This window comes from Labeo rohita, chromosome 10 (genome assembly GCF_022985175.1).
Source record: "Labeo rohita strain BAU-BD-2019 chromosome 10, IGBB_LRoh.1.0, whole genome shotgun sequence".
Lineage (NCBI taxonomy): Eukaryota > Metazoa > Chordata > Actinopteri > Cypriniformes > Cyprinidae > Labeo > Labeo rohita.
Window position 1 is genome coordinate 11,093,636 of NC_066878.1, and position 144,179 is coordinate 11,237,814.

The window sequence follows — 144,179 nt, forward strand, 5'->3', positions numbered from 1 at the left end:
TCAGCAATAATAATAATAAAAAAAAAACATACATAAAGCACAAATGTTTATTTAAAGTAATTTTTACTTGTTTGTATGGTTGAATTAGATCATGGATGGTCAGCAACAAATACATTTGTTAATAAAACAGGATTAAATAAAGAATATGTGTGTTATTTAACATATATAATTCTGCATTTGCACTGTTTTTATTTTTTTTAACTTTACTACTTTTAACGCTACTTGTAAAGCTTTACCCCCAACACTACTTTTACTTAAACGTGGTTTTACTGCAGAAAGGTCATCACCAATTAACCATGGTTTTGCTATACTAAACATAACCATGGCATCTGAAGTAAAACTTTAAGTATACTAATATTAATAAATCAGGATATAAGGTGATAAGAATTAAAACTCAAACAATAAGGCACTCTTAAAAATAAAGGTGCTTTAAAAGGTTCTTCACCGCTAGAGCCATTTTTGGTTCCACAAAGAACTATTCAGTCAAACGTTCTTTAACCATCTCCTTCTTACCTTTTTATAATCTGAAGTGAAACAGAAAGGTTCTTCATGGAACCATTTAAACAAAAAAAGGTTTGTCTATTGCATCACAAAGCATCTTTATATTTAAGAGTTTCAACTTTACAATTATAATTGACCAGTTTTTTAATCTTATCTGGCAGAAATTGGCATCCAGATGCATGTGATTTACAATGAACCAGGAAATCAAAGGGAAAAAATGCTTCAGGACCACAGAGGGTGTCGCTAGCAGGTTTGAAATCAAGACCACACCACACTATACCAGACAAGACAAGTTTAGACTCTCACCTCTTAGTGTGCCAAATTGTTTTATAGGCTGCTACAGACTCCCAGCCAGAAACAATAAGAGCCTCCACATCTTCGGTGGCCCTAACACTCATGAAAAACCACTGGGGGAGAAGACAAATGCATGTAACAACAAACAGATACATGTTCATAAAAACCAAAAACTAACATCCTGCAGTGCTCTCTGGCTTGAGTTTAAACAAATACCTCTATAGAATCAGTATATACCACTTTCTACTTCAGGCTAAAGCACAGCCTGAAGAAACTGTTGACATAACTATGAAGTGTGTTAAATGCAAACTGTTAACTGCATGTAAAAACAGTGGTATCTTAAAATCTTTACATTCTTATGCACTGACTAGTGTAATTACAATGGAAGCCTGTTTCCGCTACAAGGGTAAAAACTTGTGAGATATTAATTAATAATTACAAGAAAGGAAATCAAACAGCAACTGAGATGAGTAAAATCACAACTACTCCTCACTTGTAACTCAGTTGTATATAAAGGAAGGAATTTATCCTGAATATCATTAACACTTTATTTATGCAAATAAAACATTTCAAGTTCCAGGAAAACAACAACAAAAAATAAGTACATTCGTTACTGTAGCACGTGGTTTTCTTTGCCAGCATGTCATGTTCATTTGATTAGGAAAGAGGTTGGCACATGAGCGAGTCAAACTTTGTTTTTAAGATGGGCACAGATGCTGTATCCTCCAACCCGTGGCTGTGCATAAATATTTTTTGAACGTTTACAATATGTAGTATGAAACCTGCTCAGGTTTGTGGAAGGGAAAGAGCACAGAACCCATATGTGAGTGTGAGTAAAGTGGACTTTTCTTGCAGGCAATGGACAGTTTAAAAGATTCATTAAGAGACTCCATCCATAAAAAAAAAAAAAAAAAAAAAAAAAAAAGAAGTAAAAAGAAGTGACCTCTCCTCAGGAAAGGGATTACAAAAGTCTTAACACAGCAGAGTGCACTTCAAACCCACTTCCACTGAATTTCAACTGGATTCCACCAATGTGTCCCCAATGGAAACCCTTTAGCCACACAAATAACTGTACAATATTCACAGTATTTACACGGGGTGTCGTCCAAAAACGGTCAGTGATGCAGGCGTCCCATTGCTTTGCCTTTCATTTGTTCTCAAGGAGAGTCTTTATATCTTTAATGCCGTGTTCTGACGCAACCGCGATCACGTGGTCTAAAGCGTTGAGCCGTCCCAGAAGCCTAACCACCTCCTTGATGTGATCCCTATGGAGAGAACCAGATTTCAAAGATACCTTAATTTGTGTTCCAAAGACGAACGAAGGTCTTACAGGTTTGGAACGACATGAGGATGAGTAGTTAATGACTAAGTTTTCATTTTTGGTTCAACTATCCCTTTAACTCAATGACTATTTTACCTCACGTTTCTCTTCTCCACGTCTGATCCAGCCACGCAGCTACGGTAAAGACTGCTGGCCAAGTGTTTTAAATATCTGCAGAAGTTCTCCAACTGAGGAAGAGTCTGCTGTCCTTTCAGACTGCTGAACCACTGCACAGGAAAACACTCCACCACCTGAGGGCAGCAGTGAGAGCAATCCAGTGACTGAGTTGAAGGACTTCATATGTAAATACAATATCAAACTACACAACTGATTTGTTTCACGAAAATGTTGAGGCAAGTCATACCCTGCGGGATTTTTCCACATGTTCCTCGGTAACGTCTGTGGTCTGCAGGGCTGAGAGGATGTAGCGGTTTAGTGTGCTGTCCACGGCGAGCTCCTTCAGCACTGACGGTGACAGGATCCCATCCCATAATAAGATATTTCCAAGCAACTGAAGACAAGAAAAAGATTCAGTTGATTCAATTTACAAATATAAAAGATTGAAATAAGATTAATGGATTCAAGTGACAACAGAAAGTCTTGAGAATATTTAAGCTTGAGTAGTCATACCTTCACGCAAGACCAAAACTGTCTCTGGGAAAAGAGGTAAGGACCAGAGTTCTTGTTCTCCATTACACTGTCAGGGGAAAAAACAAAAATTACACCTCACATACTGGTTTACAAAACATACAGTTGATGTCAAAGTCCCTTGTTTGTCATGAACAGTTAAACTGCCTGTGGTTCTTCAGAAAAATCCTTCAGGTCGCATAAATTCTGTTTTTTAGCTTTTTTGTGTATTTGAACCCAACAATGACTGTATGATTTTAAAATCCATCTTTTTATACTGAGGACAACTGATGGACTCATATGCAACTATTACAGAAGGTTCAAACGCTCACTGATACGTCAGAAGGAAAAGCGATGCATTAAGAGCCAGGGGTGTAAACTTTTGAACAGAATGAAGATGTGTACATTTTTCTTATTTTGCCTAAATATCATATTTTTTCCATTTAGTACTGCCCTTCCGAAGCTACATAAGATACATACGTTTCCCAGAATACAAAATAATTTAAATTTATCCTGATCTTCAAATTCAAAAAGTTTTCACCCCCCAGCTCTAAATCCATCATGTTTCCTTCTGAAGCATCAGTGAGCGTTTGAACCTTCTGTTATAGTTGCATATGAGTCCCTCAGTTGTCCTCAGTGTGAAAAAATGTCTCAAAATCATACAGTCATTATTGGAAAAGCGTTCAAATACACAAAAATACTGAAAAAACAAAAAATTTGTCGGACCGTTTACAGTTTACCTGTTCAGGACAAACAAATGACTCCTGAACAACTATCACTAAAACAAAAAACAGCTGTGGATCGTTCAAGTAACAACATAGTATTAAGAATCAAGTGTATGTAAACTTTTGAATGGGGTCATTTTTATAAATTCAACTATTATTTTCTCTCGTGGACTATAGGTAAACATCTTTTATGTGAAATATCTTATTCAGGTCAGTACTAAATAAAAAAATAACACGCATTTTGTATGATCCCTCTTATTTTAGTAAAATAACATTTTGCAGATTCTGCAGAAACTGGAGGATGTGTACAAAGAACAACATACATAAACAGAGACACAACAGGAGCGATTCAGCTTTTACACTTACTTTTTTGGAAACAGTGGCAGGAAAATGTCATCATCAAGAGTCCGTCGAATTCGCATGACTATGGTCCTCAGAAGCTCCTGAAAACATTTATTTGAGGTTTTAAACAGAATATTAAAAACTAAAATATGTAAAAATAATACATTTGTACACTTGTGGCTTTCATGTGTTCCAGTCTTATCTGTTCACTGACTTGTGTGTTGCGGTTGTCACCGTGCATCACAGTCGGATAGTCTTTAATCAGCCTTTGCATGAAAGTTACCAGTCTGGACGACTGATTGCTGGAGAGCGGATCCCACACCTGATCCGTCAGCACTGAAGGGGGTGACAAGAAGGGCAGAAACTTTGTTTTAAAGCTGCGATTTGGGTTTGAGGTGCTGTTCTGAGTTTAAAAGAAAGAACTGAGCCATAATGATGGGATAGACTAACCTGCTAGTTTAGGAAGCAGCACTCTTTCCACAATAGCAGGAAGCAAGCTGTTATCTATGTCTTCCTCTTTCTTTAGGGCGCTCTGCTCCCCACAGCCATAGAAGAGCAAAGACTCAAACCACAGCATGTACTCAAAGTTGGGACACTCCACCTACATGGCATAATTGTGATATTTTAAGACAAAAATGTTTAAGTGATGCAAAGCAGATCATAAAAATGTGGAAAAAACATGTTCTCTGTACCTCCAATGGAGACCATGAGATGAGCTGTAGTCGAATAAGGGGGTTGAAGAGTTTAGGCAGACACAGTCCAATGTAGGCGTCTCTATAGCATGTAAAATACAGCTTTCTCCAAGTCTCAAAATGAGACTTTATGTTGTCCAGCGAGTGGAAATCCTCCATCACGTCTTCAAAAACCTTCTTTGACTCTTTTAAAATGCGATCTGGAAATCAAAAATGAATTGTTAATTGAGGAAAGAGTGAAAAGTAATCAGTATAAAGTTGTTCTCATATTTAAGTTAAGTTGGTCACCTTTCTCAGAGTTGAAGCTGGTAATGTCAGTGGACGTCTCTTCATCATCACTGGACAGCCCCTCCTTATGCTCGGCTCTCTTGCCGTTCTGCTCTCGAGCTTGTCTGCGACGAGTTCTGTTAGGAAATGTCGAAAATGAATTAATTATAACTGAAATACATCACAGAAACACTGCCTAGAGTAGATCTGAATATTGATTCAATCTAATTTAGATTCACTAGCTATTTAACACACAAACAGAACAGTCATATGTCCCAAAGTGATAGTTGTTCATGAGTCCCTTGTTTGCCCTGAACTGTTAAATAGCTTGCTGTTCTTCAGAAAAATCCTTCAGGTCCCACAATTCTTTTGTTTTTCAGTATTTTTGTGTATATAAACCCTTTCCAATAATGACTCTATGATTTTGAGATCCATCTTTTCACACTGAGGAAAACTGAGGGACTCATATGTAACTACTACAGAAGTTTCAAACGCTTGATGCTTTGAAGATCAGGGTAAATTTAACTTATTTTGTCTGCTGGGAAACATGTAAGTATCTTCTGTAGCTTCTGAAGGGCAGTACTAAATGAAAAAAATTGATATTAAGGCAAAATAAGACAAGTGTACACATCTTCGTTCAAAAGTTTTCACCCCCAGCTCTAAATGCAATGTGTTTCCTTATGGAGCATGAGTGTTTGAACCTTCTGTAATAGTTGCATATGAGTCCCTCAGTTGTCCTCAGTGTGAAAAGATTGATCTCAAAATCATACAGTCATTGTTAGAAAGGGTTCAAATACACAAAAATGCTGAAAAACCAAACAATTTGTGGGACATTAAGGATTTTTCTGAAGAACAGCAGACAGTTTAACTGTTCGGGATAAACAAGGGACTCATGAACAACTATTACTAAACTAAACTAACTAGCTAGCTGTGGATCATTCAGGTAACACAGTATAAGAATCAAGTGTATGCAAACTTTTGAACAGGGTGGTTTTTATAATTTCAACTTATTTTCTCTTGTGGACTATATGGAAATATCTTTTGTGATAAATACCTTATTCAGGTCAGTACTAAATAACATGCATTTTGCATGATCTTTCTTACTCTGGTAAAATAATTAACATTTTTAAGATTCTGCAAGGTGTATGAAAACTTTTGACCTTAACTTTATATTATATATTCATATATATGCATGATTTAGATTATACATGTATATATGAAGAGTTCATCCATCTGACGTATTTCTGTAAAATGAGCATTTCTTTCTGGCTACTTTGTATAGGTTTCTATGTAAGTACTGGTACTTCTGATTGGGCTGAGGCTGGAATTTAGCGAGTTTGAAGTAAAAGTATTTGATGAATGTATACTATGTGTCAGGAGCATTCACTCAGTATCATTATCTTATTTTTGACCGAGATGGCTTTTAGCTGGTTTTGCATCTGAAGTCTTCATATATATATATATAAATATATATATAAATATATTTCTTAAATATATACATGCATGTGTATTTATATATGCATATAAATATAAACAGTACACACACATTGTTAACACAAACTTTTATACTGGTTGTGATTAACTGATTTGACAGGCCTAAAAAAAAAAACAAACAAACAAAAAAAACATAACATATATAAAAATGAATGTATACCGTCTAGCTTCTCTTTCAGCTATCCTCCTCTGCTTGGCCAGCTCCTGATAGGCTGTGCGATCTCTACCAAATGAGTCCAAGTTAGGGGCCATAACAGCCTTACCTGAAACAGAAAAAACTAATATTAACTCACAGTAAAGCTGAGTTCACCAGCTGTTACAGCCTATACTGACAGATCAGATAGTCACGAGTTATTACTCATTAATATATACAGATGTTCATGCATTAGTCCACAAATTTCTCTAAAAACGTAGTTAAAATTGTTAATTCCATGCACTGTGCTTAAAGGGATAGTTCACCCATTTCATAACCATTTACTCACGCTCAAGTTCCAAAAGTTTTTTTCTTCTGTTGAAAATGGAATGGGAAGAATGGAAAATGTACTATGGCTACAGTAAACTGTTTGTGTTCAACGGAAGAAAGTAAGTAATACAGGTTTGGAACGACATGAGGGTGAGTAAATAATGAAAAGGAAAAAAAAAAAAAGTTTGTGTGTAACAAACTATCCCTTTAGGTTTTTCCCTCTTCTGACATCATCAGGATTAATTTCCAACTGGAAGCTGATTTTGATCTACCCGTTCAATTTATTGGGGTGAGATGGAAACTCCCCTCCAAAACACTCACCTGCTCAGCATCTTAGCAATGTTTCAGTGTAAACACTGACCAATAAGAAGCCAGTGAGCTTTCACCATCCGAAAGCCACATACACTTTCACTTGCCTCAATCACACACACATACGTGCACCCACAGGACAGTCTCTTTGTGTACAATTCTGATGTGCAATTAATCATAACTGTATAACAAAAACGGGAAGGAAAATAAAGCAATGAGGCCATTCAAATAAAAAATAAAAACCTTCAAGATGGACTGACTTGAAAGGCTGGAAAACTCCGACGATTCATCTTTAATATCATCCTGTCTTCTCTGGACGAGACGGGACGCCCGCTGCCGAAGTAACTGGTGTATGGCGACCTCTAGCTCCAGAATAACAGGCACCTGAAAGATATGATGATTTTTGTGACAGCTGAACCAAAAACAAGTGGCCGGAGACCGAGACGAGGGGTTCAGTGTGTTCTGCTGTGGCATGGGAAAGAGAAAGCGGCAAAACCAGACCGAATTTAGCCATAATTAATGAGCTCTGGAATTAAAGCCCATTACAGCTGAATCAAAATCGGCTTCCCCCTGTGTTAAATCCTTCATGTTATTTACCTTATTATGAGCCAAAAAAATTGGAGCAGTTTGAAACTTCTGTGAAAGACTTCCAGTTAGCCACTGTTGTTTTTTTTGTTTTGTTTTTTTCTATTTAATGTAATATACAAATACAAAATAGTTTAAATCAACTCCCCTATGGAGAAAATGAATGGGATTTTTCATCCAAGATGTTAATGTCTTTCTTTCTTCAGTTGATAAGAAATTACGTTTCTTAAGGAAAACATTTCGGGAATTGTGGACTTCAATGGTGCCCTCAAGTTTGAACTTTCAAAATGCTTCAAATGTCTGTAAACCAGGGGTCACCAAACTTGTTCCTGAAGCGCAGGTGTCCTGCAGAGTTTACCTCCAACTTTCCTCAACACACCTGCCTGGAGGTTTCAAGTATACCTAGGAAGACCTTGATTAGCTGGTTCAGGTGTGTTTGATTAGTGCTGGAGCTAAACTCTGCAGGGACACCGGCCCTCCAGGACCGGGTCTGGTGACCCCTGCTCTAAACGATCCCAGCTAAGGAAGAAGGGTCTTATCTAGCAAAATGATTGGTCATTTTCAAAACAAACTGACAATTTATATACTTTTTAACCTCAAAAGTAAACTCGTTTTTCCCGATTCAAGACAGTTGGTATGTCGACGAAACTCCCATCTCGTTTTCTTCCCCAACTTTAAAAATCGTTCTACATTGCTGCAGAAGTACCAACCCAGTGTTTACAAAATGAACATGCAAAGATAATCAATTTGTTTTGAAAATGACCAATCATTTTGCTAGATAAGACCCTTCTTCCTCAGACGGGATTGTTTATAGACATTTTAAGATGCATTTAAACTGCATTTTGGAAGTTCAAACTTGGGGGCACCACTGAAGTCCACTATATGGAGAAAAATCCTGAAATGTTTTCCTCAAGAAACAATTTCTTTACGACTGAAGAAAGACAGACATGAACATCTTGGATGACAAAGGGGTGAGTAAATTATCTGTAAATGTTTGTTCTGGAAGTAAAGTATACTTTGGACAAGCTAACCTAACGCTAATGCTATTAAGCTAACTTCACGCATTCGAATAACAGCTTTTTTTTAAAAAATGCTGCGTTATTACCTTTAAAGTGTAGTATAGTCCTTTTTGATAAAGATTTACCTTTTTGACCATTTATTACTTTCAGTGTTTTTAAAAATGACGATCCAACAACATTGTAAACTAGCTAGTTAGCTAGCTACAAAGCAGCTAACAAATTGGAAGTCTTGCACAAAAAGGACATCTGACCTATGACTTTCTAAACAAAGTGACAAGATCTTAGATAAAATAAAGGATTTTTTTTTTCCCAACTAATAACAATTTTGGTGATCTGTTCTCCATGCCCCATCAAAGACACTATGATTTGTGTATATAGTGCCTTTTTATAGCTGAAAAAAAAAAATGAGGGAAACACAGAAAGGCCATCCCTTGATGCATCAGCTGTGGGAAAAAAGACTGAAGATTACACCATAATTCATGAGCTGATGAAAATATAACCTGGTGGACTGCTGAAAATGTTTTATAAATGTAATTTTAGTTTTAAAAATTCGTAAGTCTAACACAATGCTGACACAGGCAACATTTAATAAACTTCTAAAAATCAAAGAAATACAGCACCAACATCAGGGAAAAAAAAAAAAAACATACAAAAAAGGCAAGTCAGTGAAAAAAAAAAATAGCAGCAACATAAAAGCAAATGCATTCATTCTTACCTTTTCACTGAAACACTCAAGCAAGTCTCCAACATACCCTCGCATTTCTTGCAAGAATCTATATTTGTCTGCGGCCTCCTGTGAGGAGCCCTCCAGGAGCTGGATGGTCTTTTTGGAGGCCTCCAGCTCCTCCTGGATCTGCTCAAAGCGCCGGGCATTGGAATCGTGCCCATGACGCATGAAGCTGAGCCTGGCACACAGGGGAGTCAAAGAGAGATTTATTATTAGTAATGTATGGGGACGTCACTAGGGTTGCACATGTCCTGATGAAGACGGTTTTGTCTAAAAAATGCAAAACGGTTGCAGATTTAGTATCTGCAAATTACACCATCTGTAGGATGAGATATCACACTTCAGCTTAACCCTGAGCTGAAACATCACCCGCAAAAGCCAGAATTAACCAGGATCAACGTGTGAGGAGAATTCTGGAATTCCAAAGTGCAATACAAGAACTGTAAACATTTATGGGGCGTGCATCAAATTTATCAGTGAATTAAAAACTAGAAAGGTGTTGGTACATTTCCAAATGGGCAGATCTGAACTTGCAATTTGAGGGGTTACAATGGCCGCCAATGAGAAGGCAGTTCAGACCGTACCTGTCTTTGAGACGTTTCTTTACCAGATCTGTGGTTATAGGGGTCAGGTCACAAGAGGGAATGGGATAAGGAACTGAGGGCTCTGCTTTCAAAGGCTTGCTGTTGTCTGCTCCAACTGTGGCAGCGGCGTAGCTAAAGGGCATGGCGTAAGACGCTCCATACGGCTGTGCGTCATAACCGCCTTGGTAATACATGTTTGGGTCCTCTGATTGGGTGGTTTGGACCTAAAATATCAAAAAAACAGAATGTCAGCATTTTAAATATTGTGATTTTAAAGTGTGTGCGTGTATATTTATACAACAGTTCTTTCTTGTCCTCGAATCTGATTGAGAGGAGTACAATATTTTAGTGATATCGGAACTCCAACCGTTTCACCGTTTGTATCACACTGCTTGTAGTATTTCTCACAGTGAGCGTCATGGTCTATGGTCAATGGTCAAAATCCACTATAATTTTAGTAATAATAATGTCTCAGAATGTAGTTTTAAGAGTTTTTTTTTTTTACATGAGAACATCCTTGTTTGGACTCCAAATATGCGGTTTCTTAATAAAGATAACATCTATTTGAAGATTTGCCTTGATATATTTGGAGATGCGAGCTCCAGAGTGTCAGTGGCCGTTCAGCGCTCAACTAACCTGCCGAGAACAGCCTTACCCGGGCCAGATCTTCTGTAATTTGAGATATAATCTGTTTTGGGAAAATCTAACAGGCAGTCTCAATCTATTATTTGTTCCAGAGCAAACAGTTTTGGCTGCGAGCTAAATTTCATCATGTTATGTTTTACGCAAATTTAATGCTGTATATCAGAGCGCTGCCTTTGTGCTTTTACACTGAATTGTCTAACAACTTTTATGATGCCAAATAATAGTCAAATAATATTTTATATAAACAACATTAGTTTATTTTTAACATTATTTATTAATAATTGTATTCAGTATTGGGAAATGGTGTGTGTTTCTGATAGTGATTTTGGCTACATTATTCCACCATTAGATGGCAACAAGAGGCTGTTTTTATAAGCAAGTCAGCATTAAAGACTTTCATATTGAAAGAGACTAAAACAGGCCTGCAAAAGAGGAAGTTATTTTTACTTTCAACATTAAAGGATAATACGACAAAGATATTGCTTTCCTCAGAAGACAAACTAATGTTTTATTGTGAATATGAGATTGAGCTGTATCAGATGTCGGTAATCACACTTGCTCAGTCCATCTCTCTTTCATAATACTCTACATAATACAGTGCATGTACTATGTATAGCTCTAAAGTTACATTTTCAATTAAGTAACAGAGGCTTGGGCTTAGCTGTTAAACTGTCAACCTGAGATTTGAATCCATGGCGGAAGGAAGTAGTTTGCACAAAAGAGGGTTTTAAAAGACACTCCATTGTTGTTATGTATTTACACATTCGTACCATCGAACTGTTGTATAAATGCAATATCACACTCGCTGCCGTGCGATACTGTTGTATATCGACACACCGTTACTACCTACGGCCAAATCACAATGGTCACATAATCCTTCTAAAATCATTTTAATATTAATATAGTGCTCAAAAACATCCATATTCACTGATCTTAATTTCTTAACTTGAATGCTACATTCCATAGTTTCATGTTATAGTTTAATATTTACAGTAAGTATTAAAAGAGTAGTTCACTTCCAGAACAAAAATGTACAGATAATGTACCCACTTGTCATCTAAGATGTTCATGTCTTTCCTCAGTCGTAAAGAAATTATGTTTTTTAAGGAAAACATTTCCATATAATGGACTTCTAAGACAATTTATATACTTTTAAACCTCAAACGCTAGTCTTGTCTAGCTTTGCGTGAACTCTGTTTTTTCCGATTCAAGACAGTTAGGGTATGTCGAAAAATCTCATTTTTTCCTCCAACTTCAAAATCGTCCTAAGTCGCTACATAAGTACTGACCCAGTGATTACAAAGTGAACACGCAGAGAAGGTCAAACGCCCTTTAAATTGCATTTAAACTGCATTTTGGAAGTTCAAACTAAGAGGCACCATAGATATCCACTATATAAATCCTGAAATGTTTTCCTCAAAAAACAATTTCCTTACGACAGAATAAAGAAAGACATGAACATCTTAGATGACGGGGGGGGGTTGGTCACATTATCTGTAATTTTTTGTTCTGGAAGTGAACTACTCCTGTAACTTAAAAAAAAGGATTTGATAAGTCGAATTTAAGCTGTTGCATTGAAATAAGCATTGACAACAAATAAAAGTTCCAGAACTTTTTAAAGGGGGAAAATAACCCAAAACAAATATACATACACATACCAGTACTGGTATAACAACTAAAATGTTGTTATTGTGACAACTCTAGTACTCTGACTCACCTGTGGGATGCTAATGCCCTTCCTGATCTGCTCCTGCTCCCAGCGACTCACTTCCTCATCCTGCCCATCATCTAGAGCTTCATCGTCACTGCATTCAATACCTAAACCACAACACACACATTCAAAACAAACACTACGGTCAGATCTCGGTTCACTGCGCATCTTTTCCAGTATCTGATATCTCACAAAAGTCCTATTCACAGTAATCCAGTCTTTTTTTGTATGACTTATTAAACGTGACATTTATTACAAGGACAGTCTGTCTAGAGATCGGGTGAATGGGGATTCCTATAATTTTACATACATAGGAGCTTCAGATGACTAGCTCTGAGTTTTATACACTGACCGATTTCCTCCGCTATTTTCTGCCTCTGACTCTTCATCTTGACTCCACTGAAGACGATTCTCTTCTCGTCTTCGTCGTCACTGCCGCCGTTCTCATCTTCATGAGTGAGGCGCTTGTTTGTAACCTCATTCTCGACCAGCGGAGCTTCACCCCCAAGCTCTCGAGCCATCTGCCTACGTTTACGAGCAGCATGAATGAAGGCTGCGTCGGGGATCTCGCCTGTTGTTGGTGTAAACACAATGACTTATCACCTTCACAAGAATTAGTTTAAACAGAAAAAGCCTAAAGGCACTGAAAGCACTTGCTATATAAAAACATGGATTTGATCAAATGCAGTGTTTAACAACATTCAGTGTTTAACCTCAACACCCACATGTAGGTCCCAGCCCTTTATGGCTGCCTAAAAATAGCTTAATCATGCTGACGTGGGTCTTGTGACTTGCTCTACAGGTCTGGTCTAGATTGATGTGAGCTCTCACCTGGTCTGAGCGAACTGAGAGCAGACAGAGTTTGGCTAAACGCTCCACCCGCAGGCCTTTGCTCGCCATCCTCCTCCTGTTCCTCATTGCTGTCCACCTCCATTTCTTCTTCTCCCTGTTCACTGCTGGCTCTGCTGCCCTCTAAGGGCTCCTCTTTAATTGACAGATTCTGAACAGGTCCACCTGGAATGAACAAACTGGCGGTGAGCGATCATACAAACTTACTTTGTAATATTTAACTTGCTAGATAGTCTAACGATAAAGATTTCTGAGGGTTTGTAATACTATGTGGTCTAAACCACCACAGAAAAAGAAATAAACTTAGAACCACCGGGGTCATACACTGTAAAAGGTTGGTGTAGAAAAAAACATTTCAAAGAAACAGTAACATGTTAAATTAAATAAAAAAATATGAAGTAGAAAAACTGAAATAGCATTTTCTTGTAAAATGGACTCCAGTAATCTTTGGTTTATTTACAAGTTTGACAAAACCTAGGGCTGCACACTTAATCTAATTTCTAATCATTAATATAATTATGGATGCCACAATTACGTAATCATTCAAAACTTTTTTTTTAATTAAAGAAAAAAAAAACTATCCAATGTATAGTTGACATTTGAGTCTTAATACTATAAAAAAGCAATAGAAGTTTATTAGTTAGAGTGTTTTCTGCTTATTTTTGTTTTTGTACTTATAAAAAATAAAATATGGCATGCAGTTGCTTCAAGCATTCCTATACAGTTATTTCATTTAATAGTAATTAATAATCACAATTACATTTTAATGGGAATTATTGACAATTCTAATCTTTGTCATAATCATGCAGCCCTAACAAAAAAATTCTCTTAAAAAAAAAAAAAAAAAAAACATAATTATTATAATTATTAAAATAGAAGCTCACTTCTAGAACAACAATTTACAGATAATGTTCTCACCCCGTTGTCATCCCAGATGTTCATGTCTTTCTTTCTTCAGCCATAAAGAAATTGTTTTTTGAGGAAAACTCTGTGTATTCTGGCTGAAGACAGTTAGGGTATGTCGAACTCCAATTGTATTTTCTCCCTCAACTTCACAAATTATTTCAACATCATCCTACATCGCTGCAGAAGTACCAACCCAGTGTTTGCAAAGTGAACATGCAAAGATCATCAAACACCCTTAACTAAAAAGGTAAAACAGCGATACAGGGCGAATTTGAAGTTGAGGGAGAACATGAGATGGGAGTTTTTCGACATACCCTAACTGTCATGAACCGGAAAAAAAAAACAGTCCAGACAGAGTAAGACAAGATGAGCATTTGACATTAAAAAGTATAGAAATTTTATTATTTTTATGAAAATAACCAATCGTTTCACTAGATAAGACCCTTCTTCCTCGGCTGGGATCGTTAACAACCGCATTTGGGATTGTTTGAAGCCACATTTAAACTTTTGAAAGTTCAAACGCGGAGCACCATAGAAGTCCACTATATGGAGAAAAACGCTGAAATGTTTTCTTCAAAAAACAATTTCTTTACGACGGAAGAAAGAAAGACATGAACATCTTGGATGACAAGGGGGTGAGTACATTATATGTAAACCTCTGTTTTGGAAGTGGACTTCTCCTTTAATGCTTCTTTCTGATGAGGATGCACACATGCATTTTTTTAAAAATAAAAATGCATTTAATTTGATGTTTTCCTCAAGTTAAAAAGCAATCCGCTGACTCGAATCTATATGCATAATATCATGACACACACACACACAAAATAAAAACGTTTTGTACCAATGCGTGTGTTTTGATCCTGTATAACATTGCCAGTCTTTTCCAAATCCTCCTTGTATTCTTTCTTGAGCTGCTTGACAATCTTCTTGCTGTGGTTGGATTTCTTCACACGGAACACTTCAGCCTCATCTAATGGTGACAGATATATAGTGAAATTCATGAAAACATCTGTGCGATTCACTACAAGTTATCCACCTTATTCTTCAACGCGGAAGTAAGCCTTTGGGCGAGACTTCCAGTTCAACATGCAGTAAACAATAAAACTGTTTGCTCTACAAAACAGTGCGTTCATAATTAAGAATTCATATGACATTAAAATATTATGGTAAGACACACCAACTCGCAATATCAAGCAGAAAAACAAGCTGTTTTGTGGAGCTAAAAATGGACTCATAAAATTTACAAATGGCTACGCCCACTCTAAGGGAAAAATAAGTGGATAGAAAAAAGTGTTTTTCATGATTTTTATGATTACTGGATAAAGTTAAAGTAATTTGTGACCCTGGACCACAAAACCAGTCTTAAGTCGCTGGGGTTTATTTGTAGCAATAACCAAAAATACATTGTATGGGTCAAAATTATTGATTTTTTTTTTATGCCAAAAATCATTAGGAAATTAAGTAAAGATCATGTTCCATAAAGATATTTTGTAAAATTCCTACTGTAAATGTATGAAAACTTAATTTTTGATTAGTCATATACATTAAGAACATTACTTGAACTTTAAAGGTAATTTTCTCAATATTTTGATTTTTTTGCACCCTCAGATTCCTGATTTTTAAATAGTTGTATTTCGACCAAATATTGTCCTATCCTAACAAACCATACATCAACGGAAAGCTTATTTATTCAGCTTTCATATGATTTATAAATCTCAGTTTAGAAAAAAATGACCATTATGACTGGTTTTGTGATCCAGGGTCACATTTGTTTCAAAAGCAGTTTTAAAATTCTCCGATATTTTCATATTTGCCCATGACCGTTGAAATCCGATTCTCACGTATCGCTGTAATATTATCATATTGGTCTTTAGCCAATCATTGGGTATATTCAAATATGTGCAGAGTCCTAATTGGTCGGTATTACTAGCTAATATAATATGCTAAGTAGCTCGTGTTTTTCGGTTAGTGATCGTCACTTTAATGACACGAACAGTTACGCAATTTCAGTAGACCGCAATTAGATGGTTAACTACACTGCAGAACTCTACACGAATAATTTGTGAAACGTTACGTTTTCATACTAATATTCATTAGGTTACATGTGTCTTCCATGGCAGTTAATACTACGCACCTTCATCATCGTGGAAGCTCAGCAGACTCGCTTTCGGTTCCTCTCGGTTCTCCTTCTTTCTCTTCTTCTCTTTGTTGGACTTGATAGCAGCGGGCTGAAATCCGTTTCCGTGATTGTTTAGCATGTTTGCTGCAGGAGCGGGGCCGGTGATTGTGGACTCACTCGGGTTCGCCGAGTCTTCAGCCCCGGGCCCGCCGGACTGCTGGTCCTCCTCTTTCTCCTCATCTTCCGAGTCATTCCTCCGTCTGAAATTGCACCTCTTGGCTTTCTTAAACATGGTGGTGTAATGTGCAACGTCTCTAGGAGAGTATGTACAGACTGATTTTTACATTTATGCAAGGCGCCAATGATGATAACAAGTCCACCATTTTGCCTTTAGCGGAAACGCTTATGTACTAGTGATGGGTCGTTCTTGAACGATTCGTTCATTTTGAACGAATCTTTAATGTGACTCGGGACGAACGAGTCGCCTCGGGGAGTGATTCGTTCAGTCGCGCATGCGCAACATCCTATTAGGTTCTGTACTGGAATTAGTTCACCTGTTTTAGAGTCGTTCGTTCACCTTATGGGGCTGTCACGTGATGAACGAACGACTCAAACCCGAAGACTCAAAAGATGAACTAATCAATTCTCCTTCCGGCTCAGACTGCATAGGTTAACATTACGGGGATGTCACGTGATGAACGAACGACTCAAACCCGAAGACTCAAAAGATGAACTAATCAATTCTCTTTCCGGCTCAGGCTGCATAGGTTAACATTACAGGGCTGTCACGTGATGAACGAACGACTCAAACCCGAGGACTCGAGAGATGAACTAATCAATTCTGTTTCCGGCTCAGACTGCGTTGGTTAGCTAATTGGGCTGTCACGTGATGAACGAACAACTCAAACCCGAAAACTTGTCAGATAAGAGGTGAGGTGAGCGAATCATAGACTAAAGACCCAGGTAAACAATGAATGAATCTTTTCTGTTTCTTATAGCATTATAGTTTTGTTTTGTTTGTAGTGTGATCAACGTTTGTGTAAGCAGTAGATGTGTTAGGGAGGTAAAACGTAACATTTTAATTATATTTTGCTAAAATGAACGTAATGAACGAAATGACTCGAAAAAAGATTCGTTCATTTTGCTGAACGAGACTCAAAGGACCGAGTCGGTAAAATGATCCGAACTTCCCATCACTATTATGTACCTCTGTGGATGTTTAGATTTACTGAGAGGCAAGGGGAACTCGCTGTTGCCATCAAGAGGAGAGGCGCTGAACAGCGTACTTGTGTTTTTTACAACGTGAGAAGGGTATTCCTGCGCAACCGGAGGCTGCAGTTTCAGGACCGCATTCCTAGGACCGCATTTTTTTGTATTATTTTATTTATTTATTGTATTTATGTATGTATTAGCTTCTTATACTATTTAATAGCGCTTGCTATTCAGTTCTGTATGTTATTATATTTTAAAGAAATATGTAGTTGGTCAACCCTCTATGGTACGGTGTTGCCTCCAGGCAACACAGCCTATTTTTGTTTTTTTAAATAAAATGAGCCACCCATTTAATGAATCAATGCTATCTTAGTAAAGAAGAAGTAAAATACTAACAAATGAAATTGCAGAAAAGTGGTCACATGACCCATAGGGGTCTATTTTGCTTCCTCTTTGAGGACATGTGCACATGTCACATGACTCCATATTTTGTCCAGAGAAAGGTGCAGTTTTCATCAATTTTCATTCATATAATTGCCAACAAAAAATCTGAATCACCTTCACTGATTAGTAAAGAAGTATTTTCAAAAACTTTTCAGAATATATCATCAAATATATCATCAAACTGCATGTTGCCTCAAGGCAACATTGTACCGTAATGGAATCACATATGGCCATACCAGGCATATAGCATAGCATACGTGTATATGATATTTGTAAGAAAAAAGTTAGAATAATCTAAATGTATTTGCATTTTTGCATGATAATGTAATGCATTTATAAGAATTGTAATTCATATACAATATCTGCACATATTCTGTTGAGAGGAAGTGCTTCCTCAGATTTCACAAGCAGTGAGGAGTCATTAGTGAGGAAGGAGATTTTACATGCATGTGCTTGTGTGTGTATGTGCATGCTTGTAAGGAAAAGTTATATATTAGCATAAGGTTATGATCATTTTATTTATTTTTTTACTTTGAAACAACACTAATTATAATATTTTGGTATGATAACAGATATGATAGTTTGGTTATACTTGTGATCCACGATGGTACAGTGTTGCCTGAAAGCAACATGTGGGTATGAAATCTTACTTTTTGTTAAATATGAGATATGCAAAACATCAAAAGTGTGATAAATCTATTTGTTCAAATGTTTGATTAAAGATATTGGTGTTTTAAATAAATTGATTATTTTTTTCTGCATGAAAATATCAAATGTTTCATTTTGTCCGTTGTGGTACAATGTTGCCTTGAGGCAACAAACTTTTAAAAAATTAATAAATAAAAAAATTATAAAAATGTTTATTGATATTGTTATAATGTCCAATTTTAAGCAGGAAAAACATCACAAATAATTTTTTCCTCATTGATATCATATTGCGTACCGTAGAGGGTTAATTGTACACACTTAATTATTGTCCTAACCAACTCCTAACTCTTAACATACCCTTAACATTGGAAACCCGATTGAAATATTTAACCTAATTTATTTCAATATATTCTATATATATTCTGGTTTTAAATTCAGTTTTCTTGTAAGAAAGAAAGATCATTAGCTGCAGCACAGCGATTCACATCTGATGTGTGACATAAATTGCAGTAAACGGTAAAACAATTGCGCTACAAATTAGTGTGTTTATTGGTACATTAATAAATGTAAAATCCAATAGCAAAATTTGAATACAAATGCTAGTTTATAACATTTAGCATGAACAATGAACTGTTTTGCTCAGCTAAATGGAGACTGTTGACACCGCCTCGAACACAAATTCACACCAGGTCTTACATTAAAAATTAAGTTTTAGTTGTATGCTTGAATCAGGTCTCCTCTAGATGGCCTGTCACAAAAAAGTGGGGTCTTAGAAGTGCGGTCCTGAAACTGCAGCCTCCGGTTGTGCAGGAACATACATATACATATTGGTCTATCGCGGGTTACGCGGAGCTGCATGTTTTAAGGTTTTGCTGATATGACAGTTTACCGAACAGCTAAAAACCAAAGATTTTAGAGCGCTCGTGCTATAATCCTTTGATTAGATTGACAGGAAGGCTGATTTGATGGTTGCCTAGCAACATAAAAAAAACGCAACGCACTGCTCAAAAAGTCACCAGAAAAAGGCAGTGCGGTGCGCCTCGCGTTTTCAGAACTAAAAAACGCGTTCGTTGTGATCGGGGTCTTACAGTGTTTCATTTACTCGAAAACGAGACCAGGAAACGGAGGAAGTTTTCCAGTGGTTTTACCCGATTGCACATGGTGAAATGGCAGAAGCCAGTATTTCAGTCGCCCCGGAGCAGTTCTGCTGTCCAGTATGTCTGGATCTCCTGAAGGAGCCTGTGGCTCTTCCCTGTGGACACAGTTACTGTATGGACTGCATTACAGACTACTGGAATCAGGATGATGAGAAGGGAGTCTACAGCTGTCCCCAGTGCAGACAGTCGTTCACTCCAAGACCTGTACTGAGCAAAAACACCATTCTGGCTGAAATGGTGGAGAAACTGGGGAAGACAACACTCCAGACTGCTGATCCTGCTCAGTGTGCTGGTCCTGGAGATGTGGAGTGCAGCGTCTGTACTGGAAGAAAACGCAAAGCTGTCAAATCCTGCTTGATGTGCATGAACTCTTACTGTCTAATTCATCTTGAACAGCATGAAAATTTCTTCAAAGACAAGAAACACCATCTGATGCAAGCTACTGAACGGCTCCAGCAAATGATCTGTAAGACACATGACAGACCTCTAGAAGTTTACTGTCAGACTGATCATGAGTTTATTTGTTTGATGTGTATGCTGGACAAACACAAAAATCATAAGACTACAACAGCTGCAGCAGAGAGGGCAGACACACAGGTACTTGAACGTTCACATCATAAAAAGTAAATCTCTATTAAAAGATCAGTGTTTAAACATGAATTCTCAGACTGGGCTGTTTGTTTGCTTGCAACCTGGCAACCGTAAGAGGAACTATTTTTTAAATGTATACAACACAATACTATTTATAAGGTTTTAAAAAATATATGAAGTGAAGTCTGAGGATCTTATTTTTGAACAACGGGCAAAATCTACGCATTCTACGCATTCAGTATTTCAAATTTGGGACGTATTGAACTTCGACGGGTTTTTAAATATATGTGGCATTAATTGCATGTTTAATTGCAAGTTTATACAAATACCCAGGAGATAAAACTTAAATACACGTTTTACCACATAAGTAGTAATATTTTACATTGACTGTTGTTACTAAGTAATGCGATTGTTGTCATTGTAGTTATTGTTTTGTAGTAATATTTTTAATTTAGTACATGCATTAGTTGTACTGTAGGCATTGACATGCATTTCTCTTGTTTGTTTGTTTTTTGGATTGATTAATTTTGTTGTTAAGGCAAAGCCTGTTATGAAAAAGGGTAGACTTAAGCATATACAGTTTATTTAACCTTTATACAAAATACAAAAGAAAATCTTTCCTCAAAAGCCTGATGTATCATATTTGACTCCCATTTTAACATGAAAAAAGTGTTCATCTTGAAACATTAATAACAATATAAAAGTTATTTGGCACCAGTGGTCTTAACAACTTACTTAGACTAATGATGCTTTTAGGAAATGCAGCCCAGGCTGATTTTTGAAGATCTCATAGGAACTGATATTAAAGAATATTTCTCAGTTTACTGTTAATTCTTTGTTCAACAGAGGCAATTAGAGGAAGATCGCAGATTTTGCAATGAGAAAATCCAGCAGAAAGAGCAAAAACTTCAGGAGATTAAAAAGGCTGTGGATTCACACAAGGTGAGTTTTTAGAGGAAAACTGCATTGGGCTTGAAAAGGTCAACATGGAAATCTAGTGTCGCGCCACTTTCCAGTCCCCGATCCCCACAGTGAGAACATACTGTCTCCCTCACTTTGTGTGTCCTAACAGCGCTCTGCTCAGGCAGCAGTGGATAACATTGAAAGGATGTTCACTGAACTGATCTGCACCATTGAGAGAAGCCGCTCTGAGATCACACAGCTGATCAGAGCTCAGGAAAAGGCTGCAGTGTCTCAAGCTGAAAAGCGCATGAAGAAACTGGAGTTTGTAATTGATTTTCTGAAGAGAGAAGATACAGAGCTGGAGCAGTTGTCACACACAGACGATCACATCCATTTCCTTCAGGTGACAGAATTCAGGCAAAAGATCCTTAATTGAAGAGGACTTTTACTAATTTTGTTGAATTCTTTAATCAATAATATAAGTATTATAATCTGTGTATCATTTATGTAGAGTAGAATTATCACTGAAATCCTGGATAAAGTTGATTTCATTTTTTTAAGCTGGATATCTTTATTGTAATTCTGTTTTTGTGTCTGTAGAGTTTCGAGCATACCTTGTTGCCTTATGAGAAAATATTCTACATCACTGCCAGTTCCCAGCATTCTTTTGACAACATTGAAAAATCAGTCTCTCTGCTGAGAGGGAAACTTGAAGATTTCTGCAAAGAGGAAATAGAACGGATTTCTGCTAGAGGTAAAATTATGCATCCTTTCCTTATAGATTTGATTTATACAGTTTATGGATAAAGAGCTCTTGTTGAATACATTTTATCTTTATATAAAACATGACACTTTTCCATTGGTGTCTACAGTGAAATACATCCAAATCACTGCCACCAATAAGCCCAAGACTAGGGAGGAGTTCTTACAATGTAAGTCTATCTATCTATCTGTCTGTCTATCTATCTATCTATCTATCTATCAATCTATCATCTATCTATCTGTCTATCTAGCTGTCTGTCTGTCTACCACCTAGCATCAAAATTATTAAACATCATTCCACACAAAATCACTACATAGTATTTAATATGTTGTAACGTAAGAATTAATTATATATGAGCAATAACATAAAGCCCATTAATTCTTGATTTCTTAAAGGGGTCATCGGATGCCCATTTTCCACAAGTTGATATGATTCTTTAAGGTCTTAATGAAAAGTCTATAATATACTTTGGTTACAAATTCTCAGTGGTTGTGTAAAACAACACCCTTTTTTCTTTGTCAAAATGAGCTCTGCAAAAATCATCCCATTCTGAGGGATTGTTCCTTTAAATGCAAATGAGCTCTGCTCGCCCCGCCCCTCTCTTCTCTCTGTGGAGTGACGAGCCTGTTTACTTTACCATATTTAGCCACGTTTAGCCACTAAACTTGCTAACTAGCACATTATTAGGAAAGGCGATCACAAAGATTCATTTAAAAAACCCTTATACTCACACTTCTTCTGTAGGTGAAGCTGCATCACGAATGGTTTGCGCGAACATAAACAGATATATGTAGATCAGGAGCCGCATTTCCTTCACAAACAAACGTAATCCACTGCATCTTCGGCGACTCAGATGTCGGGAGTAAATGACGACCACTATGTTCATTATTACATCAAGCAACACAACACCTCAATCGCTCAATCGGAGATATTCTTGACTAACTTACATCCCTGCTCCAGCATTGAAACAATGGAGGTCGGACTGTTACAGCTAATCTGAGGTAAAACGCTCATGTCAATCAACTATTGTGGGAGCGGCCACACCAACAGGCTTCTGAGAACGGCTCGATTTGAAAAAGGGGATATTATTTTTACAGATTAATTAAAAGCCACTGCATGGATTTTTATAATTATAGGGTAGATGTGTACAAACACTGCCAACACACATTAATGTTTAAACAACATGAAAAAGTGAACTTTGCATCCGATGACCCCTTTAAACTTGTATTACTGTAGACAGATTTCTTTCTTGTTGTTTTTGTCTTATACTACTCACTAAAACATAGAAAGGATTACCATTTTACAATCTTGTTTAATGTAATTAATTAAAAAATATTATTTAATTTTAATCTTATTATTATTTTATTATTATACTGTTTATTTCTTGATTTGTATTTCTAATCTGTGTATTCCTTTATAATATATATTTATTTCTTATTTTACTTCTTTCAGTTTCCTGTCCGCTCAGTCTGGATCCAGACACAGTGAATACCCATCTCTGTCTGTCTCAGGGGAACACAGTAGTTACTTATACTGACAAAGGCCAGCTGTGTATTGCACATCCAGACAGATTTATAGCAAGCCCTCAGGTGTTGTGTAGAGAGAGTGTGTATGGATGTGCATACTGGGAGGTTGAGTGGAGTGGGAATTGTTGGGTGGGAATTGCAGTGTCTTATAAGAGCATCGACAGGAAGGGTGAATTTGGATTTAATGATCACTCCTGGACATTGCGAAACACTAACTCAGATCTGTTTTTTACACATAATTCTGTACATAGTAAAATCATTGCACCCTTAAAGTCCTCTAGAATAGGAGTGTGTGTGGATCACAGTGCAGGGACTCTGTCCTTCTACAGCGTCTCTGACACAATGACCCTTCTCAAAAAAGTCAAGACCACATTCACTCAGCCGCTCTATCCTGGGTTTATGGTTCAAAAAGGATCAAGTGTGAAACTATGTAATCTAAGAACTTAGTATTATAAACAGTCATATAGTATCAGACAAATAGCATTATATCATTACTATATTATTATTAGTTTTGTTATTGTTAACTAAAACTGTTACAACTGTCATTTTTATTAACTGAAATAAAGCGGAAATAAAATATAAACCTCAGGTGAATTTGCCTACTTAAAAATATTACAGGGTTTTTGCAGTGTTTACAGGTGATCTCATATGCATACATTATGACTTTACCAACGTTGTGCCAACAGTATGTTCCTGCATATGTTCCTGTGATCAGGGCCTAAGGAGTCATGCAGTTTGTACTTACAATGCTGCACTAAGTTCAACCACAGGGTGCCACTATTTATGCCACTTCAGAAAAGAAAAATCATGCTTTGATCAATGATTTCAATGTTTGTGAATCTGTAAAACAATTTCAAGGCCCTGGAAAGTTTTTGAAAATAAAAATGCATAGATACAGGTCCTTGAAAGTGCTTGAATTTATTTTGTGCAAGAAGGTTTCTGGAAAAAATCCCATATTATTTCCTCTGGTCCGCTATTTTTTTTTTTTACTTCGTGACCTATGCATACTAGCTTGCTTTCCTCTGTCTTATGTGACCCTGGACCACAAAACCATTGACACTGAGATTTATACATCATTCATCTGAAAGTTGAATATATAAGCTTTCCATTGATGAATGTTTGTTAGGATAGGACAAAATTTGGCCGCGATGCAACTATTTGAAAATCTGGAATCTAAATATATATATATATATAGAGAGAGAGAGAGAGAGAGAGAGAGAGAAAATTGCTTTTGAAGTTGTCCAACTATAGTTCTTAGCAATGCATATTGCTGATCAAAAATTAGGTTTTTATATATCTACGGCAGGAATTGTACAAAATATCTTCATGGAACATGATCTTTACTTAATATCCTAATGATTTTTGGCATAAAAGAAAAATCAATAATTTTGACCCATACAACGTATTTTTGGCTTTTGCTACTAATATACCCATGCTACTTAAGACTGGTTTTGTGGTCAAGGGTCACATATGTCACATATGGCATATGAAAACTGTAACAATGTATCTTACAAGGTAACACGATGCAACCCTGCTCTCACTTGAAATGTGTCCCCACATTAAGTTCTTGAATTTGAGGGTATTGGACTTGGAAAGTCCTTGAAAGGTCCTTGAATTTGAAGTTAACCAAGAAGTGGGAACCCTGTAAATCATAATTATGACTTAAATGCCGTATTGTTTTAGTACCCCAAACCAGAGTTATAGAAGAGCACAGAACTGACTCAATAACAGCTGAGTTAAACTGTGTCATCAGTGCCTGTGGTAAATTGAACTTTTTCAGCTGATAAAGAAAATACAACCTCTGCTGGGCTTTTTTCACAATGGAGTCAATGTGAATGTCCCACTTCAGGTCCTGGGAGAGGTGTCCCTATGAACTTGAATGAATCCACTGCAGCCACAGTGCTGTTCATGATGGTGAGAGGGGGAAGTGCAGGGGGGTTTCTCCTGAAGTCTCCAGTTTTGAGCGTGTTGAGCTCCAGGTTGTTGTGACTGCACCAGACATCCAGCTGCTCAACCTCCTGTCTGTGAGCAGACTCGTCACCATCCTTGATGAGACCGATGACTGTAGTGTCTGCAAACTTCAGAAGTTTGACAGAGGGGTCTTTAGAGGTGCAGTCATTTGTGTAGAGGGAGAAGAGCAGTGGGGAGAGAACGCAAGCCTGGGGAGCATCAGTGCTCATGGTGCGGGTGCCGGATGTGGGTTTTCCCAGCCTCACTAGCTGCTGCGTCTCTGTCAGGAAGCTGGTGATCCACTGACAGATGGAGGTGGGTACAGAGAGCTGTGTCAGTTTATTCTGAAGGATATCTGAAATGATGGTGTTGAAAGCAGAGCTGAAGTCCACAAAAAACATCCTTGCATAGATCCCTGGTTTGTCTAGATGTTAAAGGACGTAACGCAATCCCATATTGACTGCATCATGCACAGACCTGTTTGCTCGGTAAGCAAACTGCAGGGGGTCCAGCAAGGGTCCAGTAATGTCCTTCAAGTAGACCAACACCAGTCTCTCAAATGACTTCATGACCACAGATAATAAAGCAACAGGTCTATAGTCATTAAGTCCCGTGATGTTTGGTTTCTTGGGTACAGGGATGGAACATTTGAAGCAGGATGGGGATCTGCTGAAGATCAATGTGAAGATGGATGATAGCTGGACAGCACAAACTTTAAGGCAGGCTGGAGAGACACCATCTGGGCCTTTGGCTTTCCTTATCTTCTGCTTTCTGAAAACTCTGCAAACATCACTTTCACAGATCATCACTGAGATAGTATAATAACTGGTATTATTATTATTTTTTTAAAGTTTTTATTTAATTTTAGTTAAAGGTTGTCATTTTATTGTGTTTTTGTCATTTTTCATTAGTTAAAAATGTCTACTGTACTACTTTTTATTCGTTTTTAATTTTGTTATATTAGTACATCAAGTTAAACAAAAAAATTAAATGTGAATTTTATTTTATTTCAGATTACTTTTTTCAGTTATGTTTTTTAATGACTTTAGATTTTATCTTTATTGCATCTATAGCACACCTATAATAAGCCTGCATAAAAAATATAATAATGGAAAAGTTAATATTATAACTTAAAAAGTTATCCACCTCTGGGCGAGATTTACGGTCATTGTTGCCAAGTCTGCGGTTTTCCCACGGAATTGGGCTACTTTGACACTGTTACCGCAGGTTGTTCTTCATGTCTGCTGGTTGAAACGATCCCAATAATGTGATATTTACCCCCTGGAACGCAGGTTTCTACTTGGTGACCCCCTCTGAAAGACTGGACTAGTTTTGAGTAGCAATTGCAAGGGTTTTATTGTGGAAACCAGGCAAACCTGCTTCCGGTTCATTTGCCGCTATGGGAAATAACTAGAAGAATAATAACGTGCAGTAAACGGTAAAACTGTTTGCACTACAAACCAGTGTTCATAATTAAGATAATACATTAAAATAATAAGGAAGACATACCTATTTGCAATATCAAGCAGCAAAACAAGTTGTTTTGTACAGCTATAAACGGCTGAACACCAATGAGAACGAAAGCCAAACCCATTCAATTTACAAATGGCAGCCCGCTCTTATGGGAAAAAGAAGGTGTGGTTAAATGGTTACAAAAATAGTTGAAATACAACATAATTGTATTTTACCAAAACATTCTAATGTGGACTTCCATAGTTTTGTGATATTAAACATTAAACATTCCATGTGTTGTAGAAAATGTTATTTTTGTGTTGTAGAAAAATATTAGGTATCGTGGGGCCTGGACAAAACATTTATTATTATTTACTGTATATATATTTACGTTGTTTAGCTAATCACAAATCCACAATTAGTAGACTATATATCTCAGTTTATCATTCAGATAGAATCAAATTCTTACACTGTCTCTAACATATGCAGCTGAAATACAAGACATTTCAGCCATACCATTTAATGTTGAAACTCTGTTGAAAAGTGTTGGAACATGATAGCTGGTCATTAGCTGCTGCAAGCTGGTTGTTAACTGGTTGTGCTACCATGTTCAAAATCATCTTGACCACTTTAAACTAGTTTGAGCAGCTTGTAGTTTGTTTACTGCCATTCCTAGATGATTTACCAGTTTGCACCAGCTAATGGCCAGCTTGAATCAGCTAATGACCAACTACAAACCAGCTACTATATTACAGCAAGCCGTCTCAGGTGGATTCTTCCGGCAGGGAAGGGCTTCCCATGAATTTCATGGGTGTGTGAATCCCAGAAGGCTGTCATCATGGCTCGTGACTGCTCATCTTAATGTCTTTGCTGTCACATAGTAATGCAGGGCCACACAGAGCTTTTCTGTTAAGAATTATTCGAGGACTTTAGCGAGGACAGTCGTGCTTTTCTGAGACAATGGTTACTTTCTGGAACAGTTTTAGAAGCTTGAGCATCTTTTGTGCTGTGATAGTACAGGTGTCTGGAATCAACAGAACCTTCTACATTGGAATTAAAGAAGAAAACTGGGATTATGCACCGAGCGGCCAGAATCTGATCACTGGAAAACCTATTGCAGTGGATAAGTGAGATTTCTATTTATGTATTATATATTATAGTTATTATTATTATTATAGATGAATATAAAATATATTTACATTTTATACACACACAAATATAACGTATAAAACGTAATTTATCTGATTGGACAAGATTGTGGAAATGTTTATATTTTTTATGCTTTTATTTATTTTACATTTACTTAAATAGTCCAAAACATACAAATATAGTTTTATGCATGTGCGCGCACACATACGTTAAATAAAATCTTATTATTAATAATATGCACCATTTCTATTACATTTGTTATGATATATGCTTTAGAAATAGTGTTTTTTTTTCCTGGACAGTGTGAGATTAGTACCACACATATCATCTGCCAAAAAAAACATCTTGGACTATCACACCACAAAATCAGGGATGCTATTATGCCTTTTTTTTTTTTTTTGGAAACTCCAGACATGCCGTCACATGATTCTTTTGAGGTTTTTTTTGGCATCCTCCCACCTGCATCTTTACTCTGCTCTTAGCTACTGAACTCCGCAGCCTTTCTGTTCTCACAAGTCTCTTTCTTGTTTACCCAGACAGTTTTGAGGACTGGCCTTTTCTAGACAATATCTGGTAGTTTGATATACTGTAGCTGTATTCATTTGGGTTCATATATTTGATATAGCTTACTCTTCCTGGTACCAGTGCCAACCAGGAAATTTCCAGTACCATCCTTGAGTTTTACGCACTAAATAAAGAGATTTTCACTCATTCCCAAATAGAAGCCTATTGAAAATAAAGATATAGTATAAGATAAATCATTTTTAATGATAAAAATACCTTTCTTTATATTTAAATTCATTTTCAAATTTTACAATAATCTCTACCATTTCTTATAATCCCATTAGATTTACAGTGTAAGTCAAAAGTTTACATACACCTTGCAGAATCTGCAAAATGTTAATTATTTTACCAAAATAAGAGGGATCATTTAAAAATGTTATATTTGTTATATTTTATTTAGTACTGACCTGAATAAGATATTTCATATAAAATATGTTTACATATAGTCCACAAGAGAAAATAATAGTTGAATTTATAAAAATGACCCTGTTCAAAAGTTAACATATGCTTGTTTCTCAATACTGTGTTGTTACCTGTAAATACACAGCTGATTTTTTTTTTGTTTGTTTGTTTTTTTTGGTGATGGTTGTTCATGAGTCCCTTGTTTGTCCTGAACAGTTAAACTCCCCACTGTTCTTCAGATCCCACAAATTCTTTGGTTTTTCAGCATTTTTGTGTATTTGAACCCTTTTCAACACTGACTGTATGATTTTACGATCCATCTTTTCACACTGAGGACAACTGAGGGACTCATATGCAACTATTACTGATGCTTCAGAAGGAAACAAGATGCATTAACTTTTTGAATTTGAAGATCAATTTTGTCTTCTGGGGAACATGTAAGTATCTTCTGTAGCTTCTGAAGGGCAGTACTAAATGAAAAAAAATGATATTTAGGCAAAATAACAAAAATGTACACATCATCATCCTGTTCAAAAGTTTACACCCCTAAATCTTAATGCATCATGTTTCCTTCTGAAGTATAAATGAGCATTTAAACCTTCTGTAATAGCTGCATATGTCTCTCAGTTGTCCTCAATGTGAAAAACTGATCTCAAAATCATACAGTCATTGTTGGAAAGGGTTCAAATACACAAAATGCTGAAGAATAAAATAATTTGTGGGACCTGAAGATTTTTCTGAAGAACAGCAGGCAGTTAACTGTTCAGGATAAACAAGGAACTCATGAACAACTATCACTAAACAAAAACAAAACAAAACAAAACAAAAAAAAGTATTAAGAATCAAGTGTATGTAAACTTTTGAACAGGGTCATTTTTATAAATGTAACTATTATTTTCTCGTGGACTATATGTAAACGTCTTTTATGTGAAATATCTTATTCAGGTCAGTACTAAATAAAAAACAACATGCATTTTGTATGATCCCTCTCATTTTGGTAAAATAATTAACATTTTGCAAGGTATATGTAAACTTTTGACTTCAACTGTATATTGGAAAACAGTCTGAAACTCTTTTTCTTTCTCACGACCCAGGTATGCACCAATATTTCTGCAGCGCGGGCCTTGGCGGATTGGCAGTGTGTACAAAAAGGCAATATACAGGCAGTACACGGATGCTTCTTATTCTCAAGAGATCCCCAAACCCACCTGGCTTGGCTATCTTGGCCCCATACTGAGGGCAGAGGTCCATGATGTCATCATCGTGCACCTGAAGAACTTTGCCTCCAGACGTTACTCCATGCATCCACATGGTGTCTTCTATGCGAAGGATTCAGAAGGTAAAAAACCTATTTCTCTCTCATTCGCTTTTAGATTTCAAAAGTGCTACTCAGTTCTCCTGTCTCCACTAGGTGCGCTATATCCAGATGGAACCTCAGACACTCTAAAGAAGGATGACGGGGTTCCACCAGGAGGAAATTACACCTACACCTGGACTGTGAAGCCAGAGTTTGCTCCTCAAAAGGGTGACGCCAACTGCCTGACCTGGGCCTACCATTCTCACGTCAGCGCTTCACAAGACATTTCCTCTGGGCTTATTGGAGCCCTTCTCACCTGTAAGAAAGGTAAAGCTTCAGCAGACATTCTCAAAAAAAAAAAGCATTGTAGGTCCACTAGAGTTGCTTTAAAGGGTTAGTCCACCCAAAAATGAAAATTCTATGATTAATTACTCACCCACATATTCAACAATTTCTTCTCTCAAGAGACTGACATGGGTTCACATACTTTCTCTCTCTCTACGCTCTATATATTGAATTGCATATCGAATCAAAATTTCCTCAGGAACCCTACGTACTTCAGACCACCATCGAGAGCAACGTGCTGATGTGGACCAGGAACTTGTCCTCATGTTTAGTGTGGTGGATGAGAACATTAGCTGGTACCTGAAAGAGAACATCCAGACCTTCTGCTTTGATCCATATGGTGTGGACCCTACCAGAGAAGATTTCCAAGAATCCAACATGATGCATGGTAGGTACCTGACAATTTACTATGAAGTACATTTGTCACTGTTCAGACATTAAAGACTAAGAGAAAATGGTGTGGTGAGTTTTTTTGCAATGGAAACTCACACAGTTTGAGTCAATTTTGTAATTTTTTACCCATTTTAGCGATTAATGGATACATGTACGGCAACCTACCAGGCATTGAGTTTTGCCAAAACCGCACAGTTGCTTTGCATCTCTTCGGCATGGGGAATGAGATCGACATTCACTCTGTTTATTTCCATGGACACACGCTTCTGGACCGCGGGCACCGTGTGGATGTCTTGAGTCTGTTTTCTGCCACCTTTGCCACTGCACAGATGGTCCCTGCAACAATAGGGACATGGCTCTTGAACTGCCAAGTCAATGATCATCTGAAAGGTAATTTTTGATGAAGCATGTTGATAACAGGTCAGTATAAATAAATAAATAAATAAATTAATACTGAGTACAAAATAAAACACATAATAGAACCTAAATTCAAAAGGAATATTTTGTATTTGTATAAATGAAGAGTTCAGATGCAAAACCAGGTAAAAGCCATCTCGGTCAAAAATGAGATAAAGATAGTCAATGCTCCTGACACATACATCCATCCGTATACATCCATCAAATACTTTTACTTCAAACTCGTTAAATTCCAGCCTCAGCCCAATCAGAAGTAACAGTACTTACATAGAAATCTATACAAAGTAGGCAAAAAGAAATGCTAATTTTAAAGAAATATGTCAGATGGATTTAGAGGCTTTTGCATCTGAACTCTTCAAATATATAAAATATATATTATATTGTTTATACTAAATTAAATTAGAAAACTGGGTCTTCATACAAAAAAAGTATGAAAATATACATTTTAGGATGGCTCCCTCATATAAAGATGATTATGTGGCATGTTAAAGAATGAAAACCCACAAGCTAGACTAGAAAATACAGATTTTTTTGCATTATTTTAACTAAAGAAGTTCATTTCATTTCAAAATGACTGTCAGATTTTATTGATTTATTAAAAGAAAGTAAAGGAGAAGTTCACTTCCAGAACACAAATTTACAGATAATTTACTCACCCCCTTGTCATCCAAGATGTTCATGTCTTTCTTTCTTCAGTCGTAAAGAAATTATGTTTTTTGAGGAAAACATTTCAGGATTGCTCTCCATATAGTGGACTTCTATGATGCCTGCGAGTTTGAACTTCCAAAATACAGTTTAAATGCAGCTTCAAAGGGCTCTAAACAATCCTAGCCAAGGAAAAAGGGTCTCATCCAGCCAAACGATCAGTTATTTTCTAAAACAATTTATAATTTGTATACTTTTTACCTCAAAAGTCCCATTTAATTTTATCCTCCAACTTCAAAATCGTCGTACAACGCTAAAGAAGTACCGACCCAGTGTTTACAAAGAAGATCAAACGCCCTTTACAAAAAAATTAAAACAGCGATGTAGGATGATTTGAAATGTTAATTTCTTATGAACATCTTGGATGACAAGGGGATGAGTAAATTATCTGTACATTTTTGTTCTGGAAGCGAACTTCTCCTTTAACAAAATTTTGACCCAGATTTTTAGAGATTTCAGTTTCTTTAAGGAGCTGTACTTAAAGGGGTCATCGGATGCCCATTTTCCACAAGTTGATATGATTCTTTAGGGTCTTAATAAAAAGTCTCTAATATACTTTGATTAAAAATTCTCAATGGTTTTGTAAAAAAAACACCCTTTTTACCTTGTCAAAATGAGCTTTGCCAAAATCATCTCATTCTACGGGGTTGTTCCTTTAAATGCAAATGAGCTCTGCTCACCCCGCCCCTCTCTTCTCTCTGTGGAAAGATGATATTGTTTACATTAGCCGCATGTAGCCGCTAAACTTCCTAACTACCACGTTATAAGGAAAGGCGATCGCAAAGATTCATAAAATAACCCTTACACTCACTTCTGCTGTAAGTGAAGCTGGATCATGAATGATTCGTGCGATCATAGACAGATATATGTAGATCAGGAGCCGCATTTCCTTCACAAACAAACGTAATCTACTGCATCTTCAGTGGCTCAGATGTCGGGAGTAAATGACGACCACTATGTTCATTATTACATCCAGCAACACAACACCTCAATCGCTCAATCCGAGATATTCTTGTCTAACTTACATCCCTGCTCCAGCATCGAAACAAAGAGGGCGGACTGTGACGGCTGATTCAAGGTAAATCGCTCATGTCAATCAACTATCGTGGGAGCGGCCTCTGCGGGTGTGACGCAACAACGACAGGCATCTGAGAATGGCTCGATTTGAAAAAGGGGATATTATTTTTACAGATTAATTTCGCTGCATGGATTTTTATCATTATAGGGTAGATTTGTACATACACTGCCAACACACATTAATGTTCAAACAGCATGAAAAAGTGAACTTAGCATCCGATGACCCCTTTAAATCAGGGTTGCCAGGTTTTCAAAACTAGCCCAATTGTGTTTTGAGAGGGGGTCCCCCATTAAAAATCACACTCTGGGGGTAAAATTTGTGTTTCAGGGAAAAAATATCACATTAGATTCGCTTCAACCCGTAGATATCAAAAACAACCCACGTGTGGGTTTAACAGTGTTAAAGTAGCCCAATTCTGCGGGAAAACCACAGACTTGGCAACACTAACTTAAATACCTACGCCTACACGTAACATAGTTATGGTTTTCCTTGTGCACAGGTGGTATGCAGGCCTTGTTCAAAGTCTCGTCCTGCAAGGATGAGATGAACTCCACAGTTTATCTCAGTGGGAAGATTAGGAAGTACTTCATTGCTGCCGAGAAGGTTTGGTGGGACTATGCACCATCAGGGATGGACAAACTGACCAATCAGTCTCTGACCAAACCTGGGAGGTCTAATATCTGATTATAATTTACATTCACACATTATACATGCAAAGAGTTTATGAAAGTGAATATAAAGTTAACAATAATAATTTTTCGTTGTCCTTAGCGTTTCAGAGTTGTTCTTCGGGATGAGTGGTGGCCGACTTGGTGGAAAGTATTGGAAAGTGGTTTACAGAGAATATACAGATAAGACTTTCACCTTAAAGAGAACACGAACAAGTGCTGAGACTCATCTAGGCATTCTTGGTAAGATCTAAATCATTATAACACCATGATATTTTACATTTCCTTTACATTTACTCATCATGGTGTCTGTAGGTCCAGTATTGAGGGCTGAAGTTGGAGACACCCTTCAGGTGATGTTTATGAACAAAGCTGACAGAACCTACAGTATCCAGCCTCACGGTCTCCACTACGACAAACCCTTTGAGGGTGTCTTTTATCAAGATGGTGAGACTTACTTTACACCATCTGGCTAACTTATCTCAATCAAAAGGTCCTAGGGAGATAAACGTCTTTGAATGTACTTCAGGTACAAAAAGGAAAGGATATCAGGTTCATCCAGGTGAAACATTCACCTACAAATGGGAGTTGAGGGAGGGACCGTCTCCAAGTGACCCTCCATGTATTTCCTACCTGTACTTCTCCTCCAGTGATCCAGTCAAAGACACCAACTCTGGTCTCATAGGCCCTCTGCTGGTCTGTAAGAAAGATGCGCTGAATTCAAATGGTGCTCAGGTAAAATGACAGTCAAAATTGGAAGATGGATTGGCACAGCATTAGCATACTAACTTGTCTTGAACCATATGCAAATCAGCCAAAATGTTATTTTTAAATTGTTAATGAATTTAAATGATTTTGTGTGATGTGTGATGTGATTTTTCTTACAGAAAGACATCGATCTGGAGTTTTTCCTGATGTTTTCTGTGTTAGATGAAAATCTCAGCTGGTACTTGAATCAGAACATTGAAACCTATGACACCAATGAATCAGAATCAGAGAATATGGAATTTCAGGAGAGCAATAAAATGCATGGTACACACACATACACACACCTTAATTCTGTTTGCCTGGGACATGCTTCATTTTCTGTCTGCCTTTATGAACATATGCAAAATTCCATCTCTGGTATACACCTCTGATCACAAACTTGACACATGCACACTATGACTTATTTGTGATACTTAACCTTTTATGTTTTAGACTTTCTCTGTACTTCATCCTCTGCTGTTTTTAATTAGTATTTTCCATCTTCTGTAAGTAGTTCTTAAAATCAAAGGTCAAACTGGTAGGGTGGCAATCTGTCTGGTTTTTAGTCAGACAGTACAGTTTTGGAATAACATGTCTGCCTATTGGCGCAGTGACAGTCTTTAGCCAGGTGCTGAAGTGATGTACTTTTTAGAGACAATACTGGATATTTAGACGGATTTTGCTCTATTTCGGTAACAAAAATAGCTTCAAACACAGTCAATTTGCTTCTCTAAACAACACAGTGGTGTTAACTTCCTGAATGATTCAGTTTTTTTGAACAAATCAGCTGAGTCAATGGTTTAATGACCAATTCATGATGACAATAACTTGGTTCAGTCCTGAATGAACTAGCTGTTTTGAATCAATCAATAAATGAATCAATCAATGACTCACTCATTAAAGATGCCTCTGGAACTTAGTTTTGTCAATGGGACCATAAAAAGATAGTTCACCCAAATATGAAACTTTTTGTTGTTCATGTCATTCTAAACCTGTAAGACCTTCGTTCAACATCAGAACACAAATAAAGATATTTTTTAGGAATCTGAGAGCTCTCTGATGTGTCATGATACTCTCATGAACATGCGTCGAAAACTGACACAGAAGAGAAGAAATTGATAAATAAAGTTGTTATTTTTGTTTTCTTTTTCCTAAAAGTATTCTTTTAGGTTCATAACATTATGGTTGAACCACTGATGTCAAATGGACTATTTTAACAATGTCCTTACTACCTGGGCCTTGAACGTTGTAGTTGCGTTGCTGTTTATGCAGGGTCAAAAAGCTCTCGGATTTCATCAAAAATAACATGTTTAAAGATACACAAAGGTTTTATGGGTTTGGATGAATTATAGGCTATAACTGATGACGCAATTGTCATGGTCATATTCAATTTACAAATCAACTAAAAGTTTAAAGTCCATTCAAGATCCTTCTTGCTTTTGTGTAACGCAGCTGTTAACGGCTTTATGTATGGGAACCTGCCTGGCCTTGAGATGAATAAGGGGTCAAGGGTCAGATGGCACCTCATGGGACTTGGAACAGAGATGGACATGCATGGAATTTACTTCCAAGGCAACACTTTCCAGAGACAGGGAACAACTCGGGACACACTGAGCCTGTTCCCACACACTACAGTCACAGTGTCCATGCAACCAGATGTCAGTGGTCAGTCTATCTATCATCTATCTATCTAACCTATCTATCTATCTTGCATCTTTATATACACAAGTAGCAATAAATGATTTGCCCATTCTACATATTTCCTGTGATTGTAGGTGTATTTGAGGTGAGCTGTCTAGTCTCTGATCATTATGTTGGTGGGATGAGACAATTGTATAAAGTGATGGGCTCAGAGGATGAGGACTCAGTGTTAGAGTCTCAGATAGTGGAGTACTTCATCTGTGCTGAAGAGGTAGAGTGGGACTACTCTCCTGATCGCACATGGGAACTGCAGAACTTCAACACGACTGAGGACAACAGGTTGGTTCATATACAACAGCTTTTGTTGGTGTTTTGTTGGAGTGTCTGAATGGGACTTGCAACCAGATTCTTGTCTCAGTCCTGGCAGTTTGTTTGTGGGGACGGGAAAGAACAGACTTGGCTCCAAATATAAGAAAGTAGTTTATAGAGAATACACTGATGCCACCTTCAGCACAAGGAAACCGAGACAGCCTTACGAGGAACACCTGGAGATTTTAGGTGAGTTAACTGTTACTATTCAAAAGTTAGTTTCACCTAATATTCTGAGCATTAGGTTTTCCTCATGTATAATCTCTGTGTGTTTTATAGGACCTCTAATCCGAGCTGAAGTAGGTCAGGTTTTGCTGATCACATTCATGAATAAAGCAAGCCATCCTTACTCAATACAGGCACATGGAGTCAGGACTTCTTCTAAACCAGAGGCTGTCATGCCAGGTAGAAGAAGTTGAAACACCCACCATCTCACCTGTGAAATGCATAAAAGACACCTTTAGGAATTCACAAAGCTGTGTTTTGTGCATTACCTGAATTTAAAGAGATAGTTCACCCAAAAATGAAAATTCTGTCATTATTTACTCACCCTCATGTCGTTCCAAACCTATACGATTTTTTTGATGAAATCCGAAAGCTTTAGGACTCTGCATAGACAGCAATTGATACGTTCAAAGCCCAGAAACATAGTAAGGACATTGTTAAAATAGTCCATGTGACGCCTCAGTTATTATTATTTATTTTCATTTTTTTTGCACAGTATTCTCATAGGAGCATCATAAAATTGTGGTTGAACCATTGATGTCACATGGACCATTTTAACGCTGTGCATAGTAGGTTTCTGTGCCTTGACTTTGGTAGGACCCTAGCTGTCTATGGAAAATCAGAAATCTCACAGATTTTATCAAAAATATCTTAATTTGTGTTCTGATTAACAAAGGTCTTGCGGATTTGGAACAACATGAGGATGAGTAATTTCAATTTCATTTTTGGGTGAACTAACCCTTTAAATAGGACATTGGTTTACCCATTTACTCACTACAAATGACACATAATATTCTTGTTGTGAATGCAAAATGTTCTTTACTGCAGGAAATGTGACTCAGTACCGGTGGCTCATTCCGGTGAAATCCGGCCCAGGCTTGTCTGACCCAAACTGCATTGCATTTGCTTACCGCTCAGCTGTGGACTTTGTTAAGGTAAAGCTCTTAGAAACATAAAAAGAGTATTAATTCCTTACTGAATGTGACATAATTTTTAAAATATATTTTATAGGACACAGCCAGTGGTCTGATTGGGCCACTAATAATCTGCAGGACAGGTGTACTGAACCAGGACAGACAGAGAACGGATGTGGACAGAGAATTTGCTCTCCTCTTCATGGTGTTTGATGAGAATAAATCCTGGTATCTGGAGGAAAACGTTCAGTATTACTACAGGAGCTCAGAACCACTTCTGAGAGATGCTGAGTTTCAGAAAAGCAACAAGATGTATGGTGAGAGCTCAGAGGTCACAAGTAAATGCAATATGCATTCTGCAACTATATATATATATATATATATATATATGTCCTAAAAAAAAGTCAAATTATGACCACTAGGAGGCATTGTTTGATATATGATAGATGGAGTGGAATTCAGTTTGTGTTGCACATTAGAGGAAAAAGTAGGAAAACATTACTGTCATTTTGTTTCAGACAAAGTTACACAATAGCAAACTTTGCTGTTATTTTCTGCCACTACTGACAGGGATCAATGGAAAGCTCTATGCTAACCTACATGGTCTAGAAATGGTGGAGGGAGAAAGAGTGGTTTGGTACCTGTTTGGGATGGGCAATGAAGCAGATATTCACACCGTCCATTTTCATGCTGAGACCTTCACCTACAAGGTGGACAATTATACACAATCAGATTCAATTACTGCAGTGTGTTCTGCAAGCACTTTACAATATTGGTTTTTTTTTTTTTTTTCAGGCAGATGAGACTCACCGCACTGATGTGTATGACCTGATCCCAGGATCATTTCAGACATTGGAGATGGTGGCAGAGGTCAATGGAACGTGGCTTCTGCACTGCCATGTTGCTAACCACATTCGTGCTGGAATGGAGACGACTTTTATTGTCAAATCTCGATCAGGTGAGATACAGCTTTATTGGCTTTGTCTGTCATGCTTCTCTTTGTTTCAAATGTACAAATGTGGACACTACCAGTCAAACGTTTTTTGAACAGTACAGTTTTTAATGTTTTTTAAAGAATTCTGCTTACCAAGCCTGCATTTATTTAATCCAAAATACAGCAAAAGCAGTAATATTGTGAAATATTTTTACTATTTAAAATAACTGCTTTCCATTTGAATATATTTTAAAATGCAATTTATTAATTTGATCAAAGCTAAATTTGTCAGCATCATTACTCCAGTATTCAGTATCACATGATCCAAATCATTCCATTATGCTGATTTGCTGTTCAAGAAACATTTTATTATTATTAATATAAATATTTAAAACAGTTGAGAACATTTTTTCATGATTCTTTGATGAATAGAAAGATCCAAAAATCAGCATTTATTTGAAACAAAATGCTTCTGTAACATGCACTATACCATTCAAAAGCTTGGAGTGCGATTTTTTTTTTTTTTTAAAAAAAAAATTATAGAAATTAATACATTTTTTTTAGCAAGGATGTTTTACATTGATCAAGTGATGATAAAGACATTTATAATGTTACAAAAGATTTCTATTTCAGATAAATGTTGTTCTTCTGAACTTTCTATTCATCAAAGAAACCTGAAAAAAATCTACTCAGCTGTTTTCAACAATAATTATAATAAATGTTTTTGAGCAGCAAATTAGCATATTAGAATGATTTCTAAAGGATCACGTGACTGGAGTAATGATGCTAAAATTTAACTTTGAAATCACAGGAATAAATTACATTTTAAAATATATTCAAATAGAAAACAGCTATTTTAAATAGTAAAAATATTTCAAAATTTTACCATTTTGCTGTACTCTGGATCACATAAAGGCAGGTTTGATGAGCAGAACAGACTTCTTTAAAAAACATAAATCTGACTGTTCAAAAACTTTTGACTTGGAATAATGTCTGTGGTCTTTTCTTCCCCAGGTGGTGGCACAATGAGGACAAATTTAAGCATCTTTTGCTTTCTGCTCACAACATTCATGCTCAAACTGACATGGTGATCTTTCTGTGGACATCTGCTACTTGACCCCAGTCTCAACTGATTTATTTCTAACACTGTACCACTCAAACATTTTTTGAATTTTTAAATGTTTTTGAAGTCTGTAATGCTCACAAGGCTGCATTTATTTGATAAAAAGTACAGTAAAAACAGTATTGTGAAGTGTTAAAATAAGTATAAAGCATAAGTATAAACCTTAAAACAACCATTTTCTATTTTAACATATTTAAAAATGTAACTTATTCCTGTGATGCCAAAGCTGAATTTTTAGTAGACATTACTACAGTTTTCAGTGTCACAGGATTCTTCAGAAATTATTCTAATATGCTGATTCTGTGCACAAGAAACTTATAACTAACAATGGTGAAAACAGTTGTGCTTCTTAACATTTTTATGGAAAACATATTTTGTTGTCCACAATTCAGCATTTAAAAAAAGTTTTTTGTAGAAAAGTTAGAAGTGTCTTTACTGTGACTTTTGATCAATAATGTGTCCTTGCTAAATAAAAGTATTAAATAAAATCATACTAACCCCAAACTGTTCAACATTAGTGTAAATTAAAAGTTGAGTAGCACTTATTTGTACTTCTGAAAATACAATAAAAGCACAATTTAAAAAAAAAAACATTTGAGATAAAATCTATTTCACACATTTCTGTTAGCTTACAACTCTTATGATAATAAATAATATATAACCAAATATTACCCCTCATGTTTTTTAAAAAGTAATCTGTAATGACCAGGTTTTTATTTTTTCAAATTAAATCAACTATCAACATTCAAATGTGAAACTTACTGCAACACCACCCACTCAAAGAATAGGTTAGTACCTTTTCTATAACACACACTCATTAAGATATGTTAATGAGCATTTCCTTTCAGTTTCATTTGAAGTTCTTGGAATAAAGATCTACCTTACTGTTACTGACGTTAAAGGGTAAAGTCATGAATTTCACAAGGCTCAACGTGAGAGGGAACTAAAATCACAGACGACGGCGTTAAAGTGAAAAACAAGTGTGAGCTGATTGGAGCTTATGTAACCGAGTGAGCAGTTGTTTTTGTTCCTCTTGGTTCGTTTGATGTGCTCGTTTTGAGCTTGGAGTTTCAACTGAATGTAGTTCATCACGTAGGCTTTAAGTAACCGGTGCCCAGTTGAGGATTATGACCTAAAGAAGTGAACCTTGCCAGTAAACATTTGACTTTAAAGTCCTTGAGAAACTTCTTAGAATACTAGTTGACGTCTGTAAATGGTTCCTATTTTCTTATCAAACCTGTGCTTTTGTTTTGCAAAGATAACAGGTCTGAACCCCCTGATCAAGCGTTTACACTTCACAGTGATAAAGCAGAAGTATTGAACACATACTTGAAACAGGCCATCAGCTCACTATAGGAAAGAATGCAAAACCTCATTCAAATAAACAAGCGTTTAACTAACACATAGTTTCCCTGACATATTAATTTAGTTGTTTTGAGTGTATAATCATACTACTATTTAGGAAAATTAATATTAATAACTCTTCCTCAAACAGCCTAATATATCCTGCTGTAAACACAGTTTACAGATGGTATATTTAACATGATAAACGTTTTATGCGTGTCTGTCAGCTATCAGTCATACTGATATGACAGTGATAGGCAAATACCAGTTCTTGCTGATTAGGTTGATCAATACGACTTGTTATGCAATGATTTAATCGAAAACACCAGACTACTGTGTCTTGAAAACCCGTTTTTAGAAAATGTGACGTTTAATGTTTGTATCAAGATTTATAAGCAGATTTAAAGTAATACCCAGTAACTGCTTTGCGCCTGTCAGAGCGGGTTCCCTCAGTCTCTATTCTGGTAAATAACACGAGGGCGACGTGTTTCCAGAATAACAACCTGATTTACACTCGGTATTTACTGTAGCCAGGGTGACCGGTTGTGTGCTGCTAAAAAATAGTATGTTTATGACAAGAACAAAACAATAAAACTTTTCTGTCATGTAAAATATAAGCATAAATATCCGTTATTATCGCTATGTAACCATAATTGGCGCCAAAAAAAGTCTCGCTGGTTTTTCAGCAAGGAATGAAGCTTGTTTGTAGTTATGGTTTGTCAGAAAATAGGTTACCACGGTATTTATTCTTCAACATATGTGGTTTGAGTGAAACAGTGTCGTGTGTAAGTCACACATCCTTTATTGCCACTATTTCAGACACTTCGAGCTGTTTTTGTTGACTCGACACAGTTTGCTAACTAGTTTTTGCTGTCTTATCTGCATTTTGCAATTCAGCATATCACCTCTCGTTCGTGACAGAAAACAAGTTCATAAAACAATGGTTTTAAGTCAACTTATTACCTGAAGAGCTGCAATGTCTTAGATATGGATTCATCTTCATTCACCATCATAATTCAGCTCCTTCATAGTTCTGACCTGCAGGAAATAACTCTACAATCAATAAAATATTGATTTTAACATTGATGACAAAACGGACCTCCCGTTTAATGAGGCGACAAATTCTAAAAACTATTTCCTGTGCAAAATCGAGCCCAATTTTCCCGCTTCTTCCAAGGCAGATAAATATCTACCTCACCTGTTGACGGCCAGTGATTTTTCAGCGCAGCGGCAGACTCGCAGCTGATTGGCTGACAGGTGTACTCAGCCTCTCGATGCAGCCAATAGAAACGATCCGATGCTTCCCACATGAAGCCTCTATAAATTCGTCAGCTGGCGTGAAACACATTCTCAGTAAGTGCCGGTAACTGCAGGAGAAACAGAGGGAGGAGAAGAGAGAGAGCAAAGGCATCAAGGGGAAGACCATTGCACTAAAAGGCTACAGAACTTGTTTGCCTGCCTCTCAAAGGTATGTTTTTATTTTATTTTTCATATCTATATAATATTTTATAAATATATATTGCTTGTGTATAACATGTCCAGTTGAAAGTCTAATAATATTATTCTTTCACAGACTATTAGTTAATTTTACATTAAAGTTGCATTGTATAAAGTAATACATTTTAATAAAAATAACAATGCATGTGTTTGATATACAAGTCACACTAAGATAAGCCTAAGATATTGTCATAATTTGATTTCCTTGTGTTATATAGCTTAAATAGCTCTCTTTATGATATTTTTTGCATCTAAAACAAAATGTGGGATCTGTTGCAATGTGAATTTTGTACTTTTGGGACCCCTCCCTGTTACTATTCTCACGCTGTATTACAAAACAGCCTGAATGACTTTGAAAGAACTGCCTCTGAAAGTCATATGCATAACAAAGAAGGTGTGAGTCTTTAAAGTGGCTTCAGAGGCTCATTCACACATCTTAAGAGTTCAGGAACTCAAAAAAGTGCATGCTCAACAGTCTATCTACAGTATGTTTCTATATCATCACATGCAATATGTTTAACTTGTCATTGCATTAAAATGATTTTAACATACCTCTCCCTTTTCTTTATCCACAGATTGTGAGGTCTGACTGCCAGACACTGTCGACCACACTTTTCCTCTTGTCTGTCTGCTATCCTACTCCTTGCAGCAATGGCACCCACTCTAGCCACGGCATTCGCCCGCCGCTGGTGGATGGCGATAACAGCCATCATTGAAAATCTGCTCTTCTCCGCTGTCCTGCTGGGTTGGGGCTCCTTACTCATCATGCTGAAGTCTGAGGGCTTCTATTCATACCTCTGCACAGATCCAGGTAAGAAGCCTTGAACATCAAGAAAAAGAACTTAGAAGAAACTTAGAAGCAATTTAGAAGAAGGAAAGTTACGTTGAGGGAGTTTACATGGTCTGCAAGTCAAGCTTGTGATCTTGAATTTAATTTTAATGCATGATTGTGTTTTGTCACTTCACATAATGGCAAATTCCATACATTCTTTCGTTCCCAATCTGATCTTGAACAAAGACTGCATTTGATAGTATTCGAAAGATCTTACTTTTAAAGTCACATGTGTATTGTACAGCAATCCATCACTGACAGTACAGTTTTATGTGGAGTAACTGATTGCGCTTTGCAGCAAAACACTATTGTAGTTACCTTCTCTAAGGAGGAGGAATGATGTCTTCCCTCAGGAGCCTCACAACCACGGACACTACCACAGACTTCCATTAAATCAGCTGGTAGTCACAGTTAAACACAAGAATGTTGAAGGTCTTTCCACAGGGATCTTGACCTAATCAAGTGCATCTTTAAACTGAAAGTCCTACAGCCTGTCAGATGTAAATTAAGATGTTTATCATCTCAGTTAGAACCTCAGACCTGCTGATTTTTAGGATTGATTAGCATCACATAAGAACATCTCCAGCTCTTATTGTGGCTGGTGATGTCCCTTTATCACTGGCTTGTTCTCTATCAGGGCTTGATTTAATAAAAGACTAGGACATTGAAACCTATTTAACCACAAAAGCTGGTTTGAAATTCCCAGGCAGACAAGAAAAAAGGGTGCAGAGGAGGGGCAGAAGACGAGAAAAGAGTTGTTTGTGAAGGAAACTGTAGGAGGCTAATCGTTTGGGTAGATCTAGGAATACCACTTCTTCTGGGTGGAGCGGTGGGCATCGTGTCTGTCTGTCTGTCTGCTTGGCACGGCATTTTGCACTGAAAAGTGCTTATCGTTTCGTTTTGTTGCTGTCACAGTTCCCATTTTTTTACATTACTCAGCTGATTTGACTGTCCTTTTGGTCACATTATTATGATGTAATAAGACTGTCTCAGCAAAAACCATCAGTGTTCAAGACTATTCAGCAGGCTTAAAGTCCATAGATAAGTCTCAAAGGACAATGTCATGAGACATTAGTCAGCATTCACATTGTTCGTCTTGACCACTTTGAATGGCGTGAAGCATGTGAGGACTCTTGTGGTTTATTACGCTAGTTGAGCTTTCCCATTATGCAATCACTGAAGTCGTCATGATAAGAGTTTCACATTCAAGCATTCTCAGAAATGAGGTTAGGAACACTTTGTATTGTGTGCGTATAAGTGTGTGTCATTCACTATCTGTTTTTTACATTTTATCAGATCTGGCCACCAACTAATGGCTGTGAATGAAAAAAACAACCCATTCTTGTTTCACTCCCACTTGTGCCCTATCAATCTCCAGATCTTCGTATTAATATGTTAAAATGTTTACAGTTTCCTTTAGGAATGTGATTTTTTTTTTTTTTTTGTTAGTTCTCCACGATTTTAAAATTTTAAGATCATTTTAAGAATTTAGATTTCTATGTGACACTTGTACTCGAAAAATAATCACGTGGCAGTTCGCCCATCACTAAATAGGTGAAGGATTAGATGAAAAGCAATATTAATTACATGTTACAGTGAAGACCGTTTATTACAGCGAGGTTAAGTAATAAACACCTCAAAGGAGGTTCAATAGGTTCATCGAACTCAAATACTCACGACCTGTTTTTTTGCTGAGACCAGGTGTCTGCTATCTCTCTGGGTGTGTCTTAAATATTTGCACATCAATGTGGCCTACGTACACCATCTTTGGTGCATCTTTAGTAGGAAACACAGTTCACATATCAGCTCAGTTTAGGAAAGTAGCCAGAGCAAGCCTCAGTTTCCTCAGGCTTGCTCTGTAAAACCTAACCCTTCATGTATGGCTTGAGAAAGTTCACAACCAGGCGCCAAACACGTCAGAACATTCCGCACTCAGTTCTAAAGCAGGCTTGGAGTTGGAAAACTCCTCTTTGTTGTGCAAGTAAGACACGTGTATCATCAGGGTGGCACTGGCACAACTGAGTGGATAATTATAGCAAAGTCACTGTTTCCACACCAATAATAGGTGGTTTCTTGAGGGTTGAAAGAAAGATTTTGGTCTAATTCACGTTATTTTTGTAACCACAATTTGCATTTTTCAGAGAAACATCAGCAGTTCCCTGTTGAAAAAAACAGAATATATTGATTAGGTATGTTTTGAAGGATGGCAGCTGGTTTAAGATGGTCCTTAGTTGGTCATGAGCTGGTTTAAGCTAGTCACATGCTGGTCCTAAGCAATTAGCTCCTGCTCAGGACCAGTCCAAACCAGCTTATAACCAGCTCAGGACCAGCTTAAACCAGCTCAAACCAGCTGCCATGCTTCAAAACATACCTAACCAGCATACATCGTTTTTTTTTAACAGGGTTAGGATGGAAAAACATCCAAATGAGTGAAAGGTCAGGTCTGATTATCTAGTTCATGTCTCCACTGAGCCAGCAGCTATTAATGAAGTGTCACCTGGTCCAGTATCAGTAGTTTATATGTATGTGCGTAGTGAGCTAATCTGGAACAAGATTGTACAATAGTCCAAAAGGACGATTATAAACGCTGTTCTGCAGGAGAACAAGATAAAGGAAGAGCAAATGTTCAGCTGTCTTCTTTCTATCATTCCTGGTCCTTATCTCAAGTTTTATTGTGACCACATAATGGTGATTCCTCATACCAAGCATTTTACTGCTGGGTGAGGGTTTATCTCAGGGACTTTGGAGAACAGCTGAGAAGACCAAGAATTAATTCCAGGCTGGTTTATGCTGGACTAGCCATGCTGTTCAATAGTGAAACTTGGTTAATCGTTTGAAAGTGTTTAGTGCATTTTGATTATATGGACTCCATAAGTTAAAAAGGTAGCTAACGACTTTCTTTCTTCTGTGGAACACGAAGAATATGCTTTGAAGAACGTATCCTGTTTTCATATAACAGCCCCAAAAGTTCTGCAAAATATCTTCATGTTCCACAGAAAAAAAAAGTCATACAAGTTTGGAATGACATGAAGGTGAGTAAGTAATGACCTTCTCAGATGCCCTTGTTTTTATAAAACACTCAGAAAATTCGAAACTCTTGCAATGTTGGAATGTCCTTACCTTAATCCACTGACTGTTCCACCCATGGTATGTTGACTTGGTCGTAGAGTGCATGTTTTGAGAAACCCCAGTCAGGAACTTGGAAGAACTATCATGAGGTATTGGAGCCAACACATATTGCATCTGCATGAAGGGACAACATTCCTGATGCTCACGTCACAGTATAGGGCTTATAGCAGGGATGCATGTGATCGATTTTTTATACCAACATTTGAATTTTCTCACTCTCTCTCTCTATCAGCATGGTTTATAAATGGGAACCTGTTGAGTAGTGCAACTCAAATGGGTTGGATACCAAGTCACATCCCAGCAGGCACCGGATGTCATGTTGACGTTGGACCTCAACGTCGGACAGATAAAGCTTAAAGCTAACATATTAATACTAAAAGCCAAAAAACTAAAATTTTTATTTCATGGGGACTTCAACATTGACATTAGTTGAATTTACAATGTGTTTTGGTCACCTGACTTTGCAACCAAAATGTAACCAAATATCAATGCCTTATGACGTTGTGTGTCTGCTGGGATTGGTATTCAAACTGATTTTGGAAAATGGCAGCTGCTGATAATAATGGTTAACATTGGTTCCCATTAGCTTAGCTTCTTACATCTCTTCTCTTCTTTTTCTGTTCCAAAGGAAATAGCTCAAAGGCAAACTTCTCCTTACCAGCTTCGAATGATGCAGAATTTGACTATGACGAGTTCCAGCATGACGGCGGGGTGGAGGCAGTCCCTCTAAAACATCCGGAGGACAATCTGAGGATGAACGGCTGGCTCATCTGTAAAGAACAGGATGAGATGCTGAATTTGGCCTTCACCGTGGGCTCCTTCCTCCTCAGCGCCATCACACTCCCTCTTGGAATCGTCATGGACAAATATGGCCCACGCAAACTCCGTCTGCTTGGAAGGTAGACAACATCTGCTTCCTTTTTCCAAATCATTACTGTACTAGTCACACAATGGATAAATTATTAATGAAATCAAAAAAGTGTTGAATTTATCAATATTAACTGACCTCTGAATGTTGAATCTTCTCTTCCAGTGCCTGCTTTGCCCTCTCGTGCCTTATGATTGCTTATGGAGCCAGCAACCCAAATGGTAAGAACATCACACAGTTAAGGTCAAAAGTTTACACACACCTTGCAGAATTTGCTAGATGTTAATTATTTTACCACAATAAGAGGGATCATACAAAATGCATGTTATTCAGTACTGACCTGAATAAGTATTTCACATAAAAGACATTTACGTATAGTTCACAAGAGAAAATAATAGTTGAATTTATAAAAATGTCCCTGTTCAAAAGTTTACATACACTTGATACTTAATACTGTGCTGTTACCTGAATGATCCACAGCTGTGTTTTTTTGTTCAGTGATAATTGTTCATATAGAGTCCCTTGAACAGTTAAACAGTTGTTCTTCAGAAAAATCCTTCAGGTCCCACAAATTCTTTGGTTCTTCAGCATTTTTGTGTATTTGAACCCTTTCCAACAATGACTGTATGATTTTGAGATCAGTCTTTTCACACTGAGGAGACCTGAGTGACTCATATGTAACTATTACAGAAGGTTTAAACACCCACTGTTGTTCCAGAAGGAAAAACGATGCATTAAAAGCCAGGGGGTGTAAACAGAACAGAATTAACAGAATAAAGATGTGTACATTTTTCTTATTTTGCTTAGATATCTTTTTTTTTATTATTATTTCGTTATTATTTTTATTATTATTCCTTCAGAATCTACAGAAGATACTTACATGTTTCTCAGAAGACAAAATAAGTTAAATTTACCCTGATCTTCAAATTCAAAAAGTTTTCACCCTTTCGGCCCTTAATGCATTGTTTTTCCTTCTGAAGCATCAGTGAGTGTTTTAACCTTCTGTAATAGTTGCATATGAGTCCCTCAGTTGTCCTCAGTGTGAAAAGATGGATCTCAAAATCATACAGTCATTGTTGAAAAGAATTCAAATACACAGAAATGCTGAAAAACCATAGAATTTGTGGGACCTGAAGGATTTTTCTGAAGAACAGCAGGGAGTTTAACTGTTCGGGATAAACAAGGGACTCATGAACAACTGTCACTAACACTGTGAATCATTCAGGTAAAAACACAGTATTAAGAATCAAGTGTATGTAAACTTTTGAACAGAGTCATTTTTATAAATTCAAGTATTATTTTCTCTTGTGGACTATATGTAAACATCTTTTATGTGAAATAACTTATTCAGGTCAGCACTAAATAAAAAATAATATGCATTTTGTTATGATCCCTCTTAATTTGATAAAACAATTAACATTTAGTTAAAATTTAGAAATAGATACCAATAATATTCCATCATTTAACATCTGCTTGTTTTTCTAGATCTGTCCGTTTTGATCTTCATTGCTCTGACCTTTAATGGCTTTGGAGGAATGTGTATGACCTTCACTTCACTTACGGTGAGTGTGTGTTAAATTATTCATGAATGTACACTTAATTTTTTCCAGCTCTTTTGATGTTTTTGAACTTGTTTGCTCCGAGTTGCCTGTAATATTTACATTACAAATTGTAGGGATTATGTCCCATCTTATAGTCAGATTTCCCAATAAGGTTTTTTAGTGGTTGATTCTTGATTACATTTGGTTCCCTTGATCCTGCTACATCCAGGCTAGTTCTAGTTAGACATCTCTGTGTCTCTTTTTCCTCAATCTCTTTTATTTGAGCATCTCTCAAGCGTGGTGCAGTAGATTAATCATTAGACCTATCTGTGAGTCTTACTTTAGTGTTTTTCCCGCTGACTAGCTCTTGTTGCTGCACAGGCACCATGCATTAACTCCTAATGATGTACTATCCAGTTTGCTGACCCAGTAAGAATAGCCTACGGTTATCATGCACTCAGCATGATCTGAGGAACTATTTGACCATGAACTCACAAGAACACTCACACCCAAAGTTAACTTTTCGTCACATGTTAATGACCACGACTTGAGAAAATTAAAAACAACACCTGCCTCAATATGTGAAGATTACATTGGTGGCTTAATGCAATAACAGAAGCTTTCTTGTTTTTGCCGTGTTGCGTTTCACCCTTGAAGTTGCATCGCAATTGATTTGGAAAGTACCTTCATACTAGCTCTGACAGGAATTTTCACAAAGAACAACTCTTCTACTACAAACCTCCTGATCACACACTTTCAAGCGCATTCTTACGTAACAGGACACTCGCTGTTGCTCATCCACTTGTTGTCACAGGAACAAGGCATAACTGTGAGCAGGCTGCCCCAGTCTGTGCTCCAATTAGAGTCATAAAAGAGACTCGGCTTCAGCCGGTTCAGACTGGACGGATCATTCCTCAGTTCTTACTGCCCCAGTTATTCCTGTTTTATTGACAATGAGGAACAGAGAGTAAAGTAAGAAGGAAGTGTGGATTAAGCCTTCAGAAATGGAAGTCTTCTAGTTTTCTAGTCGTTTTTCACTTGCTTGTTCTCTCTTTTCTCTTTCTCAGTCCCCCAACCTTGTTTTCTGGCTCCAGTGGCTCTGAACTAAAACTGCTTTCACTGTTGATTTGCTGTGCTTTCGTCAGCCCATAATTGTTGGCCATCTCTCCTCGTCTACTGCCATTTTTAGAGAAAGACTGTGGATCAGTCTTCATATCAATGCTCTGAATAGCCAGTCTGAATAAGAATAGGATAAGAATAAGCATGAGAATATGTTTTTTTGCTAGAATTGTTATGAGTTACTAATCTGTTACCATATTTCAGCTGCCCAACATGTTTGGTGACCTGCGTGCCACGTTCATCGCACTCATGATCGGCTCGTACGCTTCCTCAGCCGTCACCTTTCCTGGGGTCAAGGTTCGTTAGATTAAACAACAGTTTAAAATGAGAGTATAATCCCACATTATGTTCTTAGATAATAAAGGTTTATATTCACAGGTGATCTATGACCTTGGTGTGGCCTTCATCACGATTCTGGTGATCTGGGCAGGTTGTGCAGGCCTCGTCTTTATCAACTGCTTCTTCAACTGGCCCTTGGAGCCATTCCCTGGACCAGAGGACATGGACTACACGTAAGAAACATATATGAAAACTTATATGCATCAAACATTTACAATATCTGACACTCATTCTGTATGTGTATCTAGTGTCAAGATCAAGTTCAGCTGGCTGGGATTTGACCATAAGATTACAGGAAAGCAGTTTTATAAGCAGGTGACGACAGTGGGCAAGCGTCTTAGCGTGGATAACACTCAGAAACAGAAAGAGCTTGCCAAGGAAGGCCAAAAACTCTGCTTGTCCACCATGGACCTGGAACTGCAATGTGAAGCCAAGGAGGAAAGTAAGTGATGGTCTGATGGTCCAGAAATGTGTTAATATGACAGGTCAATAACTCTTAACTGTTTTCTTTTTCTTCCTTGTAGCTCAGTCATTCATGAAGAGCATTTTCAGCCCTCTATTCATGTTGAGTCTGGTGACTATGTGTGTAACTCAACTGCGTCTCATCTTCTACATGGGAGCCATGAACAACATCTTGGAGTCCCTCAGTGGAGGAGATCTCAACACAGGTGAATAAACATGATTGAATTATATATTCATGTGTTTTTAGGGTATTTGTGATTTGAGAAGGCAGCAAAAAATTCTCTGGAAATGAAAAAAAAAAAAATCTGATGTGTGAACACAGAATGGAAGCCTGTTTCTGCCACTGAATAAAAAAGAATATTATTGCAACTTTTTATCTCACAATTCTGACTTTTGTTCTCAGAATTGAGTGATATAAACTCGCAATTGTGAGTTATAAAGTCAGAATTGCATGATAAAAACTCACAATTCTGACAGTTTTCTCACAATTGTGAGTTTATATGATACAATTATAAAGTCCAATTTTGAGGGGAAAAAAGACTCTCAGAATTAGGAGTTTTTATCTCACAAATCTGACTGAACTCCCAATCTTATGTTATAAAGTCAGAATTGCGAGATACAAACTCGCATTTGCAAGAAAAGTCAGAATTGTGAGATATAAACTCGCAATTCTGAGAGAAAAAGTCCAAAATGTGAGTTTATATCTTGCAATTCTGACTTTATTTCTTAGAATTGTGACTTTAAAAACTCAGATTTGTCAGTTTATAACTCGCAATCATGCAATTCTATAACTCTATATCATGCAATTCTGACTTTTTTGTGCGATTTTAACTTTTTTTTCTCAGAAATGAGATAGAAACTCACAATTGCGAGTAATAAAATCCAATTTTGAGGGGGAAAAAGACTATGTTAGAACTCACAATTGTATGTTATAAAGTCAGACTTGTGAGATACAAATACAGATTTGCAAGAAAAGTCAAACATAAATTCACAATTCTTAAAAAAAGGCAGAAATGTGAGTTTATATCTCATACTTCTGACTTTAATTCTTAGTATTGCGACTTCATTTCTCATGATTGCGAGTTTGTCTCGCAACTCTGACTTTATAACGCGCAATTTAGAGTTTATATCACAAAATTCTGACTTTCTTCATGCAATTTTGACTTTTTTCTCAGAATTAAGATAGAAACTCACAATTGCGAGTCCAATTTCGAGGGGAAAAAAAGACTATATTCTCAGAATTGCGAGTTTATGCCTCACTTGCGCGTAATAAAGGTCAGAATTGCGAGATACAAACTCACTTTTGTAAGAAAAGTCAGAACTGCATGATATAAACTCGCAATTCTGAGAAAAGTCACAATTTGTTAGATATAAACTCAGAAATGTGACTTTGACTTTATTTCTTAGAACTGCAACTTTATGTCTCGCAATTCTGACATTATAACTCGCAACTTGGAGATTATATCATGCAATTCTGAGATAAAAGTCAGATTTGTGAGCTTATATCTTGCAATTCTGACTTTATAATTCGCAATTTAGAGTTTATATCATGCAATTCTAACTTCATTTCTCAGAAGTTTATCTCACAATTCTGAGAAAAAAAGTCAGAATTGTGAGTTTATATTACAATTCTAAAAAAAAAAAAGTTAGAATTGCAAGATAAAAAGTCACAATAACTTTTTTTAAAAATGTTATTCAGTGACGGAAACAGGCAACTACAAAAAAAAAAAACATTAATCATGATAATTCAGATATGTAAATGCAGAAAAAAGGCAGTACTGACATTATAACTGCCTTCTAAATAGCTTTTTCAACTTATTTTTGCAGTTGAGAAAATGGAATTGGGTAAGAATCTCAGTAGCACAGTAGAAACCAGTAGAGCATGTCTTCCCTAAAGCTTGTTATTCTAGCATTTAACCTTCTCCTGTACTCACGTCAAGCGTAACACACTCCCTGCCCACCTGTGCTCTGGGCCGTAACGCATACACAAGCCTGCAGAGTGCCATAAACTCAAACCATTAACCAGAGTAGTTATTACCTAACCTCAGACGTTATCTATTAGACAATGTTCTAATCTCTCTCTCTCTTGCTCTCTCAGTGAGCCTCTACACATCTATTTTTGGCGTGATGCAACTCTTGTGCTTGATGACGACGCCGGTCATTGGTCAGATCATGGACTGGAAGCTGAAAGAATGCGATGATGGAGAAAATGAAAAAGAACCCAACAAGTAGGTTAAGAAACACTTTTGAGTGATCTATGCATGTGGACTTAAAATAAGCATGTTTGACAGCTGTTTAAAATGTGTTTCTATATTTGCTCCTTGTCTCCAGGGATGAGCCCCAGCCCAAACGCAGAGACAGACAGATTCAGAAAGTCACCAACGCCACACGGGCCTTCGTCTTCACCAACATCCTCCTCGTCGGCTTTGGCGTCACCTGCCTAATTCCCAACCTCCCTCTTCAGGTGTGTGTTACATACGGAAGTACTTAGGGCTGGGAAAATAAACAGATGCATCGATTTCTCAACGAGAAATGATTCTGCATCGATTCTGTGCTTCGTTTTTAAAAGTAGATGCCACTGCATGCTTTAGAAACAGCCGTACTGTTTCTAAACAGTAATGTGAGTTAAAAACTGAAACTGCTGTTAAAAACTAAGCTCAGAATTGATTCCAGAGAGAATTGTGATGCATTTGGAAAATCTCAGAATCGGTCCACGTATCGCAATGCATCGATTTATCATCAGAGCAATAGTATTAATCCTGCAATATGATAAGGGCATTTGACAATATTACTGAATATTACTGGTTGACACATTTATTGTTGCACAATGCATAGTGTTTTTTAAAAATAGTATGCTGTGTTTAATATTTAGTATTTTAAATTAAATTGAAAAAACAGTAGTTTAAAAAAAAATCAATTTTCAGTATGCTTTGTTGTTTATAATTGTTGTTAAATGAGACTAAAACTAAAGCTATTAAAATTAGTTTTCAGTAATTAAAATCAAGTAAATATAATTTTGGATGAAAAAAAAATATTTAGAAAGTTGAAAGACTAAAATTTATAAACAGAAATAAATAAATAAATAAATAAATAAATAAATAAATAAATAAATAAATAAAACAAAAATACTACCAGTTAAAAGTTTTTGAACAGTAAGATTTTTTCATGTTTTTTTTTTAAAGTCTCTTTTGCTCACCAAGTTTGCATTTATTTCACCCAAAGTACAGCATGACAGTAATTTTTTTTTTTAAATATTGCAACTATTTAAAATAACTGTTTTTCATTTGAATATATTTGAATGTAATTTATTCCTGTGATCAAAGCTAAAGTTTCACCATCATTACTCCAGTCAGTCACATGATCCTTCAGAAATGATTCTAATATGCTGATTTGCTGTTCAAGAAACATTTTTATTATTATTATCAATATTTAAAACAGTTGAGTCTATTCTTTGAGTTCTATTCTTTGATGAATAGAAAAATCGAAAGATCAGCATTTATCTGAAATAAAAAGCTTTTGTAACATTATACACTATACCATTCAAAAGTTTGGAGACAGTATCATTTTTATTTTATTTTATTTCTTTTTTTTTTTTTTAAAGAAATTATAGAAATTAATATATTTATTTAGGAAGGATGCTTTAAATTGATTAAATGTGATGATAATGATATTTATAATGTTACAAAAGATTTCTATTTCAGATAAATGTTGTTCTTCTGAACTTTCTATTCATCAAAGAAACCTGAATAAATTCTACTCGGCTGTTTTCAACATAATAGTAATAATAAAAGATTTTTGAGCAGCAAACCAGCATATTAGAATGATTTCTGAAGGATCATGTAACTGGAGTAAAGATGCTAAAGATTCAGCTTTGAAATCACAAGAATAAATTACATTTTAAAATATATTCAGATAGAAAGTAGTTATTTTAAATAGTTAAAATATGTCACTTTTACTGTTTTCCTGTACTTTGGATCAAATAAATGCAGGCTTGGTGAGCAGAAGAGACTTCTTTAAAAAACATAAAAAATCTTACTATTCAAAAACTTTTGACTGGTAGTGTATACAAATGAAAAAAAAAAGAACATAAAATTACTAAAAGGTAAAAACTTAAATTTAAAACATTAATAAATACTATAATAATACATGAATAATAAATACCACAGTTGTTTACTACTTGTCTTTTTTTTTGCTAATGTAATATTCATAGATATTCTTTGCATGTATTTAGTGTGCACATTATACATAGTACATATTGCAGCAATATTAAGATTAGTATGTTGATATGCTATTCTATTTATTGTGCAGAGGAAGGCTACTCATACTATTTCTTGCATACTACTCTTACTATTGCTTCCATATGGAGTAGTATGCAAGTATACCATATTAACGGCTTATGTACACCTGCTTATTTCTGCTATTGAGTGTCTGCTTAGTTGTACAGCATCTCCCCCTAGTGGCTTAATTATGAAACTAGCATGCCACCTGCTAATTTTACCTTATGTATCAACAGAATAAACAATTTTATAATATCTGATTTTGTCATTAACCTTATGTGAACTCTCTTCAGATGCTCTCCTTTGTCCTCCACACCATCGTCAGAGGCTTCATCCACTCCGCCGTCGGTGGACTTTACGCCGCTGTGTGAGTTTATCAATATTATCTATAAAACATGATTAAATTCTGCTTGTGATCATCAATTTAGTCACTAATAGCTGCAATTAAATCATAATATATGATAACAAATAATCTGTTTGTGTGTCTGCAGGTACCCATCGTCTCAGTTCGGCAGTCTGACGGGAATGCAGTCATTGGTTAGCGCTCTGTTTGCTCTGCTGCAGCAGCCTTTGTTCATGGCCATGATGGGACCACTGAAGGGAGACCCGCTCTGGGTATGACACACACAACAGAAAGCTTTAGTAATACTAAATGGACTCAATGCCCGTCAGGCATGTTTTGACCTCCTCTTTATGTTTTTGTCTTCCGGTGTAGGTGAATGTTGGTCTGCTGGTTGTCAGCATGCTGGGCTTCCTGCTACCTCTCTACCTGCTGTACTTCAGGAAAACCCTGCACAAAAAGAGGAAGGAGAAAGAAAACGATGCTAAAATCTATCTCAAAATCAACGGCACTGACGTACCAGAGGCGTTTGTATAAAGAAAGCAAATAAAGGGAAAAACAAAGGCATGAGAGAATCATCACAGCTACGCAAAAACACAAACGCAGAGACGATTTATTGAGTCACTCAGCGGACGAAAAGACGAATGAGGCAGAAAGCAACATGGGAAATTTGGCATCCCTCTTCTTCCCCATTTTATTTTAATTAACACTGATATTTTATATTATGCATTTACACGTGATAAAGTTTCAACCCTGACTGTTTCCCTATAAAACCAGGCGCAAGCATGATTTTTTCTCTACATCGTTTATGCCAACTAGATGTTTTTGAGGAAGTCTGAAGCCAGCCTGGCCTGCACAGATGGAGTAATGATGCCAAACTTCACAAGGGATTTCAATGTAAACCATTATAGCCACAGTATCACTAACAATTGTGGTGCAATGCATTTGCATTTACTAAAGACCACATTTTTAGTCATAATGATCCACAAAGGGCCTTTTACACTTTTCTATGAAATAATGTTGTATTTATGACACAGTTGCAATATGCATTTCAGGTTGTATATATGTTTTTACACTACATGCGCATGAGATGCATGCATAAAAAAGGCTGAAATGCTTATGATCTGCGAGGTGATGGCTGAAAGCTGAGGCGCAGATGTCAGCACTTTAAACACGTCCCATAAACCCCCTCATGACCCTTAGTTCCCTTTTTCTGTCTTTCTTTTACTAACATTCTGTGACATTTCAGAGTGTGTTAAGAGTCATTTATGTGTCACTGATCATAAGATCGACTTATAATGGACCTCTGAAGTAAAATATCATTTAGAAAGCACAATTTAACTCACAAACGTGCCTTTTGTACGGTTTACAGTGAGGTTAGCGATGCTGATGATAGCTGATGGGAGGACTGGAGCCACTGTGGAAATGTTTTGGTGTTGTGTGTAATGTATTTATTTCTTTGAAATCTAACAGACCATACGGACAATGCAGGCTTATTTGCAGAGGTTTTTATATTAACTTACATCTCAGTGTTGCAGTGGCTGGTTGTTTGTTTGTTTGTGTGTTTAATTGTTTTTCAAAAACCTTCATGTATTGTTCTGTATGGCGTTACTGTTGAGGATTATATTCAATAAAATTTTTAATTATTGCTCATTTTCATCCTTTTTTTCAAAGCATAATCAATTAGCAATTTCATAATTTTCTTAAAATTTTATTTAAAATATAATTTAATCTAAATATTTTCATTGTAATATTACAGTAATTTTTCTCTAAATAACAAAATAAAATAACAGTTTACTTGTGGTTAATATTTTATTTTGCCATTGCTACAATGAGCAATGAAAAAAAAATTATAATTATTTTTAATTATTATAATTTTTATTTTAATATTTAATCTGAATATTTGCATTTTAATCTCACATTTTTCTCACATTGCATAAAATAAAACAGATTACTTGTGATTAATATTTTATTTTGACACTGGTTCAATGAGCAATGAAAATTAAATTATAATTATTTTTAATTATTTAAATTATTTACATTTCTATTTAAATATTTAATCTGAATATTTTCATTTTAATATCACATTATTTTTCTTTTAATATCACATAACAAAACAACAGATTGTGATTACTATTGTATTTTGGGATTGCTACAATGAGCAATGAAAAGTAAATTATATTATATAATTATTTTTAATTATTTTAATTTTTAATTAAATATTTAATCTGAATATTTTCATTTTAACATCACATTATTTTTCTCACATTGCATAACAACAAAACAAACAACAAAACAACAGATTACTTGGGAATAATATTTTATTTGGACATTGCTACAATGAGCAATGAAAAGTAAATTATAATTATTTTTAATTATTTTAATTATTTGCGTTTGTATTTAAATTTTTAATCTGAATATTTTCATTTTAACATCACATTATTTTTATTTTAATATCACATAACAAAACAAAACAACAGATTGTGATTACTATAGTATTTTTTTGGATTGCTACAATGAGCAATGAAAAGTAAATTACATAATTATTATTAATTAATTTAATTTTTATTTAAATATTTAATCTTAATATTTCCATTGTAATTTCAGACTTTTTTTCTCACATTGCATAATAAAACAAAACAACAGTAATTGTAATTGTGGTTAATATTTTATTTTGGCAATGATGTAAATTATATACATATTTTAAATTATTTAAATTATTTCATTTAATTGACAGACCTAACAGTAAGTTATTAAATAAATCGCTTATTTAATAATATAACATTTTATAATATCTTATTTAATATAAAGATAAAAAAAAATAAAAATGTGTATGACATTATGAGCTGACTCTTTGATAAATTAAAAATCAGATTACTAGTCTACTGCACAAATACTTCTGGTTTTAATATATATATATATATATATATATATATATATATATATATATATATATGTTCAATGTGAATGGGAGACAGTGTATTTAATGTGTTTTGAGAAACGCTTTGATGGAGTCCAGATCACACTGTAACTACATGAAAATAATCGGATGGTGGGATCTGTCTCCAGATGTGCTATAAATAGACTGCACCAGTTTATCGTTACATAATTTGTGACAGACTGTAATTTGATAGAGAGCTATGCGACCACCACCAGCTGTTACATCACACAATTAACCGACCACCTCAGACCATCCATCGGCGGTCGTCCCCATTTTTTTTTTTTTTTTTTTAATAAAGCATTAAAGCTGACCACGCTCACCCCCATCCTCCTCATCATCACCACCCATGACGTCATCACCCCGATGTCACAGCATCAGGAGTTGTCGTTAACGCCCCCCTCGGCCCTGATCAGGAAGTGAATCTGTGGGAAATAGAAAAACGGTCCCTAGAATGACATAGAAGCGGGTGAGGTGGGGTAGACCGAGACACCGGGACTAACGCAGGACTCGACACCTATTTAAACTCATCCAGGTGCAAAACCACGTTATCTTTGGAAGGCACAAAGCAGCGGAGAAAATGCTGATTAAAGAATTGTAAGTGCAGCGTTATTTTTTTAAATCTGATTGTCACGCGAGCATCCTCTGTCTGACCATGCAGCGCAGGTACCAGAGGCCATGGCGACATTGTAAACTTGACTTTCTGACAGTTCACACTAAAGCCCTTGATCGTAAATATTTTCAGGGATTTAATACATAAATGGCTTTGGTGCTTATTTAGCATTTTACCTCGGCCTACAGTACACTTTATACGTCTTTCTAAACGTGCCTGACTGATGCATTTATAACGTTACACTACATAATAATATTTTTAAATCAATTAAATTGATGTTTCAGCACAAATATCTCATCAACCGAGTTTAATTGTCTCTTCACTGTGTTATTGATACGCTCCTGAAGGTGAAACGGACCGATTTGAGCACACCGCGTTCCGATATTAAATGGCGCCTGTGTATTTACACTAATACTTTCAGAAACATCCCGTTTATGTATCACCATGTGTCCGTGAGATTGACTATATTCACATTTTCGTCTCAGAACAGCTGGATCCGTTCACCTTGCGCATGTTTCATTCAACTATAACTTGATAATATACTCCAAAACCAACCCCCGCCAGTCACCTTTGAAATATTAATAACCTTTCTTTGCCCACAAACACCGTTAGAAAGGTCACTGAAACCATATGAGGCTTTCTATTCATCTCCAAACAGTGCAGATAACATTATAACCCAATTCAGAATATGTTCTGACGTCCTTAGTGGAAAAAAAAATACCGGTATGATCTGTTTATTGGATTTAGATGCGTTTTGGATGGTGGACAAATTATTAACTTACTTTAAAATAATGTCTGTTAGTCATTTTCAGGGAGGCTGATCTGTTAAGTCTTTCAAATCGTCTTTTGGCGCCCCTATCGTCAAAGCCGTTTTCCGTAAATTGATAAGGTGTAAAACTACTCTAGTAAAAAATATGACTGTTTTGTTGATTTAGCACACGATACATATAACGATTGAGCAGCTGTTGTCGCTGTTAACGTTGCTTCCTCACGCAAAGTCGATTTCTGTTTGCATGCGTTACGTTACTGTGTAAACTTACAGCACTTTCATTTGATTAGGCTGGGACACCTGCATTAAACCATCTTTTTTTCCCCTCATAGGCTGCATTTGTCCTTTAGAAATACCTCTTTCTCTTTAATTCCACTGTTGAGGTGTTTTTTTTTTCGTGCAGGAATGCGCACACATCTTCTGAATGACTCAGCCACGAGCTGAATCTCTTTAACGCGACGCGTGTAACAAGGACGCGCCGCTAACGCTAAGTTATCATGTGTCATACGCTCCTCGTCGCCGGCATCTCTCTGACGTCACGTTCAGCCACGTCATTGAGGTTTTAAGGAATAGAGAGGTGTCCGTTATGCAGCATGTGTAGCTTATGTTTTTAGCTAAAAACAGTGTGTTAATCTTCATATTTTATAAACTAGCCTAATGCAAATAATAACAAATGGCCCGTTTTTGAGGAGCGTGTTCTCTTGGCTCTGAAGTGGAAGCTTGTACACCTCAGGTCCCTCAGGGTTTGCTGTCCATGCTACTCTGTGCTTTCACTAATGCACTAAAAATAACTTTAAATGCTAAAAATACCCTTGGGTGAAGAATTGGACCTTTAACAGGAATTGAAATTGAAGTTTCAGTTTTGATCAGTTGAATGTTAAAATCCAAGTGTGTTGTTTCTTATATATGTAATTGTGACCCTGGACTACAAAACCACAAGGGTCATTTTTTTTGAATAATCTGGAATCTGAGGGTGCAAAACAAATCTAAATATTGAGAAAATTGCCTTTAAAGTTGTCCAAATTACGTTTTTAGCAATGCACATTACTAATCAGAAAGTTTTGATGTGTACGGTAGGAGATTTACAAAATATCTTCATGGAACATGATCTTTATTTAATATCCTAATGATTTTTGGCATAAAAGACCCATACAATGTATTGTTGACTTTTGCTACAAATATACCCATGCGACTTTTGTCCATCTGTTTTGTGGTCCAGGGTCGCATATATTCTGTTTGGACAGATATGTGGTTTTTATTTAATTATTACATATTATATAAATTAGTGAAGGTAAAAACCGGTGTTTAAAATGGTGGTAAAATGAGATCCATATAAATTTAAACTTAAATCTTGATGTTAATAATAATAGACTATGGACATGTACTAAACTGTCAAAATATAAGGAGTTTTGTGCTTTTATTAGACATTAATAGTCGTATTTATAGTCTATATTCAAGCGAAAGCAGTGACTTGTTCTGTGTCTCTTTCTCAGTGCTCTGGTGACACTTTCCTGTGATCTAGTTTAGGATTCATACAGTGCCTGCTGGGTCTTTTACTTAACATATTTGCCATACAGACCATTTTAATCACATATGCCTCAATATCATGCCAGTTTTACAATCCATATGGATGTTTCTCAACAGTTCTGGCCCATGAAATTTTAGAAAATAAACTTTTAACTAGTTTATTTCATCCATCTCACTAATAATATCCAACAGTGTATAGCCTAAACATTTGTTTGAATTCTGCCATTTTTCTTTATCCTGAAAATTAATGTTCACTATGTGATAAAGTCTATTAATGCAGTTAATGCCCCTGTAATTCAAGCTGTGAAAGCCAAAAAATACCCTTTTATGGATTTAAAAAAAAAAGTAGTCTAATATTAAACAATTAAGAACTGTAAATATTAGGGTGTGAGGCAAGTCATAAATATTAGCATGTGAGCATGTTAGCAAATGTGATGTTAATTTTCATATCAAGTAAGTTACATTTTAGACATAATATTGTCTTTTTTCTCAAAGTCGGATGAGAACGTTTGTGCATTTGTGCATCTCAGAGTGTTTTGTTCCAGAATTAAAGGAGTAGTACACTTCTAGAACAAAAATTTATAGATAATGTACTCACCCCCTTGTCATCCAAGATGTTCATGTCTTTCTTTCTTCAGTCGTAAAAAAATTGTTTTTTTGAGGAAAACATTTAAGGATTTTTCTCCATATACTGGACTTTAATGGTGCCCCTGAGTTTGAATATCCAAAATGCAGTTTAAATGCAGCTTCAGAGGGCTATAAACAATCCGAGCGGAGGAAGAAGGGTATTATCTAGTGAAACGATCTGTAATTTTTTTTTTTTTTTTGAAAATAACCATTTATATACTTTTTAACCTCAAACGTTCATCTTGTCTAGGTATGCCTGAGCTCTGTTTTTTCCGGTTCAAGACAGTTAGGGTATGTTGAAAAACTTCAATCTCATTTTCTCCTCCAACTTCAAAATCATCCTACATCGCTGCAGTAGTACCGACCCAGTGAACATGCAAAGAAGATCACCCTTTACAAAAAAAAAAAAAAGGTGAAACAGCAGTGTAGGAGTTTTTCGACATATGTCATAACTGTTGTGAACCGGAAAAACAGTGTTCAGGCAGACCTAGACAAGTCGAGGTTAAAAAGTATATAAATTGTCTTTTTTTTTTCCAAAATACCGATCTTTTCACTAGATAAGACCCTTCTTCCTTGCCTGGGCTCGTTTAGAGCCCTTTGAAGCTGCATTTTGAACTGCATTCTGGAAGTTCAAACTCGGGGGCACCATTGAAGTCCACTATATGGAGAAAAATCCTAAAATGTTTTCCTCAAAAAACATAATTTCTTTACGACTGAGGAAAGAAAGACATGAACATCTTGGATGACAACGGCATGAGTGCATTATCTGTAAATTTTTGTTTTTGAATGAATCATTTGAGTCAATGATTCAATGATCCATTTGTACAGGCAGCCTCTTGCTTCATTTCTAAATGAATCAGCGGTTTTGAACAAATCGTTTCAATTTATGATTCAATGAATCACTCATTAGGACAGAGACTTGCTGCCACCTATTGGCTGTTTTAGTATCATTTGTTTATTCATAACAGGCCTGAACCAGCCAAGGTATTCGAATAAAATACAAAAACAAGCAAAATATTGTTTAATTGTCGTCACACCCCAAGATAGAATTATGCTACAACTGTAGGACATTTGTAATTTATGTACTGATGTACGTAATGCGTGTATTAAATTTTGAAATGGTTTATGATTATTTAACTTTAGACGATCATAGTTTTAATTATGTAGTGATTCATATTTTTATAATGGATTTAGGACAAGAGTAACATCATAAAACATATAAACAAAATGCATTAGAAAACTTCAAAAATAAGTTATGAAATGTCACATTATTATGTCTGAATGCATTTTGTTTCACACATTTAGTAAAAAAGCAAAGGTGACCTTTCAGCTAAATATTGAATTTCAGAATCTATTTGTAAACTTGATTGTCTTGTTAGCGAAACAATAAGTAAAGCCTTTCTTATACAGCGAAATGCAGCCATGCGGGCAAAGGCATTTATAATGCAAAAAGTAGCCTGGGTGTCATGGAGGCAGAATACATGAGACACTAAATCCAGCACGGTGACCGATAGTCCCTGTTCAGGACACAGGCAGCGCTCAAGAGGGCAAGGTGACTTCTGCTATTAGCAGATGCCTACAGCAAACAGTAAAACACACCTGTGCGACCATGCCGTTTGATAAATGCTCAGACTTCCCATAGAGTTTTTGAAGCATCTGATATATAGCTAGAACAGCACAAAAGGACTGTATACTGCAAAATAATGTTTATAATCACTTTTGACTTGTTTTACAGTACAAATATCAGAATTATCAAAGCATAGACTTCTTTGCCAACGATCTTGTCATACGTTAAAGGTGATCCTGGTCCTTGACCTCCTGACAAGCTCATGTGTCTTGTCACAAAAGCCCTCATAAGTCAGATGTAGACAGTCCTCAAGGCTGTGTGTGTGTGTGTTCATGTCATAAGGCAGATAATGAGAGAGCTGTGCTGGAATGGAGCGCGGTAGTGGTGTTGTCTTACTCCTGAGAAGTATTGATTATATATGCGAGCTGCTCAGAGTTTGGTACGCTGCCAACTACCATCCAGAAACAGTACACAGATATCAAAAATGTGCTTGACAAGGAATAGCTTTTATAGGTTTGCTAATACGAACAGTTTCGTTTTGTATCCTGATACCTTAAGCCACTAAATATCCACCTTATTTTTGCTGTAAGAGTGAGAGTGACCGTTTGTAAATTTAATGTGTCTGGCTTCCGGTCTCATCCGTGTCCAGTTATGTTTATCTGTACAAAACAGCTCGTTTTGCTGCTTGATAATGCAAACTGGTGTGTCTTACCATATGATTTTAATGTATTATCTTAATTATGAACATAATAGATTGTAGTGCAAACTGTTTTACTGTTTACAGCAGTTTAATATTCTTCTCATTATTTCTCTATGGCAGATTATGAACAGGAAGTCTAACACATTTCCAGAAAACAGCTTACTTCTGCAGTGAAAAATAAGGTGGATAAAGTGTTGAAGAGACAAAGCCAAGCAGGTTCTGATGCAAAGATTGTTTTATAGTTTCTCTATCTTCGTTGCAAAGTTACGGTTTATTGGGAATATGAGATGAGCTAAAAATTACTGTACAGTCAAACACTGTTTTCCATTGTGCACTGAGAAATTTTCATTTCTAATTCAATAAATTGTCAAAAATGTAATGTAAAAGAGAAAAGATGGCTTCATATTTAAGTTATATTTTTATATATATATATATATATATATATATATATTTTTTTTTTTTAAAGCAATCTTTTCTGCTCACCAAGCCTGCATTTATTTTATCCATAGTACAGCAAAAACAGTAACATTTTGAAATATTTTTGCTATTTAAAACAACTGCTTTCTATTTGAATATATTTTAAAATGTCATTTGTTCCTGTGATTTCAAAGCTGAATTTTTTAGCATCATTACTCCAGTCACATGATCCTTCAGAAATCATTCTAATATTCTGATTTGCTTCTCAAAAAACATTTATTATTATTATTATTATTATGTTAAAAAAACAGTTGAGTAGAATTTTTCAGGTTTCTTTGATGAATAGAAAGTTCCGAAGAACAGCATTTATCTGAAATAGAAATCGTTTGTAACATTATAAATGTCTTTATCAGCACTTTTGATCAATTTAAAGCATCCTTGCTAAGTAGAAGTATTAATTTCTATAATATCTTACAAAAAAAAATATATATATATATATATGACTCCAAGCTTTTGAATGGTATTGTGTATAATGTCATAAAAGCTTTTTATTTCAGAAAAATGCTGATCTTTGGATCTTTCTATTCATCAAAGAATCCTGAAAAAATTTACTCAGCTTAATATTGATAATAATAATAATAATATGAATAATTATAACATCTTTAACAGCAAATCAGCATATTAGAATGATTTCTGAAGGAACATGTGACGTTGAAGACTGGAGTAGTGATGCTGAAAATTTAGCTTTGATCACAGGAATAAAATACATTTTAAAATATATTCACATAGAAAGCAGTTATTTTAAACAGTAAAAATATTTCACAATATTACTGCTTTTGCTGTATCTTGGATCAAATAAATGCTGGCTTAGTAAGAATTCTTTAAAAAAACATAAAAAATGTTACTGTTCAAAAACTTTTGACTCAGTGTATATACACACAAACACACACACACAAACAGTTCTTTCTGGTCCTTGAATCTGATTGGCTGAGAGGAGTGTGATATTCTAGTGATAACAGAACTCCAACCGTTTCACTGTTTTCTATCACTCCACTTGTGGTATTGTTTAAAGTGAGTGTCATAATAAACTTTTCACAAAAAATATTAAATCACACAACTGTTTTTAACGTTATAATGATAAAACTAATAAAAGGACTGTAATAAATTACATTTTAAAATATATTAAAACAGAAAACTTTAATAATAGTTCACAATATCACTGTTTTTACTGTGTTTTGATTAAAAATTCAACCATTAAATAAAATATAAAAAAATCGTATTTATTTTAAACTTTTCACTGTGTATGTTGTGGTAATATTTTAAGAATTCGCAAAATAGTAGCTGAAGAAAAATCCTATTAATTTCTGTAGTTTTAGAAACATGATGGTAATAGCTATAATGATACAGCAAACATGCTTATTACTAGTAGATTTTAATAATTGTTTTTCTTGTTCTCTTGCAGTCGAGTGATCCTACCGATTTCTGTGGAGGAGGTAAGTGCAAATTGAGAGTGTGTGTGTTTGTGTACAGCATGCAGTGAACGCTGGTAATGACACTGAACCCAAACATTGTTTTGGTATGTGTGTGCGGTGTCAATCGCTGATTTGCATGTGTTGAGTTCGGATGACTCAGTCTTCGCTGGTTTTGACAGTAGAGGAGTCACGATGTAGTTTCATGATGCTCTCCATGTGCACTAAGCCACAGATCGGCACACCACTCTGTCATTCAGTCACTTATGAGTCAGTTATCTCAGCAAGAGGATGAATCTTTCTCCTCTCATGCTGTTTGATCCCGTACGGCTCGTGCAGAAACACTAATGCATCATATCTCTCAGTATGCGCCAATATTGATAGCTGTGCATTTGGCCTAGTCAGCAATTTCCACATCTTTGCTTCCTCTCTGTCTCTCATTCTTTCCTCTGCCCCATTCAGATTGAGCATTCCCTGTATCTCCTAGTCTCCTCATTTCCCATGATCCTCCAGCGTGTCATTCTATTCACTGATCTGGTCGTGAATATCTAACGAGTTACCTGATACCGCCTCCTTCTGCTTCTCTTTCCCTCAGCTTTTCTCGTCGTCTAGCCTCAAGCACATTTGTGATCTGTAAAGAAATAAAATTCAGATTTTCACTTTTATGCTTGAGGTGGCAAAAGGGGAGAAATGCCTACTGCCAAGACTATCAGTTTATTTTGAGCATTAAAGGGATGGTTCACTTAAAAATTTAAATTCTGTCATTGATTACTGTCCTTCATGTCATCCAAACCCGTAAGACCCTACATAGACAGCAACGCAACTGACACGTCCAAGGCCCAGAAAGGTAGTAAGGACATTGTTAAAATAGTCCATATGACATCAGTGGTTCAACTGTAATGTTGTAAAGCCACAACAATGTTTTTTGAGTGCAAAGAAAACAAAAACAACAACTTTATTCAACTATTTCTTCTCTTCCGCATGCAACGTTGTACTCTCATGAACAGGGCTTTGAAGACTGGCATGAAAGAGAACAAATTGTTGAAAGTCGTTATTTTCGTTTTCTTTGAACACATAAAAGTATTCTTGGAGCTTCATAACATTACGGTTGAACCACTGATGTCACATGGACTATTTTAACAATGTCCTTACTACCTTTCTGGGCCTTGAACGTGGTAGTTGCGTAGTTGGTGTCTATGCAGGGTCAGAAAGCTGTCGGATTTTATCAAAAATGTTTTAATTTGTGTTCTGAAGATGAATGAAGGTCATACGAGTGAGTAATTAATGACAGAATTTTCATTTTTGGGTGAACTGTCCCTTTAAAGGTGCACTGTTTCATTTTAGACCACAAATCAGAATCAGAATATGCTTTATTTGCCAAGTGTGCTTTTTGGCTAAACAGTGACTGATGGTTGAAAATTGCTGTTTTGTCAAGTTTTGCAAATATTACACACTGCAACTTTAAAGGAACAGTTCACCCAAAAATGAAACACATTTGGCAGAGTTGGAGAAATTTAGCATTACATCACATGCTCACTAACTGATCCACTGCAGTGAATGGGTGCCGCCATAATGAGAGTCCACACAACTGATAAAAACATCACAATAATCTACAAGTAATCCACATAACTCTAGTTCACCAAATAACACCAAATTTCAGCTATTATTAAACTATAAAGAGCTTATTTGCCCAAAAATGAAAATTACCCCATGATTTACTCACCCTCAAGCCATCCTAGGTGTATATGACTTTCTTTTTTCAGTTGAATATAATCAAAATTATACAAAAAAAAATCCTGGCTCTTCCAAGCTTTATAATGGCAGTAAATGGGTGTTGAGAATTTAAAGTCCAATAAAATGCATCCATCCATCATAAAAAGTGCTCCACATGGCTCCGGGGGGTTAATAAAGGCCTTCTGAATTGAGTTTTAGTACATTTTTAATTTCTAGCTTTTGCTAACTGTCGTACGTATGTTCCCGCAGTGACGTAGGATGCAGGTGTAGCAGTCCACTACTGTCTTATATCAAAATCCTCCAACATTTTTCTTTACAAATCCATGTTTTGTATTTCTTTTGTTTTTGCTTTGCTCTCATCTGTTTCCGCGTTTGTCACTTCTCACCAGAGCTTACGCTATGCCTACGTCCTACATCATCTACTCTCTTGCGAATGTGCATACGACAGTTGGCGGAAGCTTGAGATTATGGTTTATAAATTTTTAAATATAAATATTTTTCTTAAACACATCAATTTACTTCCGAAGGCCTTTATTACCCCCGGGAGCCATGTGGAGTACTTTTTATGATGGATGGATGCACTTTATTGGACCTCAAAATCTCAACACCCATTCACTAGCATTATAGAATAGCCTGGACATTTTTGTATATAACTCCAATTTTATTCATGTGAAAGAAGAAAGTCATATACATCTAGGATGGCTTGAGGGTGAGTAAATCATGTGGTAATTTTTAATTTTGGGTGAACTATCCCTTTAAGATCCAGTTATCTCAGCTGCTTTTAGACTTCTATGTCTCTACAACTCATGCCCTAGTAATTTCCTGGTATCTTTGATGCTATATGAGCAGGTGGGATGTACCCTGTCGGACAAACCCTTCCTCTAGGCCAGATTATGCAAATTACAGAGTTGCTTCCACCTTGTGAGGCCCCTCTTCATCTGCACTAGTTTCTACATACCTCAGCATATTCTGCAAAAAAGTACAGTCAGCCAAGATCCATTTGGATAATAGTCTAATCAGTTCTGTCACATAAAATCTGTCTAGGACGAGACATTTTAATATAAGTCCTTCCTGTCAGGTCAGAGTCTCCTTTTAGGACCCAGTGGGAGTTTAAAAGGTTAAAAAGGAGCTTTTGCATTGCATTGCGTTCATTAAGACGTCACAATTAAATGGATGTTAAGCAGATTAGATTTAAATTGAGCTGAATGAACCAAGGATGGGTGAGCATATCTAGTTTCACTCTTTCATCATCATTTTCATTGATTAGTGTATTTTCAGTGAGAGTAATGATCCTTATTGTTGAAACGCTGGCATTAGCATAAAGAGATCGCAGATAAAATGTGATCGACTGCTTCAGTGCCCATTCCTGGAAAATGGGCATTTAAGAGAAGCCACTGCATTTATAAAGGTTGATCTATAATTCATAGAGGTTTACTGTTCTTGCACGGATGAATATGTAGATCTTGAAAAGTTTCAAGATCTTTCTGACCCTATATAAACAGCAACGCAACTGACATGTTCAAGGCCCAGAAAAGTAGTAAGGATATTGTTAAAATGGTCCATGTGACATCAGTGGTAAATAATGTAACTGTAATGTTACAAAGATACGACAATACTTTTTGTGCACAAAGAAAACAAAAATAACGACTTTATACAACAATTTCACGCATTCACAAGAATACCCCAATGCTGACGCAGTGTGCAGAGCAGCAGTAAATTTTGTTCCTGAATGAATTTTAAAACAAATTTGTTAAACGAACGATTTAACGGCTCACGCACTTGTTTCATTGCTGAATGAATTAGATGTTTAAATGAATCGTTTGACTGAATGATTCAAACTCACACATAAAGACAGTCACTTGTCGCTACCTACTAAGTAAGCAAATAATTCAATTAAAAGTCCAATTTTAAAGTCCATTTTTAAATTACAGTTAAAATATGTTTATCTTATTTTATTTGTATATACTGGGTAATGAACTAATGAAGACATTTAAACAAAAAATATACCTGATCTCATGATAAACACGTACCTGTGGAAACATTTCGCAAGATGTGAAATACGTACCAGTAAGTAGATATCACTGCAGTTTCCAACAGAAATGAACGCTGAAGGTGGTAAAACAATGAGCATGTGTAATCTTTTTCATACACAGTTATGATTACAGTTCCATAAGTTTCGCTTTCCAGAAGTAACAAGCTTGCTTGTTACCTCAGGCAGCATGGAAATGGACTTAGGATGCAGAATCCAGAGCTGCGTTTGCCATCGTCACGTAAAACGTACCATATGTATGTTCATCTGTTCTGGGGGGAAGAAAAGAATACTCTTTTCGAATATGTCACAAATGGTGGTACATATTTCGCGTCTTGTGAAAAAGTTCCCATAGGTATGTTTTCGTCATGAGATCAGGTTCCAACATGTTGGCTAATGTTAGATTGTGTGAAGAGAAAATAATCTTGAAATCTTAAATCCATATTTCAAAAACATAGTACTACGCAGTCTGGTCTCAATGTTTATTCCGAGGTATTAATACGTAACATTTACAAGCACAAAACTTACATTTTTACTGATGCTAAAATGTACAATTTAGACCTATTTCAATTTAAAATGTACAAATCGCTACATATTTCGGCTAAAAAAAATAAAATATCTATGCATCTTTGATATCATTAAGATATTCGTATCAATGCCTTTTTTTATTATTTTATCAATAAGCAATTTCGGTTTTTAGGCCCCTTTAACCTACCCCCAAACCTAAACCTACGCATTTTATAGCGAATATAAACAGATATAAAACGTATTTGACCAAAATATGCACGGAAACGACCATTTTAGTAACAATTTAGCATTACAAATATTTTAATAGTCACTAATCCCACTCCTACCAATAATCCTAACCATAACTATTTCTGTACAGTATAAAGAAAAACATGACAGACAGATAAATGCAATTACAATCATTTATTTATTGTAAAAATGTCAAAAGCAGTACCAAAAGTAATCCAAATGACGTTGCAGCCACAGTTCGATTATACTGCGGTAAAACCTTTCGTTTCTTGAAGCGACAACATTTGAATTTGTAAAGAACACGCCAGTCAGGGTGGGCTTTGGTCCTTACGGCCCCTGTTTGAGATGGAGATGAAGATCGCCGGATAAAGGCTTGAATTTGCATCTGTTCCTCAGAGTCATATGGATTCTGAAGATTTGGATTACAGCGCACACATAAAATAGTTTAATTTCGTAATTATGTTGAATTTTTGGTGTATTTTATGGTTCTATTGTTAGTCACAGCATTGTGGCCCATGGCAAACAAACTAACATTACATGACAAGTAAAGGTTAAACGATTGCAGAAATGTTATTCATTTTAAGGGTCTAAAGTGTAGTATTGTTTAACATTATATAGGCCTATTCTTGGAAATGAGCTGGGAGTGGAAATCACAGAACAGAACGAAATCTTATCATTTCATATTAAGTAAATGAATAAACAATTTAATAATGCAACTGAAAACATAAGACCATTGATATGACAACTAAAAATAACAATAATGATAAAATTAATGTCGCGATTTCATTTTTAGGTGTCGTCAGTATGTCCGTATTGTACATTTAAATGCTGAAAGTATGTAAGTATTTGTAAGTTTAGATGCTGTAAATATTTCAGTATTGTACGTTTAATGCCTGTAAAAATTTAAGTACATGTACGTTTTGTAGAACCACATTTTACGTAAAATATATACAAATTATCATGAGATCACGTTGAATCACGACATGACATTAATTCCTCTCGCTGCAAATTTTGGCCCTCTGTGCCTTCTATTTTCATAAAATTCCCAGAATCACCACTGATCATTAGTCTCCATGTTTGCAGATGCGAATAAATAATGACAATCGACTTTTGTTTGAGCGCTGAGAGCAGAGAGCAGCTCTTGTCAGATAAGCTCACATGAATTAAAGCCCTGATCCTTCATCTGCTTTCAGGAGCCTTAAAGACACATTCTATTTTGCGGATGTTGTTTAAAGCAAGAGGGCAAAATGCTATTCCTGGAGTCCATTCATTCAGCAGGGAATGATGGATTAAGAAAGCTTACTTGCTTAAGGGGGCAGCTGGACAGTTTATGCCCCCTTATGACACTCCTTCATTTCTACCCTTCTTCCTCTTCCTGTTTATAACCATACACACACAATCACCATAAGCTGTCTGTCATTGTAGACTGGCTGGTGTGTGAGACATCCTTTCCCTCTGTTAGCCTGTCGATTAGTCTGAGCTCACATCTTTTAGCCTGTCCATCACCATCAGTGAACTATAATCAGAGCTTAACCACACTCTCATGTGGCCTACACACATCACATGCTGCTCATTCAAAAAGATTACAGTTTTATGCAATGTCACTTTAAAAATAGATATATGGCACACAAATACAAAAAATAGCACATCCGCTGCAGACAAAACCCTGTTCAGTGTTGTGTGTGTGTGGTCTGCAGAGTGAGTGGGATGATAATGTGTGATGTAGGTTGGATTTTCATAGAGTGCTGCAAAGTGACGCATTCTGCTACTGGCTTCTGATTGGCTGAGAGGACTGAGGAATCTCTGATTGGCAGAGGAATGATGACACTGCATGTAGATACAGAACCACACGCATAGTCCCACACACTACACAGAAAGCATGAAATCCATCCATCCATCATACATATATCTATGTTTCCATGTATCTATCTATGTATGTATGTATCTGTCTATGGAATGGAGTGTGTCACCTGCTCTTCTCCCTCCCCCTCTTTCTTTTTCCCCCCTTTTCTCCTCTATCTGTCATTCTCTGGTGCCAACTGGTAAAAATAGGCAGTCTGCTTTGTGTCGTCATTTTCTTTCTTCTGTTCTCTCTCTTTCTCTCTCTCTCACACACTCACATGCTTATGTGTGATGGACGTGTGTTTAGGGATGAATGCCCACATTTAAACAGTCGGGCTGTTTCTAGGTAAGATTCTGGATGTGTTTTAGCTTGAGTCTTTGCTGCTGGCTCAGCTCAGACTCTGAGTGGAGGCTGCTGACAGTGAATGTGTGTCAGGACACTAAATCTCTCAGTCTAACACACTCCTTAAATTAAAGGTTCTTTATTGATGGTTCTATGAAGAACCATGTTCTTTATAGTAGAGAAAGTTCTTTAAATTATTAAAATGTTACAGGAAAAATTTGCACCCGGGCTCACCACCACCCGGTGGCTTTAGGAAAACAGCGAACTGTGAGCAATATGATTTAAAGTGGTAAATACAGAAGGAATATGTCATTTATATGTGTTACCAGGTGGTGGCGCTATGACTATAATCGGATATTGGCATTTAGATGTCTTCAGGCCAGCACTATTATTAAACGTTTGGTGCAGATTGAACATGGTATGTTTGAGTTAGTGCAAAGCATGATGTATCCTGTTGCCAACAGGTGGCGCTATGATTATAAGTGAATACAGGCCAGGACTCTTACAAAACATGTTAAGTTTGGTGCAGATTGGACATTGCATGTTTAAGTTAGTGTAAAACAAGTAGTTTTTACTGTTTTCCAGTTGCCAGTAGGTGGCACTATGATTATAACATAGTATTGGCCTTTAGATGTGTTCAAGCCAGGACTCTTATCAGACGTGTGAAGTTTGGGGCAGATCAGACATTGTATGGATGAGGTTCAACACCTTGTATTCCCATGGCGAAACATTGAAATTTGTCACGCCCTTTAATGAAAACTAAAGATCTTCGCAAATTAACATCGCTAAGGTCTTTAGATTAGACTGACCAAATGTAATGTTAATGTCATTAAATCTCTATGAGGGGTACGTCACAGCGTAAAACATGCCACTTTCTGTTGCCAGCAGGAGGTGCTATGACAATAACTGAAAATGGTTATGGGCATGTGTTCAGGACTGGACTCTTATCAAACATGTGAATTTTGGTGCAGATCAGACATTGTATGCCTAAATTATAACAACTTCATTTTTCATGGTGAAACATCAAATCAAAGTTAGTCAGGCCGCCACAGACACGCCCTTCAACGAAAACTCAAGATCTTTGCAATTTAATGTCACAAAGGGCTTTAAATTACACTGGCCAAATTTGGTGTTGATCTGTTTAAATCTCTAGAAGGATTTTGTTTAAATACAACATCTGATATGGGTTTCAAAAGTGGCAAAATGGCTCAATAGCGCCACCTATAAAATTTCAACGAAGTTCCCTTCGAGCATGTAACACACCAATACCTACAGAAAAGTCCCTCGGTACAAAGTCCAAAACCCCAAAGGAAGTCTGTTAATTTCTCTGCAAGTTTTGTGTTGTTTTTGCCATTTTCAGGCATTGTATTTAAACAAACTCCTAGAAATTTGATCAGTGTAATCTAAAAAACCCTTGTGACGTTAAATTGCGAATATCTTGAGTTTTCGTTAAAGGGCGTATCTGTGGCGGCCTGACAAACTACGACGTTTCACCATGAATCAGGAAGTTGTTATAATCAGGCATACAATGTCCAATCTGCCCCAAAATGCACATGTTTGATAAGAGTCCTGTCCTGAACACATGCCCATACTCAGTTATAGTCATAGCGCACCTGCTGGCAACAGGAAATGGCACGTTTTATGCTCTAACAAACTCCTCATAGAGATTTAATGACATCAACATTATATTTGGTCTGTCTACTCTAAAGGCCTTTGTGATGTTGGATTGTGAAGATCTCGAGTTTTTGTTAAAAGGCATGTCTGACAAAGTTTGATGTTTTGCCATGGGAATAGAAGGTGTTGTAGCTCAGCCATACAATGTCTGATCTGCCCCAAACATCACACATTCGATAAGAGTCCTGGCCTGAACACATCTGCATGACAATATATAGTTATAGTTATGGTGCCACCTGTTGGCAACAGGAAATTGCAAGTTTTATACTAATTAAAACATGTGATGTCCAATCTGTCCTAAATTTCTTGTTTGATAAGAGCCCTGGCCTAATGACATCTACATGAAAATATGCAGTTTTATTCACAGTGCCACTGGCTGACAGCAGGAAATTTGGAACATATAAATGACTTTGACATATTCCTCCTATATTTACCACTTGAAAAGCATATTGCCCACCGTTCGCTGTTTTCCTAAAGCCAAGGGGATGGCGATGAGCCCAGGTGCGAAGGCCTATTCAATGCTGCTTGCAACTTTAATATGTTTTTAAATTAGCTGGGTTTCCATCCAAAGTTGTGAACTTAACTTATGTGCAAAATTGGAATGTCGCATAAAATATTTGCGAATAAGCACCATCACTTCATCAATTGTCACTTCCTGTTAAACAGGCATTAAATATCACAAATAAATGTAGGAGAAGCCACTAGATTTCACATATAATAAATTACTTGTGCCTCAGAGCGAGCAGACGAAACAGTAAATGCAGTCATTGCTTTTGGAGGCTGATGCCTGCTGTTTGGGAAGGCTGTCGTGTAAGACCTGTGTTCTGGGAGGCAATTATACAAAAATACTTTGATGACAGACATTTAAGAATGACCATAACAACATTTCAGATGCTGTACAACAAGATCGGTCCACTGGTTAGTCAGGTTATGCCATCCCATCGCACATGTGACTTCTTTGAGGAATTTATTTGGCAAATGCGTTTCCATCTCCCATTATTCGCATGAACGTTTTTTAATCAAAACCCACCAGAAACGAGCATAAAAACTGCAGTTGAGTTTTTTTTTCTCTTTTTTTTCTTCCAAAATTTGGTGTTTCCATCACTCGTTTCTGATGTGATCCCAGATAGCACACACTATTAACTTTTAACTATTCATTAATAACCAGCTCAGAGGGGTCATTAGTTTAGTGGCCAGTTGCATAAACTGCTTAGTCTAGTCTTAAAAGTCAGACACCATAATTTTTTTCTGCAAGACTGGTCATAACTTTTTAAAGTCAGTTACATAAAAGCATCTTTGATCTAATTTCAATCTGAAAAGTAAGACTGATAAGCACTTGGTTAACTGCTAGTTAGTCAAACTAGTTCTTAAGACACAGTCCTAATGTGGTGACAACTAGTCCTAATGTTTATGCAACTAGTCTCAGGACTGCATTGTACCATGCTGGATGGACTCAATAATTGGCAATAGTGGCCTAATGGTTAGAGAGTCGGACTTGTAACCCAAAGTTACAAGTTCGGTTCGCGTCTCAGTACCAACAGGTACTTAATACCATGACTGAGGTGAGACCCTTGAGCAAGGCACTGAACACCAAACTGCTGCCCAAAAATGGCTGCCCACTGCTCCCAGTGTGCGTTCACGGTGTGTGTATGTGTTCACTACTCACTGTTGACTCTGTGCATTTGGATGGGTTAAATGCAGATTACAATTTCCAAGAATGGTACACGTCACATCCTTTCCTTTTCTTTTTAAAAAGAACCAGTTCATAAGTCTCATTTGTTCAGGAATCAGACTAAACGGTTCGCTTAGTATGTTTATTGTTGTGTGCAGCACACTAGGATTCAAAATAAATAATTCTCTTTCTATTATTTTGCTGTTTTTTTATTGCAACACATTCATTACAGACTGCAAACTCACATTTCCCTTTTATGAACATGATGCAATAAAAAGACCATTAAATAATGTAAAGATGCATATTTTTTCTTGTTAGTCCTTGTACACTGTGTGCAACAAAACCAATTGTATGAACTAAGTGAACCATTTAGTCTGAACCCTGAACAGATGACTCTTATGAACTGGTTCTTTTTTACTGAATCCATACAGCGTGACTAGAGCAGGGTGAAAATATCCAGAAAACATGTGTCAGTCTTTTTGCAGTGTTTACTCTGTATAGTGTTTGTTTATATTCAAACTATATTCTCTACAGGATTATATGTGATTAAGATATGAAAGAAACCATTGTTTATTCAGCATAGATCAGCAGAAGAGGAAGTAAACACACAGAGAGATAGAGAGAGAGAGAGAGAGATACAGGAGAAACCAGGATTAAGTGTTCAAATATGCCTCATATTTAAAGGTGACATCATGAAAATCTGACCTTTTCTGTTTTTAAGTGGTATAATTGGGTCCCTGGTGCATCTACCAACCCCAAAAATGTGAAAAAGAACAACCCAGTACATTTTTTTTGGTTGCCTTTCTCTGCAAGTTTGTAAAAAAACAGTCCGCTCAGATTTCGCTCCCCCCTGTGACATAGGAAGGGGATGTTATTATAATATTACCACTCCTTAATCCACAAGTTTCCACCCACGATGCCACCATTGTGTTTTCGCAAGCGGCAACTGTGTACCAGTTCTAACTAAGTTTGAGCAAAGCTTGCTAACTGTTCTGTCATTGGCTGCATAGACGAGCACAGAACACTATTTAGAGAGTATTCATTTATTTAGTGTATATTACACTGCTGCCACACATATCTAATATAAACATGCAATTTCTTTCCCAGCTGTGTGCCACAGACATAAATGACTGTTCTGTAACTCATGTATGTTTTTAACATAAACTTGTGTGTATTTGACAGTTTAAGCGCAATAAGACATGAAAAAGAACTTAGTTTATTAGTTGCTGTGTGACAGACACACTCAGAAAACCCTATATCAGAAGTTTAATATGGTTTAAAACGCATGATTTCAGCTCAATAGACATGATAATCAAAACCAAACAGATGTTTTTAGCAGAGTATCTGAGGAATGAGCTGTAAAGACACAGTCCTAATCTGGAAAAGGGGGCGGGGAGCAGCAGCTCATTTGCATTTAAAGAGACATGCAGGAAAACAATGCGTTTCTGCTTCCACTCAAAATAGGCATTTTTAAAAAGATATAATAATGATCCGTGGGGTATTTTGAGCTGAAACTTCACAGACACATTCTGGGGACACCTGAGATTTATATTACATATTGTAAAAAGGAGCATAATAGGTCTCCTTTAAGTATAGATATGCTTATGAAGTTTAAGATTGTGGAATGTATTTCTTTGTGTCTCACAGTATCAGGTCGGGCAGCTCTACTCAGTAGCGGAAGCCAGTAAGAACGAGACGGGTGGAGGAGAAGGCGTTGAGGTGTTGAAGAACGAACCATATGAGAAGGATGGAGAGAAGGGACAGTACACACATAAAATCTACCACCTGCAGAGGTACTCACACTTACGCACAGACACATGAGTGTATTAATAAAACGTGCTAGATTAATGCTAAAATGAAAAAACGGCGCACTAGAAAATAGGTTTATCATTTACACATCCTCAACCAGTATGGCTTTTATCTTACACAAATAAAGAAGTTTAGCAGAATGTCCTGGCTGTTATTTTCCATACAATGAACTGTTGAGCTCAAAAAATGGACAGAAAGCACTATAAAAATAGTCTGTTCCTCACATAAAACCATCAAATTGCTTTAGAACACTCTGAATATGAATGATATGGACGATCATATGCACTTTTATGATTCTGTTTTGACATTTTAGTGCTTTTCCATTTGTTAATTAACGCTTTAAGGTGAAAAGGTGTAATTTAAGTCAAAAGAGACTTCCAAACACCCCCTTGTCTGTTATTGGTCAGACAAACAAGTAGCCCCTCCCCAAACTCACACCATTGGTTGAGTCACTGTTGCTATGTTGAACTGGTTAAATTGCTCAAACAAACAGAGAAAAGTTCTGGAGAAAGTATTTTTAAAAAAGGCTTTTGTCTATAGTCTACCTCACATTTGCATTTTTGCTTTTTCAGTAAAGTCCCGTCATTTGTACGAATGCTTGCACCAGCATCAGCACTGAACATTCACGAGAAAGCTTGGAACGCCTACCCATACTGCCGCACAGGTAACACACACACATACTTAGAAGCTAAATTTCTTTTCTTGTGCTCTTGTTCCTGTTGCTTTCTTAATATTATGTCTTCCTATCTGTTTCTCCCTGTCTCTTTCTCTGTCACTGCGTTTGCGGGCACTGAATAATTCACTGTTTGAGCTGAGCAGGAGTGGAGTTACAGCACAGGAAACTGAGATTATACTGACACATTCCCTTCACATCATTCTCACAGCCGCATAGATGACAGACTCCCCATTCGCTGAAGTCTGAGATATTTCTAAATCTCACTGCAGTGCTTAAAACAAACTTAAGTCTACAGTTTTGTTTTTGAATAAATGGAAAAAGTTGATATGGCAAGTATTGAGCTGTAGTGAATTTTTTTTATATTATAAATATTATAACGTAATTATTTGTCTGAGATTACTATTAGCTAACTGTCAGCAAGCTGCTAGAAAAAAAGAGAAATGTGTTTTCCACTATTGGTTCAAGTCAAGGTATCTACAGATACAGTAACACTGTATTGCGTCAGAGGTATTCAGTTAAGAGCTGAGAACTGTAGCTTCTACATTTCCTTCACAGAAAAAGTCCAAACATCTGTTTTAGGCTACCTGATCTCATGATGAAAACGTACAGTTTTATGCAAACGTTTGGGAACCCCTTGCAGAATTTGTGAAAATCTGAATAATTTTAACTAAATAATAGATATACAAAATGCATGTTATTTTTTTTATTTAGTACTGTCCTGAGTAAGATATTTTACATGGAAGATGTTTACATATAATCCACAAGACCAAAAAATATCTTAAATGATCAAAACAACCCCCTTCAGAAGTTTGGGAACCCTTGGTTCATAATACTGGTTACCTGGATGATCTACGACGTTTTGGGATGGTTGTTCATGAGTCCTTTGTTTGTTCTGAACAGCTAAATCGAGCACTTCCAAAAAATCCTCAAGGTCCTGCAGATTCATTAGTTTTCCAGCATCTTTTGAGATTGTGAGATCCATCTTTTCACACTGAAGACAACTGAGGGACTCAAACACAACTATTAAAATCATTCATTGATGGAAACACAATGTATTAAGAGCCGGGGGGTAAAAACTTTTTGAATTGGAAGATCAAGGTAAATTGTACTTCATTTGTCTTCCCGGAAACATGCAGGTATCTTCTGTTGCTTTCAAAGGGCAGTACTAAATGGAAAAAAAAAATTATACTTCAACAAAAATTGGACATATTCATCCTGTTCAAATGTTTTCACCCCCCGCCTCTTAATGCGTTGTGTTTCCTTCTGGACCATCGGTGAATGTTTGAACCTTTTTTAGCAGTTGCGTTTGAGTCCCTCAGAGTGTGAAAAGATGGATCTTAAATTCATACAGTCACTGCTGGAAAGGGTTCAAATATGAAAAAGATGCTTAAAAACTGAAGAATCTAGAGTAGGACCTGGAAAATATTTCTGAAGAACAGTGCTCGGTTTAACTGTTCAGAACTAACAAGGGACTCATGAACAACCATCACAAAACACAAACCATCGGAAAACAGTCGTGTGTGTGTGTTGGGGTTAGGATTAGGAATTTGGCAGGGGTTCAAAAATGGGCACAACACTCGATGTAACAAGCTTGCTTGGTAGCTCAGCCAGAACGGAATTGGATACAGAATCCTTGGGTATGAATCCTGTGAAAAACATGACTCGCAATGAAAGAGCTGAAAGATGAGAGATCGAAAAACAAGCTAAAATGGCATACTTGCATTTGCATTTTTACGTCATGTTTGCTTTTGTTCATACTATCAGGTAGGTTTAGGTGTAGTGCAAATGGTACACTATTTTAAAACGTCACAGAGCATTAGACTTATAGCGCCACTCAACGGACATTTCAAGTTAGAACTGTGGTGACACGTACAAAACCAATGTCACATAAAACATACCATATCTACATTCATCTGTTCTAGGGGGAAAAAAATGCTTGATACAGTTTTTTTAGCACCACTCGGTGGACATTTCACATCAGATATGTCACGAAACTTACATGGGGCTATGTATTTTGCATCTTGCGTAAAAGTTCCCACAGGTACATTTTCGCCATGAGATCAGTTTGGTTTTAGGAGTCAGTATGAAATTTCAGAAATAGTCATTGCAATTTGCAAAGTTGCAAAGTCTAATATTGGCAACCTAATTTTACTTTACCTTAAAAATTAAGAAATGATAAGTCTTTAAGTTGCAATGAAATTTAAGTAGTGACAGTGTCACTGATTCAGTCAACACAGCTCTTTTCTTCTGTATTGTGATATTGTGATATACATCAGAATGTAATAGATTACTGATAAAAAAAAAAAATAAAAAAAAACCATAGGTTGTTGATTGAATTTCACGTTGTGGGAGTTTGTGGGGTCGACTGTGGTGGGGCAAGAGTTAAGTGAACTAAATGATTGGCGTCGAGATTAAAGGAGAAGTCCACTTCCAAAACAAAGATTCACATATAATGTACTCACCCCCTTGTCATCCAAGATGTTCATATCTTTCTTTTTTCAGTCATGGAGAAATTATGTTTTTTTTGTTTTTTTTAAAAAACATTTCAGGATTTTTCTCCATATAATGGACTGATATGGTGCCCTGATTTTGAACTTCCAAAAGGCAGTTTAAATGCAGCTTCAAACGATCCCAGATGCGGTTGTAAATGATCCCAGCCGAGGAAGAAGGGACTTATCTAGCAAAACGATCTGTTATTTTCATTAAAAAATATATAATTTAAATACTTTTTAATCTCAAACACTCGTCTTACCTTTCTCTACATGACCTCTCTGTATTCTGACTCGAGACAGTTAGGGTATGTCGAAAAACTCAGATCGTATTTACTCCCTCAACTTCAAAAGTAATTTCAAAATCATCCTATATCGCTGCAGAAGTTCCAACCCAGTCTTTGCAAAGTGAACATGCAAAGATGATCAAACATCTTTAACAAAAAAGGTAAAACAGTGATATAGGACGATTTCAAAGTTGAGGGAGAACATGAGGTGGGAGTTTTTCGACATACCCTAACTCATGAACCGGAAAAAAAACAGTCCAAGTCCAGTCCATTAAAAAGTATATAAATTGTATTATTTTTATTAAAATAACGATTGTTATGCTTCTTTCTCGGCTGGGATCGTTTACAACTGCATTTGGGATCGTTTGAAGCCGCATCTAAACTGCATTTTGGAAGTTCAAAATCCAGGCACCATATGGAGAAAAATGCTGAAATGTTTTCCTCAACAAACATAATTTCTTTACGACTGAAGAAAGAAAGACATGAACATCTTGGATGACAAGGGAGTGAGTAAAATATTTGTAAATTGTTGTTCTGGAAGTGGACTTTAAGTTACGACATTTTGATTAAACATTACAATGTCAATTTTTTAAACAAATAAAGCATCCATCAAAGTGAATTTTCAGCATTTGCGAGCATTTGTGGTTGAAAAAAGTATATAGATTTTTATTTTCTTTAGAAAATAACGATCGTTTTACTACATAAGACCCTTGTTCTTCAGCTGGGATTGTGTGGAGCCCTTTGAAGCTGCATTAAAACTGCAATTTAGATGTCCAAAAGTTCAGAATTTGAATTCTTGAGTTTGAATATGAATATTATTTTTAGTGTTTTTGCTTCCAGACTGAATTTGTATGGGCTAAAATGAGATTAAATAAAATTAGAAATGGTCTTAAATGAGATGTGATGTTTTCTTAAACATAAATGATCTAAATCATATTTTATTTTCCCTTCTCCCCATATCATCTGTTCTGCATCTCCCGTCAGTAATCACTGTAAGTACACTCTTCGCATGTACACACTTTTTCTAGTACAGCATATGAATGAATAAACATGTTGCAAACATGTAGATGTACAGCACAAACACATACAAACACTCACTGTTTGAGTGAAAGAGGAGACAGTAACTTTAGCCGCAGGGAAAGGAGAGAGGACAGGCGTCAGAATGTGTCACTGCCGAGTCTGTCCATCAGTTATGATTTATCAGTTTGTTTATTGATTTTCTGTTTTTAGAATGAGTATATGAAAGAAAACTTTCTCATCAAGATTGAGACGTGGCACAAACCCGATATGGGACAGCAGGACAATGTAAGTATAGTGGTGGATAATTTACGTGTGAACTCATGAAATCATCAAAACATCAATCATGATTGTTGTGTTCATCTGTACAGGTTCACGGTCTAGACCCAGACACCTGGAAGAAGGTGGATGTGGTGTACATAGACATCGCAGACCGAAGTCAGGTGGAGCCAAAGGTGGGCTTCACTTGGATAAAATAACTACCTTTTCCAGGTACTTTCTAATCTGATTAGGGTTGTTTCTCTGTAGGACTATAAACCAGAGGAAGACCCTACTAAGTTTAAGTCTGTAAAGACTGGAAGAGGACCGCTCGGTCCGGATTGGAAGGTGATACATTTTAAAAGCAGCTCTAATGGCTGTGGGCTTGTATAAAATTTGTGTAAATGTAGTAAGTGCATGCTTGATGTATGAGTGGGAAGCGTATTAATGGAAAATTATATCTAAATGCTTAATGGATTTTGGGTCTGTGTAGAAAGAGCTACCTAAAAGGACAGACTGCCCACACATGTGTGCCTACAAACTGGTTACTGTCAAGTTCAAGTGGTGGGGCCTGCAAAACAAAGTGGAAAACTTTATTCAAAAGGTCAGTGTGAAACATCTACAGTATATGTGATTCATTAAAAAGTTTATTAAAGTTAACATGAAATCAAATTTGACCATATTTAGTGCATGTTCCTGGTCTGTTTGTCTGTGATTGATTATATATGGTATTTCTTAAAAATAAAGGTTTACCTAGAGGACTTTTTTGGAAAGGCCACAATTTTTGCCTTACCCAAATTAGGGCTAGTTTTACTAAACAGGGCAAATTAGCGCGAGAGCACAATTCCAAAACATTGCCGACGGGCATGGAAATTTCTGCGGGTGATTTACTAACAACGTGCAAATTAAAGAACACAGATGCAACTTATTTACATTTTGACCAACACAATATACCAAGCGCAGTGCAAATTAGCGTAGTCGCAAATAAAGAATAAAGAAATGAAGAAACCACAGTATGTCGAAAAGAACTGGAGGCCAAAAACTGAAAAATAAACATGGCTTCGCAAACAATATGTTCGGACAATGTGTTCTTCTGGCATTACAAATACAGTAATTGGGATCGTTTGTGAGGTAACTGTGGTGCCTCTTTCTAGCAACAACAACTGCAGACATTTCAAGCGCAAAATAGTTTAAGACATGTTTTTTTAGGGCATTAAATGGTGCAATACCAGTAATTTGATGAGTGCAAATGTCAGTTAATCGTGTTGTGTGATTCATCTTAATACTCTCCTCTCTTAAATTTGCGTCTGAAATGGAAACTCATACAAATGCATATTCAAGGTCAGGCGCAAAAATTACTGTCCACGCCTTTTTAGTGCCAATTCATCACTGTGCATCTTTAGTAAATCCTGACAGTACTATTTTTTAATGGCAAAAGATGATTTGGCACAAGCTGTTAGTAAATCTGGCCCTAAAATTCTTTTAGTTTTTTAGGCAAAAAAAAACTAGATTAATCAAATAGATTAATCGCGATTAATTGCATTCAAAACAAAAGTTTGTGTTTACATAATGCATGTGTGTGGACTATGTATATTTATACACACGTGTGTGTGTTTATTCATGTAAATATACACAGTACACACACATACATATATTATATAAACACAAACTTTTATTTTGGATGCGATTAATCGCGATTAATTGATTTGACATCTCTAGTTTTTAATAGTCTAAAAAACAAAATTAGTTGTTTACCAACTCTATTCAAGCCACAATCAATATTTTTCATAAATTAATCATTTTATTTAACAAGGACACGTTAAATTGTTTAATCAAAGAATCCAACTGTTTTCAATATTGAAAATAATAAGAAATATTTTTAAACAGCAAATCAGCCTATTACAATGATTTCTGAAGGATCATGTGACATTGAAAACTGGAGTAATTGCAGCTTCAAATTCAGATTTGCCATCACAGGAATAAATTATACATTCAGACATATTAAAATAGTTATTTTACATTTTGATAAAAATTCACTGTATTTTTACTGTATTTTGATCAAATAAATGCAGCCTTGTGGCTTGAAATCTTACCAACCCCAAACTTTTAAATGGTAGTGTATGGTTTGAAGTCTGATTAAATTTTTTTTTTTTTTACTTTATTATTTTCTACACATTAAAAAAAGCATCAAAAAGTTACGGTTAACATTAACTAATAAAAATCGCATGACATCACATAAAATAAGATCCATCCATATTTTTTTGTAAATAAAATCAGTGTAAAATTCACCCTCCAAAATTTATTTGTACCTCTTTCTCTCTTTAACAGCAAGAGAAGCGCTTGTTCACTAATTTCCACCGACAGCTATTCTGTTGGATTGATAAATGGATCGAGCTGAACATGGACGACATCCGCAGAATGGAGGAAGAAACCAGGAAGGAACTGGATGAGGTCAGATGAGATGCCCTCTTTGTCCACTTTAAATTATTCCTATTTCTTGTTGTTCAGTTTGAGCCAGCCTTTACATGGTAATGATGAATTTTATCTAGTTAGCTAAACAAACTAATTGCTCTGAGATATTTTGTTGTAGAATTTAAAAGAGAGTACTGACTGAATTCATGCTGCGAGATTGCATTTTTGTTTGTGTTCCGGTGTTTTGAGTGTCGTCTTGGGCCCACAACACATTTTCCCACCACACAAAGACAATTACGTGTAACAAGGCAGATGAATAATTGAATGTAGCCCATAATGAGGTCCAGTCATTGTGAACAAAAGGGGCAGCAGAGCGGAGCAGGTCACAGTTCAGCGCTCTCAGGTGCCGTCCGGGGAATGAGTGACGTCAGGTATTGGCGGAATCCCGAGGTTCACATACTTTGCAGGACTATCCCAGAAATCACTGTCTCCTCCTTGACTCCCATAAGTGATCTGTAATCTCCCAGAGGATAAGTTCTTCTTGAATCACATTTGTAGCTTGTTCTGCTTCCACAAGGAGCTATTCACTTTATGTACACTTGCATGTTTTTCCATTGCTGTCTTTCAGATGAGAGTGAAGGATCCAGTGAAAGGCATGGTGGCTCTTGAAGACTAAGGCTGCTCTGTGTTCCTGGATGCTGCTGTTTATAAAGGTATTTCACAATCTTTAGCGCCCCCTAACGGCATTATCTAAAACAGCAAGTGAGAGCTCAAAAATTATTTCTTAGTATATGTACTGAATGTATGGGTTAGGTTTGGGATAGCATACTCATATTAACTATGTCGGGAGTATATAGTATATACAGTGCCTTGCGAAAGTATTCATACCCCTTTAAAACTGCTTTAAATTACTTTTTTCCCACATCAATCTACTCCATACACCATAATGACAAAGCACTAAACAGGTTTGTAACAACTGCAGATTTATTAGAAAATGATTCCACTGCATAAGTATTCATACCCTTTTTTGGGACACTTGAAATTGAGCTCAGAAGCATTCATATTGCTTGTAGATGTTACTACACTCTGAGTGGAGTTAACCTGTTGCAAATTAATTTGAATGAGTGTGATCTGGAAAGGCACACACCTCTTAATAAAAGGTCTAACAGCTGAAATTGCATATTAGAGTAAAAACCAAGCCCTGAGGTCAAAAGAACTGCCTGTAGAGCTCAGTATTGCATCAAGACACACATCTGGGGAAGAGTTCAGAAAAAAATTCTGCTGCATTGAAGGTTCACAGAAGCATGTAGCCTCCATTATCCATAATGGAAGAAGTTCGGAACAAGTAGGACTCTTCCTAGAGCTGGCCTCCTGGCCAAACTGAGCAATTGATGGAAAAGGGCCTTGGTTAGACCGGTGACCAAGAAGCTGATGGTCACTCTATTTGAGCTCCATAATCATACTGTAAATGCAGATGGGAGAAACCTACAGAAGGATAAACATCACTGGAACACTCCACCAATCTGGTCTTTATGGCAGTGTGGCCGAACTCAGTGAAGACACATGAAAACCAACTTGGAATTTGCAACAAAGCACCTAAAGGACTCTCAGACTTTGAGAAACAAGATTCTCTGGTCTGATGAACCTCAATTCCAAGCATCATGTTTGAATGAAACCAGGCACTGCTCATCACCTGTAGAGTAGCATCCCAAAATTAATTTATGGAGGTAGGAACCTCATGCTGTGGAGCTGTTTTTCAGCAGCAGGGACTAAAGGACTCGTCAGAGTAAAAGGAAAGCTCAGCACAGCAAAATATAGAGATAGCCTTAATAAAAACCTAGTCCAGAGCATTCAGAATGTCATGCTGAGCAGAATGTTCACCTTTCAGCAGGACAATGACTCTAAGCACACAGCAAAAGTGACTTATGGACAACTATGTGAATGTCCTTGAGTGGCCCAGCCACAGCCTTGGCTTGAACCCAATCAAACATTTCTGGAGAAACCTGAAAATGACTGCTAGTTTCCGTCCAAGCTGACAGAGCTTGAGAGGTGAAGAGGTGAGAAGAAGAATGGCAGATAATTGCCAAATGCAGATGTGCAAAAGTTGTCACGTCTTCCTCAAAAAGACTTGAGGCTGTAAAGGTGCTTCAATTAAGTTTTAAGGGTATGAATACTTATGCAATGTAATTATTTCAGTGTTTTATTTTTAGTAAACTTGCACAAGTTTTCACAAATCTGTTTTGTGCTTGTCATTATGGTGTATGGAGTGTAGCTTGATGTGTTAAAAAATGAAGGGGTATGAATACTTTCGCAAGGCACTCTATAGTAGACTTTCTGTATGCATAAAATATTGCACTGAAATGGATCTTTCATTGCCATGTGATGAATGAATCAGATAGTCAGTAATCTATTCTGAACATAACTGTGGTGTTTAACCTTTAAAGTAATTGAATATTCTTGTTCTCTCTCTTTGTCATTTCCTGTGAGTCTCTCTCAGATCAGACATGAAGTACTGGAGACCAGCAGCATCACTCCCCTCAATCAGATCAAAGCAACATGTCTTTTTAATCGTAATCAAAGTCCTTCATCCAGCCCTTTTGGTGGGGCGTTTGTCCTGAGCATCCTTCATATCCTCCTTTCAGTCTGACAACGGAGCACACTGACTAGTTAAATAGGCTACAATACCGGTTCTAACATCATGCCCAGTTTATAAAGTCTACCTACTAAAACTAATACAGAGACGATCAGCGATTCGTCATTTATGATGTCAGATCATTACCTTAACAACTGGAGCTCGGAAGAATTGTGTTTTAAGATGAGTTTAATGTAAAGCAGATGATATTTGTGTGTATATATATATATTCAGAATATCTATTGGCAGTGGAATTATTGTGACAGATGTATCAACAGGGTTTTTAAGTCGGTTTCTGTGCGGACCAAGCCGGTTTTCCTTGTTTTGTTTTACTCTGTAGTGAGTTGTTTTTGTTGCTGTATGTTTTAATTTCATTTCACCCACTTTTAACCTATTTACCAGCTGATTCAAGGTGTAAGTGTGTCTCTTTATAGTGTAATACTGTACAATCACAGTCACCCTGACCAGTCATTTATTTGTAACATGCATTGTGGATTCATTTGGACTGGCAGCTGCTTGGTCACGTTAAAAAAATGTCAAGACTGCAAGTACAGTTCATGATTTAATGCAAAAGTTTATTATAATCAGCTTTTTGAACAGTATCACATTCTTGGAATAAGCTGAAGTTAAAAGTATTGTTGTTTGTTAATCAGTCAATATTGATGGTTTCATTGTCTTCTCTTCCACAGTTTCCTTGTGTGTGCTATTTTAGTCTGTATTTTATTTATGTATTTATTTTTTTATAAAAAGACAGGTAGGTGTAGCTCTCCTTCCCTTGGATGTTTTTGATTGGTTTACAAGTTCAGGCTCCGCCCTCTTTTTTAGTCAGTGGCTGACTGTCTTTAAAAGAACTCGAAGAGGCAACACAGTTATTTTCCTGATTATTTTGTCGCTACCAGGTGAGGTGCTCAAGGAGGAAATTTTACGTTACGTGCATATTTTATAAATGTATTATTCATTTTCGTCTCAACTCCTTTTGAAGGACTGATTATCGTACTTCCCCTTTTATAACTTGTCTTGAGGATAAAGACACATTTATCCAGATATTAGCAATAATACCTCCTTTCACAACCCTTCCAATCAACATACATGATGTGAGATAGTGACTTTAGATGTGTATAATTCATTCCCTCTCAGAATGTTGCATCATTAGGACTTTAATACAAAATATACTCTAACTTCCAATCGCTCCTATAGTTTTATTGATATGGAATCGGGTCAGGAAGATGAAATGGGTTGAGTATGGGTTTCTAAATCAGTCTTTTCTTAGTAACGTGATGTGTGTATGGATGTATGTGCGTTTGAAGTTCTCAGTGTTTCTTGTTTCGCGTGAGGGACATCCGACATGCAACTATAATGGAGGTTTACACCCTTGTGTTTCTTTCAGCCAATGCTCAGGACCCATATGCGCACCTAAATTCACTCTGACAAGAGTTAAATTATTCTTGTAGAATTACATCGAAATTTGTGGAAATTCCATCGAATTCTTAAGAAGTGAGTGCAGGTTTTATGGTGTAGATTGCGCGTTAAAACATCTTTATCGTCATTATACAACCACCAATACACCAGAACTGTGTTGGTCCTGAGTCTAATCAAAGTGATGTATGGATGTATGTATTGAATTGTATATAGTATATAAATAAATGTAGATTAACACATAAATATATATATAACTATATAAATATAGCTCAGACTATCCTGCCAGGCTATCAGCACATACAGCCTTCCATTAACCCAACCAGAGTAATTATATCTAGTGGTTTAGTAATGGCTGGATGTTATCTGTGGTGATTTATGGTGGTTTAAAGAATTAACTATCTACAGATAACTCCGCCCATCACTGTCACTGGCCCCGCCCCTCATCCCTGGCCGCTCCTCCTTTGGCAGGATGGTGTCTAAATATGTTTTCATTCATCGATTGTTGTTGTATTTTTGCTGTGAGCCGTAGAAATCTCTCACTTTTAAATTCCTTTCAAAGCTTACACTGTGAACGAAGCCACGGCCTTTGACCTTTGAACTTGAGAATAGACCCTTTCAAGGGTTTCGGACAAGGTTGCTATTTTTCTCTCAGGAGACTCGATTGAAACTTGTCCAAGCTGGTTTTGAACGACAGACAGGTGGCTTATAAAAGGGAACTATCCACATGAACTGATCATTCACAGTTTGTGTTTCCATTACGTAAGGCAGATCATGGTAAACAGGACTTTCTCATAGATACGTTGTTGTTAGATTTCACGATTTGTTGTCGAAATTAAAACCCAATGATTCTAGAAATACAAGAAAAATGTTTTATGAATTTATGTTTCACCCCACCCTGTCACGTCATGTTTTTTTTAAAATTTCTTTTACTGTGAATTTGTGCCTTTTGTCATCTTATCTTCCAATAAAACTACATTGGAGATGTGAAAAAATGAATAAACTTTTAAAAAGTAGTGTTTTACTGGTTTACGTGTCTAAAAGTACTTATTCAGTCTTGTTTAAGTAAATTTGTACTCCATTTTCTTCGATCAAACTAATTTTTCAGTTGTATGCTTAACATCAGAGTTGTTCCCCTAGTGGGCAGCTGTGGTGCTCATGTGCGTGACGTGTTTGAATCTGGCTTGCAACATTTTCCAACCTCCGCTCTTTCCTCTATTATCTTCATTATGCAAATAAACCCATTTCTTCATCTAATTTCCAAAGTAAACATGCCTAGTTGCTCTAAAGGGATAGTTCACCCGAAAATGATAATTCTGTCATTAATTACTCACCCTCATGTCGTTCCAAACCCATAAGACCTTCGTCCATCTTTGGAACACAAATGAAGATATTTTTGATAAAATCAAAGAGCTTTCTGACTCTGCAAAGACATCAACACAACTGACACGTTCAAGGCTTTACTCAACAATCTCTTCAACACATGTTCACGAGAGTACACAACGCATGCTTGTGGTGCTGCTGACGCAGGAGCCGATGTTCCGACGTAGAACATTAAATAAGTAAGGTATTCTCGTAACTTCATAACTTAATAATTAATAATTATTAATAATAACTAAATAATTTCTGGGCCTTCAACGTGCACTATAAAAAAATGCTGGGTTAAAAATAACACAACTTGGGTTATTTGGCAACCCAGTGCTGGGTAAATATTGGAGAGAACACAGGCTGCTTTCTCCTGTAGAGCATGCAGAAAGCCTGCACACTGGCTATAACTCAACAGCTGGGTTGTTTCATCAGAGACAGGCTCAACCCAGTGGTTGGGCATAAAAAATAACCCAGCATTAAAAATGACCCAGCAGCTTATTTACAGAAAAACTACCCAGCACCTGGGTAAAAATATTAAAAACAACCCAATAATATGACCCAACAGGTGAACCCAGCATTTGGGTTAAAAAAAAAACCCCAGCATTTTTTAGAGTCCAGAAAAACTGCCCAGCACCTGGGTAAAAATATTAAAATCAACCCAATAAAATGACCCAACAGGCTTAACCCAGCATTTGGGTAAAAGAAAAAATAACCCAGAATTTTTTAGCATGCAGAAAAACTACCCAGAACCTGGGTAAAAATACCAAAAACAACCCAATCAAATGACCCAACAGGCTGAACCCAGCATTTGAGTTAAAACAAACAAACAAACAAACAAAAAACAGCATTTTTAGAGTGTAAAAAAAAAAACTATCTAGCACCTGGGTAAAAAATATCAAAACCAACCCAATAAAATGACCTAACAGGCTGAACCCAGCATTTGGTTTAAAAAATAATAATAACCCAGCATTTTTTAGAGTGCAAAAAAAAATTACCCAGCACCTGGGTGAAAATATTAAAAACAACCCAATCAAATGACCCAACAGGCTGAACCCAGCATTTGGGTTTAAAAAAAAAAAAAAAAAAAAAACACTGAATTTTTTCGCGTGCAGAAAAACTTCATGGACCTGGGTAAAAATATTAAAAACAACCCGATGAAATGACCCAACAGGCTGAATCCAGCATTTGGGTTTAAAAAAAAAAAAAAAAAAAAAACATCATTTTTAAAGTGCAAAAAAACTACCCACCACCTGGGTACAAATATTAAAAACAACCCATTCAAATGACCCAACAGGCTGAACCCATTTTTAGAGTGTGATAGTTGTGTTGCTGTCTATGCAGGGTCAGAAAGCTCTCAGATTTCATCAAAAACATCTTAATTTGTGTTATGAAGATGAACAACAAGAGGGTGAGTAAATAATGACAGAATTTTAATTTGCCATCCGTTTAACCTAACCCATTCAATGACCCCACTCAGAACAAACACATACACACATAAACAAGCCCAAATCATCAAGAAAAAGGATCACTGCAAACCCTCCCTTCAGTAAGTGAAACTTTCAGCCTAATCAGGATTTAAAGAGATGAAGCCAGATTAAACTAACCCCTTCTTATGAGGCCTTCAGAAAGAGGAATGTGTCTGATTCAGACATTTTGGATTTCATTTTCACAGTTATAGCTATGTGTGATGTTTAATTGTTTATTAAATGTATTCATTAATTACACTCAGTAACAATGAAATTATAAGTAAAGTAAATCAATTTGTTCAGCTCTAATATGATTTTAAAAAAGCAATAGGCCATGGGATTTTTAGACGGTGAAATTTACCCTTAATCTCTGGTCCTATAGAAGTCCTCATTTAGATCAGCTTTGATAGGTTGGCATGTTTAAGACAAAGAAATGTTTATATTCAAAATTCTTTTTTATAATGACTACAGACAATTATAAAACTTAATATCACTGTGTCAGCATAAACCACATTATTATTTTTACATTTAGGGTGTGTGTCCAAAATTAAGTTTATAGATTTTAAATTAAGTCGAATATTAAATTAATAACTCAAATTTCATATTGTTTATTAAACTATGAATCAGTATTAAATGATATTGACTAACTGCCAATGCAGAAAACACTTTTTTTTACATTTATATTTGCAAATATATGCAAATATTTTAAGTTATTTTCAATGAACAGAGAACCCTCTGTTTCATCCCCTAATCAAAAGGATTGCGGTATATAACAAATCGTTTAGACACAGTCGAGTCTTTCATAACTTAGCCAAAGCTTTCAGGCGTTTATATGATGAAACAGTAAAGTACTGCGGCTTTAAGAGGTTTCTGTGGACTGGCCGGACAGTGAGGAAGTAAAGGGGCGTAAACACAAACCCCAAGGTCTCACACTGTCCTATAACACCTGTTAAGCACGGAATAGATACTCAAGGCACCTGCAGAATCTCCACAAGACGAGGCTGAAAGGTACGTAACGTTAAGGATTTTTTATTCTTTGCGCAAGAATGAGATTATTTGCGTCAGCGTAGTCTTCAGATTTACTTTAAGTCGTTAATTATGCAGTAGCCTAAATTAAAATTTGCTTTCGTTACGGTAGCTTTAGGAATAATAAATTTATTCGATGTCTGTTTGAATATAGTCCACTTTTTCATACTTGAACGCTCGTTACATAAACAAGTGAGAAATTACATTCTGCTTTTTAGAGGAACGTTTATAGATTTACTACGCCCTATATTCAAGTCTTAAATCCAAACAAAAATGTCCTATGTCGCGTCTTTTTAATATCAAACAACATTATGGTAATCATAAAAGTTACAGCTAAGTAAACCGCGAACACAAACCACTTTCGTAGTAACCATAGCAACAGTGAACATTACATCACTGATCCATATAATAATCAGCAACCTCCAGATTTTTATTTAATCATTTTAAAAAGCTTAGAGCTTTTCGAATGAGACAGGATTAACTCTTTTAGATTAGATTAATGTTTGAATTACCATGCATGCTTGTTTACATGATTTTTGTGTGCATAGGTTTGAGTATGAGCGCACAAAATGTTGGATCCAGAGCTGCACATTCGGCTTTAAGGTAACACCATTCTTGATCAATAAAATTAACACCTCTTCACTTTAATGTAACAAGAAAGACAAGCCTGAGGTGAAAGAAATGAGACTGACAGAACTGAGATTGACAGAAAGTGAAAGGAGTTCAGTGTATTAAGGTTTACTGCCCAGCATAATTGTTTCTTTTTTTCATTTAACTAAAGAGTTGGTGTTTCTCTCGAAAGTTTTACAATTTGTTGTCACAAGACCAGTTGCTTTGTGTTCCTAATGTTCCTGCTCTTTTTTTCTCTACTGCTGAATGCTTCCTTGCCCCTAAGAATTTGCATGTGACTGTATTATAGAGCAGCTGAGTGGAAAGGTAGTCTGCATTTGAGTATTATTTTTATGCTAAACTAATTTATTAGTATTTGTTTAATGGTTTAAAGGTAAAACGTAGCACAGATTTGTAAATTGATGTCGGCAAAGTAACTTTTTAAAATGGCAGATGTCAATACTACGAGTCAGAAACAGTTTCTTTTGGTATTACAGAGAGAACAACACTTTAAAAGCAATTGATAAGTTTTTTCATCAAGTAATCTGGAGTGCAACCTTCCACATTGTAGAAATAGGAGGATAATTCAACTTTGATATAGTTATATTTGACTCCAAGGTAGTAAAATTGGACTCTCTCAGAGTTAACTTCATGCAAGTTTGTTAACAAAGTTTAGCATTGTGCTCTTACATTTTAAACCCCCAGATCTTTAGAAAAATGTGTTATCTTATTGATTGATTGATTTTAAAGTCCAAGAAGTTTTCACGGTGTTGAGGCCTATTCTTGCATAAAGCGGATTAGCATCTGTCGACATTTACTTGCGTCGCTCAAGACCTGCAACAATACACGCAGTGATCTGGAGATCAGGCCTGTTAGTGATGTTTGGCATTTTGTATTCCTGGCCTCATTCACGTGGCTCTCCACCTCTCCAGATTACAATTCATAATCCCAAACGCTCTCCAAAACGCATGCTTTTTCTCGCACTCGTCCATTCAGGCAACAAGACGCAATGAGAACATGTTGATCAACAAAAAGTATTTATTGTAATCACTAACTACTTGATTTCTAAAGGCTTCCTGGTGTCAAAGGAGAATGATAAACCTGTTTCTGAGAAGATTTGAGAAATGTGAGTCTTGGAACTACAGTACGTAGACGTCGATGAACCTAACCTGGAATATCTGCATCTGCTGAACCTCTTGAAGAAGATTTGAACTTTTTAGACCTCTGAAGCTGGGAAAACAACCAGTACGGTAGAGAATCGAAGAATAAACCTACTCACTTTATCTGATCTCTTGGATGAATCAGGCTTCAGATTATCAGTTGTTTTGAGAGAACAGCAAAAAGATGGCTGACATATTTGATGTCCCACGTGTGCGCTCTGACAGTACGTCCACCACGGCATCTCAGTCTTCATCATCGCGGCAGATTCTTCGCCAGCGGCTCGCTCAGTTGCTCGTCTGCTTGGAGGATCTCAGCTCTGATGATGAGACAAATGAGGAAGTGTCCCGTACGCTAGACGAAGCCTTTTACCTCTGTGGAAAATACACCAACAGAGAGTCCTTCAGGTGTACTGTCATTGAAAATGAGTTTTAGATAGACTTGTGTTGGAGTAATAGAAGGAGTGGATTTTGTTAGTGGTTTGCTACAAAGTTTTTATCTTTATTTCATACTTTGTTACAAGTTTTTCCTCAGATATTGAATTCGGAGTTCGAACCTAATTCATTCACTGACTGATTCTTGTTTTGTCTGTTTCTTCTTCTCTTGTTCAGGCTGCACATGGTCACATGGAATGTTGGCACAGCAGAGCCACCAGCTGATGTGAGGTCATTACTGCAACTTGACTCGCAGCCGGCCACTGACCTCTTTGTGATTGGGTGAGTTAATATCACCTGAATCACATGATCAGCAGAAAAAAGTAACATGGATTGTCAATTTAACATGTTGATTTACTAATATATAAAGTACCTTTTAAAAGTTTGGGTTTGGCAAGATTTTTAAAATATTTGTGAATATCTTATATTCACCAAAGCTACATTTATTTGATCAAAAATACAGTAAAAGCAGTAATACTATGAAACACTACAATTTAAAATAACTGTTTTCTATTTATTATTATTTAAAAAAATATATATTTTAAGCAAAGCTTTTCAGTGTATATACTGTGTATGTATGAATTTATCTGTCAAGTAAGTTTACACCTTGATGTATGGAAGCCCATTTCTCTCACTGAATAAAAAATAAAATAAAGTAATTGTTATCTCGCAATTTAGATGTTTTTTTTCTCAGAACTGTGAGATATAAACTCAATTGAAAGAAAACAACTCGCCATTACGAGATTTAAACTTGCAATTCTGAGGAATACAGCTTTTTCTTAAAATTGTCTAAAAAGTTTCTAAAAAGTTTATATCTCACAATTCTGACTTTATTACACTAATTACGAGTTATTAAGTCGCAACTGCGAAAAAAACAAACTCAGAATTCTAGGAAATTATTTTTTCAGAATTGCGAATTTATATTGCGCAATTCTGAATTTAATTTGCAATTGTGAGTTTAAATCATGCAATTCTGTGAAAAAAGTCAGAATTTTGGGATATACACTTGCAGTTGCGAGAAATTCTGAAAAATCATTATTTATCACAGTTGCGAGTTTATATCACGCAATTTTGAAAAAAAAACTCAGCAATATAAACTCCCAATTCTGACTTCATTTCCTAGAATAATGAGGTTATATCTCGCAATCCTGACCTAATTTCCTAGAATTGTGAGTTTATATTTCACAATTCTGACTGTAACTCGCAATTGTGAGTTTAAATCGCACAATTCTGAGAAAAAAATTAAGACTTGCGAGTTTATATCATGCAATTTTAAGAAAAAAGTCAGAATCGCGAGTTTATATCACGCAGTTCTGACTTTAATTTGCAATTGCAAGTTTATATCACACAATTCTGAGAAAAAAAAATCTCAGCAATATAAACTCTTAATTCTGACCTAATTTCCTAGAATTGTGAGTTTATATTTTGCAATTATTTCTCCTAATTGCAGGTTTATATCCCATATTGACTTAATTTCCTTGAATTATTTGTCTTTCGCAATTATGACTGTATTTCTCGTAATTGTGAGGTTATATACTGCAAGTGTTCATATTTTAGAATTATGAGTTTATATTCAGCAATTCTGACTGTATTTCTTGTAATTGTGAGTTTATATCCCACAATTCTGACTTCACGTCCTAGAATTGAGAATTTATATCTCGCAATTCTGACTGTATTTCTCGCAATTTTGGGTTTATATCCTGCAATTCTGACTTTATAACTCGAGTTACTCGAGTAACTGTGTTTATATCACAGAATTCTGAGAAAAAAGTCAGAAAAGCAAGTTTATATCTCACAATTCTGAGAAAAAAGTAAGGTCAAAGTCAAAAAAGATGTAAACTCACAATTGCGAGAAAAAGCCAGAAGATAAAAAAATAAAAAGTCGCAAAACCTTTATTATTCTTTATTCAGTGGCAAAAACTGGCTTCCATAGTGATGTGATATAAGATGAGCAGATGTGTTTATGCCCTAGTCTACAGGAAGTGAATGCCACTCCAGTGCGGTATATCTCTGATCTCATTTCTGAAGACTCATGGAGTCACCTCCTCATGGATACTCTGGCACCAATGGGGTATATCAAGGTAGAGAATAAACATAAAACTAATTGTGTGTGTCAGCACTGCAAACTCAGTTTAGAGAGTGTGAAAGACAGAGTGTTGAGTGTCCTTACATATGTTTATAAGCAGTTGCAACTGTTACAATAGAACAGAGAGACAAAATCAGGATGAGCCGTCTCCTCATTAAGCTTGTTAAGCTCCATTGTTCACTGCAGGCCATTAAAAAACACTAGCGGCATTGTTTCACACCAGCGCATTTGTGTACCGTAACCGCAGATTTAATGTGAGCCATTTTGCCTTTCACGACTAATTAGCTCTGATTTTAAAAACTAAATTCCACTTCACCAAAAAAATCCCAGGAATTGCCAATACCAATCTACTTATTTTCTGACGTCAACGTATCAAGGACACTTATCCATTCAAAGCTCAAATACGTGTTTCCTCTGTTGTTTTCTTTCACGGCCTACTGTAGCTTTCTTGCATAGAAATCATCTAAAATCCTCTTTTTTTGATGTGGAGGTCAAAGCAGCTTGTGACGTTTGAGTTGAGAAATACACTGAAGCTTTGACATATGAAAAAAGTTTTTTGCTGTCCTCAGGTGACTTCAGTGAGGATGCAGGGTTTACTGCTGATACTGTTTGCAAAGCAGGTCCACCTGCCTTTCATCAGAGACATCCAAAGTACATACACCCGCACAGGACTGTTTGGATACTGGGTGTGTTATAGCCTTTACCTTTTTACAGTTACTGTTAGAAACTAATTTCATTTTCCTTTAAAACTCATATTTATTTTGCTGTTCAAATGTTTGGGGTTTGGCAAGATTTTACAACCCATTTTTCTCCTAAACCCATTTTTTAGAGGTATGAACTAATTCTGTAATATAATGTCTATAATTCTGTAATAATATGTAGCTGGACTAATGCATTTTATTCTACAGGGAAATAAAGGAGGTGTGTCCGTGCGTTTCTCATTCTACGGTCACATGCTGTGTTTTCTGAACTGTCATCTGGCCGCTCATATGAACTACGCCCTGCAACGCATGGATGAGTTTGAATATATACTGGACACACAAGACTTTGATATGTACAACACACCACAAGTGCTTGACCACAAGTAAGTGCTAAACTGGGTTAAATTTGCTCACATTTATGCTTTCTCACATACTTCATGGTTCTCATATTGTTGTTCTTCCTCGTATCAGGGTAGTCTTCTGGTTTGGTGATCTGAACTTTCGTATCGCTGACCATGGGATGCACTTTCTCCGCTCCTCGATCAACAATGGCCGCTTTAACCTGTTGTGGGACAGAGATCAGGTCAGAAAAACACACAAATAAAGATAACACAAATACTCACTCTTCTAAAGACAATGGCTCTAATCATGCTAATTATAAATATGTTTTATTTAGAAAAAGTGCATTAATAGTTAGTTTCATGTAATATTCTATTCTATTCTATTCTATTCTATTCTATTCTATTCACTGATATCTGGCTCTTAGCTGACCATGATGAAGAAGAAAGAACCTATTCTTCAGGAGTTTGAAGAAGGACCATTGTGCTTTAAACCCACATATAAGTTTGACCGTTTCTCTGAGACTTACGATACAAGGTACATTCACACACTTAGATGTTTTTATCCCGGACGGACAGTTCACCTAAAAATGAAAATTCTGTCATTAATTACTCACCCTCATGTCGTTCCAAACCTTTAAGGCCTTTGTTCATCTTCGGAACACAAATTAAGATATTTGTGATGAAATCTGAGAGCTTTATGACCTGTACCAGCAGTTGGGTTAAATGTTTAATATTTCTACACCATTGCGTAAAATTACTATATTTCTTGCTTGAATCCAAAATAGGCTGGAAATGAGCATTTATTAATATGTTCAATAAATGAACATTTATTAAAGGAGAACTCCACTTCCAGAACAACAATTCACAAATAATTTACTCACCCCCTTGTCATCCAAGATGTTCATGTCTTTCTGTCTTCAGTCGTGAAGAAATTATGGTTTTCGAGGAAAACATTTTTAGGATTTTTCTCCATATAATGGACTTCATTGGTGCCCCAATTTTGAACTTCCAAAATGTAGTTTAAATGCAGCTTCAAATGGCTCTAAATGATCCCAGCCGAGGAAGAATGATCTTATCTAGCGAAACGACCAGCCATTTTTTTCGGAAAATAAAAATTTGTATACTTTTTAAGCACAAAAGCTAGTGTAGCACAGGCTCTGGGATGCACGTTCACAATGCTACATACTGTTGAATCACGTCGAAAGGTCATGTGGAATGTAGGCAGAACTACAGACCCAGTGTTTACAATGCGAACGCGCAAAGACTAGGGAAGTGCAAGTAAGTCAAACACTGTTTACAAACAAAAAGCTACAATGATGTCGGACAATTCTGAAGTTGTAGGAGAAAATAAGATAAGAGTTTTTAACCATACTCTACACTGAACAATACTTCAACAGCATTTATTAATCTTAGTTAATATTAATAACTAATGCATTATTAAAAACAAAAGTTGTATTTATTAACCTTAACTAATGCACTGTGAACTAACATGAACTAACAATGAACAACTGTTTTTTTTAATTAACTAACCTTAATAAAGATTAATAAATACTGTAATAAATGTATTGTTCATTGTTTGTTCATGTTAGTTAATACATTAAATAATGTTAATAAATGACACCTTATTGTAAATAAAGCTACCCAGTAGGTTGGGTTAAACGTTTAATCCAACCGCTGGGTCAAAACAATCCAGTTGCTGGGTTTGTCCATATTTTACCCAGTGCTGGGTTGCATTTAACCCAGCGTTTTTTAGTGTAGCTTCATAAAATTAAGGTTGAAACACTGATGTCACATGGACTATTTTAACATTGTCCTTTTACCTTTCTGAGCCTTGAACGTGTCAGTTGCGTTGCTGTATATGCAGGGTCAGAAAACTCTCGGATTTCATCAAAAATCTCTTAATTTGCATTCCGAAGATGAATAAAGGTCTTACAGATTTGCAACGACGTGAGGGTGAGTAATTAATGACAGAATTTTCATTTTTGGGTCAACTATCCCTCTAAAGGAGAAGTCCACTTCCAGAACAAAAAATTACTGATAATGTACTCACCCCCTTGTCATCAAAGATGCTCATGTCTTTTTTTCTTCAGCCATAAAGAAATTATGTTTTTTGAGTTAAACATTTCAGGATTTTTCTCCATATAATGGACTGATATGGTGCCCTGATTTTGAACTTCCAAAATGCAGTTTAAATGCGGCTTTAAATGATCCCAAATGCAGCTGAAGAATGGTCTTATCTAGCAAAACGATTGGTTATTTTCATTTAAAAAATACAATTTAAATACTTTTTTATTCTCAAACGCTCGTCTTGTCTTGCTTTCCCTAAACTCTGTGTATTCTGGCTCAAGACAGTTAGGGTATGTTGAAGAACTCTGATTGTATTTTCTCCCTCAACTTCACAAATCATTTCAAAATCATCCTACATCGCTGCAGAAGTACAGACCCAGTGTTTGCAAATTGAGAATGCAAAGAAGATCAAACACCCTTAACAAAAAAGGTAAAACAGTGATATAAGATGATTTCGAAGTTGAGGGAGAACATGAGATGGGAGTTTTTCGACATTCCCTAACTGTCCTGACCCGGAACAAAAACAGTTCAGGCAGAGTAAGACAAGACGAGCGTTTAAGATTAAAAAGTATTTAAAGTGTATTATTTTTTATGAAAATAACCTATCGTTTTGCTAGATAAGACCCTTCTTCCTCATCTGGGATCATTTACAACTGCATTTGGGATCATTTGAAGTCGCATTTAAACTGCATTTTGGAAATTTAAAATCGGGGCACCATATTAGTCCATTATATGGAGAAAAATGCTAAAATGTTTTCCTCAAAAAACTGTTTCTTTACGACTGAAGAAAGAAAGACATGAACATCTTGGATGACAAGGGGGTGAGTACATTATATATAAAAATCTTTGTTTTGGAAGTGGACTTCTCCTTTAACACAATACATATGGACTGTTTTTAATGTGGGAAATGGAAACAGTATTACATCTCAATTCCCTGAAAGTAAAGTGTTTTCTTAGAAGAAATTCATGGCTGTTCTTTCTCCGCACAGAACACAGAGGACATGGTTTGGCTTTATGTAAGATTTGATAAAAAATATTTGTGTTTGTTGCATGGCCTTATCTCTATCTTAACCACTATTACCCAGAATTCCCCTCACCATCACATCCCTGTAAAACACTGCACTCCTCTCACTCAGCATTCAATCTTTGCATAATCTCCCGTCAGATGCTCCAGTAAGCATTTTAGTCATGTCTGTACAACTGTAATGTTGTGTTTTTTTTCTGTGCGCCATCTGCCATCTGCTTTGAAAACATGTATGTTTTAGAAATGGGCATGTAGGATGTTGCAAGGGAATTGTATTCCCATCAAACATAAATGGCTGAATACAGGAAGTCTTCCGTACCACAGAGTATTTGAATCTGTGTCTACATACAAAAGTGTCTTCAGCACAGATGTTTTTCTCATTTAGCTGTCACCTGTTTGCTAAATTGTTAAATCACTAGTGAAATATGCTTAGGAAATGGTATTTTGCTCTTTCTGTAATGGAAGCAGAGAAAGTTTGTCTCCCCATTGGAAAGATCAGGTCAAATTTGAATTTATTTTCAAGATACTAGTCAAGGTGAAAAAAGCGAAATAGAGGTTTTCTGAAAAATGCAGGAAGTCATGTATAAACCAACCACTACATTCATCCATCCAGCCCTTCCATCATATTTAATACATGACCACACATCCATGAAATGCCGTCAGTGTGTCACTGGGCATTTAACAGCTGTCATGGAGAACTGCTTTGCACTTGTCATGTACCATGTCGCTAAGCACCTCATCACTGTGTAGAATGCATGTTTCACTGTGATATGCTGGTGTTTGATGCATGTGCATGCTGTTTCATGTTGTAAAAACAGATCATTTATTAGTTCAGTATAACTGACATTCTTTTTTTTGTATGGGTTAATACTTAGTGGTAAAAAGCGGAAACCTGCCTGGACGGATCGTATCTTGTGGAGGATAAAACCCAAAGCTATAGAGACTGAGGATGAAAATATGTCGACAACATCATCCACTGACGACGATGAGTATCCTATTAAGGTGACGCAGGACATGTACACCTGCGATGTCTCGTATGGGGTCAGTGACCACAAACCTGTCATTGCAACCTTCAATCTGGAGGTATGAATTATGCTAATCAATCAAATGATAATGAGCTGATCAAATTAAAGTGAATGTGCTTAAATAATCATTAAAGGAGAAGTTAACTTCCAGAACAAAAATGTACAGATAATGTACTCACCCCCCTTGTCATCCAATACGTTTATGTCTTTCTTTCTTCAGTCGTGAAGAAATTATGTTTTTTGAGAAAACATTTCAGGATTTCTCTCTATATAGTGGACTTCAGTGGTGCCCACGAGTTTGAACTTCCAAAGTGCAGTTTAAATGCAGCTTCAAAGGACTCTAAACAGGGCTGTCACTAACAATTATTTTGGTAATTGAGTAATCTGTTGATTATTCTGACGATTAATCGAGTAATCTGATAATTCTCTCTTTTTTTTGTAGTAATAAAAATAGACGTAAGTGATCAAAAGCCTTTAAAATGACTTAAAATACATACATAAAATAGCAATGAGGCAATAATAATTAGTTCAAATAAAGTATCAAAAGCAAGTAATCATATGGCTTTATTGAACAAAACTGTTAAAATACATCATGTATTATAAACAATAGAGCTAATGTATTACGCATTATAACAAATGCCTGCAGAAGGCGATTGTTTTTACACTTTACTGACGATCTAATCCTTGTTTAATATTGACTAAACAACACTTAATTAAAATGTCCACTTAATCTTTAATATTTGGCCATTTCTGTAGAAAAGCTACAGCCACTGTCATTTCTTAAATATGTGGACATCAAAACGTGTAGACTCAGAGTGAGGGTTTAAAGTTTTATTTTGAATTCATGATGAAAAGTTGAACAATTGAACTGTGTTTGTGGAGGTTTATAAATGATTTACCTTACAAATATGTTGGAATAGTGCACGTTGCGTTCCCAGATGAACGTTATAATAAACCCAAACTCACTGGGTCAACAACATGCAGAGATGGAGTTTGAGACGCTCCACACATGTAAATGATAACAGTTTGTGTAGCAGCTTTTACTGTGAACGAAGCCGCTCTGAGACGCAAGTACTTAACCTACATTCATGTAAACGGTTATAAGTCCATGTATTAAACCTGCAACGCATATATTTATTTAACTGAATCATAGCGTTTTTGAATTCACAATAGTATTATGCTTTATTATGATTTTTATATGGGTTTAACATGTGGAATACGCCGATTACTCAAAATGTAAGAGGATTTTTTAAAATCAAATATTCGAATAGAATCGAGGAATTGTTGCAGCCCTAGACCTAAATGATCCCATCCAAGGAAGAAGGGACTTATCTAGCAAAACGATCGATTATTTTCTAAAAAAATTGACAATTTATATACTATTACTTTATTTTATATTATACTATTTAACCTCAAATGCTTGTGTTGTCTAACTCTGCGTGAACTCTGTGTAATCCGGTTCAAGACAGTTAGGGTATGTGGAAAAACTCCCATCTCATTTTCTCCTCCAACTTCAAAATCGCCCTACATCGCTGCAGAGGTACCAACCCAGTGTTCACAAAGTGAACGTGCAAAGAAAATCAAACACCTTTTACAAAAAAAGGTAAAACAGTTTTTTAACATACCCTAACTGTCTTGAACCAGTATACACAGTTCAGGCAGAGCTAGAAAAGACAAGCATTTGAGGTTAAAAGGTATATAAATTGTAATTTTTTTAGAAAATAACTGATCGTTGCACTAGAGAACACCCTTATTCCTCGCCTGGGATCGTTTGAAGCCCTTTAAGCTGCATTTAAACTGCATTTTGGAAGTTCAAACTCGTAGGCATCATTGAAGTCCACCATATGGAGAGAAATCCTGAAATGTTTTCCCTCAAAAAACATATTTTCTTTACGACTGAAGAAAGAAAGACATGAACATCTTGGATGACAAGGGAGGGAGTAAATTATCTGTAAACTTTTGTTCTGGAATTGAACTTCTCCTTTAATAATTAAAATTTTAGGTGTATCTACCTTTCAGTCCAAATTAGTCTTGATCTCTTCATGCAGATGAGGAAAAAGGTGGAGACGCCTTTGGTCACACTAACCGTGAAGGGACACTGGAGTGCAGATGAAGATGCCACTTTCACCTACACCATTCTGGAAAACTTTGAGTCCTCAACCTGGGACTGGATTGGATTGTACAAGGTGAGAGGAAGACAAAAAGAGGTTGATGAATGAACAAAAACACAGAAAGAGACAAAAAAGGAGATCAGTATCACAAAGCGGGTCACTAACTACTGGTGATTTATATCTCTGCGTGCAGATTGGCTTCAAAAGTGCCTCCGATTACTCTGCCTTCACTTGGGTCAAAGATGATGAAGTGGCTGCCAATGGCGAAGTCGTGACGGTATGGCAGACTAAAAGTTTTAGTGTTGAGAACAGGTCTGCACTGTGAATATAATGAATATTAATAGCATTTTATATTGCTTTACTTTTGTGCTCGCATCTATAATGAAAGTTGACACCGCTCTGTGCATTTAAGCTGTAACAAGTTGCTACACAAGGACTAACACGAGTGATGCACTTCCTGTTTAAGGTCCAGATGAGTAAAAATGAGCTCCCCCTGCTGGCAGGGGATTATGTTCTTGGCTATTACAGCACCAACATGCAAACCCTCCTTGCCTTTAGTCCAACTTTCCAGGTGAGTTTCCACAAACTTATACACTAGCAGTCAAAAGTTTTTGAACAGTAAGATTTTTAATGTTTTTTAAAATAAGTCTCTTCTGCTCACCAAGCCTGCATTTATTTGATTCAAAATACAGCAAAAGCAGTAATACTGTGAAATATTTTTTACTATTTAAAATAACTGCTTTCTCTTTGAATATATTTAAAATGTAATTTATTCCTGTGATCAAAGCTAAATTTACAGCATCAGTACTCCAGTCTTCAGTGTCACATGATCCTTCAGAAATCATTCTAATATGCTGATTTGCTGTTCAAGAAACATTTATTATTATTATTAGTACTTTTTTTCAGGATTCTTTGAATAGAAAGATCACATGAAGACTGAAGTAATGATGCTAAGAATTCAGCTTTTAAGCCACAGAAATAAATTACATTTTAAAATATTTTCAGATAAAAAACAGTTATTTTAAATAGTCAAAATGTTTCAAAATTTTACTGTTTTACTGTATGTAGGATCAAATAATTGCAGGCTTGGTGAGCAGAAGAGACTTCTTTAAAAACAGTAAAAATCTTACTGTTCAAAAACTTTTGACTGGTAGTGTACATTCACCTCTGTAAGTCCATTTTCATCTGCTTTGTCTGGATCCAGATTCTAGAATCCCAACAAGCTGTAATGGAACGTCTGGTTCCTGAGAACATCAACGGACATGAGAAGTAACTGGACATCTTTTAACCTCTGAGGCATATGTTCACATATGTAAAAAATGAAGGATCTGATTTGAAATCAGATTCACCTGTGTAAACAGAATTTGCTCTGTTTTTAAAAGATAAAACTGATTCTGTGAAACAGTCTGATGTAATGAGTGTGATTTTAAAATCTAAGGCCTTAAAATTTCCCAAACACTCAGTTTAGTCTCTAAACATACTGCAGTACAGTTTTTTCCATGGTTCTTCTCATACAGAATCTCTACCTGTATCGGCACTAGAGGTCTATAAAGCAATCACTAACTGTATTACAGACACATCCTAACTTAGAATCTTATCCCATCTGTTTAGTAACCATGATAATTTGACTAAGAACTGATAAATAGATTTTCTTTTTTAAGTTTAAAATTAAAACAGGAAATTTCTGTAATACAGCCCACAGAATCTGTACCTGCATAAACCAAGAGCTCTTTTGATTTATGTAGAATCTGACCACGCAATGATCTATACATTTTTCACACCTTCCATGTTTTGTTTTAATAAAATTTGATACTAATAAGAGTGTAGAACTCTTAGAATTTTAAAATAGGCCTGTATTTCATGCCAAAAATCAACGCATAAATTGTGGAAAAGTACTATTATTTTACATTAATGAAGTCCTACAAAATACAAATATACATTTGTATTATTATATGAAATATTAAATAAATGTTGCATTTGTTTTGCCTATTATATTTGAAAGTGATTACAGTCTCTTACAATTTTATTGAACATTGGTGCTGTGCTTTATACAGTATTTCACTGTATGTTCTATATGTCAGTGCCTGTTTCTATATGACACTGTGTGGCTTTTTAGTATCTATATCATCAGTTCGCCATCTGTTAAAATGCCATTTTGTTTATACACTGCCATTCTCATTAGCAGGGTTGGGGGTAATGCATTACAAGTACACGAGTTACTTAATGAGATTACTTTTTTCAAGTAACTAGTAAAGTAACGCATTACTTGTACCTCTTTTTTTTTAAAGATTTATTTTTGGCATTTTTGCCTTTTTTATTCTGACAGGACAGTATGTTAGATAGGAAGCAACATGCGAGAAGGGGTGGGGGAAAGGTCCATTAGCTGGGACTCGAACTCGGGACGCCCGAAGCGCAACACCGCTATATGTTGCACGCTGCATTACTTTTAAATTTACAACAAAATATCCAAGTTACTTTTTTAGACATGTAACACTAGAAGTGAGGTGCAAAAGTACTTCATTCAGCCTTTACAGTTGCCAAAAATCTGACTTTTTTTTTTTAATTAAAAACAAATACCAAACCCACTCTGGGTGACAAAATGAATGCAAAAGTAACAACGCATTACCACTAAAGTAATACCAATTTTGTGGAGTAACGCAATATTGTAATGCATTACTACTTTTAAAAGCAACTTTCCCCAACACTGCTTATTAGTGCTAAATTTGCCTTTTATATGCGTGAGAGGCAGTTTAACTTCTTTTTCGTTGAATATAATTGATAATGTCTTTATCTGAGTTCATGTAAAATTTATCGTCACTGTATTCTTGGAAGTGGGAACTAGTTGATTTGACTGTTCGTGATTTGTTAAATGTAATAAAATGTTTCTGCAATCAAGCAGTTGTTGAACACAGCTGTGTTACTGGGATTGTAAGCAATTTCATTAAACTATTAACATCTGAATATCTGTTTGCGTCATAGGCTAACTGCGTACTGTAAATGCATCTGTATACTTTATTTATAACTGAGATGAGTTGAAATATTTTGAGGTAACTTGTAATTAACCTGAAATATTCCTTTAAGGTCTACCTCACACATTTGAAGGTTAATTACATAGCTGAAATTAATTAGTGTGACATGAAGCGTGATTTTTCATCCAACAAAATCCAATCTCAAGAGTGACAATCAAACAAACGTCCTCCTCAATTTATCTCCCCACCAGTATTATTTCCCTTTTACATGTTTTTGTAGCTCACTGCAGGGGGCGCTGTTTGCTTGCTTATTGTCTTGTTCATAACGCACTGCATTTGTGAAATTCACGCAAGCATACAGTATATGCAAACTCACTCGCTCACAGAATATTACAACATCACTCAGTTAGGCACAGTACTCGACACTGGAGATATTGTGTGGTTTTACCTCCAGGAGCATTTTCCTGGATAATTACAGCTATAAATCTGGCTGAGGCACCTGCAGAGCTCTTCGAGGAGGAGGTCGTCAGCACGTCAGAGGGAGAACAAAGAACTCGCTAAAAACGCACTGTGAGTCAGCCAGTGATCATGAGCTATGAGACAGTGGCACTAGAACAGTTCTGTCTTTTTTGGGAAGACAGTATATATTTTGGATGACAAACCCAAAACATCTATAGGGGCTTTTTTGAAGGCACACAACTCTGAGATTGAGAAAAGGTATAATTGACTTGTCCAAACTCCCAAGATAACTGACAGATAGAGTTGGCTAGATATCAACTTACAAATAAAAGATACAGTCACGTATGAGTTAACTGTTTTTATAACAGTTAAATAGTAAACAGTTAACATAAAGTAAAAATGAATTTATGCAACTTACATTTTAGACACCACTGCAAGTCACCTTGTCTGTTTTTGCGCCGTCAAAAGAAAAGTTACAAAGGAAGAGAAAGTACAAACCGTTGCGTATGCTAGCAACACAAGGTACCGTGTTCAATTCTATGACTCCCGTAGTGTTTTTTTAGCATTGCATATTCGTTGGTTCAAAACGCGTTCATTAGGAACACATGCAGAGGAAACTGAGGAGTTTGAGGTACTGTATGATGACGACATCACCTTATTTTTCCCTAAGAGCGGGCACCGCCATTTGTAAATTTTATGGGTCTGGCTTCCGGTCCCATCTGCGTCCAGCTATTTTTAGCTGTAGAAAACAGTTTTGCGGCTTGATATTGCAAATTGGTGTTTACCATATCAATGTAGTATCTTTATTATGAACACACTGGTTTGTAGTTTGTTTTACTGTTTACTGCACGTTGTTATTCTTCTCATTTCCCTATAGCGGCTAATGAACCGGAAGTCTCGTCCATAGGCTTACTTCTGCATTGAAGAATATTACTTCTGTAAATAAATACAATATGTAAATTACCATACACACACCTGTGACTAATAGAGTAGGGACAGTGACGTCATTTGCAGCTGAACGCACATCGTGGTGGCAGAAAAACACTGGTAACAAGTGAAACAAGTAAAATCCACAGAATAAGTGATAAAATGTATTGTGCCTTCGGATGTCAGAATCGGAACGTAAATCATTTTTATAGAATTTAAAGGAGAAGTTCACTTCCAGAACAACAATTCACAAATAATTTACTCACCCACTTGTCATCCAAGATGTTCATGTCTTTCTGTCTTCAGTCGTGAAGGAATTATGTTTTTTGAGGAAAGCATTTCAGGATTTTTTCTCCATATAATGGACTTATTAGGTGCTTCGATTTTGAACTTCCCAAAATGTAGTTTAAACGCAGTTTCAAAGGGCTGTAAACAATCCCAGCCGAGGAAAAAGGGTCTCTAGCAAAACGATCTCGGAAAATAAAAATTTGTTTACTTTTTAAGCACAAAAGCTTGTGTAGCACAGGCTCTGGGATGCATGTTCACGTACTATTGAATCACGTTGGAAGGTCACGTGGACGTAGGCAGAACTACAGACCCAGTGTTTACAAAGCGAATGCGCAAAGACTAAGAAAGTCCAAGTCAAACGCTGTTTACAAACAAGAAGGTACAACAATGTCGGACGATTCTGAAGTTGAAAGGAGAAAATAACATGGGGTTTTTCAACATACTCTACCTTTTTGAGCCGGAGTACAGAGACGATGAATTTGTGGTGATTCCAAGACGTGATTCATAGTAGTGATGGGAAGTTCAGTGATGGGAAGATCATTTTACCTACTGGGACCTTTGAGTCTCGTTCATCAAAATGAACAAATCTTTTTTCGAGTCATTTCGTTCATTTTAGCAAAAACAGCATCACGTGACAGCCCCATAAGATGAACGAACGACTTGAAAAACCCGAAGACTCGAAACAGTTAAACTAATTTCAGTACAGAACCTAACAGTATGTTGTGCATGTGCGACTGAACGAATCACTCCCTGAGACGACTCGTTCTTCCCGAGTCACATTAAAGATTCATTCAAAATGAACAAATCATTCAAGAACGTGCCTCCCAGAGCCTGTGCTAAATGAGCTTTTGTGCTTAAAAAGTATACAAATTTTTTTTTTTCGAAAACAATGACCGATCGTTTCGCTAGATAAGACCCTTCTTCCTCACCTGGGATCGTTTAGAGCCTTTTGAAGCTGCATTGTGCGCAGACTACATTGTGGAAGTTTAAATTCGGTATAAAATGAAGTCCATTATATGCAGAAAAATCCTGAAATGTTTTCCTTAAAAAAACATAATTTCTTTACGACTGAAGACAGAGGACATGAACATATTGGACGACAAGGGGGTAAGTAAATTATTTGTAAATTGTTGCTCTGGAAGTGGACTTCTCCTTTAAGACGCCATTTGAAGCTAAACTCAGATGTTTAATGGATGGATGGAACCTGCTATGATTACTGTTAAAGTATAAATTTGATTTAAACAAAAGGTCTCCATAATATTCACATATGCAGTTCATAGGAAACATATTAGCCCTACAGTTACAGCATGAAATATTATTTAAACCTATTACATTTTACATTTACCTATTGTATCTCTCAATTCTGACTTTTTCTTGCAAATGCAAGTTTATTCAATTAAACTCAATACAATCAGTGGAGCCTCAATGTTTTTTTTTCAATGTGTTTATTTTAATTAAACTTAGTCCTGAATGAATTGAGTGTTTTTGGACAAATCGGTTCAGTGAATGATTCAAACGTCCCACTTATAAAAACAGGGAATTGTGTCCTTTCCCACATTGTTTTTACAATTTATTTTTGGCATTACAAACCTTCATTTTTGAAGGAAAAACTAGACAAACAACAGAAAACGAATTACAGCATACAAAATGAGTGTATACACAAACACACATCATGTTTATTTGACCACCCTGGCTGCTGTTTGTGGTAGCCATAAACTCCACTATAAGGACATGAATGTCTACAATATTGATATACCGTCTTATTAGTGTTTAAAAGCTTGGGCTGAGAGCTCTGGCAAAATTACAGTGCTGTGATAGATTAAACCGAAGCAATTTAATTAAATGCATTAAGGGAAAAAAGTGTTAATTAGTGTAATTAGGTGAGATTTTTGTCTCCTGTTGTGTCAGAACAGCTGCTGAGACCTCACACCCAAGGGAACGGTTACAAGGGGAATTATTCTTCTTCCCTGGAGAGGACACTAGATTCTCTGCGAGGCCCAGGAGATTCATATTCCCTAACACATTCGACTGGCCCATGATGTCACCCGGTGCTGTAAAACTTTTTAATGGCCCACTAAATCAGAATCATGGATTGGAGGCATTTAAGGCTAAGTGAAGACAGGATAAGGTTATGGGGTGAAAGAGGGAAAGCAGGATGAATAGAGACATGGAGAAAGAAAGCAAAATGACCTTGCTGATGTCATAACACAAGCAATATCCAATCCAAATGCATTTAGAATGAATGTCCACAACAGTGCATTAAAAGCTCTTTGTGCTTTTGTAATGCATTGACCTCTAAAATTACAATAACCTTCGGTTTGTACAAAATTATCATTTCCCCCTCTTATCTAACAAATTATTTTAAAAATTATGAAAAGAGCCTTGAAATGAAATCATTTACTCACCCTTCACGGCTTGCTAAACCCGTATGACTTATTCTGGAGAACAGCAGAATGTCAACAAAGTGACGTGTAACAGCCAACTTTCATTATACAGAGAAGAGCAGCTTGGACATTCTGTTAGATAACTACTTTTGTGATTTACAATGGAAGCTACAGTTTTGGAACCCCTTTCAGAATCTGTGAAAATGTTAATAATTTTAACAAAATAAGAGAAATCGTACAAAATGCATGTTACTTTTTATTTACTGTCCTGAGTAAGATATTTTACATAAAAGATGTTTATATATAGTTCACAAGACAAAAAAATAGCAGAAAAAGTTTGGGAATGCTTGTTACTTAACACTGTTCGTAGTTACCTGGATGATCTACAACTGTGTTTTTGTTTTGTGATGGTTGTTTATGAGTCCCTTGTTTGTTCTGAGCAGTTAAACTGAGCACTTTTCTTTAGAAAAATTCTCCGGGTCCTGCAGATTCTTCAGTTTTTCTGTATCTTTTGCATATTTTAAGACCCATATTTGAGATCCATCTTTTCACACTGTGGACAATTGAGCGACACAGCTATTGAAAAAGGTTCAAACATTCACTGATGCTCCAGAAGGAAACGTGATGCATTAAGAGCTGGGGGGTGAAAACTTTTGAATTTGAAAGTAAATGGTACTTAATTTGTCTTCCAGGAAACATGCAAGTATCTTCTGTTGCTTCCGAAGGGCAGTACTAAATGGAAAAAAAATATATTCCAACAAAATAAGAAAAAGTTGGACATCTTCATCCTGTTCAAAAGTTTTCACCCCCCAGCTCTTAATGCATCGTGTTTCCTTCTGGAGCATCAGTGAATGTTTGAACCTTTTTTAATAGTTGTGTTTGAGTCCCTCAGTTGTCCTCAGTGTCAAAAGATGGCTCTTAAAATCATACAGTCACTGCTGGAAAGGGTTCAAATATGCAAAAGATGCTGGAAAACTCATGAACAGCCATCACAAAAAACAGTCATAGATCATCCAGGTAACCACACACAGTATTAAGAACCAAGCATTCCCAAACTTTTGCAGGGGGTTATTTTAATAATTTCAGCAATTTTTTTGTCTTGTGGACATATGTAAACATATTTTAAGTAAAATGTCTTACTCAGGACAGTACTAAATTAAAAATAACATGCATTTTGTATGATCCCTCTTATTTTTTTTATAAAATTATTCATGTTTTCATAGATTCTTTCGTATAAAACTGTACATCTCTGAATATGGGACAACGTTATGGTGCAATAACAGCGTTTTCAAGTGAACATAAGCAGATGTACTGTAGGGTTGCACAGAATTCTGGGATATGATGCAAGAATCAGCTCCAATCATCCGCACAGTCCTCACTGTCTGAAATCAATGTCCTCATTTGCCAGGATCAGAGCAGTTCTGCAAGGAATGTAGATCTAGAAAGAAAAAGAGAAGTCTTTATTCACACTTATATATATATATTTATACAAAGACACATCTTTTAAAAAACTACATTGTAAGAAATATCTATTTAATGTTGTTGACTGATTATGTGACAAGTTTTTTTGTGTCTGGTTTTGGTTTATTTAGTGTTGACTGACTGATGAGATCACCCAGGAAGTAACAACCAGGTGCAAATGGGGTCTTCAGATTTGAGGTTTCTAGGTAAGTCATGTCTTAAAATGTTGGCGATAGTGGCTGCTCTGAAAACCTGCCATATAAACAATTCTTGGCTATACACCGACCGAGCTCAAAAAAGGCAAAACAATATTTCTCTTGGGAGAAAAGCTTGAAAGCAAGTTATTGCGCCGTTAAAATGAGCTCTAATCTGCTGAGTGAAAACAATTCTTTATGTAACCAGGGAGCACCTGAAAAATCACTGTTCTTTGACCTCACTTCACGCAGCAGGACATGAGAGTACAGGTCTGGGATCAGTCCAGCGGGACCTGAGAAGTGATTGGGTCCGGGCATCTACGTACTGTCAAGAAAGACTTGTTTCTCTCTGAGGAAAAAAAGGAAATCAGAGACTATATCTAGCGTAAGTTCTCATGAATAAAACATTGTGTGTAAGGAGAGGAAACAGAGTCATTCTTGTAGGTCAGGTTGTGGTTGATTTCCACAGGGAGCAGACGTGCGCTTTATTAACTGGGCCTGCACTCACCTGCTGGAACTGGACCTGAGCACCCAGCGTGAGCGCCAAGAAGATACTGCCACGATTACAAATAGAAAATCACTGTTTTAACACCAGAAGCTTCACTATGTTCCTATTGAAGCTTTTGGAAATGAGATGTCAGAGTCTGTGTGTGTGGCCTGACACGAGTGGTTTATATATTGTGAGTGTTTTCAGTGGGTGTTTACCATTTAAATCCTCAAAGCTTTAACTATTTAACTTTTAACTATTTTTGATTTTGTAAGATCATCAGTCATCAAAGCTCTGTAAATATTGGTCAGACACAGAGCATTGCTTTAGATCTCACCAAGCTGATTACTTACTTAAAAACTCCCACAGATCATGTTTTCATGCCATTTTAAGTCTTATTTTGATGTAACAAAGTGGTTATATCTAAGTGTATGAGTTGTTTACTTACTTTACTTAAATTAGTCTTCCAATTAACAACATTACATTGTTTATTCAGACCGATTCGCGAACACTAGAAATGTAACGATATTAAAATCTCACGATACGATATCTACTGCAATATTTAAAACATTTTTTTAAAGTTAATTATTCTAAATTTATTCTATCTAAAGCACTTTTAGAGTTTAAAATGAGAGCTCCAACCCATGTTCTTAACTACAAAAAAACACATATAATGTACTCACCCCCTTGTCATCCAAGATGTTCAGGTCTTTCTTTTTTCAGTCGTAAAGAAATTATGTTTTTTGAGGAAAATATTTCAGGATTTTTCTCCATATAATGGACTGATATGGTGCCCCGATTTTGAACTTCCAAAATGCAGTTTAAATGTGGCTCCAAACGATCCCAAATGCAGTTGTAAACGATCCCAGTTGAGGAAGAAGGGTCTTATCTAGCGAAATGATCGTTTTCTTTAAAAAAATATAATTTAAATACTTTTTAATCTCAAATGCTCATCTTGCTTTGCTCTCCCTGAACTCTGTGTATTCTGGCTCAAGACAGTTAGGGTATGTCGAAAAACTCCAATCGTATTTTCTCCCTCAACTTCAAAAATCTTTTCAAAATCATCCTAGATCGCTGTAGAAGTACCGACCCAGTCTTTGCAAAGTGAACATGCAAAGAAGATCAAACACCCTTAACAAAAAAGGTAAAACAGCGATATAGGACAATTTCAAAGTTGAGGGAGAAAATGAGATGGGAGTTTTTCGACCATAACTGTCATGAACCAGAAAAAAACAGTCCAGGCAGAGTAAGACGTTTACCATTAACCAGTATATAAATTGTATTATTTGTTAAGAAAATAACTGATTGTTACTCTAGATAAGACCTTTTTTTCTCGGCTGGGATTGTTTACAACTGCATTTGGGATCGTTTGAAGCCGCATTTAAACTGCATTTTGGAAGTTTACAAATCGGGGCACCATATCAGTCCATTATATGGAGAAAAAATGCTGAAATGTTTTTCTCAAAAAACAATTTCTTTACGACTGAAGAACGAAAGACATGAACATCTTGTGAATCTTTGTTTTGAAAGTGGACTTCTCCTTTAAAGGGGACTCGACCCTCTTTTTATTTGTGATGTTGCAGTCTAAATTACATTCACACTGGTGTTTTGTGAAGCCAAACAAATTAGAATGTAATAACAATAATAATATTAACAATGACAGTAATGGCCATGTAGTGTAAAACAATTGCACTGTAAAATAAATGAAAATGAATATTTCATAAGTATATTATTTTTGCTTTACACTACAGTAGGGAAATTACAACACTTATTTCCCAGTTTCTACACTTGAAAGAGATATTTTGAATTTGGACTGCATTTAAACCACTAACGTTAGCATTTCATACTGCACTTTAACTTTTATTTTGACGGAAACGGCAGTAGAGCTTTTATTCTGATGGGAAACTCCAGTTTTAGTGAAAACAGCAGTGTTGCCAAGCCTGCGGTTTAGCCCAGAATTGGGCTAATTTAACATTGTTGCTGCGGGTTGTTTTTCATGTCCACGGGTTAAAGTGACCCCAATAATGTCATATTTAGCCCCTGGAAATGCTAATTTTGCCTGGGGAACCCCACCAAAAAAACGTGCATTTATCCCCCCAGGAACGTGATTTTTAACGGGGACCCCCCTCAAAACGCAATTGGGCTACTTTTGGACTAGTTTTGAGTTTGAGTTGGGTGGGTTTTGTTGTGAAAACCTGGCAACCCTGGAACACAAGCTTACAAAAATCTAGTGAAATGCTGCAATCATCTACCGTGAAAATAAAGCACAACCGGTGGCTGTTGTGTTCCCAAACATGCAATAAAACTCACAGCACATGCAGTAAACAAGCTCACTGCATTCTTTAACAGTGAATGAAAACATTCTGAAGAAAACACCGGATCACAAGCTGATCGCCTGAACGAAGTGCGCGCTTTGCTTTGACATGATAAAGGGATTAAGCAATATTGTGCTTTCGGTTTTAGTTTATTTGGCAGATACTGTATCAAAGCACAATGGCCCAAAACACAACTTTAAAGACCATTTACGTCAGAATAATAAGTTTAAATATATTTTAAAAACTACACTTTTTGTCTGGAAGACCTGTCGTTTCATATCATCCTGTGACCACGATAATATTGCGATATTAGAATATTGATAATGTTGTTAAATCCCTAGTGAAGACGTAATGTGCACGAACACAAGAGGCGGGATTTATCACATGAGCTAATTACAACCAAACATAACCAGTCAAATCCAATCATATCATGAAGGAGATGTTGCCTCCTGTCACGTGACTTTCCTCCATTCATTCTCAATTACCCCCCACCAAACTCGCTGAATGCTTTAAGGGGTCTGCTAAAACTCAATGGGCTCAGGGGAGGTGAGAGAGACGCAGACTCGCACTGTAATTTTACCTGCTGGTATCACTGTTGGACAATGTTTCTTTCAATGTTTTTAAATGTTATATTTTGTAATATTGGCATCGTTTTATTTTGAGGATGCACCTCCCTTAACTCCTCAGAGGAAACGTCCCTGAAGATCGCTGCTTTAGAACAACTTTCTTTAAGATCAATAACTAACATTTCTACATTATCAGTAATTGCGCTCATTCAAATAGTTAAAGTCATGTAAAATAAAGAAAATCCTTTAAGTTCTTTAATGATCCCCTGCAGCACCATTATGGAGCCCCAGGGGTTGAAAACCCTCGATCTATAATATAAGCCTGCTGAAATGGATTATATTAAGAGGCATCTAGAATCATGCCTCTCTCTCTCTTCTGAGATTTACATCAGATTTCATTATGAAACAGACACAGCAGTAACTATTGATTCATGAGTCACTGAAGTCAATCTCAGAGAACAGGCCTGTACTCCTGCACTTGAGCACTAGATGTCACTCCTGCAGTTTGGAAACAGGAAACGGGACTCAAAGGAATGAAGTCTATAGGCAGCTTGAGCTGTTTTTCTGGTAAACACCATGCTCTTATACTGAATTTTGACTAAAATGTGCTCCATAATCGTTCTACAAATAGGTAGTCACTTCAAAGTTTGCTTTATTATCCTGTTTAAAATTTAACTAGTTTAGAAAAATGTAAGATGATCTGACTAAGGAAGTCCCAGTCTATGTGATGAGGAAGGAGAACGAGAAAAAAATAAGCTAATATTGCTTTGTTTACCCTCAGACATGATGTTAGCACAACGCCTACATCATCTGTACAGACGCTACTGATTTACCTCAAGAGAAGCACTGAACTGAAACTCACCTTTTAGAAAGCTTGAGTTACAAGAGAAGAGAAGAAAAAGAGATAAAATCTCACTTTCTGGCCAGAGTCACGGACAGACAGACCTTTGAACGAATGTTTTTGTCAGAGCTCCTTCTGAGTTACACCGGCGTTAATATCTTGCTCAATTAAAATGCCTGCTGCGATTAGCCGGATCTCTTAAAAGGCACTTTGAGCCAAAACGGTATTAACAGGCTCATTGATTCCTGGCATAACCATCTTTCAGTCGGCTCATCAGCACCGGTAATCACGCAACTCAGGCCATTACAAACTACATGGCTGCCACTGACCCCTGACCAGCTGGATAATCCATCACTGACATTTAAAACAAAATGCTATCTTCAGGTACAGCGGTCCTGGAGGAAGAAGGGCAGGAAAGGGGATCTCATGACGACTGGCCAGTCTCCAGAAACAGGAAGATGAAGAGAAGATAACCATCACTGTTTGTTCTCACTCTGGATTTGGCATGTCCTTAAAAGTTCACCAAAAAATTTAAATTCTGTCATTATTATTCACCCCCATATTGGTCCAAGCCCATCCGGCTTTCTTTCTTTTATGGAAAACTAAAGGAAACTATAAAGTGCCCATATTATGCCATTTTTAAGGTTCCTGATATTGTTTTGGAAGTCTCCGACAACAGTTTACATGAATGGTAGGTCAAAACACTTTTTTGCTTTCTCAAAATATGCATTTAACCACCTCATTTTTCAGCGATTCTCAAACGACTCGTTCGAAGCAGTTCAAAGTCTCTCGAAATCCCTCCTTTCTGTGAGCCTACTCTGCTCTGATTGGTCAGATGGCCCAGTCTGTTGTGATTGATCTACCGAAGGGGTGTCCAGATTTGGTCCTGGAGGGCCACTAGGGGTGTTTCCATTACAGATTTGTGCAAAACTTTGGCAATATTTTATAAATGTCGATAAAAAAGTATTGCGAAATGACGCATTTATGCGACTACAACTTTTTTAGTTTTTTTCTCTCACGATAAGTCACGGCAACATATTTTGGTGCAATTTTGATGGATTTTGACTATATTTAATCAAATGTGGCATATGCAGTGTAAACAGTATAAGCATTAATGGCAGGGAAAGCCCCTTGAGAGCAGATGAAGTGTTCCTTGGAGGTTATAGTACATTGAAGAATGATCATATGACATTTGACATATGCCATGAGACCTGTAAATGCGAAAAAACGTTTCCATTGCAGTTTTGTAAAATATTCCTTCTTTGAATTGCCTGAAAAACCACCTCATGCGAGCGTGAAAACCTTTTTGCGATTTATGCAAGTTTTTGCGAAATTGACGCGTTTCCATTAGGCGTATTTTCAGTTCGCAATTTTTAATTTGCGCAATTTGAAGGGTAATGGAAATGCAGCTGCTGTCCTGTAGAGTTTAGCTTCAACCCTAATCAAACACACCTAAACCAGAGAATTAAGGTCTTACTAGGCATGCTAGAAACTGCCAGGCAGGTGTGTTGGGGCAAGCTGGAGCTAAACTCCGCAGGACACCAGGCCTCAAGAACCGAGGTTGAACACCCCTAGACTACCGCGTACAGCGCGTGTCAGAATCGATACGCCCACTGCCATAGTTCTGTATTTTTAACGCTTTATAGAAAATATAAACATCTATTTTTTATCATTCTTAATGGTTGTGATTCAGCCAGCTGGTTTAAATAAACTGGCTACTGAGCCATCTTTCAAAAGCAAGCGTTTTGTAAATCCTGCGTTGAACTCTCTTAGATTAGAGCAGCAGTCGTCAGTAACATTACGTGTTTGTGGGCGGAGTCAAGTTGTTTGCAGCTGACCAATGTAGAACATAGGTGAGAATTATGCAAATGTCTTACCCCGTGATTTGTAGCCATCATGGAAGTAGGCTTCGAATTACTAGTGACTCGTTTAGGCTGTACAGAGTCGATTCTTTATTTTGGGAGACAATAATTTATTTCTCTCATTACAGCTCTTGGAGAGATTGGCGTGGTAATGTACATGACAATGTTAACGTATTTGGTCTTGGCGGAATAGATCTGCTACGCCATCACTGTTTATTCTCACTCTGGATTTGGCATGTCCTTAAAAGTTCACCAAAAAATTAAAATTCTGTCATTATTATTCACCCCCATATTGATCCAAGCCCATATGGCTTTCTTTCTTTTGTGGAAAACTAACGGGAACTTTAAAGTGCCCATATTTTGCCATTTTTAAGGTTCCTGATATTGTTTTGGAAGTCTCCGACAACAGTTTACATGTATGCAAGGTCAAAAAACGCTTTTGTTTTCTCAAAATATCCATTTAACCACCTCATTTTTTAGTGATTCCCAAACAATTTGTTCGAAGCAGTTCAAAGATTCAGTCTTTATAAATCCCTCCTTTCCGTGAGCCTACTCTGCCCTGATCGGTCAGATCACATCTCCATTGCCCAGTCCATTGTGATTGATCTACCGCAGGGGTGTCCAAACTCTGTCTTGGAGGGCCACTAGGCGCGTTTCAATTACAGATTTGTGTAAAACTTTGGCGATATTTTATATCTTATTTTATATCAATCAAAATACATACATCCACAACATGCTGCTGTGAGCATGTAAGAAATACTGCTGCTGCACATGTAACAGACATGCAACAACCTCCATATAGCATACGTGAATCACCTCGTAGCAGATCTGTACAGGTGGAGCTGGGGAAGGTGGAGGCTGCAACATGCTACAGCAAGCAATAGTCACATAATTGAATATTGAGCAGAAAGCTCATTGGCTACCGATACAGAAGAGAACCAGTTAGCTGTGCCATGTGGTAATGATGTCATTATGTCACATTGAGTTAGACCTATTGGGCTGCGCCATCCAGAGTTTCATGCCAGAACTTTGTATTTATCGTGCACTTTCGGCTTTCAACTTTGCAGACTACAACACTACATTACACATTGCATGAAAGGCAATATTGGAAATGTCATAATAGGGGCACTTTAAGGAATTGTTTTGATACAGGCAGAATACAAAAGCACCCTAGAAGAATCTTTGAGTGAGGAAAAGGTCAAAATTTAAATTTAAGTTAAATTTGACATCCAGCCTAGATTTCCCTGGGCGTTCATAAGAAATGCGCTGTAGCTCTGTCTGAGCCAGTTGTTTTGAGTCAGATGTTTTGAAAGAATCAGTTGATTCAGTTTGCAAAACTGGCGTGAATGATTCATGAACCAGTTGTCGTTTTAAGTCAGATCTTTTGAATAAATAAGCTGATACTGTTCATGAAGCTAGCGTAAAAGATATGTTCACAAATCAGACTGATTTGGTTCTCATTATTAGAGTTAATGTTTAATAAACAACCAAAAAATGTGCACAAGGACTACTTTCATGATGCTTTTGCATCCTTTTTCAAAATTGATTAAACAGAAACCAACACAATCTTCAGAATTTATCTTTCAGAGTTCTGTAGAAGAAAGTAAGTCATGGTTTTGGAAAGACATGAGGTTGAGTAAATGACGACAGACTTCTCATTTGATTTTCATTGCGGATAATCCCTTTTAAAGCCCCTTTTTATTTTCCTTTCTTCTCCCAAAGTAATATTAATTTAGGAAAGAAAAGATTAATTCCCTGATTATTTTAACTTGTGTATGAAGGCTAAAATTCTGCTTCATTTCATGGTTAATCTGATAAATAATTACCTCTTTTTCAAATTGAATAATGTTTTTTACTCACTGCCTACATCTAAAGCATTTTTTTAAAAGTAGATCAATGTATGTTTTATTCAGATCTTGGTTTGTGCCTGAGGCTAGAATGCAAAGCGAGTCAACGTTAACATCGGAAATGTAAAGGCGGTGATGTGATTCATTAAAGGCTGCTGAATCAGGCCTCATGCTAATACAGGAAGACAGAGCAGAAACATGATGAGGTCGAGCTCATCTCAGTCTCCAGCTCCAGACTGTCTGCTCTGCATCTGCACACACAGGTGATGGAACTCCTTTAGGAAATCACAGCTGCAATGATTTAGGCCTCAGTCTGGAAGCTGATTAATGAGCAAATTTGATTAGTCATCCAAAAATTAACTCATTTATTAGTGAGGTGGTTTTATCCCCTGTAAAATAATGCGTGAGACATTAAAAAAGTGTCTCGAGGGCTTCCTTAAAGAGACGTTTCACCCCAAAATGAAAATTCTGTCATTAATTACTCACCCTCATTTCGTTCCAAACCTGTAAGACCTTCGTTCATCTTCGAAACACAAATTAAGATATTCTTTATGAAATCCGAGAGCTTTCTGACCCTGCATAGACAGCAACGGGACCATGTTCAAGGCCCAGAAAAGTAGTAAGGTTATTGTTAAAATAGTGAACTATCCCTTTAAGACCAATCAGTCAACTAGTCATTCAGGCAACTTGCCTACTAGTCAATTTTGGACAATCCTGAAGTAAAACTTTGCCTAAATGCTAGCATGTTAAATGTAAATCTTAAAAACACTCCTTCACAAACATTCAACGTAAAAGCATTAGTTCAAATCAACATGAGGTTGGTTGATAAAAAAGTAATGTTAGCTAAAAACTGAAGTCTTTCAAGACAAATGTTCACGATGGTCTCGCTCGCTAAGCTAGTTTAACAGCCTGCTGAGGAAGAAAACAGCACACCAGCAACCAAAACACGATGTGCTGCTGACTAGCTAAGCTAATCTTTCTAGCAGGGATAAAAGAGCGGTACTGAGAGCGAGGAGAATGAGAACAAACGATGAGAGGTGTAAAGTGTTTCAGGCATTAGTTTTTGATCGAAGCCACCTCAGTGAGAGCGAGACTGTGCAGATGTAGCAGCAGGAGCTTCGGGCTCAGTAGGGACAGGATGAACTCCCCGACACTTGCTGCAAGTGCCCCAGCTGGTTTACCGTGTCACATGCACCGTCTTGACTTCACACAATTTAGTGCTCTAAACTACTTTGTACTTAATAGTAATTGCAGGTAGATCTATAAACTATGGGTGTTTTAATGTGTTTCTTGTAGATCCTTTCTTAAGACAGATAATATGCTCACATTTTGCCATTTACATCTTAATCATTTTAGCTTATTTTGATGAAAAACAACTCTTCAGATGACAGTTTACTAATGCAAACATCACTGTTAGCCTACTTTTCATAAGGGTTAGCCTATTGTTTAATCCTGCTTATTTCTTAAGATAACGTTTAACCTATTTTTTTCTCATGCTAACAGTTAGCTTAAACAAGGGGACATTGGATGCAAACATCACTTTTAAATGTTTACCTAGTTTGCTTATAAATGTGTCTAACTTAAACCTAAACAGCCTCAATTATCAAGCTGTTTTGATTTTCTGAGCAGTATGACATCATACTGCTCAAGCCCCGCCCACGACTGCAGACGAACCGTCCCGTATTAGCATATTTCCACCTTCAGCCAATGGCTGCTGTCTGCCATTTTCTCCATGCTTGAGCAGCTGTAGCGACAACGTCTTGTAAGCAATGCAGGTGTTTTGTATTTGGATGTAGAAGTGAACTTTAGAGTTCTCATTTTCTCCTGACGCCACTGAGAACACAGCGGATTAGTCTTGTTTTTGATGGTGATGTGCCACTGAATACACAAAGGATGGAAGAAAGGGGTGTGGTGAGCAGTATCTCATTATCATTTAAAGAGACATGCACTGAAACGGGTCGCTGTGAACAGAGCTGTTTTTGACAAGGTTTGACTGTTTTTTACATTTGTTGTATTTGACTACTTAAAGGAGAAGTACACTTCCAAAACTAGAGATTCACATATAATTTACTCACCCCCTTGTCATCCAAGATGTTCATGTCTTTCTTTCTTCAGTCGTAAAGAAATTGTTTTTTGAGGAAAACATTTCTGCATTTTTCTCCATATAATGGACTGATTATGGTGCCCCAATTTTGAACTTCCAAAATGCAGTTTAAATGCTGCTTCAAACTATCCCAAATGCAGTTGTAAACGATCCCAGCTGAGGAAGAAAGGTCTTATCTAGCATAATGATCAGTTATTTTAATAAAAATAATACAATGTATATACTTTTTAATGCAAAACGCTTCATCTTGTCTTACTCAGCCTGGACTGTTTTTGTTCCTGTTCATGACAGTTAGGGTATGTTGAAGACTCCCATCTCGTGTTCTCTCATGTTCTCCCTCAAAATCGTCCTATATCGCTGTTTTACCATTTTTGTTAAGGGTGTTTGATCTTTTTTGCATGTTCACTTTGCAAAGACTGGGTCGGTACTTCTGCAGCGATGTAGGATGATTTTGATATGATTTTTGAAGTTGAGGGAGAAAATACGGTTGGAGTTTTTCAAAATACCCTAACTGTCTTGAGTCAGAATACACAGAGTTCAAGCACTGCAAGGCAAGACGGGCATTTGAGAATAAAAGTATTTTTTAGGTTCACTTTGCAAAGACTGGGTCGGTACTTCTGCGGCGATGTAGGATGATTTTGAAATGATTTTTAAAGTTGATGGAGAAAATACAATTTTTTTTCTCAACTGTCTTGAGTCAGAATACACAGAGTTCAGGGAGAGTAAGACAAGATGAGCATTTGAGATTAAAAAGTATTTAAATTGTATTGTTTTAAAATCAAAACAACCGATTGTTTAACTAGACAAGACCCTTCTTTCTCGGCTGGGATCATTTACAACTGCATTTGGGATCGTTTGAAGTCGCATTTAATTGGCATTTTGGAAGTTCAAAATCGGGGCACCATATCAGTCCATTATATGGAGAAAAATGCAGAAATGTTTTCCTCAAAAAACTATTTCTTTACGACTGAAGAAAGAAAGACATGAACATCTTGGATGACAAGGGGGTGAGTACATTATATGTGAATCTTTGTTTTATAAGTGGACTTCTCCTTTAAAGTGATTTACAGGGGATTTTTTTTAACCTTTGTAATGCCATTTTTCTAACTTTATTAATAGTATGTCATCTTTTATGTCAAATTTTTAAAAAGTTATATTTTATTCAATTTGTTCGAACGGCTGATTCATTCAGGAATAAAGCAAGTGACTGTCTTTATGAATGGGAAATTGAATCATTGACTCACTAGATGAGTTTAAAATGCACGTTCATTCATAAACGAAACGCTGCTGTGTTTGAATGTAGATGCGCAGTGGCTCAGTTGTGGCTTGTTTCAAACTACTTTTGATGACAAAATAGAGCAAAATCAGGCAATATGTTATAGTCAGACAATGCAAGTCACTTATAACAAATAGTAATAAATTCTTGACTATTTGAGTGTTGTATTAAATCAATATCTCATTCACAAACTCGCTTCAAAATCATTAAACGCCGTCACTCATCTTAGTTCATCGCAAACTCACAAAGTTCCATTATAATCAACGAAGCTCTCTACACTGCACAATCAATCTCTTATTTATACTCTCTCTACACTTTATGAAAGGATTCACGAAATGTCTGTGATACATTACTCAATGTTGCGAAAACACATAGACGCTCCCCTCAGTCAGTCACACTGGTGCTCCTAAATATTTTTTCATAGTCGCAAGGAGTAGTAAATGGTGGCACTGTAGAGCCCTGTACACACTGTGCTTTTAATTGCAAAGACCTGGCAACCACTCACAACAAACTGACGCTGAGGCAGCAGGTTTTGAGGCATGAGGTGCTAAAGGTTCTGGTAACACCCTAAAAACCATCTAGAATACCACAGCACTTATCACACAACAAATTATTAAGAGCGCCTGGCAACCGCATATAGCAAAGACCTGGCAACCGTTTTAAACAACCTAGCACTAAAGCAGCAGGTAAACTAAGAGTTTTAGCAACCCTCTAGAAACTGTAGCATCTACACAGCAACACACTTTTTGCACAGTCACCCCCAAAACACAAACTTGTTTTTAATATGCCCTGAGCTTGAGTTTTGGTGGTTTGTATCCCAGGTAAGACTCCAAAAGATTAGGACATAGTGCTGGAGGGCTGCAGGTTCAAAGGTCCCTATATTTCTTTTGATTACAGCAGCGCCTTACCCCAAAATGCCCCAGGGTGTGCCTGTGTGCAAATATGAATTTGCTCTTAATGCAAAACCAGAACTTCAGAGACTCTTGTGAGAAAACTTTTTCAGTTTGCGCTCTTGCAACCTAGAAGAACAAAGCTGTCAAACGACTGCAAACCATCAGACATTCGCTTCACGTTCGACGCTCGTATCACCCACAGTGAAGGTTTGTGGCTTGCAGAGCCTCTCTTTCAAAAGGTGAGCAATGCCTTTGGGTAGATAATATATTTAAACACTCTGATCAAGATTTTATAAGCATATAAAGCCGACAGAATAGGAAGGTTTGTCTCTCCCCTTGAGTGTCCCAGTCTGTCCTCCAAGGATCCTGAGCCGTTTTTCTCTTTCTCTTCACCTCGTTCTGCTTACCGCTCGATATATCTTACCCAAGAGTCGCTCTTTCTGCTAATGAAGGCCATTTCCTCATGCGGAATGAGAGGTTACTAAGTCACCGGACCCATAAAACTGTGATGACCTGTGGAGTGTCCTAGCAAGGTGTCCTTTCAAGAGCTGTCACTCACTCAACCTGGTCCCGGTGAATGTGGGTCAGAGGGAAGGTTATAAATTAGTATGAGAGCTCCCACTGTTCTTCCCACCCTCCATCACAGTCTGCTTCCTTATTATCTGTACAGTGTGGTTGAACGTGGAGGATTCATATTGTTTTAGACAGAGAGTGAAATGAAAGGGAGCTTTTTGGTTCCTTTGATCACAGAGCTTCACACTTCTGTATCTTTTCCTCTGTTCTTTTCTTAGGGAATCGTCAGAAGAGCTGCGTGGCCCATCATGAGCTGCGAGGATCTCATCAAGAAAACATCTAAGGGCTGTAATTATTCAATCCTGCTGCTCATTAAGAAACCTTCTATTGCCCATTCTTCAGAGAGACAAAGACGGAAAGAGAGAGAAGGAAAGAGGAACAACTGTTAAGTGAGGCCTGTGCTCTTATGAACTCCGACGAAGTGATGAAAAGTTGGTACATGAGCTGTTAACTCATTATTTTCTTCGCTTTGCAAACACACAATGCACATACAATGGAAATTAAATGATTAATAATGAAGGGATGATTTTTAATCAGTAACAATTTAAGCAATATACAGCCGAAAGTCAAAAGCTTACATACACCTTACAGAATCTGCAAAATGTTAATTATTTTAGCAAAATAAAAGGGATTATACAAAATGCATGTTATTTTTTATTTAGTACTGACCTGAATAAGATATTTCACATAAAAGATGTTTACAAGACAAAATAATAGTTTTAATAATGTATAAAAATGACCCTGTTCAAAAGTTTTCATACAGTCCCTTGTTTGTCCCGAACAGTTAAACTGCCTGCTGTACTTCAGAAAAGTCTTTCAGGTCCCACATATTCTTCAGTTTTTCGTAATGTTTGTGTATTTGAACCATTTCCAGCAATGACTGTATGATTTTTCCAGAAGGAAAAACGGTGCATTAAGAGCAAGTGTAAACTTTTAAACAGAATGAGGATGTGTACATTTTTTATTTTGCCTAAATATCTTTTTTTTTCATTTAGTACTGCCCTTCAGAAGCTACAGAGGACAAAATAAGTTACATTTACCCTGATCTTCAAATTCAAAAAGTTTTCACCCCCCCAGCTCTTATTGCGTAGGTTTTCCTTCTGAAGCATCAGTGAGCATTTGCACCTTCTTTAATAGTTGCATATGAGTCCCATCAGTTGTCCTCAGTGTGTAAGATGGATCTCAAAATCATACAGTCATTGTTGGTAAGGGTTCAAAAATGACACAAAAATGCTGAAAACCAAAGAATTTGTGGGACCTGAAGGATTTTCCTGAAGAACAACAGGCAGTTTAACTGTTCAGTACAACAACGAACTTATGAACAACTATCACTAAAAAAACTGCTGTGGATCATTCAGGTTACAACACAGGTATTAAGAATCAAGTGTATGTAAACTTTTGAATGGGTCATTTTTATGAATTCAACTTTTTTTTGTGGACTATACACAGTTGTAAACAACTGTTTTTGTGAAATCTTATTCAGGTCAGTACTAAATAATACCCCTCTTATTTTGGTAAAATAATGAACATTTTGCTGATTCTGCAAGGTGTATGTAAACTTTTGACTTCAACTGTATCTGACTTGTGAACTTATGTTCAGCTATTCTTTTGATTCTTTTCTATTCTTTTGACATGATTCGCGAATGCAGAACGTGCACCAACACAAGAGGCAGGATTTATCGCATGAACCAATCACATTGCGATGGAGGCATTGCCGTCTCTCAACTTCAAACTCCCCCAACTTCAAAATCGTCCTATATGGCTGTTTTACCTTTTTTGTTAAGGGTGTTTGATCTTTTTTGCATGTTCACTTTGCAAAGACTTGGTCAGTACTTCTGCAGCGATGTAGGATGATTTTGAAATGATTTTTGAAGTTGAGAGAGAAAATACGATTGGAGTTTTTCGACATACTCTAACTGTCTTGAGTCAGAATACACAGAGTTCAGGCAGAGCAAGACAAGTTGAGGATTTGAGGATTTGAGAATAAAAAGTATTTAAATTGTATTGTTTTAATGAAAATAACTGATTGTTTTGCTACATAAGACCTTCCTCGGCTGGGATTGTTTACAAATGCATTTGGGATCGTTTGAAGCCGCATTTAAACTGCATTTTGGAAGTTCAAACTCGGGGCACCATAAACTGCTGAAATGTTTTCCTCAAAAAACATAATTTCTTTACGACTGAAGAAAGAAAGACATTAACATCTTGGATGACAAGGTGGTGAGGACATTATCTGTGAAAATAATTTTTTGTTCTGGAAGTGGACTTCTCTTTTAACAATGCTTTCCTAACACCTCCAGTAGAGGGTTAAATCTAAAAACAAGAAAAACCGAGAAGATACACACGCATTTTGAGTGGAAGGTTAACAAACAGGCTGATTCAGCACTGAATGTGTCCTAAAATTGTGAGAAACCACTTTGAAATGAAACAAGCTCACCTGCTATTGAGCCCAAATTGGAGGGAAGCAAAACCCTTTTTCCTGATCCGACAAATTGGAGCTTTTTGGAGCGAGCGCTGCTGTGTATAAAGTACTTTTTCTTGTCCCAGAATGAAAACGACGAGGGATAAAGTGAGTAATTCATGCAGAACGCCTGTGGAAAGGGCTGTTCAGAGTAACGGGCGATGCTTCCTACAAGCGGGCCTGATCGAAACCAGCGTGATGTTTATTTATGTCCGAGTGCTGAGGGTACCATGTGAAACCTGCAATATTGAACAAACACCCTAGCCATCCAGCATGGCTCATCCTTTTAAACTGAGATAGCTGTGAGCAAAGAAGTGCAAATTCAGAGTGCAAATGTTGCCTTGTTTCTAAGAAAGAAAATAGAACGAGTGAGATAAGGCAGAGAGAAAGAGAGACGGGTGATTGAGATGATGGATCCCATTAAAGAGAAATGGCGAGAAAAGACAAACTTTAAACTGACTTTGAAGCAACAGTCCTTTAAATAAATCATGTTGCGAGTCTCCCAAAATGGAGGCTGCATCCGGCACCTGCGTCTCGTTTTAATAATTCATTTCCTGTCACAATCAGACATTCCTCTAAAGCGTGTGTGTGGGGTGTTAACTTGTTTGTGTGTGAGAGAGAAGGAAGGTGTTTATCTTTTTTTATCAGGTCTTTAAAACGTAAACATCAGATGACAGAGAAAAACATTACAGCTAGCTAGATTTGTACTTACAATGAAGTGAAGGAAACAATGAAGGGTTTGTAATTTAAAGTAATAAAAGAGGAATTAATAACTGAGAACATGTTTAATTTCTTTGGTTTAAAAAAGCCATGGTTTCATAGCAACAAAAGTTTTTCACAAGTATAAAGGTCAGTCTCTAGGGGAGACCGAGGCAATTGTAACACTCAAATTATTTGAAAAGCTACCAAATAAGACTCTGATGACATTTATTTTGCACACGCTCAGTACTGTTCTTTCTATCTGCTTGAGAAATATATATTATGAAAGTAGATTTGTAGCATGTTGAGAATTATGAAGGATTATCTGCATTGGATGAACCACAATTAATCCATTCATCCATCTATACAAGCTTTCAATATCTGATATGGCCAAGAATGTGCGACTACATTGAAAATGTTTGTTTCGCTTTCCACCTATTCATCCATCTTTTTTATTCATCTGTATACCCTTAATAAGCTGCCTAGCCAGCCGACCATGAAAAGGAAAGCGAAGCAGACCGTAAAGGATAAATATGAGGAAGACGTTGAGAAACTAATAGGCTGAGTTTCCTTTCTATAGTGGAGAAAACAAATGATACATTTATCAGTCTATAAATAAGGGGCAGCCAAAGATCAATAGCAATATGAAACCAAGGGGGTGTGTTTATGGACCTGCCCTGAGAGAGACTGAGAGAGAGGGAGAGCTAAATAGAAAGCTTATATTACGAACAGAAAGTTACCAAGGCTTTCACAGGCTAACTGATTGGAGACGGCTCTTTCAACTGTTCGTTACAGGCCTACCTTATTCCCCGGCCCAAGCGCTCCATCAGAAAACAGCCTGGGGAAATGACCGAATGGGCAGTTACTAGCAGTAGAGAAAAGGGAGTGAAAGAGGGAAAGATAGAGACAGATTGAGAACTCTGAAAATAAATCAGGTATGGGGGAACAGTTTGAAGTTCGGCCTAAAACCTCCCCAAGGGTTCATCTCCATCTCCAGAGCTGTGTTTGGAGTCTCCTGCCGGCCTGTATCCAGGCCACACTCCATACACACCTCTGAGTGACAAAAACATTCTTAAAGATGTAGTATGTAATAATAAAACCAGTTAGCGGTTGAAATTGGTACTGCAAATTCAAAATATTGCATAAGGTTGTTTCACGTGGGTTGCCAGATTGAAGACACGCAACAGGAACAAGCACAACTGACCCTTCGCAGGGAGTTTGATTAAATGCTGAATCTGTCCAACAAAACAAACCAGACCAAATAAAGCAATAATCCCCAAGAAGCCGTGGTTTACAGTACATTTATAACAGCTAAGGGGCGTTGTTAGGCACGTTGTGAAGCACGAAAACCCCCCTTAGCTGTTATAAATTTACTGTAAACCAAGGCTTCATGGGGCTTATTGCTTTTATTAAAAGTATCCCTGGACCACAAAACCAGTCTTTAGTCACTGGGGTATATTTGTAGCAATAGCCAAAAATACATTGTATGGGTCAAAATGATTGATTTTTCTTTTATGCCAAAAATCATTAGGAAATTAAGTAAAGATCATGTTCCATGAAGATATTTTGTAAAATTCCTACTGTAAATACATCAAAACTTAATTTTAATTAAGTAATAGTAATATGCATTAGTAAGAGCTTCATTTGGACAAGTTTAAAGGTGATTTTCTCAATATTTTGATTTTGCACCCTCAGATTCCATATTTTCAAATAGTTGTATCTCAGCCAAATATTGTTCTATCCTAACAAACCATAATGTATAAAGCTCAATTTCAAAAACTGGAACCTTATGACTGGTTTTGTGGTCCAGGGTCACAAATGGTTATTCCATATCAGTACAGTATCAGGTTTCACAAAAAAAAAAAAAAAAAAAAAACAGCAAATAAAGTGTACTGATATTAATAAAAACTAGGGATGCAACAATACAGTTAGTCCATGGTTCAATACGTACCTTTGGTACAGTTCGGTTTGGTTCGGTTCTGATAACTTGCCACATGAGTGTGTGTTTTTTTTCATCTAATTAACAACAAAATACTCCTGTAAACCTCTGTACACTGGAAGAAGCTTGTTTTATTATATGTCTGTTTAATATTTCTTTTGAGAGCAGCATTATTTTCCCAATTTTTACACAAAATAGGATGGGTTTCATTCATACTGGATGCCAGAGGGCGCCCTCGTGCGGAAAATCCACATATGCATCAAAGAGATAACATGGATGACGTTCCAGCCAGGAAATCTCTAATATGAATAAAGGCATCACTATTGCTGTAATTGAATAAAAACAAGATATAACGTTAAACGTTTTGAATGACGAAATGTAAGAACAATAAACACTCGTCTGCAATAATATATTGTTTATCTGTTTTCTTCAAACCACCTCGGGTATTTTCATTATGATTAAGTATATTTGTAAGCCATTGCTAATCGACATACAGTATAGAATATATTGTCTGCCTCATTCTATGATAAGAAGCCACATCAGATCACAAAAGGAAGTTATTTCAAACATCGACTGATGCTGTGAAGTAAAAATAAGTTATAATGTTCTCTTTTGATGGACAACAAGTTTAGAAAGACTTATTGCATTTCATTAGAAGGGAAGATGCTCTGCAAGTGTTGCTTTTTCAAATATAAACAGGCAGGCGTTTCCTCACCTCAGTACGTGGAATCACAAGCACACACAAATTATTTAAATGCAAAGCCGAAAAACCATAATTCACAAGCGCGTATTGAACCAAGGATGTCGTACCGAATGGTTTGATAATATATTGAGTATTGTGACATCCCTAATAAAAACACTATTTTTCCACCAAGCAATGTAGTTCTTAAGAAACAGTTGTGGTTGTAACAAAGTGTTTGCCGAGCAACACACAGATGTAAACAAAGGTGTATGTTTGTAGAGTAATTTACAACAGCTTTGAACGCACCTCAACCAATCAGAATCAAGGACCAGAACTATCCGTTTTATAAGAATAGATTAACGTCGGTGGACTTGAACTTGCAAAATGCTGTGTCTTTCCTGCAGTTGAAACAAGATACCTTCTGATGTTCATTCATGTTTATTTCATGCCATAATTAGTATAGAGGAAGAGATGATCGGTTCATGTGCCGATGCAAAATACGTACCAATAAGTACAAATCACTGCAGTTTCCAACAGAAATGCACACTAGAGGCGCTAAAACATCTTATAATCACTTTCATACACAGTTATGATTACAGCGCCATATAACTCGCCTTTTAGATATAACAAGCTTGCTTGGTAGCTCAGGTTGCACGGAACTGGACTAGATTGTGAAACCCTTGGGTACAAATCCTGTGAAAAACATGACTTATGATGAAAGAGCTGAAAGATGAGAGATCAAAAAACAAGCTAAAACGGCATGTTTGAGATTGCGTTTTTACGTCACATTGACTTTTGTTCATACTATCAGGTAGGTTTAGGTGTAGTGCAGATGGTACGTTATTTTAAACAGAGCATTAGACTTACAGCACTACTCAATGGACATTTCAAGTCAGAACTGTGGTGACACGTACAAAACCAACGTCACATAAAACGTACCATATGTATGTTCATCTGTTCCACGGAACAAAACTGAACTCTCTTTTTAGCGCCACTCAGTGGACATTTCACATCGAATATGTCACGAAACGTACATGGAGGTACATATTTCATGTCTTGTGTTCCCACATGTACATTTTGTCATGAGATCAGGTTGGAAAAATACATTGCGGATCAAAGAGGAAACTGACAACGCGGCAACAGAGAAGGTTACTTTTGGTACAAAACAAAGTTTCAGCTTTTAAATTTTGTCATTTTAGTAAGAAATTCAAGCAATACATACTATTTGTGACTCTTTAATGTGTCATAACACATCGCTGTAGTGCCTTAGTTCAAGCGGAACGTGACCCGACCATCTCTTCCTCCTTATTAGTTATAGCACAAAATAAACATGAATGAACATAAGAAGGTATCTTATTTCAACTGCAGAAAGATGTCAATACACACAATTTTTCAAGTCCACTGACATTAATCCACTCTCCTGACTGGTTTGTTTGTCGGACAAAATGGCAGATTCAGTATTATGATTCGTCAGGGGCATGTTTCCCAAAAGCATCATTAGCTAATTATAGTTGTATGTTCTATTGAGCTCTGTTGGGCAAGTTTTGGGAATCGCACCCTAGATCGTCTGTCAATCAAACTCCTAGAAAAAGGTCAATTTTTAATGGAAGGCAACGGGTCTTACACTAAGTTCCTGAGTAGATTATAGATTGATGCCGAGGCTTTTTAGGTCAGGCAGAATTTGCGATATTTGACCCAGTTTGTTTGCTAGCTTCCATGGCTGCAATATGAAGAGTTTTGGGCCAACTGGCAACCTGGGGTGTCAAAAATCCTATGCGTCGTGGTACTGTGGTGAGCGAATGTCGAAGACTGATCCGGAAGAGAAGAAATTGTTAAATAAAGTTGTTATTTTTGTTTTCTTTGCACACAAAAAGTATTCTCATAGTTTCATAAAAATACGGTTGAACCACTGATGTCACATGGACTATTTTAACGATATCCTTACTACCTTTTTGGGCTTTCAACGTGTCAGCTGCATTGCTGTCTATGCAGGGTCAGAAAGCTCTAGAATTTCATCAAAAATATCTTAGCTTGTGTTCTGAAGATGAATAAAGGTCTTATAGGTTTGGAACAACATTAGGGTGAGTAATTAATGACAGAATTTTCATTTTTGGGTGAGCTATTGCTTTAAGAAACGTTATACTGCATGAACTTTCCATTGAAAAACCTTCACACTCCTGGAAAGAAACTTTACATTACACAGCTGTAGAACTCTGTGAACTTTACATTGCATAAAGGACCTTTATACAGAATACCAAACTTTTACATGCCATTAAGACCAAAAAAATAAAAAATAAATTGAACAGCACAATATACAATTATACTGTACAAAGAACTCAAACTCTCCAAACCAACCTTAACTCAGCAAGAAGTAAATTTGCACAACTGAAGAAGCTTCACACTGCATAAAGAGCCTATATTCCTCAAACAAGCAGTTTGGGCTGCTCTGCAAAAAAAATTACTTAAAAACCTTCAGTTGATTTATGGGAAGGGCAGCAGTGCTCACCTTCAGAGTTCAGACTTCATAGACTATATAAAGTGGATTGTCATAAAATTCAACGAGCTGTAATGAGGCCGAAATGAGATCATGATTTATTCAATCTCTTGCTCTACTTTAAAGCTGTATTTTTCAATAAACGGCATACTCTCTGAAGCTTACTATTGCATAATGAAATACTACTGCGCTCACCTCTTTAAAACCATTGCTGTTTTGAGCTAGTTCGGGGAAAGTGTTTTTTTTTTTTCTTTTATACAGGTAACTGTAGCATTTCACCAGGGTCAGGTTCTGTTTACAGCACATCCACTGTGCTTTAATTCAAAGCTTTGGACACAAGAGACCACAAAGATCCTTTTTTAGCTGCAAGTATATCACAAACACACACATGCTTACACAACCTTGAAGCACTACACAGACAATAATCTAAGCTAAGATGAAATGTGCGAAGCCTTCTGTGGCTCACTGCAGCATATGAGGAAAAGACAAATACTGTGCAAACCCAAATCTTTCACACAATGGCTCAGATGACAAGGTCAGTTCATGAGAACAATGTAGTTAACAAATCTGGTGATTAAAGGAAGCAGTCAATTGCTCACCAATTCATAAAGTGTAAGGGAAAATCAGCCATTGAAACATATGCTGATGAAAATATGATAATGCGATGTTTATGGATCGAGTGCTTTGCTAAAGGGCAAACTTGAGGCCCAGCCCAGACTGTTGCCCACAACATCTAATTTTTGTCAACAGTTTAGTAGTGGAAGGTTGTAATAGAGATGAAACTTACCAGAAATGACTGGGCTTGACCATTGAAAGGCATGGGCTCTGTGAAGAACTCTGTGTCCTGCACAAGCCTCCCGTGACCCCCGTACTGAAGCTCGTCCGAGTTCAATTTGATCTTATATCTGATACGAAAGATGATCAAGGAACTGTAAGAAGACTCTAGTGAAACTCTCTTTGGTCTTGTGACATTTATCTCTCTCTTATTCTTTCCGTCTCTCTCCTCAAGAGTAGCTCAGGGACAGATGGTTGGTCGGATAATGATAAACGCATGAGATGTGATGGATGGCTGTGCTGTTGAGTAACAGCTCGAGACAAGAGGGAAACCACCAGACAAATGGCACACAAGACATTGATCTCTATCTACATCTCGGAGGCGACACACATGCACATTTGCAGGCATGAGAGACCTCTAATCAATGATACTTGTTTGAGAGACAAACTGGAGAATAATAAAATTGTTATTTTCTTAGAAAAAAAAAAAAAAAAAAAAAATTGTTTTATGTGCTTTGAGTCATCAACTGTGGAAAAAAACCCCTGATTTATATAAAGAAATGAACACATTTATTCAGCAAGAATGAATTAAATCGATCAAAGTGACTAAAGATATTTATAATGTTACAGATTTCAAATAAATGCTGTTCTTTTGAAAGTTTTGTTTAGCAAAGAAGCCTAAAAAAAATAAATGTATCACCGTTTCCGAAACAATATTAAGAGGCTCAACTGTTTTGAACATTTATAATAAAAAGAAATGTTTTTGAGTACCAAAATCAGCATATTAGAATGATTTCTGAAAGATCTTGTGAAAATTTTTGCTTTGCCATCACAGGAATAAATTACATTTAAATTATATTAAAATAGAAAACAGTTTTTCTAAATAGCAATAATAGTTTACAATATTGTTTTACTGTAGTTTTGATATCAATCCAATGAAAAAAAAAGGCATATGTACACTGCACACAAAAAAAGCCACCTGTATTTAAATAAGCAAATATTTAAGACTTTAGAATTGGTCACATTATTCTTTCTTTGCGTTTGCTTGCAAAACTGTTGCATTCTCTTGCAAAGATATTTCTCATTCCCATTAACTCTAAACAAATATATTTGCATTCCTTTTACATTCTCTCGTAAACCTTTTGCCTCCTGAGAAACTTTGCCTTCTATAACTATTGCATTCCAACGAGAAACTTTGCGTTCGTTCTGAAAACGTTTGCATTCTCTTTTGCAAAGGTATTTCCGTTTCCTCGCAAAAGTTTTGCACAGTTCCACCAAGAAACTTTGTTCACTCGCAAAACTTTTGCATTCTCTCACAAAGATATTTGTGTTTCCTCGCAAAACTTCTGTGTTCCATTGAGAAACTTTTGCGTTTGCTCGGAAACATTTTGCATTCTCTTGCAAAGATATTTACGAGGTTTTTTGCGAGACGCAAACTTTTGTGTTCTTTGCAAAAAGTTTGCGGTCCACCGAGAAACTTCGTTCACTCGCAAAACCTTTGCATTCTCTCACAAAGACATCTGCATTCCCTTGCAAAACTTTTGTGTTCCCCTGAGAAACTTTGCGTTCCCTCACAAATTTTTTGCGTTCCACAGAGAAACTTTGTGTTCCCTCATAGAACTTTTGCATTCTCTCACAAAGATATTTGTGTTCCTTCGCAAATTTTTTGTGTTCCACTGAGAAACTTTGCTTTCTCTTGCAAACCTTTTGCGTCCCTGTGAAACTTTGCCTTCACTCGCAAAACTATTGTATTCCATCGAGAAACTTTGCATTCGCTCTGAAAACTTTTGCATTCTCTTGCAAAGATATTTACATTCCCTTGCAAAAATATTTGTGCTCCCTCGCAAAACTTTTTCGTTCTCTCGAGAAACTTTCTGTTTGCTTGCAAAACTTTTGTCTTCCCCTCAAAAACTTTGTACCCATTCGCAAAATTTTTGCATTCCTGGAAAAACTTTGTGTTCCCTCACAAAACTTTTGCATTCTCTCACAAAGATATTTGTGTTCCTTCGCAAAATTTTTGTGTTCCACTGAGAAACTTTGCTTTCTCTCGCAAACCTTTTGCGTCCCTGTGAAACTTTGCCTTTGCTCGCAAAACTATTGTATTCCATCGAGAAACTTTGCGTTCGCTCTGAAAAATTTTGCATTCTCTTGCAAAGATATTTACATTCTCTCGCAAACATATTTGCGGTCCCTTGCCAAACCTTTTCGTTCTCCCGTGAAACCTTCTGTTTGCTTGCAAAACTTTTGTGTTCCCCTCAGAAACTCACTCATTTGCAAAATTTTTGCATTCCCGGAAAAATGTGTTCCCTCACAAAATCTTTGCATTCTCTCACAAAATATTTGTGTTCCCCTGAAAACTTTGCACTCATTCGCAAAATTTTTGCATTCCCCGGAAAATCTTTGCGTTCTCTCACAAAATGTTTACGTTCCACGGAGAAACTTTGTGTTCACTCTGAAAACTTTTGCATTCTCTTGCAAAGATATTTACATTCCCTCACAAAAATATTTGCGGTCCCTTGCAAACTTTTTCGTTCGCCTGAGAAACCTTCCGTTTGCTTGCAAAACTTTTGTGTTCCCTCGCAAAGATATTTACATTGTCTTGCAAAGATATTTGGGTCCACTCACAAAACTTTTACATTCACTTGCTAAATTTTTGCATTCACCGAGAAAAATGTTTGGGTTCCCACAAAAAAACTTTGCGTTTGCGTGGCAAATTTTTGCATTTGCTTCTTGGCTCACAAAACTTTGTGTTCCCGCACAAAATGTATTATATGTATTATTACGTATAATAAGGTTTGTACTGAATTTGGTCTCCCAATGTCCCTGTTTTAGTAGCCTACATTACGCATTTTAATATATAAACCGTGCCTTCAGCACAGACTGTATTTCTTTATACTTAAGTCCAAAATCAAAATAAAACTTTACATTGTGAACGTATGGAGCTGTATAAACCACTGCAAGCTGTAAAGTAAACATAAAGTGTTTTTCCGAACTGAATGGTTTTGCAAGAGAATGCAAAAAATTTGCGAGGGAAAGTTTTGTGAGCAAACGCAATTATCTTAGTGAGGAAACAAATACCTTTGCCAGAGAACACAAAAGATTTTAAAAATATTTTTTCCTTCAACTCCAACTTTTTTCCACCACCATGTCCCTTTAGGGGCTCCGTACTTTCTGGATTTCATCAGGATTCATCAGGCTCAAATTGTGAAAAATAGACTGCCACAGAGTCCTGACCTTAAACCCCTTTTTTGTTTGTTAGCTAGGCAGTGTATGTGTGTCTTTTTTTTAAAGATTAAGCATATACTTCAAATTTTAATTTATTAAGATTCACACGAATGCTAAACAAATGATACCGGAAGCATATTAGTCATGGTGTGTTACGCAGCAATTTGGATGATAAATACTAGCTTGTGACCTTGCAATCATGTTACACGTAATTGAATCATCAGTGTCCCAATGTTTAGTGGATCGAGACCCCTGCTAGTTCTCAAATTCATGTTCACCACATACCGATTCACGTCACAGGGAAATGGCGGGAAGAGTTGAAGCGATGATTGCCAGTAAGTATATGTTATGTTTCACAGGGACATTTATAATTATAATGACTAATCCATCTGAGTCCTTAGTCAAGAGTTTTGTGTCTAAGGAACATATCTCACCCTTGCCTTCCTGTGGAGGCCCTCAGGCAATCCTCTACGCCCCCCGCTAGCAAACGTAATCATTAGCTACAACATAATTTACCCCCTATCAGAGGCGTATTAGTGTGTATGTGTGTTCGTTCACAGCCAGACCAGTGAACAGGCTCCACGTGGTGAGGAAAGAAGCCGGGGAGACCTCACTTACTCTAAACTATGGCATTATGGGAAGATAAAAACTAATTAAAATACTACAGGTTAGTGGATTCTTATTATCAAACGTCTCAAAAGCAACAGCCACACAAAGTGCAGTTTAAACACTGAATCATGCAAATTAAATTTCACTTTAGATTGGTAAATGTGAAGTTTTTGGCGCAAGCAAATTTCAGCTAAACATGTGTGATGAAAGTGAATGCATACTGCCCTGAAGGGCAAAGTGGAAAAAATGAATTGGCTTCTCTTACATTAATATTATATATTTTATGCTGTATCTAACACAATAAGACAGAGAAAAAAAATATTTTTTTCTGCATAATTTCACAATATTTCTGCATATATTTTCAATGCCTGCAAGGGTAATGCATAAAACATATTTTTGCAGCTTTTTGGCTTACAATTAGCATACATTTGACTTTTTTCAATCTTATGGAGCCCTGAAGGTCAGAAAAAAATGGCAGTCACTAACTAGTTAACAAATAACATGTATAATCTAAGCAGAATCAGTAGTGTAAATTGTGAGTCTTTTAGTGATCCTGTGAAATGCTACAGCTGAAAAATTATTTTTGACATTTAAACCGCTGCTAAAGAGGTAAAACATCATAAAACTAAGGAAAATAACTCTTGTTGTATAATAATTTTTTCATGATTGGATGAATATATTCTCGTTATGGCTGTCAAATTGATTAATTGCAAAACATTTGCATTCTTTAGCAAAGATATTTGCGTTCCCCTGAGAAACTTTGCATTCACTCATGCACCAAACCGAACTTGTGTTCCACCAAGAAATTCTTGTTGACTCGCAAAAATTTTGTGTTCTCTCGCAAAGATATTTGCCTTTTTCCCAAGAAACTTTGCATTTGCTCACAAAAGTTTTACTTTAAATCAAGAAACTTTGCATGTACTTGCTAAACTTTTGCATTCTCTTGCAAAGATATGTTCCCTCACAAAACTTTGGCATTCCCCTGAGAAATTTTGCATTCGCTCACAAAGTTTTTGTGTTCTCTCACAAAGATATTTGCGTTCCCCTGAGAAACTGTATTTGTTCACAAAAGTTTTACATTAAACCAAGAAATTTTGCATTTTGCAAGTGAACGCTAAGTTTCTTGGTGGAACACAAGTTTTACAAGCGAATGCAAAGTTATTGCAAGAGAACGCAAATATCTTTGTGAGAGAACACAAAAGTTTTGCACACAAATGCAATGGAACACAAATGTTTTGCGAGTGAACTCAAAGTTTCTCGGTGGAACACAAGGTTTGCTGTTGAATGCAAAGTTATTGCGAGAGAACGCAAATATCTTCACGGGAGAACACAAAAGTTTTGCACACAAACGCAAAGTTTCTTAATGGAACGCAAAAATTTTGTGAGCAAATGCAAAGTTTCTTGGGTGAATGCAAAGTTCTGTAAGGGAACATATCTTTGCAGGAGAACGTAAGCGTTTTGCAAGAGAATGCAAAGTTTCTTGGTTTAATGTATAATTTTGCAAGCGAATGCAAAATGTTTTTCTTGGTGGAATGCAAATATGTTTGCGAGAGAACACAAAAGTTTTGTGAGCGAACGCAAAGTTCTTCTGAAAGAACACAAATATCTTTGCAAGACTACACAAAAGTTTTATGCGTGAACACAAAGTTTCTTTGTGAAACGCAAAAACTTTGTAAGCGAATGCAAAGTTTCTCGGGGGAATGCAGAAGTTATGTAAGGTAACATATCTTTGCAAGAAAACGCAAAGTTTTTGCGAGTGCACATAAAGTTTCTTGGTGGAACACAAGTTTTGCGAGCGAACGCAAAATTTCTCAGGGGAATGTAAAAAAGTTGCGAGGGAGCGCGAATATCTTTGCAAGAGAATTCTTGGTGGAACGCAAACATTTTGTGAGTGAATGCAAAGTTTCTCAGGGGAATGCAAACATTTTGTGAGAAAATGCAAAAGTTTTGCAAATGAACTTTTGTGTTTTCTCGCAAAGATATTTGCATTCCCCCACAATTTTTTTTTTTACATTAAACCAAGAAACTTTGCTTTCTTGCTTTCTCTTGCAAAGATATGTTCCCTTAAAGAACTTTTGCATTCACCTGAGAAATTTGCATTCAAGCGCCAAACGTTTGTTTTCTCGCAAAGATATTTGTGTTCCCTCACAAAAACTTGGGATTCGCTCACAAAACTTGTGTTCCACCCAGAAACTTTGCATTCACTCGCAAAAATTTTGTGTTCTCTCGCAAAGATATTTGCATTCCCCCAAGAAACTTTACATTTGCTCGCAAATTTTTTCCGTTAAACCAAGAAACTTTGCATTTGCTTGCAAAACTTTTGCGTTCTCTTGCAAAGATATAATCTCTCACAAAACTTTTGCATTCCCCCAGGAAACTTTGCATTCGCTCACAAAATTTTTGTGTTCCACCAAGAAACTTGGCGTTTGCGCACAAAACTTTTGTTCTCTCTCAAAAACTTTTGTTCTCTCTCAAAAACTTGTGTTCCACCGAGAAACTTTCGTGTTCTCTCACAAAGATATTTGTGTTCCCTCGCAGAAAAGTCGATGAATATATTCTCTCTAGGGATGTAAAATCAATTAATCATAATAAATCACATCCAAAATAAAAGTGTGTGTTTACTAGGGGTGTAACAATACATGTATTCATACCGAACTGTCATGGTACGGACATCTCGGGTTCGGTACATGAGGCCTTACAACGAATACAGACAATTCAACTGTTATACTGTTTGCGAAATGGAGCTTTGTGCTCTTGTATCCTACCTCTCTCATTCGGCACAAATCCAAATATTCCATAATACTTCCATAAAGAAAACTAATAGGATGTCACTTTCTGCCATTTGAGTTTCCTTTCTGTCACAAAAATGAACAAACTCAGTATATTTAGGCTACGTTATGTGTCGCAGTGTTTTTCTCCCCTTGTTTGTCTGTTAACTAAATCAAATATATTTAGAGTATTCATTCCCTGTATGTATATATGTACTGCTGATTATATACATATATATATTATTTATAACATTATAATTCAATATAGTATTTAGTATTTTCACATCTAGGTGGAAAATTTTTTTAATTTGTCCTACAGTCTCTTCAAAATAAATGAAAAGAAACTTAACATAGTAGACTTGTTGTTTTTTTCCTGTTGTACTGAAATCGTATCGAACCGTGACCCCCGAACCGAGGTACGAACCGAACCATGACATCTGTGTACCATTACACCCTTAGTGTTTACATAATATATATGCTGTGTATTAATACCGTATATACGTAAAACATACACAGTACACACATGCATTCTATAAACTCAAACTTTTATTTTGAATGTGATTAATCGTGATTAATCGATTTGACAGTCCTAATTCCGTCCCTTCACAGACTTAGAATACATTACCCACGTTTAAATTAGTGGTTCACGTCTGGTGACTTTCATATGACGATGCTTATAAAACTGCCAGCTGCCGTAGAGATTAAAAAAAGTCAAACATGTTTTTTAATTGTGAGCTGGATTAGAAGGGCAGGTGGCAACCTTATTCTCATTAAACCAAGAAAATCTCTACTTCCAAAAATTATGGAGCTGATCCAGACCCGCCTTCCTAGCTCCCAAGAGGTGTATTCCTGTCCTCCTACAAACAAACAAAACCTCACGGAGGAGGGGTAAAAAAAACATCAGGTTCAGGAATTGGCAAGCACATCATTTTGGAGAGAGATTATATCCGCCGACTTGCCGTGATAGTTTTAAAATCGGCAATAAAAACGCCACGGCTCGGTGTAAAATTGGGGATTTGAGAGGGATTGTGGTTGAATCTAGTAAACAGACAACAATGGCGTGCGCGCGAGCAGAACCGCACCCTCCCAAGCAATCCTGCTGCTTGATTTTCAGAGAATTTCTGCATCTTAGGGGAGGCTGGTGGGAAAGCAATCTCTCTACTTTTTAGATTTCAGTCTTTTTACTTGCATGCTGTCATGCATTTCCAAATCCTTTCCCGCTCAATCTGTTTTCTTCCCTTTTCTTCTTTTCCCCAGGTTGTTTGGAAGGTGGCTAATTTCTCCTAGAGCTACACCCCACTAGTTTCCACCGGGCTTCTCCGCTTTGCACGGAAGGATTGAGCGACTCTTGGGGAAGGAACCGGGTCTCCGCACCACAGGGAGCACTTTGGGAATCAACACAGCCGTGGGTCATTCGACCTAAACTCCTTGAACTGTCGAAAATCTAATATCCTAAATCTAAAATCTTTACCCGCATGACCTTCCCTCACTCTCTCTCTTTATCTGCTTTGAAAGTTTTCCTTTAATTCTCTCATTTCAAACACCTTATCGTTTCTCTCTAGCCAATTCGCCCTTTTTATTTTGCTTCTAAACGCTTTTTTCCCTACTTTAATTCTGGCCTTAAATCGCCTCTGTTGAAACGCTGGAAACCGTCCAGACTATAACGCATCGCTTTAACAGCCCTGGAAGCTCTTGTTTCATGAGATACATGTCTGCTTTCATCTCAGTGTAGATAAACAATTTAGTTACTTTCATTCTTTGGCTACGCAAATTATGTCGGTGTGCCCACCCTGTGTTCTCAGTGTGAATGAGATTAATGTTTGAATCTTATGATAGTATCTACAGCTTTAATCAATCACCATTAAATCAACGTTAGACAATCCAATCAATCGCTCCAATTTGTTTTGAGTCCAACTGTTGTTTATTAAAGGCTATGTTTAGAACAGAATAACAGTGTACTGCTACACATGGGTACTGACTGCTGTTTGTTATAATAATAAGTGAATTATGTGTTTCAAATGCAGTACATTACTGAGCGCCTAAGGGGACATGGTGATGGAAAAAACATATGAGGTGGGAGGAAAAACTATATTTCAATGCTTTTGGATTCACTTGCAAAACCTTTGCATTCTCTCACAAAAAAAAAAAATTGTTCCCCCAAGAAACTTCGCCTTCTCTTGCAAAAGTACTGTGTTCTATCAAGAACCTCCTTCAAAACACTTGCGTTGTCATTAAATGTATTTTTTTAAAACATTTTTTAAAATGGTCATGATAGTAAAAAAAGAAAATTACACTGCGATTCAAAAGTTTGGCATCAGTAAGATAATTAATGTTTTTTAAAGTTTCTTCTGCTTATCAAGGCTGCATTTATTTGATCAAAAATCCAGCAAAACATTAATATTGTGAATTATTATTTCATTGTAAAATAACTGTTTTCTATGTGAATAT

The 144,179-nt window shown here is 36.5% G+C and overlaps 7 protein-coding genes and 2 long non-coding RNA genes across 12 annotated transcripts in view; 6 read left to right on the forward strand and 3 right to left on the reverse strand.

Moving 5' to 3' along the window:
* Positions 1 to 1,329: 1,329 nt before the first annotated feature.
* On the reverse strand, positions 1,330 to 16,585 carry paxbp1 (PAX3 and PAX7 binding protein 1). Its single transcript, XM_051121338.1, has 18 exons — positions 16,196 to 16,585; positions 14,903 to 15,031; positions 13,138 to 13,320; positions 12,659 to 12,877; positions 12,313 to 12,413; positions 9,951 to 10,174; positions 9,355 to 9,544; positions 7,296 to 7,419; positions 6,424 to 6,526; positions 4,791 to 4,906; positions 4,503 to 4,702; positions 4,261 to 4,411; positions 4,025 to 4,146; positions 3,835 to 3,911; positions 2,747 to 2,813; positions 2,481 to 2,627; positions 2,213 to 2,367; positions 1,330 to 2,060 (listed from the first exon to the last, which is right to left on the reverse strand). Exons 1-18 carry the CDS (start codon positions 16,470 to 16,472, stop codon positions 1,943 to 1,945), a joined length of 2,703 nt encoding a protein of 900 aa, XP_050977295.1. The 5' UTR covers positions 16,473 to 16,585; the 3' UTR covers positions 1,330 to 1,942.
* An 800-nt stretch (positions 16,586 to 17,385) lies between these two features.
* On the forward strand, positions 17,386 to 24,317 carry LOC127172174 (E3 ubiquitin/ISG15 ligase TRIM25). Its single transcript, XM_051121343.1, has 6 exons — positions 17,386 to 20,238; positions 21,079 to 21,174; positions 21,305 to 21,538; positions 21,736 to 21,889; positions 22,008 to 22,067; positions 23,351 to 24,317. The coding sequence occupies exons 1-6, from the start codon at positions 19,651 to 19,653 to the stop codon at positions 23,869 to 23,871; spliced, it is 1,653 nt and encodes a 550-aa protein (XP_050977300.1). The 5' UTR covers positions 17,386 to 19,650; the 3' UTR covers positions 23,872 to 24,317.
* Positions 24,318 to 27,019: 2,702 nt separating this feature from the next.
* Positions 27,020 to 40,327, forward strand: hephl1b (hephaestin-like 1b). Of its 2 annotated transcripts, XM_051121337.1 has the most exons (19): positions 27,020 to 27,953; positions 30,036 to 30,280; positions 30,353 to 30,565; positions 30,783 to 30,971; positions 31,112 to 31,366; positions 33,676 to 33,847; positions 33,948 to 34,087; positions 34,160 to 34,291; positions 34,374 to 34,579; positions 34,732 to 34,876; positions 36,044 to 36,256; positions 36,367 to 36,571; positions 36,651 to 36,790; positions 36,881 to 37,006; positions 37,655 to 37,761; positions 37,838 to 38,057; positions 38,311 to 38,450; positions 38,536 to 38,698; positions 39,689 to 40,327. In XM_051121337.1, the coding sequence occupies exons 1-19, from the start codon at positions 27,787 to 27,789 to the stop codon at positions 39,763 to 39,765; spliced, it is 3,255 nt and encodes a 1,084-aa protein (XP_050977294.1). In that variant the 5' UTR covers positions 27,020 to 27,786; the 3' UTR covers positions 39,766 to 40,327. The 2 variants fall into 2 exon arrangements, with proteins under 2 accessions (XP_050977294.1, XP_050977293.1); XM_051121336.1 differs by having other exon boundaries at positions 30,036 to 30,565.
* LOC127172178 (uncharacterized) lies at positions 37,829 to 42,371 on the reverse strand. The gene is made up of 4 exons (XR_007828599.1): positions 42,105 to 42,371; positions 38,551 to 38,659; positions 38,382 to 38,443; positions 37,829 to 37,972 (listed from the first exon to the last, which is right to left on the reverse strand). It is a non-coding gene; the product is annotated as an uncharacterized LOC127172178 (long non-coding RNA).
* Positions 42,372 to 42,460: 89 nt separating this feature from the next.
* Positions 42,461 to 57,193, forward strand: slc43a2b (solute carrier family 43 member 2b). The gene is made up of 14 exons (XM_051121342.1): positions 42,461 to 42,609; positions 43,214 to 43,449; positions 47,228 to 47,498; positions 47,633 to 47,688; positions 48,953 to 49,029; positions 50,332 to 50,424; positions 50,506 to 50,639; positions 50,715 to 50,908; positions 50,991 to 51,134; positions 53,027 to 53,156; positions 53,260 to 53,392; positions 55,499 to 55,572; positions 55,697 to 55,820; positions 55,921 to 57,193. Exons 2-14 carry the CDS (start codon positions 43,290 to 43,292, stop codon positions 56,080 to 56,082), a joined length of 1,752 nt encoding a protein of 583 aa, XP_050977299.1. The 5' UTR covers positions 42,461 to 42,609; positions 43,214 to 43,289; the 3' UTR covers positions 56,083 to 57,193.
* Positions 57,194 to 58,863: 1,670 nt separating this feature from the next.
* pitpnab (phosphatidylinositol transfer protein, alpha b) lies at positions 58,864 to 90,239 on the forward strand. The gene is made up of 12 exons (XM_051121349.1): positions 58,864 to 59,080; positions 66,166 to 66,196; positions 77,870 to 78,015; positions 78,604 to 78,695; positions 82,468 to 82,475; positions 82,714 to 82,788; positions 82,872 to 82,955; positions 83,029 to 83,106; positions 83,252 to 83,362; positions 85,087 to 85,209; positions 85,799 to 85,883; positions 87,668 to 90,239. The coding sequence occupies exons 1-11, from the start codon at positions 59,064 to 59,066 to the stop codon at positions 85,844 to 85,846; spliced, it is 813 nt and encodes a 270-aa protein (XP_050977306.1). The 5' UTR covers positions 58,864 to 59,063; the 3' UTR covers positions 85,847 to 85,883; positions 87,668 to 90,239.
* Positions 90,240 to 92,900: 2,661 nt separating this feature from the next.
* Positions 92,901 to 107,595, forward strand: inpp5kb (inositol polyphosphate-5-phosphatase Kb). 3 transcript variants are annotated; one of them, XM_051121347.1, is made up of 14 exons: positions 92,901 to 93,060; positions 93,627 to 93,681; positions 95,457 to 95,561; positions 97,252 to 97,360; positions 97,935 to 98,051; positions 98,274 to 98,449; positions 98,538 to 98,649; positions 98,833 to 98,942; positions 101,464 to 101,490; positions 102,374 to 102,581; positions 104,572 to 104,709; positions 104,828 to 104,911; positions 105,101 to 105,205; positions 105,839 to 107,595. In XM_051121347.1, the coding sequence occupies exons 2-14, from the start codon at positions 93,635 to 93,637 to the stop codon at positions 105,905 to 105,907; spliced, it is 1,407 nt and encodes a 468-aa protein (XP_050977304.1). In that variant the 5' UTR covers positions 92,901 to 93,060; positions 93,627 to 93,634; the 3' UTR covers positions 105,908 to 107,595. The 3 variants fall into 3 exon arrangements, with proteins under 3 accessions (XP_050977304.1, XP_050977302.1, XP_050977303.1); XM_051121345.1 differs by lacking the exons at positions 92,901 to 93,060; positions 93,627 to 93,681 and adding an exon at positions 94,631 to 95,252; XM_051121346.1 differs by lacking the exons at positions 92,901 to 93,060; positions 93,627 to 93,681; positions 101,464 to 101,490 and adding an exon at positions 94,631 to 95,252.
* Positions 107,596 to 108,022: 427 nt separating this feature from the next.
* Positions 108,023 to 126,432, forward strand: LOC127172180 (uncharacterized). Its single transcript, XR_007828601.1, has 3 exons — positions 108,023 to 108,173; positions 113,254 to 113,328; positions 126,299 to 126,432. It is a non-coding gene; the product is annotated as an uncharacterized LOC127172180 (long non-coding RNA).
* The window catches only part of gbe1a (glucan (1,4-alpha-), branching enzyme 1a), a 248,270-nt gene continuing 216,623 nt past the window's right edge, over positions 112,533 to 144,179 (reverse strand). Inside the window, exons 15-16 of the mRNA XM_051121339.1 lie at positions 135,143 to 135,260; positions 112,533 to 113,099 (exon numbers count right to left, since the gene is read on the reverse strand). Of these exons, the coding sequence (XP_050977296.1) occupies positions 113,037 to 113,099; positions 135,143 to 135,260 (181 nt within the window). The 3' untranslated portion in view covers positions 112,533 to 113,036. The remainder of the gene's footprint in view (positions 113,100 to 135,142; positions 135,261 to 144,179) is intronic.

What these genes read in the sequence shown, in the direction of transcription:
- paxbp1 (XM_051121338.1), bottom strand. Translation starts at nt 16,472, where the DNA reads ATGTTTAAGAAAGCCAAGAGGTGCAATTTCAGACGGAGGAATGACTCG. An exon ending in GAGCTTCCACGATGATGAAG is followed by an intron (nt 15,032 to 16,195) that starts GTGCGTAGTATT and finishes TGTCACCATTAG; the next exon opens with ATGAGGCTGAAGTGTTCCGT. An exon ending in AGGGCATTAGCATCCCACAG is followed by an intron (nt 10,175 to 12,312) that starts GTGAGTCAGAGT and finishes TTGATATTTTAG; the next exon opens with GTCCAAACCACCCAATCAGA.
- LOC127172174 (XM_051121343.1), top strand. Translation starts at nt 19,651, where the DNA reads ATGGCAGAAGCCAGTATTTCAGTCGCCCCGGAGCAGTTCTGCTGTCCA. An exon ending in CAGAGAGGGCAGACACACAG is followed by an intron (nt 20,239 to 21,078) that starts GTACTTGAACGT and finishes TTTGTTCAACAG; the next exon opens with AGGCAATTAGAGGAAGATCG. An exon ending in ATCACATCCATTTCCTTCAG is followed by an intron (nt 21,539 to 21,735) that starts GTGACAGAATTC and finishes TTGTGTCTGTAG; the next exon opens with AGTTTCGAGCATACCTTGTT.
- hephl1b (XM_051121336.1), top strand. Translation starts at nt 27,787, where the DNA reads ATGGTTACTTTCTGGAACAGTTTTAGAAGCTTGAGCATCTTTTGTGCT. An exon ending in TCTCTGACCAAACCTGGGAG is followed by an intron (nt 33,848 to 33,947) that starts GTCTAATATCTG and finishes CGTTGTCCTTAG; the next exon opens with CGTTTCAGAGTTGTTCTTCG. An exon ending in GACTCATCTAGGCATTCTTG is followed by an intron (nt 34,088 to 34,159) that starts GTAAGATCTAAA and finishes TGGTGTCTGTAG; the next exon opens with GTCCAGTATTGAGGGCTGAA.
- slc43a2b (XM_051121342.1), top strand. Translation starts at nt 43,290, where the DNA reads ATGGCACCCACTCTAGCCACGGCATTCGCCCGCCGCTGGTGGATGGCG. An exon ending in CCAGAGGACATGGACTACAC is followed by an intron (nt 50,640 to 50,714) that starts GTAAGAAACATA and finishes ATGTGTATCTAG; the next exon opens with TGTCAAGATCAAGTTCAGCT. An exon ending in ATGTGAAGCCAAGGAGGAAA is followed by an intron (nt 50,909 to 50,990) that starts GTAAGTGATGGT and finishes TCTTCCTTGTAG; the next exon opens with CTCAGTCATTCATGAAGAGC.
- pitpnab (XM_051121349.1), top strand. An exon ending in TACCGATTTCTGTGGAGGAG is followed by an intron (nt 66,197 to 77,869) that starts GTAAGTGCAAAT and finishes TGTGTCTCACAG; the next exon opens with TATCAGGTCGGGCAGCTCTA. An exon ending in ATATGGGACAGCAGGACAAT is followed by an intron (nt 82,789 to 82,871) that starts GTAAGTATAGTG and finishes TCATCTGTACAG; the next exon opens with GTTCACGGTCTAGACCCAGA.
- inpp5kb (XM_051121345.1), top strand. Translation starts at nt 95,032, where the DNA reads ATGGCTGACATATTTGATGTCCCACGTGTGCGCTCTGACAGTACGTCC. An exon ending in ACTGACCTCTTTGTGATTGG is followed by an intron (nt 95,562 to 97,251) that starts GTGAGTTAATAT and finishes TTTATGCCCTAG; the next exon opens with TCTACAGGAAGTGAATGCCA. An exon ending in TGTTGTGGGACAGAGATCAG is followed by an intron (nt 98,650 to 98,832) that starts GTCAGAAAAACA and finishes TCTGGCTCTTAG; the next exon opens with CTGACCATGATGAAGAAGAA.